At 51.6% G+C, this 126,640-nt stretch overlaps 3 protein-coding genes, 1 long non-coding RNA gene and 5 other non-coding genes across 20 annotated transcripts; 7 read left to right on the top strand and 2 right to left on the bottom strand.

Annotated features, from left to right (window-relative positions):
- Positions 1-4,957: 4,957 nt before the first annotated feature.
- TAB1 (TGF-beta activated kinase 1 (MAP3K7) binding protein 1) lies at positions 4,958-31,592 on the bottom strand. Of its 9 annotated transcripts, none has more exons than XM_089921339.1 (12): positions 31,364-31,592; positions 30,825-30,877; positions 17,732-17,868; positions 17,205-17,358; positions 16,028-16,114; positions 15,391-15,529; positions 14,307-14,420; positions 13,570-13,681; positions 11,678-11,822; positions 9,888-10,110; positions 8,768-8,930; positions 4,958-7,189 (listed from the first exon to the last, which is right to left on the bottom strand). In XM_089921339.1, exons 1-12 carry the CDS (start codon positions 31,575-31,577, stop codon positions 6,982-6,984), a joined length of 1,749 nt encoding a protein of 582 aa, XP_089777465.1. In that variant the 5' UTR covers positions 31,578-31,592; the 3' UTR covers positions 4,958-6,981. The 9 variants fall into 9 exon arrangements, with proteins under 9 accessions (XP_089777465.1, XP_089777472.1, XP_089777469.1 ...); XM_089921346.1 differs by lacking the exon at positions 30,825-30,877 and adding an exon at positions 25,481-25,608 and having other exon boundaries at positions 4,961-7,189; positions 31,364-31,410; XM_089921343.1 differs by lacking the exon at positions 31,364-31,592 and adding an exon at positions 25,481-29,473 and having other exon boundaries at positions 4,961-7,189; positions 30,825-31,326.
- Positions 31,586-54,250, top strand: LOC111186466 (uncharacterized). 2 transcript variants are annotated; one of them, XR_002647858.2, is made up of 3 exons: positions 31,586-31,856; positions 40,085-40,198; positions 44,429-54,250. It is a non-coding gene; the product is annotated as an uncharacterized LOC111186466 (long non-coding RNA). The 2 variants fall into 2 exon arrangements; XR_016395061.1 differs by having other exon boundaries at positions 31,586-33,211.
- On the bottom strand, positions 48,674-85,138 carry SYNGR1 (synaptogyrin 1). Of its 3 annotated transcripts, none has more exons than XM_089921347.1 (4): positions 84,961-85,137; positions 65,342-65,579; positions 63,797-63,936; positions 48,674-48,992 (listed from the first exon to the last, which is right to left on the bottom strand). In XM_089921347.1, the coding sequence occupies exons 1-4, from the start codon at positions 85,057-85,059 to the stop codon at positions 48,864-48,866; spliced, it is 606 nt and encodes a 201-aa protein (XP_089777473.1). In that variant the 5' UTR covers positions 85,060-85,137; the 3' UTR covers positions 48,674-48,863. The 3 variants fall into 3 exon arrangements, with proteins under 3 accessions (XP_089777473.1, XP_022452834.1, XP_022452835.1); XM_022597126.3 differs by lacking the exon at positions 48,674-48,992 and adding an exon at positions 49,003-59,727 and having other exon boundaries at positions 84,961-85,138; XM_022597127.3 differs by lacking the exon at positions 48,674-48,992 and adding an exon at positions 61,824-62,578 and having other exon boundaries at positions 84,961-85,132.
- A 25,233-nt stretch (positions 85,139-110,371) lies between these two features.
- On the top strand, positions 110,372-118,187 carry RPL3 (ribosomal protein L3). The gene is made up of 11 exons (XM_022596888.3): positions 110,372-110,503; positions 110,846-111,010; positions 112,498-112,690; positions 113,498-113,666; positions 114,220-114,355; positions 115,406-115,592; positions 116,096-116,256; positions 116,800-116,901; positions 117,315-117,410; positions 117,748-117,867; positions 118,087-118,187. Exons 1-11 carry the CDS (start codon positions 110,372-110,374, stop codon positions 118,129-118,131), a joined length of 1,506 nt encoding a protein of 501 aa, XP_022452596.2. The 3' UTR covers positions 118,132-118,187.
- On the top strand, positions 111,494-111,558 carry LOC115802438 (small nucleolar RNA SNORD43). The gene has a single exon (XR_004022897.1). It is a non-coding gene; the product is annotated as a small nucleolar RNA SNORD43 (small nucleolar RNA).
- On the top strand, positions 114,165-114,219 carry LOC115802388 (small nucleolar RNA U82P). The gene has a single exon (XR_004022856.1). It is a non-coding gene; the product is annotated as a small nucleolar RNA U82P (small nucleolar RNA).
- Positions 115,652-115,744, top strand: LOC115802382 (small nucleolar RNA U83B). Its single transcript, XR_004022852.1, has one exon. It is a non-coding gene; the product is annotated as a small nucleolar RNA U83B (small nucleolar RNA).
- Positions 117,099-117,192, top strand: LOC115802381 (small nucleolar RNA U83B). Its single transcript, XR_004022851.1, has one exon. It is a non-coding gene; the product is annotated as a small nucleolar RNA U83B (small nucleolar RNA).
- Positions 118,188-120,816: 2,629 nt separating the features above from the next.
- LOC115802373 (small nucleolar RNA SNORA2/SNORA34 family) lies at positions 120,817-120,946 on the top strand. The gene has a single exon (XR_004022843.1). It is a non-coding gene; the product is annotated as a small nucleolar RNA SNORA2/SNORA34 family (small nucleolar RNA).
- The last annotated feature ends 5,694 nt before the right edge of the window (positions 120,947-126,640 follow it).

Raw genomic sequence — 126,640 nt, 5'->3', positions numbered from 1 at the left:
TTCTATGTGGTCCCTGGTGTGTTTACGACGTTGGACAACCACCACCTCTCTCTAGTTTCAGACTTTCTCATCACCCCAGAAAAACACCACGTATCCACTGAGAAATCACTCCCATTCTTTCCTCCCCCAGCCCCTGGCAACCACTAATCTGCTGTCTATCTCTATGGATTTGCCTATTCTGGACATTTCATATAAATGGAATTATATAATACATGACCTTTTGTGTCTATCTTCTTTCACTGGGCATATTGTTTTCAAGGGTCACCCATTTTATAGAACCTATCAGGGCTTCGTTGCTCTTTACGGCTGAATAATATTCCATTGTACACACAGACCACCATTAGCTTATCCATTCACCCACTGAGGGATGTTTGGGTTGTTTCTGCCTTTTGGCTGTTATAAGCAATGGTGCTATGAACATTTGTGTATAAATTCTGTGTGGACATGTTTCCATATCCTGGGAGTGGAATTGCTCGGTCATATGGTAAAGGCTGGTTCTGTTTGTCTTTTTTACCTTATTTACCAGAGTCCTAGATACACTTTGTCAAAGAGACAACTGCTTCCTCAGGGTGTGTTAGGACAGACACTTGATCTTGCTGAAAGGAGGCTTGTGGGGGGCACTTGCTGGGGATCCCCCCCATGTCAGTATTTTTGGGACTTTGTTCTTGGGAGGATTCGAATCTCCAGAGAGGACCTTCAGTGTCCTGCCTGGAGGGTAAAGGCCTGGCTGTCGCTGGGAGCAGGACAGGAGACAAGGGTGGGAACCCAGACTCAGAAGCCCCTGACTCTCAGCTCCCTGTTTTCAGTACAATGCCCCTATCCCCAGGCCAGGGACCCCTGGTTTACCATCGCCAGAGAATGCCTCTGGTTTCCTGCTGGGGTGGGGGAGGGTGACTACCTAGCAGCTCTGGGAGGGGATTTGGGGGTCTGACTGCTCCTTATTTCACCCCCATCCATTACCCCCACTTGGGGCTGCCAGCTCAGGCTGAGCCCTTGGCGGTCCTGTGGGGTAAATCATGCTGGGGCTTAGCTGCCACCCTGCTTGGCTGGCATGTGGCTTTTCTGAGAACTTTTTTTTTTTTTTTTTTGTGGTACGCGGGCCTCTCACTGCCGTGGCCTCTCCCGTTGCGGAGCACAGGCTCCGGACGCGCAGGCCCAGCGGCCATGGCTCACGGGCCCAGCCGCTCCGCGGCATGTGGGATCTTCCCGGACCGGGGCACGAACCCGCGTCCCCTGCATCGGCAGGCGGACTCTCAACCACTGCGCCACCAGGGAAGCCCGAGTCCTTTAAGTCAGCCGTCACTCTACGTTTACTTTCCAGCTTCAAAATTGCACTGATTTGCCTCCTGTCCTGCTTGCCCCATCCTCATGGGTTTATACTTTTTTTTTTTTTTTCCTGCTGTGCCACACGTCTTGTGGGACCTTAGTCCCCAACTAGGGATTGAACCCAGGTCCTCTGCTTTCAAGCGCGGAGTCCTAACCACTGGACCGCCAGGGAATCCTATACCTTAAAAAAAAGAAAAAGAGAATCAATTCCTTTCTGTAGTCTTCATGGGGCTTTAGGAGCAGAAGACGTTTGGCGTATGTGTTTAGTCTGCCACCTTTAGGGAGGTTGTCAGGATACGACTAGCCTGGAAGCCCATATCCTTCACAAGTACACCAGCCCCCACTCCGGGGAGCTTCTGAACCCATCAGCTGGAAGCGGTCCCCCGCTTAGCCTGGGTCTCGGGGCCTATTCGGGCTGGAGCTCCAGGTGCTGGTTTATCTTCTCTCCAGGGCAGGAGTCTTAACTGGGTCATTTGACTCCCTCCTCTCTCCACCCTCCCACCCACACCCTCTGGCTCAGGGCTGCACAGAGATGGCACTGGGCGTGTTTTGTCGCTAGACAGAGGAAAAAGGGAAGGGCACGCGGGGAAGAAGACACAGCTGGGTAAAGGCTTGGAGCCACCGAGTGCCGAGTGTGAGGGGACATCCCTCTGCTTTCAGCTCCTGATCTCCCCCTACCTGCTCTTGAACCCTTCTTGGATCTTCTTCCTGGGCCTGAGACCCCAGGAGTGCTTGGAAGTTCAGGAAGGCTGGGGCCAGGACCTCAACTGCAGGCCACCCCACTAAAGGGAACTGAGGCCCTGCTGGTCCCTGCGAGGCAGGGCCGACCTCATCAGGTGCTACAGACACAGAGCCTCAGGGGTTGGGACCTCCTGGGAAGGACTGGCGCCAGCAACACTCCCCCTCACTCCCTGCCACCCCACCACTGCCTGACTCTCCTCCCAGATCCCTGTCACCTGCTCTGTCAGCCCAGCCCCACCCCCTGCTAAAACGTGCACTGTCTCCTCCAGGACTCTCGAGAAAGAATGGCCTGACCCCCATGGCATCCCCAGGCCCCCTGCGGCCGCCCCCGCCTGGCCCTCCACACCCTAGGTCTGTGCTCCTGCCTTCTCTCCCTTCCTCCCCCAGCTGATCGCTACTGCTCCATCAAGATGCAAGCCCACTTCCTCCAGGCAACCTTCCAGGAGCCCCTGAGTCTTGGTCAGGGGCAGCCCCAGCCTGTGAGCTCTGCCAGGACAGGGTTGTGGCTGATTCTCGCCTGGTCTGAAGTTGAGGGCCAAGTCCCAGTGCTGGGAAAGGCTTGGTACCTCCCTTGTCCCCAGTCCAGCATACAAGTTAGACCAGGTGACAAAATTCCAGTGTGACCTTTGATCTCAGAGGGTCCTTGTGAAAGTTTCCCTCCTACACCCAGGAGAGTCAGGATGTGTTAAACTAGCATGGACAGATTGCTGTCAAATCCCAGCTCTCAGGCCTGGAAGGGCCTTTGATTCAATCATGAGGAAACATTGTGGGGCATAGAGAAAAGTCCCAAGTTCAAATTCCTGCTCCTGTGTGATCTTGGGCACCTGGCTTATTTTCTGAGTCTTGGCTTCCTTACGTCTATAGTGGGATCACTGACATCTGCTCCTTGCAGAGTTGTTAACTATCCCGTGAGATCACGTCAGGTACATGCCTGGTACCTGGTTACAACTCATTAAGTGATAGGCGTGGGGCTTGTTTTTGTTTTCACAAAAAGCTGAACTGTAAACCTTCATTTTGAGATGAGACAGGGATCAGAGAGCTCGTGGGCCTCATCCAAGGCCACTCAGGGACACACAGACGTAGGACTCACAGAAGCAACAAATCACGGAAGGGCACACGGAGCGGGCAGGAGGGCCGAAGCCATTCAGCTCGGCCTTTAGTCAGGAACTCCAGGAGCACATGGTCTTGTGAGATTCCAGACTCGGGGGCCTCCCTCTGGAGGCTGTGATTTGTGAGTCCAGGGTAGGACCAAGGAATCTGTATTTTCAACAACTACCCCCCCCCATTTGGCACACGGCTCTGACATGCACCCAGGCTGGGCCTGCAGCTCAACGCTTCCGGCTCCATCAGATACTGTGGGTGCAGCTCTGCTCACACGCCGTAAAGATCGGAACCTCCCACCTCCCATAGGCAGCCCCTTCCGACGTTTAACAACTCACACGCTATTAGAAAGTTCTTTCCGATCCTGAGCAGAAATCTGTCTCCCGATCACTCCGCGCAAACTCCTCCACCTGTCTGTGCTTTATTTCCTCATCTCCAAAGTGGGAACCAACAATAGGACCCAGTGAACCTTCAGACACAAATCCCTGCCTGCTGGCACTGGGGGGCATGTGGGGGGCGACCACCGTGAGGGCCTCTCAGGAGTTAATGCCTTGCAAGTTCCCATCTGGCACATAGCAGTTAGCGGGTTTTATAGGGTCACCTGGGCCCCTCCACCTGGGTCCTGCTGGGTTCCCTGCGGTGGGCTGAGACCTACAAACCTATAGGACTGACATGGAGCACTTCCTGAAGCATCAATTTACTTGACAGTAAGTAATTTTAAATATTATTTTTGAAAAAAATGTTGCTTTTGTACTAGAACAACCATGAGATTATTGTGGATTTGCCTGCAGAATTCACCTAGATATTCAAAGTAAGTTAGGAGACATCTAATTGCTTACACACTTCCAAACTCGGGGGGTACTGGGGTGGGAGTTTTCTACAGGGTAAAGATGTTTCCTGTAGGAAAGTTCCAGATGTTCTTCTCTGGGCAGTGCACCTACCGTCGTTCACCTGACGTTTCTTCGACCTGCCCAGGGGCTGTGCAGGGTCCAGGGTGGAGGGGCGGGGGGAGAGGGGTAAGCCCACGAAGGACTCCAACGCAGCAGGTGCCTCGAGGCAGGACACAGGAGCTCTGGAAGGTTCTTGAGCTCAGCACCATCTGGGTAAAGGGCAGGATTTGCTGAAGTGACAATTGCAAGAGGGTGCGGAAACAGGCGGGGGCTCTGGCCTTGAGGCAATGCGTGGGGCCCTGAGGTCCACCCTGGCCCTGGCCCACCGAGGGACCTGGGATAACGGGGCAAGAAGGGGCTGGATGAGCCGGCTGGTCCACACAGCCTGAAGGCAGGGGTGTCTCGGAGGCAGGAATGGAGTCCCTGAGCTGGTGTCAATACTCCTCAAAGCCTCCTTGAGGAGGCTGCACGCCCAGAGGCTCATGGAAATGCCCTTCTTTGCTCCGGGCTGACATCACCTCTGCGTGGGCTCGTGCCGAGCCCGTCAGGATTGGCAGGAATCTGTGTCCTTGTTTGGCTTCAAAGCAGGGGGCCCAGAAAGAAGAATCATGAAAGATGCCCTTGCTGGAGGAAACGTCCGGGAGCCCGGCTGACAGCCTCCCTCTGGGCTTCGCTGAGAAGAGGCAATAACCACACCCACGGCCCAGCGTCTGGGTTCCCAGGGGAAGTGGCAAGTAGCACCTGCTGAATGCAAGGCCCCAGGCAGACCCTTCCTTATACATGACTTTACAGTGCTGGAGGGACAAGGTCTTAAGTCCCGTAAAGCGGGGAGAGGCGCTTTGTGGACTAGTATTCATAGAGTATCCTCCATGCAGACGAAACCAAAATGAGGCCGAGGAACCTTCTCAAGGTCTACTGACCAGTGGGGAGCGGGAGTGGGAGGACTGGGTCCTGGTGACCCGCAGCCCTGCCAGCCACACCACACTCACACGCCGAGAACCGGCCTTGCCTTCAGGAAGAGGAGGAGCTGGCGCGCAGCAGGGGAGGACTGTCACCCTCTCCAGGTGTGCAGGGACCTCGGGGGATGCTGAGCAACCCAGCGCCCTCCCCTCAGGCTGTGAGGTGGCAGCACCGGTCCGGTCCGGAGGCCGGGTTCACATCCTGGCTCTGCCACTCCCAGGCCTGATGAGCTGGCGCTTCCAGATGCTGAGCGGGGCAGGAGGCGACTGCCACCTCCCAGGGCCGCCGCGAGCTACACAAGACACCCGTAGACTATTAACAGCACGACACATTATACCACCCTTTATTATCTCTTTACTGCCGTAAAAAAGTGATTCTAACTCTAGAGACCAAACAGCATACAGAGACATTCTCGGAAGAGAATCCCTTTGTGCCCAAGCCTCTGTGACTGATTTTGAATCTGCTCACCTGCACAATGGAGATGGCTTCGTAGTGGAGGGGGGTCAGGGCCCTCTGCTGAGATCCGTTTTTCTTCTGCTCATGCCGCGGCTCCCCTCGGAAACCGGCACCACAATGGGCCCTGCCCTGCCACAGGAAAACATGTTCCTGGACCACAGGGCGAACAGGGAACCTTGGAACTGGCCTTTGACTTTTCAGAGTCCAAGCACACTGGAGGCCGTGCACAGCAGCCAGTCCCTGGTGAGCTGTGTCTGGGGCATCATGGGGCAGGAGGCTGGGCACCAGGTGGGGGGGTGTTGGCAAGAACCCAGGGGGGCCTCAGAGACTGACAAGGAAGTTTGAGTTCTGCTCCACCACTGACTGCGTGACTTGGACAAGGTGTGAGTCTCCTGAGCCTGCTTCCTCCTCTGAAAATACGAAGGGCAATTCCAGCTGACAGCCCTGGTGGCACCCCTTCCCCACTGAAGGCAGAGAACATGCATGAAATGGTCTAACTGAGGGCCTGGGCTGGCCTGATCCCGACCCTAAGTGTCTGTAAGAACAGTGCACGTCTCCAAAGCCCTCGACCACCCAGAGCAGCCGGTCTCCAGGACCTTCTGGAACCATTCTCCACTGTTCTCTGTTTCCAGTGAGCCCCGAGGCCTGGCCTAAGACCTGTCTGTTACCGTGGAGCTGGCAGAGACTCACAGTCAGTGGTTAAGACTGCAGTCTTAGCAGCTCCCACCCTGGGGCCCTCCCCAGCTCCAGCGGGGAAAAGCAGAGCAGAACTGGCTCACCCCGATTCAGGGCCTCGCCACTCCCGGAGGGGCCTGACAAGGGCGGCCCCTGCCCCCACTCAGGCCGGGCACACCTCCCCTCTTCACCCGGCCCTGGGGAGCCAGCCCTGCCCAGCCTGCCCACTCTGGTGGGCTCCAGGACCAGTGCTCCTCTTGGACCAGTTCTCTCCGGTTCCTTTCCACCTGACTGCCCCCTCTGCAGCCATCCCAGTGCCCCTGAGCCCAAAGAGGCCTAGGGACGGGGCCCAGGGACGGGTGCAGGCCTCGAAGGTGCAGACGCCAACTGGGGTTCCGCTCTGGAGGCCAGCTGGAGAAGGCGGGAACCACCCCCCAGGGGCGAGGGGGCGCTAGCAGTGGCCACAGGCTCCTCCAGGGGAGATGGTGTCGGGAAGGGGGTGGCTTTGGGAAAGCAGTGGCTGCCACTCGCGGGGCTCGTGGGCTGCCGCCCTTGTGCCCCTTGCTCTGAGAAACAGCAATGGTCGTGGCTGAGGCTGCCGGGGGACTGAGCCTCCGGCCCCTGTGCTGCCGCCGTGGCAAGGGGTCCGGTCTGCGTTGGTGCACTGAGAGAACATTCTCTACAGCACCGCAGGCTGTGGAGTAAGAGTACGATGCAGGCTGAGCACCAGGCCCCCGCTGGCCCCTGGGGCACAGGCAAATGGCAGGAAAAGGCCCGGAGCTGGGCCCCGTCCCCAGGCAAGGTCCTGCTCGGGCTGCACTCCGCGGCTGGGCTACGGCGCCATCACCACACTCTGCTCGCCATGGTCCACGCTCCAGAGGCGGTAGAACTCCGCAAAGTCCACGTAAGGCTCGACGCGACCATCCTCGCCGGGCGGGAGCGAGTGGGCGGGCCGGGAGCGGAAAAGGCCCCCGTCAGAGCTGGAGCTGCTGCTCTGGGTGTGCGTGTTGGTGGACTGCAGGGTCAGGGTCGGGCTCTGGCTGGGAGCACAACAGGGGCAAATCAGTGATGGGCCGTGGCGTCTGGCCAGCCCCTCAGGGCACAGGCCACAAAGGCAACCACAAGGGCCAGCCGGCCAGATGTCCTTCGGGGCAGAGGAAAAGTCAAATGTATTTTTGAAGCTCTAACCACATGTAGCTCTTTAAATTAACTAGAATGAAACAAATGGAGCCCCCACTTCAGTGCTCAATAATCACGCGTGGCTAGTGGCTACTGTGTAGGATGTAGAACCTGCCACCCGTGGAGCGGCGCCGAGCTGGGCGCCATCCACTCCAACCTCTCCAAATCCATCCCAGACCAAACCCCACGGGTCACAGGCAGGCCAGGGCTCTTCTCCCGGAAAACTTCCCTCCTCCCTCCTCCTCGTTTCTCTCGCAAGCTGGGTGGGGACGGGCCCCCCATGTTCCCAGAGCTCCCCGGGCACCCACCCTCTGCCACACAGCCTGTAACATCTGGGAATTACCTGCTAACCCACTGTCCTGCACACGCCCAGCACTCAGAGCTGGGCCAGCCCGGCAGCGGGGTGGGGGGGCAACTAAGCTCTGACGCAGGATGGAGGGACCAGGGAGCCGGAGGCACAGAAGAATGGCTGGTTCTCCTGCCTGGTCTGGGATGGCTGCTACACGCCCTGCCTTTGTGGACACAGCTGGTGGCTCCTCTGAGCAGCCCTGCAGGGGTGGGGAGGCCACCCGTACAACGCTTAGGATGCCCATCACTCAGCTGCCCGGCAGGCCCGTCCAGCCCACAAGGGTGGCGGCAGCAGCCTGGGGGCAGGGAGAAGGAAAGGCCCCCTGCGAGGCACAGGGAAACCTTCCCGGTGGCCCTTCCAACCGGCCAGATCCTGAGTGGGCTGGGTGGGGCACCTCTATTATTCTGTGCAGGGCTGGAATGTGGAAACCAGAGCCCAGCCCCCTGGTGTGGCAGGTGGGGGTACATTCCCCAGACGTGGAGGGGGCGGGGCAGACACCCGACCTGTCAGGCAGGTCTGCCAGGAGTGAGGAGGGGGCCCGCCCACCATACCCCCAGGCTCCAGACCCCCTGCTGCCTCCACCCCTCCCCCAGCCTGAAACTAGAGAACTCGCTTCAAAGCTAAAATCTGACGCTTCAGTCAGAGAGCACTGGCTCTCATAAGCCGGCACAGGCCAAACAATGTCCCACAAGCACAGATACCATGGGGGAGGCCCCCCAAATCACACACTCCAAGACGGGAGAAGAGAAAAGAACAAGAGGACAACCTTCCCATTAAATGAAAACGAATACATGGCACCTGCAAGAAGAAATGAGCAGCAGGCTGTCAGCATGAGCTGCCTGTCTCCACCCCCTCCCTTCCGGCTTCAAGGAGCTGCTGGAACCTGCAGCCTCGCCTGGGAGGCTACGGAGGCCTCCCCAGGGATGGAACTGGGGGATTTGAGAGGAATAAGACCCCAGCACGTCTCAGGGCGTCTCATCCAAGGTTCCTCAGGCACAGGACGTGGCCCTACGGCCACTCCTGTCCAGGGACCCAGGGCTGTGCCCAGGAAGCAGGCCTGTGATGGCTGGGGCTGGGGGTGGCCGCTTACTTGGTGAGGGTGGGAGTGGCTTCGTCCAGGGTGGAGGCACTGTGGGCCCCGTTGACTAGCTGGCCCTGGGAGGGCATGACGAGGGACAGGGTCACGCTGGTTTTGCTGGTGCTCTGGGCGCTTGAGTAAGGCACGGATACGGGGTACACGCGTCCTCCTGCAGCTATGGGAGGAAGAGAGTGGTGGGCTACAGGACGCAGCTCGGGGGGACCCTGGGGTGGCAGCAACAGGGCCGCTCCAGGGCCTGAGAAGGTAGGCGGTGGCCCGGCTTGGATCCCCTAGCTTGACCCTCCGCCCCTTAGGACAGCGAAGGAGTACCTGCGGCAGAGACTCTTCCGGGCCAGGCAGGGGCCTCGGCTCAGCAGCAAAGCACTGCCGGTGCTCAAGGCAGGAAGAGAAGTGCTGAGCTGCCTCAACGGAAGGGTTACTGCCTGGCTTCCCACGGTGCTTTAACCCAAGGGCTAAGTATGCTCCTAGTTGAGGTTGGCCCAACAAAAATACGGTTGCAATAACAAGCTAGAGAAACTCCAGTAACCCCGGTGTCCGTGGGAGAACAAATCCATCTGATGCTTGAGTGCTAGAGCTTGCTTGTTTGAAAAAAAGAAAAAGAAATGCAGCCCCCAGGAACTGATGGTCTTGACACTAAAGCAGCACTGGGAGGGAGAACAAAAGAATAATTCTTCCTGGGCAACATGATTCAGAATTAAAAAGGTAGAGAGTAAAGTGTCTCTCCCTCACCTCTGACATGCCCAACCTCGGCTAGGTCCCTTCCTTCTAGGGCCTCAGTTTCCTTTCTGTAAAAGGGTTGTTAATGAGGACGAAAGGAAATACGCGGGCGAGGTGGCTGGCGCACAGCAGGCACTGAGCCCGCAGCTGCCGCTGTCCCCGCGATGTGGCCCGTGGTGCTGCAAAGTGCTTCCCGCACCCTCAGGTCTTTCAAAGGAGGCCAGGGCAGGTGGTATTGTCCTCATTTCACAGACAAAAAGGGAAAAATAAGCACAGCTCAGACAGCTTTAAAGTCAGGGCCGGGCCTGGAACTGCTCAAAGCCAGGCCTCCCGACTCCACTCCACCCCAGGCAGCAAGGCCGTGGCCTCGGGCACAGGCTTGCGGCACACATACCTGGGGTGGGGGTGGGTGCGGCCTGGCTCATCTCTCCCAGGGGGTAGCCAAAGTTCCGCACCAGCAGGGTCATGTCCTCGTGCCTTGGGCAGAACTTGGCACGCTCCCCGCCACTGGCGAAGGTGTCACTGTGGATGCGCTTCACCCGGTCCACCACGGCCTGGGCCACTGCATCCAGGGAAGTCTGCTTGGCGAACTCCGTGTCGATCATGGCGGCGATCTCCTGGGGGCGACGGGAGCACAAACCTGGTGAGCAACGAGGGGGCCCAGGGAGTGTAGGCCACACCTTCACAGCCAAATCAGGACACTTAGGGGTCACCAGCCAAGCAAGTGGACGTCCCCACCAGCCAAGCCTGCCACCTGAGCTTCTCAAGGTATTCAGGATAATTCTTTTGGAACTTTCTCATTAGAAAAGGTGTGACCTTGTGATTTCTCTGATTTTTGGCTTCCACACACCAAAAAAATGGGGGATAATATCCACCTCACTGCATTACAGTGAGGATTAAATAACATAACGGATGTGAGGGCACTTCAAGCTCAGTACAAATTGTCGGCTTTCTTTCCTGGAACAAACTTATTGTAGGAGATGATATGTCGATTTTGTCAGAAACTGAGGATACAGGATGAAGAGAGGGTCCCTGCCCTCAGAGAAGTCCACTGTCCCGTGTATTCTAGAACCCAGCAGAAGCCACTGGACAGTCTTATCACGAAGAGCAAAGAAAGGAAAAAAAAGATCACATTTATGGTAAGATAAAAAATATAAACACAAAATCCTCTACATGATGGCTGGCTGCAGTCTCTTGGAGGTAGGAGGGCAGGCTGGCAGGTAACAGGAAATGACCTGGGCCCGGTCCGGGGGGCTCAGCTCCAGCACTGACCAGCTTTGTCACCTCAGGCAAGACCCTGAACTCTGTGAGCCCCAAGTTCCCTAGCCTGACATGGCAGTGAGCCCCTGCCCCTACCATGTTATAAGGCTACTGGAAGGAATGAGATAAAATAGATGAAAAACCTTGAACACAGGTATTAGGAGACAGTGAGGCGCCTAAGACTTGCCCTCATTATTTTTAATTAGGACAAAGCAGAAAAGGTTACCTTCTCACCAGAATCACAGATGGAAGGAGAAACACAAGCTGAACTTCTCTGACTGACCCAGCAAGCCCAGGTCAGGTAAAGGCAGCTTCCCTTCAAGTCATCCTCAATGTGACTGCCTCCAAGTCCCGCTTTAGTGACGACCGTCTGACACATGCATCCCAAGGTGTAGGAAAAAGCAGCAGCTCCCCCTGGCTGAGAACCTATGTCTACCACGCCCAGCCTTCATCACAGCCCCACAAAGGCAGAGGTCATCATCCCCATCTCAGAAACAAGGAATGAACTGTGTATCATGTGCAACTCAAAGAGGGAAGCGACCGAGGCAGTGGAGCGGGACCTGGGCGGGCCGCACGACTCCTTGGCCAGCGTTCTATGTACCAGGCCGCGCCCCTGCGGGGCTTTCCTCCGCGGCCCACCCGGGCCCTTCCCAGACAGTCTCCAGAGCCACGTGTGCCTGTGGAAATTCATTTCCCTCACCCTCTTCCCTTAGGCTTTGCTCAGGACCCTGGGGACTGGAACTGCTTCAAGCCCAGATGAGCAAAGCTTTTGGGTAGGATGGGTGTTCTTGGAACTCTGGGCTTTTTCTTCTCCCAACTTTGAACCCAGAGAAGATGTCTGGTGAAAGCATGTGAGAATCAGAGCTCTGGGGAGCATGCCACCCTGCAGGCTGACCAGCCATGCTCTGCTCGGGCCCAGCTCACCTGGTTGGCCTGCCCAGGCCCGTGGGCTGCCTCCAGGGCCTTGTACAGCCCCTCGGACATCAGCACCAGGAAGCCAGTCACCCCATCCAGGGGCTGTGCACCGTGGATTTCAGGCTCCGCGATGATGGGCTTGGACTTGGCAGCGCTGTGGGAAGAGAGCAGAGGGCACAGCTGTGCTTGGAATGGCCCCCTGGGGACATTTATTCTGGTGAGAAGAATCTACATCCAGAATGTAAAATAAAACACACATCTGACAAGAGGAAAAGAAAGAGAGGAGAGAGAAAACCAGAAAAACAGACCTGTCTTCTGAGGGCAGCTCTTAAAATAAAGCTCAGAGGGCCAGGAAAGCCAGGGCGAGGCTGGGGTCACAACGGCCAAGGTCAAATGCCCAATCCTGGTCCCACTCCGCATTTCCTGTCCACAGAGCTGGGGGGTGGCAGGGGGAGGGGGGGGCAGCCAGAGGGATGGGTTCTCTTTTAAAAGCCCACTCCTCTTGGGCTCCTCCAAGCTGACCCAGGCCCCACATACACTCTAGCTGCAGAGGGACTATGAACTGATGCACCATCAGAGCTGGTCAATGTCAGGAAGCTCCAACATGCACACATGCACACAGGGCAAGGATAAGAAGATGTTCCTGGCAACAGGATTTGAAAGAGTGAGTCTGGCAACATCCTGAAGGTTGGTCCATCAGTAGGGGCGGGTTGGGTGAGTGCTGACAGCTACACACTGGAATCCTAGCAACTGTTACCAAGAATGCTGCCAGCCTAAATTGTAGGTGTGCAGGAATGGAGGAGTGGGTGCCTATACTGAAAAAAGTGAAGTGCACAACACTGGGCGCGGAATGCTAGCATTTGTGGGTGTTTTGAAAAGGCAACTTGCTCCCTCCCCACCCCCAACAAGCACGCGCCATGCACAGTGCATGCGGCGCGCACACACACGCGCGCACGTACACAGAAACTCCAGGGCAGGATACCTCAGAAACTAGCAGCTTCTGAGGAAGGAGTCTGGGCTTGGGGTGGGAGGAAGATTCACTTTTCACTGCATATCCTGGGCACTGTTTGAATTGTTTTAAACCACAGATGGACCTTTCCATAAAGCAAACAGAACCCGACAAATTAGAGACAAAAGGTTCCAAACGTAATTATTTAAACCTTGTGAGGGTAAGGAGCTGTAACACATGTTTTCTAAGACACAAGGTGGGCATCACACACACACACAGTGTTGTTGCATACAGGGTCGCCGTAGTTCAGGACACAAGCTCTGAATTCAGCCTGCCTGGCTTCAAGTCTTGCCGAAGCCCACTATTAGCCCTGAGACCAGGCAGGCTACCTAGTGTCTGCATGTGTCAGTTTCCTCATATGAAAATACCTCTGGGGCAATAAGAGCACCCACTTCATAGGGCCTGAGGACTGAATAAGAGAATGGATGTAAAAAACTACGCATGGGCTTGGATGAAGGCTCACGTTATTATCATTGTCTGTTTGCTATGAGCAGTGGGTGGCATCCAGAAGGGACAACCCATCTGGCAGCCCCGCCCTGGCCCCAGTCATGACAATACCGGCCAACAGGCCTTCGGTCTGTCTCTATCCACACCAGGCAGCTCATGCCAACTCTGGCCTCTCCTGCCAGGCCCTGGGGCATTGGTTGCTGCCCTTGGCTTTGGCCCAGCTCCCCACCTAACCCCTTGCCAGCCTAGCTCTACAGGACCCCAACTCCTGGCCTGCTGCCTGCTGGGTCCAGGGCCTGCCCCACACCAACCTCTCCGGGAGAACGAAAGAATCTCCTTGGGCTCCAAACTACCTCAACTGTACCTTTTGTCCCTAGAGCCTAAAATCTGCATCTGCCCCAGGCCTCTGGTCTTACAAATGGGGGCAGCTGGGCCGGCCACTCACCTGAGTAGGTCGATGTCAGTGTAGCCGTATTTGACCTTGTAGTCCCCAATGCGCCTGGTGCTTTCCTGCCCACAGATGACGCCCACTTGCTTGATCTTTCCTGCATCCAAACCTACCAGAGGAAGAACAACACGACAACCTCAGAGTTTGTTCATAAAGAAGAACCAAAAGAAGGGGATACAGACATATCCACAAAAACAAGGCACTGAACAGGAAGTGAAATCATAGCAGGCACCTTGGAGGGCAGTTAGCCCAAAGTCCCCCAGTGTCCTCAGCCCCCATCCCCATCAGAACACCCGTGGCTCAGAGTCCTCCCCTACGGGACAGCAGATCCAGCACCGCCCAGCTCAGCTCCCTCTGCAGCCTGGGCTCACAGGGAAGGGAGGGGGTGGCCATGGCGGCAGCTGGAGCCCCAGGACTTCTTTGGCCTCTCAGTCTCCACCAATAACAGTGCATACCAGAGACTCCTGGAAGCATTTCACATGTAGTAACTCTTTCAATCCTCACAACACCCTGAGGTTAAGTGTTACTATTATCCTCATTACACAGAAGGGGAAACTGAGGCACAGAAAACTTGAGTAAGTTCCAAAATCACCAACTAATAAGTGGAAGAGCTGGGATTCAACCCCAGGCAGGCTGGTCCCAAGCCCAAGGTCACAGCCCGTCCACTTCATGCCTTTCTCTACGTGGCCAACAGAAGGCACAGGGTGAGCCACCAGGCCCCGCCCCCCACTCACCCAGCTGTGAGAGCCGGAAGAGCTCATCCTCATTCTCCGTGGTGTGGTCCACGTTCAACTGTGTCACCTGAAGACCATCCACCGTGGATTTGCATAAAAGCGCACGGTTCGTACCTGCAGAAGAATTCAAGCAGCTGAGCAAAGACTGAGAGCACAGCGAAGAACAGGACACGTTGAGAAAAGAGAGAAAAGGCAAGCATCTCACACATGGAAATCCTTGAAATGAGCAAAGAAAATAGGCTCAGGCCACTGGAGCCAGTGAGCAGTCAGGGAGAGCTGATGATATTAAGGAATTAGGTTAAACTTTTCCAGTGGCATCCGAGGACAATTATGATTAGGATCTTAACGAGACCTTTACCCTAAGGAGCCACACTGCAGTATTTACAGATAGCACGACACAGCGTCTGGGTTTGCTTAACAACAACGCGGGGACAGAGGGCTGTGGATGAAGTGAGGCTGGCCGGCGGAGGCTGCTGGGGCTGGGGGATGGGCACACAGTAGTTCACTAAATGCTCTTCACATAAAAATGCTGTTTATTACAGTTTTGAATCTTTTCCGTAACGAAATCTTAAGGAAAGGAGGAAGAGAAGAGGGACCGTATCAGTGGGGTCTCTCCAGAGCCCCTGCAGTAAACTGCACCCTGAGGGCACCGCCTTCTCAGGCTCGAACATGGCCCTTCTTCACCTACAAATCCAAATGTCCCTGTGACCTCTCACCCTCCAGCCCAAACCCAGCCCATCTTGCCGCCCTTCATGCCAAGTGGGTCTTCCACAGCCGGACAACTTCTTCTAGACAAGGAAGCCACTAAGGTAGCCCAGAGAGGGGACACAACTCCCCAAGGCCACAAGCCAGTTAGGGGCACAGGGGGGACTCAAGCCGGGACACCAGCCTCTCAGCAGGTACTTCAAATGCCCCGGCCTGGGACTGAGACGTCCTATGGAGTTAACGGGAAACACTTAGTGGTCTCAGGACGCTCGAGGTGGAGGTCTTCCGTGTCTGGGAAGCAGACCGCCCAAAGGACACACGGATCCCGAGGCTGACCTTCTCCCCTGCTCTCCCGCCTTGGGACAGGCAGGTGGCTCACCGACATTGGCGACATAGAGCCTGTTGTTGAGAAGGACCGCCACCACGGCCATGGCTCCTCCCGAAATCTCCTTCTCCAACGTCTTGAGTCTTTCGAGGATCTTCTGATACTGAGGGGGCAGCTGGTGCTGAGGGGCGCCCTAGAAGCCATCACCGGCGGTCAGAGCAGGCCAGGGCCTTGGAGAGCATCTCACCAACCTCCCCTCCCTTAAAGACAGAGCATCTGAGGCCCGGCCGGGAAGGAAGCTGGCTGCAGCTCCAGGGCAGGCTTCTTTCAGGAGAGCCAGGCGTGACCTAATTCGTCCCGTCGGCCCTGAAGGTACCTGCGCATGACGTGAGCAGGCGGGTGACGAGGCCTGGACAGATTCGGGCCGAGGACCGACCTGGAAGGAGCTTCTCTCACACCCTATGCCCACCCCAAGTGGAGTCGCAGAGTATGGCTGCTCGTAGCCAGCCAAGGAGGGTCCTAGGAGGGCAGACCCGTTGCCACCTGCATCCCATCAGAAACTGTCCCCTAACGCCTGCTGCTCTGGCCTAGTTGTATCAATGGCCTGGGAGGGGCATGACAGACGAGTCCTTGCTCCTAGCAAAGCTGGACCTTGATCTGCTGCTCGTGGCGCACAGGCTGGGGACGTTACCTCAGGCAGCTGGGACTGGAGGCTCGCCTTCTCTGCCAACGCGTCATCGATGGACTCTAGGAAGCTCCTCTCCACCACATCGAAGGCCTGGAGGCAGAGGACAAGGCGGCAAAGGCCAGTTCAAACACCACTGTCATCTGAGGCTGAAATGCTATTAACGGCAACAAGTTGCATCAACCGCAGGTTACCGTGTGATGGGGCTTCGTACAGCGCACCACCAGGCACTGCTGCTCCCGCAGAGCAAGGTCTGATGAAGATGGCCCCGTGGGGCTGGTGCCTTCCAGGTGGCAGTGCAGAGCGGCCAGAGAGGTGGGACGCGGCAGGGAGGTAGGGAGCACAGGCTGCCTGAGGGTGACGGCCAGCTTGGCACTTGCCGGCCAGGCAGCGCGGCCTCCTCAGGGGAAGCGCTGTTCTGACAGTGACTGAGGGTGTGCGCCTTGAGCACCTAGCGCCCGGCTCAGACCAAGTCTAGGTCAGTGACAGCTAGTGTCACTGCCACATCCTGAAGGCCCCTCAACACAGCTCACGCTGCCGCCTTTCCCAAGGGCGCCAGCTGACACTCACTGGCACTGGGCCCTAAGGCCACGGCCGGCGCGCGGGCCCGCAGGTGCCAAGGCAGGAAAATGGCTGGGAACGCTGTTTTCGAGGAAGAGGAATCCACATTTCTCGTCTAAGACTAAGTGCCCCTGGACTTGCTTCCAAAAGGCGATGCCAGGAGGACAAACTCCATAACAGCAGCGAGCAGAAACGCAGAAGTGGCAAAACAAGCACAAGCCCAGCGGGAGCGAGGAGGCAGGGCCTGGGGAGCCCCCAGTGACTGAGTGCCTGAGCCACGCGGGGGGAGAGGGCCACCCTCAACGACCTTGTCTCTACCAGGGCTCAGCTGCTGCCCCCATACCCCACGTCCAAGGTGACGTCCATAATCCCCTTCCCCAGGAGCATCTCGTCCAGGGCCAACCCCGCGAGGCGTGGGGAAGGACTGCTGCTGGCTGCCCGGCCCTGCACCTGGGAAGTGGGGTGCCCCTGCCGCTGGGAGAGGCTCCCAGAGCTGGTTCTTCTGCGGAGACAAGGAGCCAGCGAGGCCTTCAGACCAGCCCCGGGCTAACCGCACGCTCTGCAGTCGCAGGGCCGAGGCCCAGGGAACTCAGCCACGGCCAGCCAGCCCGAGCCCCAGTACCTGCAGCAGGACCCGCCGCACGTCGGCCTCAGTGTGCTCGGCGCTGAGCTGGCCCAGCAGGAGCTCCGCAGACAGCCGCTGGGCCACGAAGTTGGTTACCCGGTTGCCATCGTAGCCGTTGAAGACCCCGTACAGGAAGCAGCTGTCCTCACTCCTGACAGAGGGAGAGGGCAGGAGGTGGCCTGAGACCAGGGGCTCACAGGAGAGTGATGCCAGCTCCAGAGTGAGGGGGAGAAAGGAAAGGCATTGGGGAGACAAAAGACACAGCAGCTGTGGCTTCAGGTGCCCACGTGGGCCCCCCACGTTGACTATCATTGCACTCTGGCCGTGACTTTCTAGGATACCCCTGCCCCCTGGAGCAGGCCTTCAGCTGGTCTGAGGTCTAGACGTGGAAGGGACAGCAGCAGACATCACCTCCCGTGCGCCATATCGCACTAGGAAGCCCCACGGAAAACAGCTGCAAAACTGCTTTCTCTTGCTTGCAAACCTACTTCTGGTGCCCAGGAGGGCGCTGCCAGCACTCTCACCTGAACTTGAGCCAGTTGTCCTCTGGTGGGTGGCTCTCAGTGCCCTTGCCATCGGCAGAGTAGCTGCGGTTGGAGGCTGAGCCAACTCCAGAGAGGTGGCAGAGCGGCAGGTCATCCGTCCAGCTTGGTTGCTGCTCCTGGGAAGGACACCAGGAAACCAAGCGCGTTACCTTCTCACCCAGGGCAGACCCCACCTCATCTGCTTTTTCTTCCCCAACAAAAACCTAGCAGGCCCGGAGCCCCACCCAGAGGGTTCCACTTCCTCCTGGAAAACAATGATGCGTGTATGAACAAACACTTGCAGAAGGGTTTGCGTGGTTTATGGCTAATCCACAAACTTCCCCGGGAAACCTGAAAAAGACTAGAGTTCCCACATGCAAGGCTCAGCAGGGATCTCCAGGAGTGCGGTACACTGTGGAGCATGAGTGAAACTCACACACACAAGTGAAGCAAACTCCTCGTATAAAAACTCTTTGGTGGTCCCCACCTTGCACTGCAATGGCTCTGACTCCAATCCCTTGGGCACTGGTTAAAACCGCAGATTTCCAGGCCCCGCCCACAGAATGTCTGATCCTGGCGGGGCTCAGGATATATGCAGTGTAGACAGCTCCTCCCAGGGGACTGATTCAAGCAACACAGATCCACACCTAGAGAAACTGACTTAGAAGCTCAGCCTCAGTCACTCTTCCTAGCACTGGGGTCTCCACGCCCTGGTCCCCACTCCACCCTGGTGTCCTCTCCCATCTGCCCCCCCGCCATATGCTTCTCCACTAGTACCAGATGCTTGCAGTACCCTGTCCACATCCCGCTCTTTCCCTCTGCGTGGAACACCCTCCTTGTCCTTGTCTAATAATTCTCCATGTCCTTCGGGACTCTGGCTCGGGAGTCACCGCCTCCAGGAAGACTTCCTTCAGAACGCCCCTCCCCAGGCTTGGCTGCCAGCCCTCTTGTGTATCCCTACTACACTTGGCCCCCCACTCTTGCCTGTGTCTGACTCCCATTCTACCCCATGGATCTCAAAGCAGGCTGTTCAGTATAACCACGACAGAGCTTTAAACACAAACACACGCACATATACACAGAGCTGTCTAGGAGGCAGCCCAAACACAGACTCTGAATTTCCTAAATCTCCTTGGGGGGGCACTCTGAGCACCTGCACTTTCTAAGCCCCAGAATCGACCCTGACACAAGGCGCAGGTGTGATCCACTAACTCACTGAAAGCCTCCCCTACACCCAGCCCCCACTTGAGAGCCCTGCCTGGTTCACAAAGGCATTCCCGTGCCCACCAAGCTGAACTAGAGCAAACTAAAACTGGGAAAATCAAAGTTCAACTGCAAGGAGAGTAAAGTTTGGATTGAAAGCTTTATTGAAAATTTAAAAAGCACGAATACTGTGCACAACTTCTTACAAGTTAGCAGTAACAGACTTCAAAAAAGGATGTGAAAACTACTTCAACAGGCTTTTGCAATCAGATATGTAAAAAGCCTGTGGTTAGCTTTCGTGGCCAATTTCATCTTTTGTTTATTTACATACTGACAGGGAGTGACTTCATAGCTTTTTTATTTATTTTTTTTCATTTCAATTGCTTTTATGCTGCATTTATTCCAGCGCTTTAGTTTTGTGCTTTGCACCCTGGAGCAACTTCAGCAGGGGATGGGAGTTTGTTTTTATTTTTAAATTAGCATATAGTAAAACTGCCTTTCTGGTGGGCAGGTCTATGAGGTTTTTTGTTTTTGTTTTTTGCGGTACGCGGGCCTCTCACTGTCGTGGCCTCTTCCGTTGCAGAGCACAGGCTCCAGACGCGCAGGCTCAGCGGCCATGGCTCACGGGCCCAGCCGCTCCGCGGCATGTGGGATCTTCCCGGACCAGGGCACGAACCCGCGTCCCCTGCATCGGCAGGCGGACTCTCAACCACAGCGCCACCAGGGAAGCCCCAGGTCTATGACTATGAGTTTTAACACTCGTAGAGATTTGTGTAACTACCGCCACAATAAAGATACAGAACAGCCCATCTTCCCCAAACACGCCCTCATGCTGCCCCTTTGAAGCCACACCCTCCCCTAACTCCTGGCAACCAGTGACCTGTGCCCCATCACTCTACAGTCTTTTCAAGAATGCCATAAATCAAATTATACAATGTATAACCTTTTTCTTCCTCTTTCTATTGTGGTTAACACGTATAACATAAACTTTATCATCTTAACCATTTTTCAAGCCATCTTTAAGTGTACGTTTTACTGGTGTTACATATATTCATAGTGCTGTGCAGCCATCGCCACCATCCATCCCCATAACTCTGCTCATCTTGTAAAACTGAAACTCTACCCATTAAACAAAAACTCCCCATTCTCCCTTCCCTCCAGCCCCTGGCAACCACCACTGTACTCTATGTCTTTAAGTACATAACCTTTTGAGACTGGCTTCTCTCACTCAGCATTACGCCTTTGAGATCCATCCAAGCTGGTGCGTGCACCAACAGTTGGTCCCTTTTTATTGTAGAGCAGTATTCTGTCATATGGACATGGTATAGTTTATCCATTCATCCCCTTAAGGGCATTTGGGCTGTTTCCAGTTTTTGGCAATTATGAAGAGAGCTGTTATAAACACTCATGGGCAGGTTTCTGTGTGAACATAACTCTTCATATCTCTAGGGTAAACACCTAGGAGTGAGACTGCTGTTTAACTTTATACGAAGCTGCCAAACTGCTTTGCAAAGCGGAGCGCCACTTGCCTCCCACAGGTAACGCACGACCGTTCTTGCTGCTCCACATTCTCATCACATGGTATTTTTTTTTTTAAGACATTCTAAGAAGTGTATAATGATATCTCATCACAGCTTTAATTTGCATTTCCCTAATGGCTAATAATGATGTTGAGCATCTTTTCATGTGCCTATTTGCCATTCACATATCTTCTTTGGTGAAGTGTCTCTTTAAAAAGTCTCATACCTATGTTTTAATTGTGTTGTTTGTTTTCTTAACTACTGAATTTTGAGAGTCCTTCATATATTTTGGATAAAAGTCTTTTCTTGCATATGTGATTTGCAAATATTTTTCCCAGTCTCTACCTGCTATTTCATTCACTTACCAGTGAGTGTCTTTTGTAAAGCAAAAGTTTTTACTTGTGATGAAATCCTTTTTTAAAAAATATTTATTTATTTTCCTTATTTTTTTGGCTGTGTCGGGTCTTAGTTGCAGCACACAGGATCTTTAAGGCATGTGGGATCTTTCATTACTGTGAGCTGTCTCTGCGTTGCAGTGCTCAGGCTTCTCTCTAGTTGTGGCACACGGGCTCCAGAGCACGTGGGCTCTGTAGTTTGCAGCACGCGGGCTCTCTCACTGAGGCGCGGGAGCTCAATAGTTGTGGACCCTGATGAAATCCATTTAATCATTTTTTTTCTTTCATGGTTCATGCTTTTGATGTCATCTCTAAGAACTCTTTGCCCAGTCTCAGGTCACGATATCTTCTGTTTTCTTCTAGAAGTGTTATAGGGACTTCCCTGGTGGTCCAGTGGTTAAGACTCCATGCTCTCAATGCAGGGGGCCCAGGATCGATCCCTGGTCAGGAAATTAGATCCCACATGCACGCTGCAACTAAGAGCCTGCATGCCTCAACTAAAGGATCCCTCATGCCACAACTAAGACCCGCCACAGCCAAACAAATAAATTTTAAAATAAATAAATAAAAAATAAAAGTGTTATAGTTTTACATTTAGACCTGTGATCCATTTTGAGTTAATTTCTATATAAGGCAGGAGATTTAGGTAAATTTTTTTTTTTTTTTTGGCAAATGGATGTCCAATTTTTCCAATAGTATTTGTTGAAAAGACCATCCTTTCTCTGGACTTCCCTGGTGGCGCTGTGGTTAAGAATCCGCCTGCCAATGCAGGGTACACAGGTTCGAGCCCTGGTCCAGGAAGATCCCACATGCCGCAGAGCACCTAGGCCCGTACGCCACAACTACTGAGCCTGTGCTCTAGAGTCCATGCGCCACAACTACTGAAGGCCGTGCACCTACAGCCTGTGCTCCGCAACAAGAGAAGCCACCACAGTGAGAAGCCCGTGCACCGCAACGAAGAGCAGCCCCCCCAGTCGCCGCAACTAGAGAAAGCCTGTGTGCAGCAACAAAGACCCAACGCAGCCAAAAATAAATTTTTTAAAAAAAGAGTATTTTAAATACTTCTGGTTACTTTAAAAAAAAGAAAAACAGACTATCCTTTCTCCATTTAATTACCTTTTGCACCTTTGTCAAAAATTAACTGGCCATACTCGTATGGGTCTATTTCTTGACTCTATTCTATTCCATTGATCTATGTGTCTATCCTTCCACCAACTCAAAGCTCTTGATGACCATAGCTTTATTAATCTGTATTTAAAATCTACATTATAACATCAGTTGGTGTGATGCCTCTAACTTTATTCTTTTTCAAAACTGTTTTGGCTATTCTAGTTCCTTTACCTTTCCATATAAATTTTAGAATCAGCTTGTATTTACAAGAAAATCCTGCTGGGATTTTGATTGGAATTGTTTCAAATCTATAGATCAATCTGAGGAGATGTGACATCTTCACTATATTGAATCTTGCAATTCATCAAACGGTATGTCTTTAAAAGTCCTTGTGTCTTCTTTATGGGACTTTAAAAACTCACACAACTTCACCACAAGGGCTAAAAAGCTACCAATGCCTACGAGCAGTCTTTGACAACAGAACATATGACTAAAATCTACTAATGGAAAAGGAACGGCAACAAGAGCTGAAATTCTGCCCAGCTCCCGATGATGCTGAGCATTTAACTCTTTCAGGTCAAGCTACAGGGAAATAAAACAAAACAAAACAAAAAACTGCTTCACAGTAACACAAAACTGTTTCTAGTTTTAATCCTGACCTGTCTCACTTTAAAGCAACAAAAATGTCTCTCTTAACATAAGTGTGAACTTCAGTCTTTGGAATCCACATATGACATTATGCAATGAGAGTATATTTGATTAATACATATTCATTCAACAAATGTTTACTGAACATTTACAACAGGCTGGCATTACTCCAGGTGCTGTGGACACAGTGGAGAAAACAACCGAGGGTCCTGGCTTGAAACTTCCTTTCTAGGCAGAGAGACTTCAAACATGTAATACGATAAATAAACAAGGTACTTTTAAACAAGGAAACGTGCTGTGGAGAAAATACATCAGGGTAAGGGGACAGACAGTGGTGGGGAGGGCTCTTTCAGATGAGGTGGCCAGAAGAAGCCTCTCTGGGGAGGTGACCTCTGAGACAGACCTGAACGATTATGGAGCAGTGGCCATTTCAGAAAGTGGGTAAGGAGCCTTCCAAGCAGATGCAAAGACCCTGAGGTAGAAAATAGAATGACTTAGGTTTAAGGAAGTGTGAGGCTGGCGTGGCCTCTGTAGTGAGCAGCAGGGAAAGTGGCTTGCTCCTGCGTTTACACACATGCACGCACGTGTGTGCCCAAGTAAGGACAGTGTAAGGCCTTTAAGGCCACAGAAAGGAGTTCATTGCCAAGGAATTATACTTCAAGGAACAGATATTGCCAACCATCCCCTATGTCTTAGATCTGATTAATATACCTCCATCACCAAGGACCTCACAAAGGTCTCAGGCAACCTCGCAAGTAAATTTCCCAAAGAAGCTCCTTTTTCTAGGGTCTGCCTCCTGCCTCCAACTGGGAAGAAATTAAGCATAAGATAAGGCAGAGGCACAAAAGCATCTCCCCAACTAGGAGTGTCCCCTGTCCTGAAAAGATGGGCCAAGAAGCCAGTATTTGGCACCCCAAAATGTCCCAGCTGTTTTAAAGCATGGGAGGAGAAGACATTTATACTTTCTAGAATCCTGTCTGTGATTAAAACTGAGATTAAGATGGATTGAACTCGTCCTCTAATGTGAGATGAACAATATGAATGTGTTGCCCACGATGCAAAACCCGTCATCGATGCTGCAATCACAGTGCTTCCTCTGCCATTATCTAACTCCCGCAAGGGTCAGAGACAGGCTTCCGGGGACTTAAATCTTTCCAATAAATTCATACTTTCCAGAAAAAAAAAATATTACCCAAGCAACTTATGGGCCCACTCGGCATTGAGAAATACACTATGAAAAAGACTAGTACATTAGTCTTTCACAAGGAAGGAGATAAACTCAAAATGGATGACTGAGGAACTTGCCACATCAGTGTGTCGTGGCAGAGGAACAATTCATGTAAAAGCACTTCACGATGGGAGCTCACGAAGCTGCTCTCAGGAGCGGGCTGATGCCATGCTGGCTGCTGCAGCCATGCCCAGCTGACATGAGCGTAGCAAGCTCCCCAAACCAGAAAGACCGTGTGTCTGACAGTGGTCAACCTACTTAACAAGTACCTTATTCTTCAGAAAGTATTTATGCTTAGTGTCTGGATACTTCTACAGTGTTAAGTGCTTTTTCTGAAATTGGATTTTCATAATGTTGAGCTAGTAATATTTTGGAAATGCATTGTTTTAGTAATTGGCAATCAGTGTTTAGGTCAGTGGGTAAGTACTCCAGGGCTTAAGGGCAGTGTTTGTCCATTTCTGATAAAAACACTTAAGGAAACAGTCATTGACGGATATTTTCTTAATGTACCATTATATATATACTTCAGTCAGTCCTAATACCAGCATCTTACTTAGTGGGTAAACACAAAAGGCATTCGCATTAGGATCAGGAACAAAGCAAGGATACCTATAATCTCCATTACTTAATAATGAACTGGAGGTGTCAGCACATGCAATTAGACAAGGGAAAAGAAGGAGAGCATACGACTTGGAAAAGACGTACAGTCATCTCTATTTGCAGTTGATGTGATGGTATTTGGAAACCCTAAAGAATAAATAATAAAACTAACTCAGTATAGTTAGTTTTTATAAAACTAGTTATAAATAATTTAACTAACTCAGAAATAAATCAGTAAGATGGCAGGATACAAAATCAACACAAAAAATCAACAGCCTTCATATACTTAAAGAAAAGATGGGCATCTAGCCTCTACTTACTGTCAACTAAAATAACAAAGCCTTTTTCCTCTGAAGTTCTCTTGAGTCAGTTCCCCAAAACCACACTCCTGTAGAGGAGTTTTTTAAACTTAAATTTATATCGGTTGGATTATATCTTAATGCTTTCATCTCAGCCATCCAGCCTGTTGACATAGTTTTGAATCTCACCCTTTGACAGATTAACAATCTCACTCAGCTGTCTATCTTGTACAGATAAGGCCTGCTACAGAGTGTTCCAAATGACTTCTAAAAAACTGTGACCAGAAGAAAAAGCGTGGGAAGCTAACCCGCTTCTGACAGGAGGTGTCTGCACCAAACACAGAAGGGAAGTAACACCTCCGCCAAAGGTTTATGATACTTGAAAAGCCATATGTATTTTTGGAACCTCACATAAAGAGGCTACTGACCCTAGAGGTACAGTCACAGAAACAAGCACATACTTTAGAACAAACCAACTATTTATATATGAACCTTGCTGAGCGAAGTTCTCCTATTTCACATTGACATTCTTTAAACAATGAGTTTCTAGCCAACTTGCCTTGCTATTTAAATAAAGAAAGAAGAAATAAGAAAAAAATTACCCAAAAAGCATATTAAATAGTATCTACGGTAAGGCAGAGCCTCTCCCTTTCTGTCTTTCCAAGTCCTATCCACCCACAAAAGCCCAGCTCAAATCCCACTGGTGCCAGGGGCCCGTGTTTCCCAAACCTCAACCATCCACTCACCATCTTCAACAAATTATCCATTTCATGTTTTTTCTTTAATCTGCCATGTTTTCTTTTATTAAAATGACTTCATTTTGAATGTAAACTCTTCAGTATTATAAGTGGAAAACCATTATTACCTGCCAAATCTTGATGGTAATAAAAAAGGAAAACAAAACAAGGTTATTAAATTCTAGCTTAAGTCATGGGCTGCTGCACTCTGAGCTGAAGCCCTGTTCTCTCTGTTGAAATAAAGGGAGATTAGCAAGAACCAGAAAGGTGTTACATACGTACTAGGACCAAACCAAGTTTATCTCCTGATATCATCAGAAAGTTTCAAAGAGAACTAAAGAGCAAATAACCTCCACATGTAAGGATGCGTTTTACATCGGCATACACCTAACCACCTCACTGAATGTGTTCCAGGTTCTGGGAAAATACTGCCCAAGGCCTTGGGGCCCCTTCCCTGAGAAATGCATCCCGTGGCCTCACCGTGCATTCTGGGTACCTACTCACTGGCTATTAACTATTTGGCAACTTGTGGCAACTCTCAGGTTATAGCCTGGTATTGTTAATTGGCTACTTTATTTCACCGATTCAAAGACATGTATTTTCAACATTTTTAATATCGCTGAAGTTAGTGTGTTACAAGTTAATTAGCAGGGCACTTTCTTTCTTAGTAGTATATAAAATAATGATGTGTCCTTATAATCCATAGTGTCTTAGACCCAATGACATATGGGCAATTTCTCAGATACTCATGAGTGCTCCTTCAGCGACGGCCCTGCATGGAGTGCAGTCCCCACAGCAGCTCAAACGTTCAGTAACAAGCTGCCAGACAATTCCAGGAGGCGCCACCCGTGTGGGAGTGGGAGAGTATCTGGTCCTCCCTGATTTCAGCAGTGGCCCTCAAATCATTCTCACCCTGCTGTGGCCGGGTAAGCTTCAATTGTATTCTCCCCCTTCTGTCCACCGCCATCAGGGATTATCCATACCAAGCACTCATTGCTGATTCTATTAAAACCCACCAGACTGCCAACACTCTTGCTTCCTTCCTCCACGTTTCCGAACAGTTTTCGGAAAGGTCATGTATTTTCTACTCACACAAACCACCCACCCTTCCACCCCTGCACACACTGATGCACACTTTCTCCCACACCCGCAAATGCCAGGCCCACAGCACCAGCAGCAAGCGGTGCTTAGCGCCTGAACATGAGTCGTGAGAAGCTGAGAAAGGGGAGTCTCAGGCTTAGAGCCTCATAAACACATACAACAGTGAGTATGGCTCACTTAACTCTTTGATGGGTTACAAACTCATTTCTCACAAGAAAGAATCTGTTTCGAAAAGCCTAATTTTAACTTGATTTTCTGAGGGAGATTCCAAAATTCATATTTTGGTATAAATTTCTCTAGTTATTCAATTGTATTTAACCCATTAAGGGGGTCACACCTTGCACACATATATTTCAGCATCAGCACCTCACGTACACGTGACCATGTCACATAAAAATAGTCCATCAGGGCTTCCCTGGTGGCGCAGTGGTTGCACCAATGCAGGGGACAAAGGTTCGAGCCCTGGCCTGGGAAGATCCCACATGCCGCGGAGCAACTAAGCCCATGCGCCACAACTACTGAGCCTGTGCTCTAGAGCCCGCGAGCCACAACTACTGAAGCCCACACACCTAGAGCCCGTGCTCCGCAACAAAACAAGGCACTGCAATGAGAAGCCCGCGCACCGCGACAAAGAGTAACCCCCACTCACCGCAACTAGAGAAAGCCTGAGTACAGCAACGAAGACCCAACACAGGCAAAAATAAAATAAATTAATTAATTAAAAAAAAGTAGTCCATAAAAGTCCCCACAGAGACTCATCTCAAACTCCTGGGCAGCAGAAATAGACAAAAGCATGATTCCAAGTTCGGGCCACAGCCTGAATATCAAATTATAGTATGAAAAGGCCGAGTGTTTTTGTGGCGGAAGCACCCGGATTACTTAGAAGCAAAAAGGAAGCTCAGAAAGAGAGAATCATGCCCTCAGCAAGATGACTCTGGGTGGGGGTAGCAGTTCTTTCTCTCCAAAAAGGCTAAAACACCCCGATGCCTCCTGCCATCTCTATCTTTCAGAATGACCCCCTTTTCCTTCCTCACTTCTCTGGGACCGACCCCACTCCTGGCCCCCACCTCTTTCACTAGGGTTTCCATCAAAGGTCCTCTATGTTTTCATCACAAATATAGCACTAATACATTTTAAAGGGGCTACTAATAATTGTGGAGCTTACCGTGTGCTGGAGCAGCTGGACCACATTCTGACGGCATATGAGACAGTTGTAGGTGATGGTCTAAAGGATGTTTTTATTTTAAGGCTATGTGTTTATTTTAACATACATTAGAAGAAAAATATATGGCTAGGACCTGTGATTTCATAGATATAATTGCTCAGGAAAAATTTGATTTCAAGTTGACTTTTTAAATAATTAAGTAAATAGTAGTTTAGGCAAAATTAAACTCTTGATTCTCCCTGCCCCCAGGGCACGCCTCCTCCAGGGCTCCCCACCTCAGTAAACAGCACCACTGTTGTTCCAACCAAAACCTTGTAGTCCTTCTCGACTCTTCTTCCTCTGTCACACGCCTCACACTTGATCTGTCAGCAAACCGTATCAGCTCTTCCCCCCAAACACAGCCAGAACTGGGTCCTTCTCACCACCCTTCTTCCGTCACTCTGACCGAGCCTCTGTCGTCTCACACCTGGGCAACGGGGAGCACCACGCAGCAGGTCCCAAGCTTCCACTCTGGCCGCTCAAACGCCTGCCTCTCGACAGAAGGCTCTTTCTCCAGCCACGAATCAGATCACTTCACGCCCCTACTCAAACCCACCCTAGAGTTTCACATCACACTTAGCACAGAATCCAAAGCTCACATCAGGATCCACAAGGCTCCCTCGGACCTCGGCTTCTACTACTCCCCCAACATACTCCACTCCAGCCTGACGCTCCCCTAATAGGGGAGCCTTTGCACCCCTGTTTCCTCACGCAGGAATACTCCCTCCCACATCGCCCACCTCATCTCATCAAACGTTCAACTGTCTTCCCCAACCACTCTGTCTAAAACAGGCCCTTCACCCCCCTGTCTGTGAATCCGGCCTATTCTTCCTCGCAGCACCCCTATGTTATATTCTGGATATTATTATATCATATATAATCTGTACTTCTTTCTGTTTCCTATCTCACTCACTAGAACATAAGCTTCACGAGGGCAGGGTCCCCTGCATCTACACAGTGCCTGCCACATACTGAGTACTCAGTGACGTTTAAGGGAATGAACCGTAGGCCTTCATTCACATCAGGACTGAAGGTGGAGCTTCATGGCTGGAGGTAACCACACCAGGCCAGGAGTGTAACACGTTCATTTAATACTAACAACACTCCTGGGAGTCCTCTCGGGTGGGGAAACCAAGGTTCAGGGATGTTAAGTGAAAAATCAAGGTTTAGGGATGTTAGTGAATTGCCCAAGGTCATACAGGACCCGTGAGCTATTTTAACAGGCTGTGAAGGGCCCAAGTTCTTTTGAAGCTACTTCAAAAGCTCATCTTTTCTTCAAAAGACCTTTTAAGGTACTACACTACCTGGGGAGCAAAGGTGAAACTCCTCAGGATGACATTCCACGAAGCACTCTGCCATCTTGTCCCTGGCACTCCCTCCCAGCACCATGACAGCAGATCCCCAGCCCCTCCTGCACTGACCTGGTCAAATTAGGCCATCTGCAGCCCCTCAACACATTGACACTAGAGTGCCTTACACATCACATTAGTGATACAGGCTCCTTCTCCCACGCAGGACTGCAAATGCAGTGGGGGTGGACACCTACCTTATTTATCTTCGTATCCCCAGGCCCAGTAACTACAGGCCAGCAGATCTCATAGCCACCTGCTGAATGACGGTGTCTGAGCTACTCTCACCGGACTCAGGACAGTGGACGGCAGGCCAAGCCCAGCACACCGTGTGGACCCTTGGATGCCCTGTGAGCAGAGATGTCTTGATCATCATTAGCGTGGGACGGGTCTGGTGTGGACATCCCTATCATCCCTTTGCCTTTCATCACAGTGCTATGTGCTTAAAGCTAACCATCCAACTTTAAAAGATTGCACACGTTCTGGAGCTAGCAATGCTCGCCTCTGTCTAACCTGAGTCCCCTGGGCTCCATCACACCGATAAGGGAGGGAAGCTGGTAGCCACTCTCCTCAGCAAGCCACGTCAGCCTATGACAGTTAACCACACCGGCATCTGCCACAACCCACCCAGTATTTCCGGAATGTTTACTACACTGGGGACATTTACATAAGGGCCCTGCCCTCCTACAAAGCAGAGGGCCAGGCCTACCTAACCAACTCAAGGATAAGGCCAGGGCTTCCCTGGTGGCGCAGTGGTTGGGAGTCCGCCTGCCGATGCAGGGGACACGGGTTCGTGCCCCGGTCCGGGAGGATCCCACATGCCGCAGAGCGGCTGGGCCCGTGAGCCATGGCCGCTGAGCCTGCGCGTCCGGAGCCTGTGCTCCGCAACGGAAGAGGCCACAACAGTGAGAGGCCCGTGTGCCGCAAAAAAAGAAAAAAAGGATAAGGCCAAACTGCCAGGCAGTAGTAAAATAAAGGGACAGCCAAAGGTGTGGAGGGGAAGAGAGCATTCCCCACTGGGAAAAGCTGGGAATTGCCGTCCTGGAGGAGCAATTTCAAAGGGAGTCTACACAAAGCCTCTCATTAGATTACAGCAGTGAAGGCCACCCTTACCCACTGGTTCCAATGCTTCAAGTCCCCTTAGGGCAGTAGGGCCAAGACGTGCTGCATTTCTGTAAAGTCAGGGCTGAGCACTGAACCTGGCCTCAAATGCTTTACTCATTATTTTATAAACAATTTATTGAATGCCCAGCACCTAGTGATGGGAGGTGCTGGTAACACTATCCAGTGTTCCCCTCTCTTCAAGTTCACTTTCCAGTACAGGAGGCAGACAAGTCCGCAGGCAAGTACAACAGACCGCCATGTCTGAGGAGGACCCAGGGGACCAGCAACCTGCCCTTGGTCCATGGTGCCAACACGCATGTGCATCTGTGTATATGTGTGTCAAAAGGATGCAGGTGCTGGAAGATACCAGTGACAATCCCATAAGGGTCCAGACGGGGGGGAGGTGGGAGGGGGGAGCCTCAAGACAATCCTCCCACTGCCTGCTCTTACCTAATGGATAAGGAAACTGAGACTGAGGGAAGCACAGTGAGTTACAGCCAGGACCAGAACCCAGTCATTCCCTCCGTATAGCCTAGAGGTTAAGAGGGTTTCTGGAATCAGAATCCCTGATTTTAATCCTGCCTCTGCCACTTACCAGCTGTGTGGCCTTTGGCAAAAGACCACCTCTCTGTGCCTCAGTTTCCTCATCTGTAAAACAGGGAGAATTACAGTACTTGTCTCACGGGGCTGTTATGAAAAATTAAACTTAGAAATATAAAGCTATTAGCACAAAGCCTGGGATATAGTAAGCGATACACAACTGGGTGCTGCTGCTATGATGATTCCTATCGCACGACCCGCCCAGGGCCTGGGGTAGGCTCGCTACCCCGGCTCTCTCGGCGGCCGCGCGCCACTGTCCCTGCAGGCTCCAGAACGCTAACCTCCACGCGCCCTTGAAGCTCGCGGCCGCTGGACCGCGAATCCGAGCCCCCGACGGCCCGGCCGGCAACGCGCACGCGCGGCACGCACCCGGGGTCGGGAATGAGCGGGGGCCGGCCCGGGAAAGGGGAGGGCGGCGGCCACACCCTGCCAGGGACGGGGAGGCGACCAAAGGCGGAGAAGGAGCCGCGCTTGCACCCGACAGGTCTCCCCGGGCTCCCAACCCCCATCCCGAAGAGCGAGTGGGTTCCTCACACTCTGCAGCAGACTCCTCCTCTGTGCCGCCATCTTGGAGGGACCCCCGCGAGCGCGCCCGCCTCCCGGCAGAGCAGGCGAGAAAGGCGGCTAGAGCGGCCCAAAGCCGGCCAGGAGGACCGCGCTGCCAGGGAGCTTGAGCCCAGCGCCACCCTACGGCCGAAGTAGGATGCGGCCGTAGGGAAGCGAGTGCGCAGGCGCGCTCTCCCACCATTTCTCCCGTAAGAGATAAAGGGAAGGACGGCTTCCTTATGTAGTAGCCCCTCTTCATCTTTATTTACAGAACTTTCTTCAGGATCCCTTTCAGGTGGGGCTCCTAAGACCCTGGATTAGGGTACTTTATGAGCACTATGGGGGCGGGAGAGGGCGAATTATTCATTCACTCAATAAATACTCATTGGGTGACTGTGCCTGGCCCTTTGGGGTGAAGCAGCAAGCAAGACAGGCCCTCCAAAAGCTAACATGTTAATTGGGAAGGACAACATTTACATACGTAAGTCATTTCGAATGCTGCTGCTTACTGGGAAGGGAGTTTATGCATGTGGCAGGCGTGGCGGTGTGGCAGGTAACTGGCGACGAGGAAGGGCTGGAGGGGACAGCTAGTGCACAAGGCACGAGGAAAGGGAGCGGGTGGGTTCAGGAAGCATGGGTGTCACCGAAGGCCGCTGTGGCTGGAACAGAGATGGAGGGGGAGTGAGGTGAAGGGGGTAGGGGGCAGGCTCTGACCTTGCTAGCCCCAGGCAGGAGTTGGGCTATTTGTCTGGAGGACAAAGGAAAGTTGTTGACTTCTGAGCAAGCCATTGACATGACCCTGTTGGTAGAAAGATCCCTTTGACTACTGTGTACAAAATTGGTGTTTAGAAGAGGATTGGCGTGGAGACAGAAAGACTAATTAGGAGAATGTTGTACTGGATCCAGGCAACAGTCCCTAGAGTGGCTTGTGTCAGCTGATGGTGGTGAACTTTATTTAGGAGATGAAATCGTCAGGGCTTGACCATGGATTGGTTGTGGGTGATGATGGGAAGAGATGTGTCAAAGATTCTCCCAGATTTCTGGCAAGAACAACTAGGTCTGAGGAGAGGGAGAATGTTCATTTTCGACATGTTGGGTTTTTCTGGCTGTGCAGCGTGGCTTGTGGGATCTTAGTTGCCCGACCAGGGATTGAACCCCGGCCCTCGGCAGTGAAAGCGCAGAGTCCTAACCACTGGACCGCCAGGGAATTCCCTGGATATGTTGAGTTTGAGTTGCTTTTGAGACATGCAAGAAAAGAAGTCAGATCATTCCTTAGAGAAGACTAGAGCTCAGAGCAGCGGGTTAGTAAGCAAAGCCAACAGACAGTGAGCAGCTAGAGAGGCAGGGGGAGCAGAGGTGGCACAGAACCCAAGATGAGGGGGGCATGGGCGGCAACATGACATGCTTTTGAGAGATCCAGTTAGAAGGTAACCGAAGAAAGCCTGTTAGATTTAGCTGTCTGGAGGCCCTTGGTCCAGGCAATTCGGATGGAATGGTAGGACAGAAACCCAGATGCAGTGAGTTGAGGAATGGCTGGTAAATGGAGACACAAAGACCTTGAGAATAGGTGGTTCTTCCCAGTTGGTGGGAGGGAACATGGGTTTGAGAAGAGTTTTTTCTTTTAGGTTGGGAGAAACTTGAGCCTGTTTAAATGCTGAAGGAAAGGCTTAATAGAGAAGAGCTGATATTCAGAAGAGGGAAGAAGGAGGCAGTCTAGGACTGGGATGGTGATTCACCATCTTGCTGTCCTACCAGCACAGCTTCACGTGGCCCAAGATGACTGCTTGAGCTCCAGTCATTTAGTCTGAGTTCATCCAGCAGGAAGGAAAAAGAAAGGTAGGAAGGTGGCATTTGCTTCCTCCTTTTTTTTTTTTTTTTTTCAAATCAACATTTACTTGCAAGCAATCTCCCTTCCCTTTTAAGGAGACTTTAGAGGTTCCTCCTGATGCTTCTTCTTACATCTGAATGGCAGTAACCTAGCACCATGGCCATATCTCACTGAAAGGGAGGTCAGGAAATGAAGGCTTTGGACTGAACTACAAAGTGACCAACTACAGTTTCTGTTACTGAAAAAAGATTGGGAAATGGATACCAGGAGCTTATGTGCAGTCTCTGCCATGAATGGGGTTGCTGAGGCCTGGTGGTTTGTCTGTTGAGGAAGAGTCTGGAAAGAATTAAGATTTGGAGTCCAGCCCACTCCATTCTAATTCCGGCTCCATATCCTGTCGCCTGTGTGACCTTGAACAAGCCACCTGCCCTCTCTGAGCCTCAGTATCCTCCTCTGTAGAATGAGAGTGATAATCTACCTGACAGAATGACTGCAAGGATTAAATGAGATGCCACGGGGAGACCTGACCTGTGGTAGGTGCTGATGTTTGTTACATTCAGAGTAAACTTTAATTTTTTAAAAGAGAATAAACACGCATCGAGCACCTACTGGATGCCAGGAACTTGTTGGATGTTTTTTCATCATACACTTATTTACTTCTCACTCCAACCTGGTGAGATAGGTATTGTAATCTCCTAATTTATAAAGCAGGAAACTCCAATTCAGCAAGTCATCCAACATAGAAATGTCAGGATTTTGAACTCAGGTCTGACTCTGCAATGTTGTGATATAATCAGACATGTATATTTCATCTTCGTCCCAGTTCTAGCGCAGAGCTTCCGAAAGGGTTTTGAAATTTCCTGACAGAGGTGATAGGAGCATCTTTTGTTTGTCGTAACGAGCAGCTTTCCACTGTACTGGAGTTTACGGTTAATGAATGACTGGTGTCTGGAGGCCCCTAGATAACTTCAGGTTGGGGGTTAATCGCAGAGGGACCAACCTTGTGATTAGAGGATCGGAACTTTCAGTCCCCCTCCCCCTGCCCCAGGGAGGGGAGAGGGGCCGGAAATTGAATTAATCGCCAGTGGCCAGTGATTTCATCAATCACGCCTATGTAATGCAGCCTCCATAAAAACCCTGAACGAAGGGCTTTGGAGAGCTTGAATTGTGAGTACATGCAATTCCTGGGAGCGTGGTACACCCCAAACTGGGGAACCACACACTTGGTGTCAGAAGTGTCCTGCTGGGGCTTCCCTGGTGGCGCAGTGGTTAAGAATCCGCCTGCCAGGGCTTCCCTGGTGGCGCAGTGGTTGAGAGTCTGCCTGCCGATGCAGGGGACATGGGCTCGTGCCCCGGTCCGGGAAGATCCCACAGGCCGCGGAGCAACTAAGCCCGTGCGCCACAACTACTGAGCCTGCGCTCTAGAACCCGTGCACCACAATTACTAAGCCCACGTGCCACAACTACTGAAGCCCGTGCGCCTAGAACCCGTGCTCTGCAACAAAAGAAGCCACCACAATGAGAAGCCTGTGCACCACAACAAAGAGTAGCTCCTGCTCGCCACAACTAGAGAAAGCCTGTGCGCAGCAACGAAGACCCAACGCAGCCAAAAACAAACAAAATTTAAAAAAAAAAGTGTCCTGCTGTTGTGGGTAAAAACACGTTAGTAGGAGACACCAAGGCCTTTCCTGGCAACCAGTGAAGTAAGCAGACCTGCCAAGGCCCTTCCCAGCTAAGCCTCGGCATAACTTCTTCAAGTTTCTCAGACAACCACGTGTTTCCTGCCTCCGTCTTTGTCCCTGTTGTTCCCACACTTGCCTGCCCGGTGAACTTCTGCTCCATCTTCAAGACCCTTAGCAAATGAAAGCCCTTGACATTTTTCTTGATCCTGTAGGGGAGGAAAAATTTCCCTCTGCCCTTCTAGGTTCTCTTTGGCTGGTCTAATATAATTAAATTGGCACAAGACAGACCAACAGGAGAAAAACAATCAAATTTAATTTCGAACGTCCAGGAGCCCCAAACATATGAAGCTCAAAGAAGTGACTAAAGCAGGCAGCTTTTATACCTTGTAGGCAAAGAAACAATTACTTGTGAAGATCTGACAACACGGAAGCCTTTTTGCTTGGGGTAGCAAATTGATGAAGAAGTGACAAAGTTTGTTTATACAGCCTTCTTGGCCTTGAGACCTTGAATTTGCTATCTCTGGCGATAAGGATGCCTTCCCTCCTCCTGGTAGAGGGTATCTTCACATGGGAGATTTATTTCCTGCTTTTTCAGGGGGACAAAGGAGGGTAAGCATGTTCTTGCACCAGCTGTTTCCCAAGAAACTTTAATTCAAAATAATCAATATGCCAGAGTGGCATGTTTGGAGGTGGCCTGCCCTGAACTCCATCAATTCCCTCACCAAGAATCACTCCCTCAGTCACTTGTTGATCATTTAAAACCACAGGGCTTCCCTGGTGGCGCAGTGGTTGAGAGTCCGCCTGCCGATGCAGGGGACACGGGTTCGTGCCCCGGTCCGGGAAGATCCCACATGCCGCGGAGCGGCTGGGCCCGTGAGCCATGGCTGCTGAGACTGCGCGTCCGGAGCCTATGCTCCGCGGCGGGAGAGGCCACGGCAATGAGAGGCCCGTGTACCGCAAAAAAAACCACAGTTATTGTTTGGAGTGACCTTTCCGAGGACAGGAACTATGGCATTTCAGCTCTGGGTCTCCTCGTAGGCCCTGGGGAAGCTTCTCAGTGACTGTGTGTGTCATCAAATTAATTGAAGAGTCAGAGATGAATGGATACATTGGTAGATGAGGCAAGTGGGGGACAGGCAGTCCCAAGGTCCCCAAGTGACTTACAGGGGAGCTGGGACTAGACTTGGGGCTTCTAGATAACCCCCCAATGCCTCTTTCCACCCCTGACCCCCTAACCAATGCACCATGATGGATCCTTTTTCCAAAATTCCTCGAGTCTGATCTTCCAGGGAGCAAAAAGACGCTGGGCTCAGCATGGCACTTGGGAGAACAAGCATTAAGTCAGCGCCTCCTGTTTGCAGGACACTGAGCTCCCAAGGGGTAGGGGTGGATCCAAGGAAGTCCGCTGGGGACAGGCCCCCTTCTCTGGGGTCACCGTGCCTGGGAACCAAGCTGTAAAGTGGATCCTGTTTTCCCCAGGACAACCCTGTGGGTCAGGGTTTGCCATCAGTCCAAGTCATGCTTCTGCCAAGGAACAAAGATGTCACAACTGCTGACCTTGATAACTGTTTAAATGGCCAGAGCAAGCTCCAGGTGCCCAGGTGGACAAGCCACCTGGCGGGGACAAGGGCCCTGATGCACAGTGAAGCACACACATGGCCCGGGACATCAGATAACTCCATGCCACCACACCGTGGCCTTTCCAAACCCCCAACAGCAGAAGAACAAACAGCCATGTAGCTCGTTGGCCACCTTCTGGGAACTGAGAAAGGCTGTGCCTGGGGGTTGGATCCGCCCTTTGTCATGAGGTCTTCAGCAAGGCTTTCTATGGCTCCAGCAAGCTCCCCATGGAGCCAGGAGATGCCATCAGTCCTTTGTTCAGCCTCACACACAGCCCTGCAGCGCATCTGGTTTGCAGGTAACAGCTTGGAAAGGTGCTGTTGAAGACGCTGAAGAATACTTGGAAGAGAGAAGAGCAGATTCGCCCACATCCCAGCACCCTCATCCTCACCTTCCTTTCTGCCTTCTCCGTTCTGGCTGGGAACCCAGGCAGGTATCTGGCCTGGTCGCCAAGAGAGAGTGCAGAGGCCACCCTGGGCTGGGCTCTCTGCCTTTCTGGGCTTTTCTTGGTCACAAGCATTTTTCCATGGGACTGTGTGGTCTTCATACTGACCATCTGAAAGGATGCATCAGAGTCCTTTGAGCACCCCCTCATTTTCAGATGTTAGCTGATAAGCGTGTTTCCAGTTGGGGGCTATTATAAACAGCTTGGCAGCAGTCATTCATATGATTGAAAACCATTCATTAAATTTCTTAGAGAAGCACAGTGAAATACATGGCGGGGGGGGGAGGGAATGATTTGCTTTACAATTTTAGCAAAGGGGAGAAAAGAAAACAAGGGGAGAGAGATAGAACCAGTGGGACAAAATCAGTATAATCTGGGGTGATGCGTGAATGGGATTTTATGGTGCTGTTCTCTCCCTTTTTTGTGTAGGTTTGAAATTTTTCATAAGAAATTAAAAATAGAAATGTAAACACAGTTCCTGCCCTGAAGGAACTCACAGTCCTGTGAGGAAACAGACAAGGAACCAGACCCTGGCAGAGCAGTATAGCATGGGGCTAGGGGACCCGGAAGAGGGCCACCTCCTCTGACTTAGGAAATCAGGGAAGGCTTCCCAGAGGAAGTGACATCTTAGCTGAGGCCTGAAGGATACATAGGAGGTGGTCAAATGATATGGAAGGGAAGGGTGTTCCAGGCAGAGGTACCTGCAAGAGCATACAACTGGTAGAGAAAGAAAGGTGGCAGCTAAAGCCTGAAGCGATGGTCTGTCTGGTTTCAGTGCTGGTGAGGCTGAGCCAAAGCTGGAGCAGAGGCAGGGGCAGGACCAGCGGTGCTTCATGAACCATAAGTGTCTGGGGGCCTCCAGGTGCCTGGCAGCTGGGGAAGGATGTGATCAGATCTGGATTTGAGGCCGATCGTTCTGATCTCTGTGATTCCTGGGCGCGGGGTGGATTGTGGGTGGTGGAGAAGGCCCCAGGCGTCCTCACGTTCGCAGCTTTACTTTCCCCTGAATTACTCCTTTAAGATCATTTCCAGAATGCTCACCCCCACGTCGTGCTTTCAATTTCTCTGTGCACTACTGCTATCTTCACTTTGGTTTACCTCTTCAAAGATGCTGTGACCTCTTTGAAAGCCGGGACTAGGTTTTACTCATCTCTGCAACCCCAGTGTTTCGCACATAGCAGACACTAAATAAATGCTTTGTGAATGAATGAACTTTTATTGAGCACGTACCAAGTGCCAAGCACTTTTCTCAGTGCTTTACACATATTACTTCGTGTGCAGGGTTGTCATAACCACTCCCGTGGAATGTGTTACTATTACCCCTGTCTGGGATATGCCGTCAGACCATGATGCAGGTCTAAAGGTCTGACTCCTGGGGGTGGGGGGGGGCGGGGGGTTGAGTGAGAAGGGCCTCAGATGGCAGGTAGTGCAGTCATAGGAAAGTGTCAGTCAGGTGACCTGGAGAGTCCTGGTTAAAGGCGTCCTGTGTCTCGTGGGGACCAGCCCGAGTTAGCTCCCCTCTGCTCAGTCACTAGTTAGGAGCAGTCCATTCCTGCAACCTCGGCAGGAACATGAGGGTGGATCTGGAAAGGCAGCAGCTGGAGCCGTCTGTCAGTGATATGCACAATCCCTATTTTACAGTCATGAAAAATGAAGCCCAGAGAAGTTAGGTCACTTGCCCAAGGTCACACAGCTAGGAAGCAGTGGAGCTCCTTTGCTTCAAGGGCTGTCTTTGTGACCCCCTACTTCATGACAGTGTTGTTATGGGTTGAATCGTGTCCCCCCAGATTCATGAAGTCCTAATCCCCAGTACCTCAGAATGTGACCTTATTTGAAAATAGGTCGTTGCAGTTGTAATATGTTTTGTTTTGTTTTGTTTTGGCCGTGCTGCATGGCATGTGGGATCTTAGTTCCCCAATCAGGGATCGAACCCACGCCCCCTGCAGTGGAAGCACGAAGTCTTAACCACTGGACCGCCGGGGAAGTCCCAGATGTAATATGTTAATATGTGATCATACTGGAGTCAGGTGGGCCTCTAATCCAATATGACGGTGTGAATTCCTCTCTAAAGTGGAGCCATAATACCTACTTCACAGTGTTGTGGGTTCACAACACACGGGGGAATGTATGCAAAGATGTCCAAACTGGGAAAGGCAAGGTGGTGCTCTTATTACAGAGAGGGAGACTGAGGCCCAGGGAGTTCAAGTGACAGCTAGAATGTGGCAGAGCCAGGAACTTAACGCAGGCCCCTTAGAGCCCCGGGTGGATCTGACTTCCTCTGGTCCCTGCCAACCCCTGGAAATGGCCCAGCGTGACAAGAGGAAGCCAACTCCTGCAGGAATGTGCCCCGGCCCCCAGCCAGCAGCATGACCGAGGCTGGGATCCTTCCCCGGCTCGGTTCCAGCTCCTGACCATGGCCAGGTGCTCGCGGACAACACCATGTCCTGTGGCTCCTGTCCCTGCCTCCTGTGGCTCAACCCTCTGGAGGATATCTGTGCGGGGGACTCCTCTGGCCAGCCACCCCCAGGGCCCAGTCGTGACCTCCCTCCTGCATCTGCCCCTCAGCTCTGTCTGTGGAGACTCCTGGCTTCCGAGCCGTCCAAGGGAAGCAGATCCTCCTTGAGTCCAGCCCGGTGCCACCAGGCTGCCCATCTGCAAGCTGTTTCCCCACCTGGCAGCTCCTGGAGACAAGGCCTCTCCTTTCCGGCACTCCAGACCCCTCCCTGAGCACCCCAGACCCCAGACCCCCAGTGCCCACCCCAGGCTTCAGGAGCCCAAAGGAAGGGGAGTTTGCTGGAAGACGGTCAGAGCTGACAAAGAAAAGGGCAAAAGGTGTCTTTCCTGAGCATCCAGAGGGCTATGGAAAAAGAAGGACCGGTGTTTGAGTCTCAGCTAGAACACTGCTAGCTGCATGGCCCTCCATCCAGCCACTCATTCAACAAATACCTACCTAGCACCTACCGTGCATCAGACCCTTAGAGAGGGCGGTATATGCACGACTCTGGACTCGGACAGACCTGGTTCAAGTCCCAGTTCAGCCCTTTACTGTGTGACCTCAGATGAGTAGTTTAACCTCTCTGAGCTTTCTTTGTCTCATCAGTTAAATGGAAGGAATTTTACCATCCTCTTTTCAGGATTGCTGGGAAGATAGAATAGACATCGGTAAGGAGTTTTGCATGCACCTGGCACCCAATGAGTACTCCATAAATGGCCTTGTTGCTGCTATAGAAGGTGCTGGAGGTTGAAAGGTAAGTAACGTGGAGCCCCTGCCCTTGAGAAGCAAATGGAGAGAGAGAGATGAACCTGAATCAGTGATTAGTAAAAACACACCCTGGGTTTGGCGTAGAAGGACAGACACGCTGGATGGGGTGGGGGCGGGGAGGAATAAAGAGGATGGAGAATCCAAAAGGCTTCCCGGAGGAGGTGCCCAACCTTAGGGAATTCAGCTAACTTCTCTAAACATCTCATCAATTGTTTATTTTCTTTAATGAGTAATTCTTAGGCAAAACTGTAGTCACCAAAAGCAGGTCAGTAGGTACCAGGGGTGCAGGGAAGCAGTTGGATAGCACTGTACATATTATTTTATAACCTGTTTTTTCCACTGAATATAATTTTAATGTTTTATTTCATTATTCTTCTACAATAAAGTTCTTATTTCCCTCATGGTATTCCATTGTAAAGATACAACCAAGATTAATTAACCAGTTTCCCTTGCATGATGTCTTGGTTGTTTCCTGCTCCTCAGGATTCAACTCCAGGTTGCATGGTGTATCCCTGTAGGCCAAGATTTCTTAACCTTCTCTGTGCAAGAGAGCCCCTGGCCACCAGGAGAAGCCTGCCACCCCCCAAAATAATATTTTAAAATGCATAAAATAATATACCAAAGTTTGCAAAGGAAACCAATTATCCTGAAACACATTTATCAAAATATGTTTTAAAATTGGGCTACAGCAGTCCAAAGAAGGTGTGAGACCCATGGAACAGAGCAGCCCACGGGTCTTCAGGCTGGCTGTGGCCTGAAGCACCCAGCCCCACCCAGCCCTGCCCAGCCGTGATCAGCTGAACCCCGCAACACCCACAGATGTGTGAGTTTATTTTAAACCACTGAGTTTTGGGACTTCCCTGGTGGAGCAGTGGCTAAGACTCCGCACTCCCAAGGCTGGGGGCCCGGGTTCGATCCCTGGTCAGGGGACTAGGTCCCGCATGCATGCTGCAACTAAAAGTTCGCATGCCACAACTAAGGAGCCCATGTGCTGCAACTAAGGAGCCCTGGAGCCTCAACTAAGCAGCCCACCTGCCGCAACTAAGACCCAGCACAACCAAATAAATAAATAGAAATAAATATTAAAAATAAATAAACGACTGAGTTTCGGAATAGTGTGTTACACAGCAAAGGCTAACTGATAACAGTGGGGGAGGATAGTCTTCCTACAGAAAGCATCACCTACGCTTATGATTAAACCTGGAGCAGAAATGGCAAATAAGCATAAGAAAAGATGCTCCACATGTCTTTGGGGAACTGCAAATTAAACAACAATGAGTTACCACTACATACTTATTAGAATGTCTAAAATCCAAAACACTGGCACCACCAAATGCTCGCAAGGATGTAGAACAAGAGGAATTTTCCTTCATTGCTGGTGGGAATGCAAAACGGCACAGACACTTTGGAAGACAGTTTGGTGGTTTCTTACAGAGTTAAACATAGTTTCACAATATGATCCAGCAATTGCGCACCTTAGTATTTATCTAAATGAGTTGAAAATTACATCCACACAAAAACCTGCACGTGGATATTTATAGAAGCTTTATTCATGATTGCCAAAACTGAAGCAACCAAGATATCCTTCAGTAGATGAAGGGATAAAGAACTGTGGGAATCCAGACAAGGAAATATTATCAGAGATAAAAAGAAATGAGCTATTGGGACTTCCCTGGCGTTCCAGTGGTTAGGACTCTGCACTTTTCACTGCTGTGGCCCGGGGTTCAATCCCCAGTCAAGGAATTAAGATCCTGCAAGCCGCACAGCACGGCCAAAAAAAAAAAAAGAGCTATTAAGCTTCATGAAAAGACGTGGAGTAACCTTAACTGCATATTGTTAAGTAACGAAGCCAGTCTGAAAAGGCCACGTACTGTATGATACCAGCTATATGACACTCTGGAAAAGGCAAAACTAGACACAGTAAAAAATCAGTGGTTCCAGGGGTTCAGGAAGAGAGAGGAAGGGAGGAATAGGTGAAGCACAGGGCATTTCTAGGGCAATGTAAATATTCTATATGGTACTGTAATGGTGGATACGTGACATTATGCATTTGTCAAAACCCATAGAATGTGCAGCATAAAGAGTGAACCCTGATGTAAACTGTGGACTTTAGTTAAGCATAATGTATCATTCATATATACAATGAAATACTACTCAGCCATAAAAAAGATTGAAATAATGCCATTTGCAGCAACATGGATGGGCCTAGAGATTACCATACTAAGTGAAGTAAGTCAGGAAGAGAAAGATAAATACCATTTTATATCACTTATATGTGGAATCTAAAATATAACACAAATGAACTTATCTATGAAACAAACAGACACACAGACATAGAGAACAGACTTGTGGTTGCCAAGGGAGAAAGGGGGTGGGGGAGGGAGGGATTGGGAGTTTGGGGTTAGCAGATGAAAACTATTATATATAGAATGGGTAAACAACAAGGTCCTACTGTACAGAGCAGGGAACTATATTCGATATCCTGTGATAAACCATAATGGAAACGAATATAAAAAAGAATATATATATATATATGTATAACTGAATCACTTTGCTGTACAGTAGAAATTAACACAACTGTACTTCAACAAAATAAATTTTTTAAAAGTAGTAATAATAATGCATCATTATTGGTTTAACAATGGTAACCAATGTATCAGTAATGCAGGACATTAATAATAGGGTAAACTCTGGGGGCAGTGAGATGAGAAGTATGTGGGAACTTTCTGTATTTCCTGCTCAATTTTTTTTTTTTTTTCTTTTTTTTTCCCGGTACGCGGGCCTCTCACTGTTGTGGCCTCTCCCGTTGCGGAGCACAGGCTCCGGACGTGCAGGCTCAGCGGCCATGGCTCGCGGGCCTAGCCGCTCCGCGGCATGTGGGATCTTCCCGGACCGGGGCACGAACCCGTGTCCCCTGCATCGGCAGGCGGACTCTCAACCACTGTGCCACCAGGGAAGCCCAATTTTTGTTAACACTCTTTAAAAAATTAATTTATTTATTTTTGGCTGAGTTGGGAATTCGTTGCTGCACACGGGCTTTCTCTAGTTGTGGCGAGCGGGGGCTACTCTTTGTTGAGGCGCGCGGGCTCAGTAGTTGTGGCTCACAGGCGCTAGAGCGCACGCTCGGTAGTTACGGCTAATGGGCTTAGTTGCTCCGTGGCATGTGGGATCTTCCCGGACCAGGGCTCGAACCCGTGTCCCCTGCATCGGCAGGCGGATTCTTAACCACTGCACCACCAGGGAAGTCCCTTCCTGCTCAATTTTAATTTTTTTTTTTTTTTTGGCCACGCAGCGTGGCTTGTGGGATCTTAGTTCCCCAACCTGGGATTGAACCCGGGCCCTTGGCAGTGAAAGCGCCAAGTCCTAACCACTGGGTCACCAGGGAATTCCCTCCTGCTCAATTTTCTTTTCTGTCGGTTTTACTGAGGTATTACTGACGCACAGCACTGTATAAGTTTAAAGTGTACAGCATAGTGATTTGACTAACATACATCATGAAATGATGACCCCAGTAAGTTTAGTGAATATCCATCATCTCATATAGATACAAAATTTTAAAAAATAGAAAAAAGTTGTTTTCCTTGTGATGAGAACTCTTAGGATTTACTTCCTTAAAAACTTTTCATATGTAACATACAGCAGCATTCATTATATTTATCAGGTTGTGCATTACATCCCTAGTACTTATTTATCTTATAACTGGAAGTTTGTACTTTTGACCACCTTCATCCAATTCCCCCTTTCCCCACCCCCCCACCCCTGCCACAAATCTGATCTCTTTTTCTATGAGTTTGTTCAGTTGTTTTTGAAATATAATGACCTACAATACTATGTTAGTTCTTGGTGCACGGCATAGTGATTCGATATTTCTGTACATTTCAAAATGATCACCACTCAACTTTTATGTAAACCTGAACCTGCTCTAAAAAATAGTCTTATGAAACAAAAGAAAATGGGTTGTACTTATGGATGTGCTTCTTATGAACGCATTTAATAGCAAGATCCCATAGCGGGGCTAATAATGATGGAACTCTGAAATGGTGATGAGTGGCCGACGCTCTGATTTCTGCAACGCTGTGATTTCTGTTGACAGCAAAGCCACAGGTATGGCTAATTCTACTGTGGTTTGCTACCTATATTTGTAAGTGAAGGAAGTGCTAAATTTCATCGAGATGTTCCTGGAAATAAAGGTGTCATGTTTTTGTTCCCCATCCAGGTTCACAGATCCCTGCTGTACAGTTACCTTTCTTTGACCTTCTGATAAACTCCAGGAAATGGTTTTGTCGGGTCAGAAGATGCACATTTTTAAAAGGTTTTGCTGCAATTGGAAAATTGTCTTCCAGTTTGCAGGTGCAGTTTCCAGTCATCCAGCATATAAAAGGGCCTGTTCTCCTGCCTCCAACCTGCAGCCAGGGGTCCTGGGATTCTGCATCCCCTGGGCCACTCTGCTCTTTAATACTGAAGTGAAAATCACCTAAGTGTCAGCCCGGGAGACCACGCCTTCCAAGGCTCGCTTTGCCAGTGACTTCCAAGCAATGCTTTCTGTTTCCTGCTCTGACCTGGTTGCCACTCATCACCTCGGTCACCTCCCTTCCTCTGGGCCACTGCCCTTCTCCCCAGAAATGGGTAACCTCCTGCCATCTGGTGACATCTCCAGGCTTCAGCTCTCAGGATGGCTTCTCTGGGCTCAGCACCCTCCCTGAATTCCCTAAAACACAACTACCACCAACCTGACAAAACCTGGCTGCAGGTTTGGGGAGAACAAAAGGCAGATTTAAATCGCAGATCAGGGACTTCCCTGGTGGTCCGGTGGTTAAGACTCCGTGCTCCCAATGCAGGGGGGCCTGGGTTCAATCCCTGGTCAGGGAACTAGATCCCACATGCCGTAACTAAGAGTCCACAGGCCGCAACTAAAGACCCAGCACAGCCAAATAAATAAATAAATATTTAAAAATTAAAAATAAACTGGAAGTCCACAGTCTGGGATTCTTCACGGGGGCCACATGCCTGCTTTCTTCTTAGCCCCCACTGGCCTCTGTGCAGGGGCTCAGTGAGTGCCCTTGACTGGGTCCCTATTGCCCAGCATGTAGACCTCTCCAGCCCCCCACCCCAGGGGAGAAGAAATCCTGGCCTCCCGTCTAAAGCTTGCTTCACCTCCTTCTCCTGCACCCTCCTGCACAGAGCAGTCCAAAATCGAGATTAAGGGGGAAAAAAAGTTCTTTAACTAGCTGACCCAGTTTATATAACTGAATAGAATACTTAACATCTTAGTCTAAAGCAGCTGTCTTTGGGCGTCCCCAAGAACAGCAGGAAGCTCTTACTTCACAGCTGCCTGACCAAGAGGGCTCAAGAAAGTGGTCTTTCCAAAACAATCCAGAACAAAGGGAGGATCGTCTCTGTAAACAGATCCCCTCTGCTGCCCTAGAATGCAAAAGATGTTTATAACCTTTACGATTGTCACAGTTTCTACCATCGGCAGTTTTATGATGCATTCTCCCATGGCGCCCCATGATGCTCTCATTTTATTAAAATGAATGTTTGATAATTTAGTAAAATTTATTTTTTTTAATTAATTAATTTATTTTGGCTGCATTGGGTCTTCATTGCTGCACACGGGCTTTCTCTAGTTGCAGCGAGCAGAGGCTACTCTTCTTTGCAGTGTGCGGGCTTCTCATTGCAGTGGCTTCTCTTGTTGCGGAGCACAGGCTTTAGGTGCACGGGCTTGAATAGTTGTGGCTCGCGGGCTTTAGAGTACAGGCTCTGTAGTTGTGGCACACGGGCTTAGTTGCTCCGTGGCATGTGGGATCTTCCCAGACCAGGGCTCGAACCCGTGTCCCCTACATTGGCAGGTGGATTCTTAACTACTGCGCCACCAGGGAAGTCCCTAATTTGGTAAATTTTAAATGGTACTTCAATTTGATTTAATTTATATTTCTCTGATTACTAGAAAAATTGAACTCTGGCCCATTTAAATTTCTTCCTATGTGAATTGTCTGTTTAGATTAGGAACCTATATTTCTCTCTGGTAACATGTAGGAAGTATTTTTCCCAGTTTTCCATTGTCTTTTTAACTTAATTTGTTGACCTAAAGCGTTTACACTTTTACGTAGTCAAGTCTCTTAGTACTTTCCTTTCTGGTGGCCACCTTCTGTGTTATGCTGAGAAAGACCTCCCCTACCCCAAATTCACATAAATAATCACTTAAATGGTTGTGTTTACTCCATTTGGAGTTTTAATGCAGTGTAAGGGATCCAACTTGATTGTTTCCAAGTATATAGCCAATTTCACATTAAAGTCTTCCACTGAATAGTCTCTTCTTTCCCCCACGGCTTTGAAATGCTACCTTTATTAGTTTTGGAAATCCTATACACCAGTTCCTTTGTTTTTAAAATCCCTACTACCTCCCAGCGATGTGATGATGTTTAAATGAAGTAGCTTCTTCAGAGCCTTTAGCACGAGAACATAGAATCTGCTCCAAACATGTTGGTTCTCGTCCCTTCTTCTTCTCTTTCCCAGTCCCATTTCCCTCTTCTCATGCCACATGCATCTACCATTTGACCTTGGGATTCTGCGAACAGTTCCAGATTCACAGAAGGTGTTTACTAAGGCCTTTGCCATTTGGGCCCCCCAAACTGCTTTTTGGCCTGTTAATCATCTCAGCCAGGGTGACCTTGCTCGTGAGAACTGGATGAGTGAGCCCCCGGTGAGGAAGGTGGTAATTACACAGTGCTGGGGAGGTGGGAAGTGGTGGTCAGGGAAGAGTTCACAGTGGAGGTGACCTCGGAGCTGGGTCTAGGAGGGGAGAGGAATTGGGCAGGCAGAGAAGGGAGAAGGCATTTCAGGCCAAGGGAACAGCACGACCAAGGGGTGGGTTGCGGGGTGTTGGGCAATGGCTGAAGTTGAATGTGGCAGAATGCTGGGGAGGGTGCACGGGAAGGAGTAGGGCTTCATTTAAGTGGGAGAGTCACGTGATCATACTTGTGTTTTTGGAAGATCACCCCAGGCCAGGCAGCAGGCAGGGAGACCAGGACTAAGAGGCTGCTAAGAAAACCCAAATAAAAGTCCAGGGGTGGTGGCCTGGACTAGAATGGTGGCCATGAGGAGGAAAGGAAATGGGCAGTTTTCCAAAATATCCAAATAGGTAAAATAGAAAGAATGGCCTTAGATTGGCAGAGAGGGGAGCTGAGGATGCCTCCCGGGTGCCTGGCTCGGGCAGCTGGACCAATGGTGGAGGATTTTCTGAGACAGGAGGAGCAGGTTGGGGCCCGGGTTGGGAGGACTTGGGGATGGATGGAGAGAGGCAGGGGTGGAGAAGACACAGAAAAATTCAAAATATGCAAACTCAGTGTATTACTGTATGCATTCCTGGCATCTGTTGTGAAAGGGCAGAGCCAAGGAAGTGGCAGAAGGGATGGTGGGAAGTGGATGGTTTAAAAAATATTTAGGGGGCTTCCCTGGTGGCACAGTGGTTGAGAGTCCGCCTGCCGATGCAGGGGACACGGGTTCGTGCCCCGGTCCGGGAAGATCCCACATGCCATGGAGCGACTGGGCCCGTGAGCCATGGCCGCTGAGCCTGCGTGTCTGGAGCCTGTGCTCCGCAATAGGAGAGGCCACAGCAGTGAGAGGCCCGCGTACAGCAAAAAAAAAAAAAAAAAAAAAAAAAATTTAGGAAGTTGAGTCAATAAGATCCAGGGGTGGATTTCTGCAGAGAGGGATAAATCTCGGATAAGACCCCCGGCGGGAACTGGAGACTGATGGCACCTTTTTCTGAGATGGTGAACACAGAGAAAAGTGGAGGTTTGGTGGGAAGATCAATTCAGTAACTCAACAATTCCCAATTAAGCACCTAATTGCTCTATGCCAGGTACCTTTTTTTTAAAAGTTTTTATTGGAGTATAGTTGATTTACAATGTTGTGTCAGTTTCAGGTGTACAGCAAAGTGAATCAGTTATACATATATATACATATATCCACTCTTTCTTTTTTTTTAATGCCAGGTACTTTTGTATTTGGGATAGAGCAATGACAAGATCTCTGCTCTCGTGAGATGTACATTCAGTGAGGAGAGCCAGACAGTAAAGAAATAAACAGGCAAACATGTTAAATGGTAAAAAGTGCTACGGAGGAAAATAAAGTGGGGGTGGGGACTGCTGTTTTTAAAGGCATGACTAGGGAAGATGCCATTGAGAAGGTGTCATGTGGGCAGAGACTTGGAGTGGGGAAGAGCATTCCAGGCAGAGGAAACTGCAAGTGCAAATGCCCTGAGGCAGGAACGTGCTAGGTGTGTTCAAGACACAGTGAGGAGGCCAGTGTGGCTGGAGAACACGCAATGCGAGAAGTGGCAGAGGCAGATCCTGTGGGGCCATGTAGGTCATTGTAAAGACTCCGGCTTTTATGCTCAGAAGGACAGGAAAACTTTCTGGAGAGTCTTAAGCAGAAGAAGACCATGAGCTAACCTGTATTTTATCTTTTTTTATTTTTATTTTTTAATTAATTTATTTAATTTTGGCTGCATTGGGTCTTCGTTGCGGTGCGCGGGCTTCTCATTGTGGTGGCTTCTCTTGCTGCAGAGCATGGGCTTTAGAGCGCATCCTCAGTAGTTGTGGTGCACGGGCTCAGTAGTTGTGGCTCACGGGCTCTAGAGCGCAGGCTCAGTAGTTGTGGTGCACAGGCTCAGTTGCTCCGCGGCATGTGGGATCTTCCCGGACCGGGGGTCGAACCCGTGTCCCCTGCATTGGCAGGCAGATTCTTAAGCACTGTGCCACCAGGGAAGCTCTAACCTGTATTTTAAAAGCTTAGTGATTAAGAATTCTTTGGTCTTTAGATTCCCAATTCCACCATTTTCTAGCTGGGTGACCTTGGATAAGTTTTATGTATATATATACGTATATATACATATATGTATGTATGTATTCTTTTCCAGATTCTTTTCTATTATAGGTTACTACAAGATATTGAATATAGTTCCCTGTGCTATACAGTAGGTCCTTGTTGTTTATCTATTTTATATTTAGTAGTGTGTATCTATTAACCCCATGTTCCAAATTTATCCCTCCCTTCTTGGACAAGTTATTTAATTTCTCTGTGCCTCAGTTTCATTATCTGTAAAATGAGGATAATAATAGTACTCACTCTGTATGGATATTGTGAGGATTATATAAAGTTAATGTAAAGAAAGCACTTGGAACAGTTTCTGGCACATTATAGCACCGTATAGTGGCAGCAGTGATTATGATAATATTGAATAGTTATATCTTGGCTGCTGCCGTTGAGAACAGACTGGAGAGGACCACGGTGGAAGCAGGGGTGCCATCTGGGCAGCTCCTGCCATGGTCCAGGAGAACGATGAGAAGGGCTTGGACTAGAGGCCACAGTGGAAATGGAGAATTAGGAAGAGCTGACAGCATTTGCCAATGGATCAGATGTGAAATATGACAGAAAGGGGAACCAAGGACCGCTCCAAGGATTTCACCCTGAACATGTGGAAGACGGAGTTCACTGAGCTGGGGAGTCTGGGTTTCAGGGCGGAACATCATCAGGACTTGGGCCTTGAGTATGTTAAATGGGAGATGTCGACGAGGTATCTCCGTGTAAAGGTGCTTGGATCTACAAGTGACCTGAGCTGGGGGTGTAACCTTGGGAGTGGTCAGTATACGGTGGATGTTTAAAGTCAACAGACGAGATGGGCTCACCCAGGAAGCGAGTATGGATTGAGAAAAGGGCCAAGGATGGGTCTGGGAGTCTGCCATGTTGACGCTAGGGCTCAACCGATGCCACCACCCAATTGATGTGACTTGAAAAGCCTGCAGACTTTGGAAAAAGCTTGAGTAAAAGGTTTTTGTTTTGTCGGAGCTCTCTCAAACCTTTGAAGTAGCATTTCTAGGACATGTATTGGGACAGGCTTGGGAAGACAGCAGAGATGGGTAAGCCCAGAGGATGGATGGGTACCAAAGCTGAAGCCTTTGCTGATCCAGAAATATTCAGAGCCGGGGGAATTGTTGCATAAAATATCCTTTAAGGATATGTGAACTACTGAAAGTGTATAAAAATATTTCAACAAAAAGCAGCAAAGTGGCTAAGAGCATTTTTTTTTTTTTTTTTTTGGCCGCATCGCCCAACATGCGGGATCTTAGTTCCCCAACCAGGGATCAAACTCGCGCCCCCTGCAGGAGAAGTGTGGAGTCTTAACCACTGGACCACCAGGGAAGTCCCAGAGCGTGGGTTTTTTCTTTTTTATAAATTTATTTATTTATTTTCGGCTGCGTTGGGTCTTCGTTGCTGCGCGCGGGCTTTCTCTAGTTGCAGCGAGTGGGAGCTACTCTGCATTGTGGTGCATGGGCTTCTCATTGCAGTGGCTTCTCTTGTTGTGGAGCACGGGCTCTAGGCACACGGGCTCAGTAGTTGTGGCTCGCAGGCTCTAGAGCGCAGCAGAGCCATGGGTTTTGAAGGTGGGTGCACTACGGTGCTTCAGGCTCTGCCCCAGTGTGACCCTGGCTCTACCCAGCTCCTCCTCAGTAGAATGGGATCAGCTTAGCGCCTCTATCCATAGGCGTTGAAGAAGTGAAATAGATAATACAAAGTGCCTAGCATAGCGCTGGCCCTAAAAGAAAAGAACAGTTTTCTTCCTTTTTTTTTTTTTAATCGGGGCATAGTTGTTTTACAATGTTGTGTTCGCTTCCACTGTACAGCATAGTGACGTAGAGTTCCCTGGGCTATACAGCAGGTAAACACTGTTTTCTTCTATGCCTACTCTAACTCACATTTGTGGCACTAAAAGTGTGGGCTTTCTCCCACACTGACCAATTCTCTGACACCAGCTGGGTGTCCTAACCGAACCCTATTCAGTTCTGACACTATCCACCTGGAGTTAGGGTCCCATCCCATAAGTTAGGGGATCAGTTCCACAGACTGCCGTCACTTCAGAAACTATTTCTGACCTACCAGATATAAATCAGAGGTTCCCATGACCCCCTCCTTGTGTTCAATAATTTGGTAGAATGGCTCACAGAACTCCAGAAAGTACTTTACTTATTTTTACCTATTTATTATAAAAGGATACATCTCGGGAACAGTCAGATGGAAGAGATGAATAGGGCAAGGCATGTGGAAGTGGGTACAGGGCTTCCATACCCTCTTCAGGCCTGCCATCCTCCCAGCACCAACCTACAAGCTCTTGGAACCCCTTTGGTTAGGAGTTTTATGGCGGCTTCATGATGTAGGCATGATTGATTAAATCATTGGCTGTTGGTGATTGAACTCAATCTGCAGCCCCTCCCATCTCTCCAGAAGTCAGGGGGTAGGGCTGAAAGTTCCAACCCTCTAAGCACATGGTTGGTACCCCTGGAACTAATCCCCCATCCTTAGGGGCTTTCCAAAAGTCACCTCATTAACATCTGCTCAGGTGTGGTTGAAAGGGGCTTATTATGAATAATAAAAGACATTTCTTTTACCCATATCATTCAGAAATTCCAAGGATTTTAGGAGCTCTGTGCCAGGAACTGGGACTGGATGAAGACCAAATATGTATTTCTTCTTATAGCACAATATTACAGGCCCACAGTCAAGTGTAGCTATGTACTTGACAAAGAGAGTAGAAGGAGAAGGAAAAAAAAGATTCAGAATAGAATAAAGGGGAAATGGAGAGGGGGCCAGAATCAGTATTCTGGGCAGGGCTGAACTCATGGGCACGTGACCTGTGCAGTCACACAGAGCCCTGCTCTCAGAATGGACCCAGCTTTTGGTTTAATGCCAGCATGCAGCTTCTTCCGTTGCGGAGCACAGGCTCCGGACGCGCAGGCTCAGCGGCCATGGCTCACGGGCCCGCCGCTCCACGCCATGTAGGATCTTCCTGGACCAGGGCACGAACCCGTGTCCCCTGCATCGGCAGGCGGACTCTCAACCACTGTGCCACCAGGGAAGCCCTCCTTGAACTTGTTTTGTAAGAGAAGTCCAGTGGGACGATGATGCATGTGTATGAGCGGAGAAGATACACCAGGTGGCAGCAAGCAGGCTCTGGCCATCAAGAACAGCAGGCAGTGGGCGGTATGGGTGCTGAGCAGTTGGCCTGGCCACCCCACGTGCACCCATTTGGCTGGGCAATCTGGGACACCGTGGGGCTGCAAGGGGCCAGGATCTGAGCCCAGATCGGCAGCAGTAGAAGATGGTAGCAGTCCACCAAGGCTGTGGTGAGAGAAGGAACCCCATATGGAAGCGCCCGTTCTGTAGCATATACACAAATATAAGCTCTGCGGCCTAAGTCTGGGACAGGAACTGCCAGCACTCACACAGTAAGATGTCAGTAAATTATCACAAAACTAAAGCATACACATGGATGTTGCAATAAAGCATATCAGGGAGTCATCAGAATTCATTAGAGCTAGAACCTCTGGTTGTAAAAACCGCTGCAGCATTGCAAAGCAAGTATTCACAGGCTTAGAAATATAAACTAAATTTAAAGATCATATTCTTCAGAAAAGAATTCTATTTTCACTGAAGTTTCATTATTAATGAAGAAGGCAATTTAAAATTAATTTTTCCTTGTAATCGAAGATAGAGCAAGCAAATGTATAAACAGGTTATTAAAGTTATATACAGGGACTTCCCTGGTGGCACAGTGGTTAAGACTCCACGCTCCCAATGCAGGGGGCCCGAGTTCAAACCCTGGTCAGGGAACTAGAACCCCCATGCATGCTGCAACTAAGAGTTCTAATGCCACAACTAAGGAGTCCGTGAGCTGCAACTAAGGAACCCGCTTGCCTCAACTGAGACCTGGTGCAACCAAATTAAAAAAAAAAAATTATATACAAATCATGAAGTCACTCAGTTTCTTATACAACTTCCACAAGTTACAGAAAATGTTAGGGGAAACATTAAAATGTCACTGTATAACTTTACATATAAAATTAAATTCAGACACATGAAATTGGTTTGTATGAAGAGTTAAGTCTTTTTAGAAAAATTGTTCCACAAGAATCATCAGTTCTAGATGTACTAATATTTGATATATTTTGAAGTAGTTTATCAGAAATTTCTCCTAATGTGACAGCCTATAAAATATTCTTAACAACTCCAGTAACAACTGCATCAGCAGAAAGATCCTCAAAATTAAAAATTATAAAAAATTATTTGTGATCTTGCATTTGCCAAGAATGACTGTCATAGCTTTTAATTATGTCAATGGAAATGAAGTTGACAAAAGTATGTTTTGATGACTTAATAAATGAATTAAAAAAAAAGTAAGCCAGAATAATTTAATGATCGGATATCATATTAACAAGGTATTATTATTTATTGTATTATATAAAATTATGACAATAAAAAAATTTATTTTTCAATTTTAGGTTTATGGTGTTACTCATGTATCACTATTACCCCTTACTTATCATTATAAGTAATAAAATGGGCTTCCCTGGTATCGCAGTGGTTGAGAGTCCGCCTGCCGATGCAGGAGACACGGCTTCGTGCCCCGGTCCGGGAAGATCCCACATGCTGCGGAGCGGCTGGGCACGTGAGCCATGGCTGCTGAGCCTGTGCGTCTGGAGCCTGTGCTCCACAACGGGAGAGGCCACAACAGTGAGAGGCCCGTGTACCGCAAAAAAAATAAGTAAATAAATAAAATAAAATATTTTGAAAGGAAAAATCTTTATATTTTAGTACCTTTAACTGCACTTTTTTTTTTTTTTAACTTCTTTTTGAACAAGAGGCACTGCGTTTAACTTTGAACTGGGCTCTGCAAATTATGTAGCGGCCCTGATTCTGAAAACTAGTATTTTTTTCAAGGGTTTTCACACTTCTGCAAATTGTCCTGCCTCTGTGACAACACTTTCAGGCTTTTACAGACTTTCCTCCAGTCCAATGAATGGCCACCACGTGATAACTTTCTAAAACCCACATCACAGTGTGGAGCGCTGGTCATCTTGGAAGGCTGACACTCTTCACTGTGATGTCCTATTCATCCCCTTTGGGGCGCAGTCTTCTCAACCTGAGACACTTTCCTCTGAATCGCTCCCCCACCCCCATCCCAGATGGCAGATCTGAGTCCTTCGATGTCAATTTTTGAAGTCCTTTGGCAATATGTGACAAGTGGTAACTGTAAAGAGTGGAGGGAATAACCTGAATAATGATGACGAGGACAGAAAGTGCAAATAGAGGACGGTGTGACTACTAAGTGATCACAATTCCATTAATCTTCTTGAAGACTGAGGGGAAAGGCTGTTACAGGTGAGCCCCGGGGTCAAGCAGAAGCTAGCGGGCTGGAGCCCGGCCCCACTGTGTCCCAGGGTTACGCTTCCTCACGCCGGGCTGGGGTGGGGGGACAGCAGCCTCAAGGGTGGGCCTTCCACGGGTGGTGGGGCTCTTCTGATTGCGAGCAGTTGCGGCCTTCAGGCCTCCTTAAAGCAAAGCAGGACAGAACCTGGGTAGGCTGAAACCCGCGGTTCTCCACTTTCTCCTGGAACTCGCGCCTCTTCCTGAGTCTCCGCCCACCCGATTGACTTGGTCATAGTGTGGGGTGGGATGGGGGGCGGTGCTTTATAACAGCCATGGCGCCAAGGCCCTGGGACCCATCAGCCTGTGAAGGGGCGGCCCGTGGATCAGGTGTTCACCTCTGTCCAATCAGAGGCCTAGAGGCTATTTCCCAGGCCGGGACTACTGCGGAATTTGCAGAGAGCAGGGGAGTGGGCGTGGCCAGCACCATAACTGACAGGTCCATACTGAGAGCCAAGCTCACCTGCTCCTCCCCGCCAGCCTGACCTCCAGCACTTCCAGTACTTGGGAGGTGTTCTCACACCTACCTCACCCCTCTTTACTCAGTCCATTATTTACTGATCTGCTCCTCCGTCAAACTTCTTCCACTCTTCTCATCGCCATGGTGACCTTCCTGTCTGAACACTGGGCAGCAACCTCGACTGCCATCTCACCACCGGAGTGGTCTTTTTAAAGAACACACTGGGACGGTCACTCGCTCTTCAGTGGGTTCCACACACTGACTCTGAACCAAACCCCTACGCAGGCCTCAAGACCCTGCGCCGTGCAACTCGAGTACCCTCCACATTCTCTCCTGTGTCCGCCACTCTCAAGCTCTTCCCCAGACAGGACGGCGTTTTAGTTCCTCTCCAGAATGCTCACCAGCCCACCTTCTTGCCAGCGAACCCCTGCTCATCCTAGACAGCTCAGGTTAAGGGTCATCTGCTCAGAGGGGCCCAGGTCTAAACCGCATCTTCTGACACTCTCTCAGCACTTCACACAGTTGAGATTTTTGCTTGCATGTTGGTTTAACGTCCCTCTGCCCTGCTGGAAGACCACCTCTGCAAGGGCAGGGGTGTCTACCTGGTTCAGTGTTGAACTCCTAGGGCCCAGCACAGTGTCTGGCACTTTACAGAGTCTGAATAAATCCTGTGGCAGCTGAGGGCCACTAACTTTAAAAACAGCGCCCTGCAAACATGTGTACGTAAGTACATGGGAATGGTCTGGAAGGAATGAGGCCAAGCTAATCTTGGCTGCCTGTGGTGGCTGGGGAAGGGACCAGGAAAGGGAGTGGCGATGGGGTGTGCGTGCATGCACACATGTAAAGGTGAGGGGCATTGGCTTCATCTGTAATGACTTTACTTTTTACTAAACATTAATGAACAAATAAAGCATGTTCCAGGTCAGGGGAGACAGAGGGGATGGGCAAATGCCAAGCCACACTCACCAAGAACCAAAAAAACACCGTGACACTCTGCAATCCACTGGTGGGTTTGGAGTCTTCATTTTATTACTATGTCACCAGAAGTCACCACCTTCACTTGGTTCACCACAAATGGACAGATGTCATAGAGGAGGGTGCCATGGGGCCACACTGGATTCACTCTTGAGAGACTTAGCCAGGTGGTGGGGGAGTCCAGAGTGGGGGCCCAGGATGGGGACTGCCATTCACTGCACACACACACGCACAGAGATATATTTGTGGAGCCTTATATTATACATCTTATATATAGAAAATATATATATTTATACTATACACAGGCAGTAACGCTGCGGGAAGGGCCAGGGCACCCAGACAAGGGCTGTGGGCACCAGGGGATGGCGAGCGTCACATCAAGGGGCAGCGCTGGGAGACGGATGGACAAGTCCATCCTCCCACAAACTCTTGGGAGGCAGCTCCCCCTTTCTGCTCCTTAGAGAATCAAAGGGGTCTTGGGCCAAGGTTGGGGGCTCCCGGGGGGTAACGTGGGGGGAAGCCTGGGACCCCCAACAGTCTTCGAAGATCAAGAACCACCAGGGAAGGGTGGAGTGGGGAGCAGATACCAGCACCCTGGGAGTTAGTCCCTCAATTGTTACACACCCAGGTGGACCAGATGCCTGTGATGGAGCAGGATGAGTGTCAACTCGGAGACAGGAGACCTGGATCCCGAACCTCTGGCTCTGTGCTTGACTTTGGACAAGTCACTGTCTTCCTGGCCCAGACTCTACCACCCCTAAGTGTCCGTGCAGCTCTAAACTTGTGTGGAACCCAGTTTTCCTTGGCCCTCTCTTGCGCTTGACGGGAGGAGGGAGCCCAAACTCAGCAAGGTCGGGCTGCAGGGGTGCCCTTCTCCAAGGAAGGGCTTGGAAGCAAGGGGGAGGCAGAGGGGGGCAGCAGGGAGGGAAAAGGGGATACCGCTGGCCTGTGAGCACAGGCTCTAAGCTTGGGGCTCCCAGGGGGCTGTCCTCAGCCAACAGAAGGAGCAGGGCTTCCCCACCAACCACTCAGCAGGGGAGTCAGGAGCCCTGGGTCTCAATCAATTCCCGCCCTGCAAATCTCTGCTACTGTTTCTCAACCCCACGGCAGCACAGCCTGACCACGGGACCCTGTCTGGGCAGCACCCCAGGACTAGTGGGGAATGCTGAGAGATGATTCAGCAACCCCCAATCCTGGCAGGGCCTTGTAAATTTTCCCATTCTGGGGTGGCAGGTAGAGTCTGTAATAAACACCCAGCGACCGGGTTAAGTTTAAATGGTACCCTGCCCTCTAGCCCAGCATCACCAGAAGCTGGTCGGTGCCCAGGGGAAGAGATGGGCAGCACCCTGGGGTCTCCTGGTGCCCGTCAGCAAGGGATGTTTTTGGTGGGGAGTGGGTGAGGGAGAGGACTTCTCATAGAATGCTATGTGGGCACAGAGCTTCTCTCTGCCAGAAACACACCCACTCCCACCCTTACCTTTTTCGCAAACCGCTGCTCTGGTACCGGTTCCACTGCTCAACCTGGCAGATACCAGAGCCCCATCCTGTCCCCACTTGGGCCACCCAGGGGGAGAGAACCATAGATAGAGCCCCTTCCCCAGATGTGGAAAACTGAAGTCAGCAACAAGCAGCTGTCACTTGGCTGCCTGGGGTCCTCTCCCGTCACCACTGCCCCTTGGGAGGACTTGACCAGACCTGATCCATGCTCCACTGCTAATTCACGTGCTGAGCCTCAGTTTCCCCTTAAGTGGGGACAACGATGCTACTTCTCTGCCTAGGAAATTTCCTCTCCTTCCCTCATTGCCAAGCTAACTGCTGCCCATCCTCAGGGCCCCTCCTTGGGGAGCCACAGCCCGTCATGCACTCGCATAGCGCCTCACCCCTGTAATGGACCCTGGATACAGCTGTCGGTTTAATGCTCACCTCTGACGACTGTCAGCTCCTTGAGGGCAGGGACCCCACCCTCTATATTCCCAGCACAGATGCCCCATAACTGCCGAATCAACAGGCAAGTGAACAAATATTACCTGCCCCTTAGGGTTCTCGTGGGGGCTGGTGGTGGGAACACCCAGCACCGTGCTGACCTGCAATCCCAGTGCCCTGCTTTCCGAGGCACTGGCTGGTGGACGCTGGGCCCCAGGTCTCCCCACACCTCTCCCCTCTTCAAGGCCTCCCCAACCCTTAAGGCTCAGTAGAGAGCCCACGTTGTGTAAGAGTCCCTCCCTGTCCCCCACAACCCTCCCTGTGCCTTTGAGGACACCTGCCACCCTCTCCCCTACAGCCTGTGGCCTCCCGGAGCCTTCCACGCCCCAGGGGCTCTCACCGTTCATCTTGCTGGGTCTAGAGCCCGTCTTCCCATAGGGAGACCGGCCGTTGGCAGGCCTTCTGGAAGGCTTTGGCTTGGCTGTCCCAGCCCCTGGGACCCTGGCTGACCCCAAATGAGGGAAGATGACACAGTGTCCCAGATCAGTTCTGTTTCCTGGGAGGTCACAAGGGCAGGGAATGGGGCACCTGCTAGGTAGCTGGGACCAAGGAGACCAGGTAGCAAGCCCAGCCCTGCCACTCACTCACTGTAACCTTGGGCGACGTGCTCCCCATCCAGGCCTCCTTGTCCACTCAGCCCCGGGCAGGGACATAGCGAGCCCCTCCGAGAGGCAGGGACAGTGGTCAGTCGCCAGGAGGCCACAAAGGCGTGCTGGAGCTCCTGGCGGGATACGCACAGCACGGAGCAGCACATGGGAGCCAGGCCCGCCCTCCTGGGAGGCTGCCAGGGGAGGGGCTGGCGGGATGTGGGGAGAGGGGCCTGGAGGCAGGGCTGTCCCACTTGAGGGAACAGTCTGGGAAGAGCAGGCCCCTGGCTTGCAGCAGAATCAGGGTGTCTCATGGGCTGAGGTCCCCAAGCCCTCCCAGAGTGACGGTAGCACTGAGCAGTGGAGCCCCCAGCTTGGGGAGGGGGGATGGTGGGAAGGCCAGGGGACAGCAGGTGCTCTGCAGTCAGGGGGCCTGGGCTTGGCCCCATCTCTATCACTGGCTACCTGAGTGACCCTGGGCGAGTGACCTTGACCTCTCCAGGCCTCAGTTTCCTCAGCCATAAAATGGAGACAGGCCAACACTCCTAGCAGGGCGGTTGTATCACTCCTAGCAGGTGACAGCCCCCAGTGTCCTGTGGGTGCTCACACCCTGCAGCCAAACCTTCCCAGCATCCTCCCAGTCTAGTTTTCTCTCCATTCCTACTTCTGGTACCAGTAGGGCCTCCTCCACATCTCCTCTTCCCCATTTCCAGGGACCATTTGTCTTTCAGCACTCATGCCAAGCACAGGCCTGATATACAGTAGGTGCTCAACGAACGCTCGAAGACACAAGGAATGAATGCAAACACCCCAGGGCCCTGCTGGATACACCTGCACACACATGTGGATACCCCCCCAACACCTCACTGCCCCATCCCACCCGAGCTGCCCTGGACCTCAGTGGAACCACCTGGAGGGACCGGGTAGGGCAGCCTGGGAGGGAGAAGGGGGCCGGGTGTGAAGGGGAGCAGGGGGCAGCTGGGGCAGGTCACAGGCAGGCGGGGGGCAGGCGGTCACTGTGGCTCAGTAGCCCTGTGACTGGTAGCCCTGGGGCTCGGGCTCAAAGGCGCTGGCCGGCTGCTGGTAGGTGCCACCCATGCCGGCGGGGTCTGGCCCGGTGCTGGGCTCCACGTAGGGGGCGTAAGGCATGCTGGAGTCCTGGCTGGGGTCCATGTAGTCCTGGGAGAAGAGGGCCGAGTCTGCGCCAATCTGGTACCTCTGGAAGGCCAGCACAGCCTGGCCCGCCTGGGGACGGGGGTCGGCGGGGACAAGGACAGGCGGGAGGGGGTGGTTAGGGGAGAGACAGACAAGAGCACTGGGTTAGTAGAGGTTAGTCCACAGGACACAGGCAATAGAGGGTTAAATATCCTCAAAACACAGAAGATGAAACCAAGCTTGACTGGGGAGGAAGGAAGGCTGTCCTTGAAGCCAGCCCAGAACCACACTCTCTAGCCACAAAGAACTTCAGAAATCACCTGCCCTATAGCCCCTAATCCCAGAGGTCACGCTGGGTCAACAAAAATTCTAGAGTCTTCATTTTGGAGTGTTACAATGCCCCCAAGGCCCACAGCATCCTTCTCAAGATGTGTTCTTAGGGAGTTGGATGGAATGGAGAAAAAAGTTTTTGGTGGGACAGAGAAATGTCGGCATCTCCTAAAAGCTATTCTGTCTCTCTTGCAGTTAGGCATAGCCATATGACTAAGTTCTAGCCAATGGGTCACCCCCAAGTTCTCTGTCCCACCCTTTGACCTGATGCCTGGAATGCAGGTGTGATAGCAGGCGCTCTAGTTGTCATAATGGACCATGAGGTCCATGAGCCAAATTGTAGGGAAGGACGAAGCCTGGGTCACTAAAGGCTTCTGGGGCCACTATGCCAGCCCTAGACTGTCTTCCCAGACTTAGACTTTGTTTAAACCACTGTCATTTGTGATTTCTGTCATTTGTCGCTGAACCTAATTCTAACTGAAATGCTTCACCAAACAAGTTTGGGAAACTGAGTTAAATAGAAGACTATAGGACTTGTCAGAGCTTTGACTAATGACTAATATATGCTGGGATCCCCAAGGGGAAAACTATGGCAAGCAACATTTGCCAACCTTATCCAACCACTGAAGCCTTTTTCATAGGACCCAGTTGGGAAAGACTTGTCTACCGCATAAATGCATAGGCGGGAAGTTCTTTTCCAGTAAAAGCAGTTACATTGTTATGAAGGACAATGACACTGATCACACCAAGCTAGGGAATAAATTAAACCTGTCATTAAATGACAATGTTTATAGGTTTGCACTGAAAGTCTTCTCCAGAGACCTTCCCGATCCAGGTAATCTGCCTGTGATGGGAAAATGCTAATGTTCTACATACCCTTGTTTGGGGTCTGGGAAGACTGAGGCCTAGAAAAGGGTGGCCTCATGGCAGTCAGTGCCAGAACCCAGACCTGAACACAGGGGTCCTGCCCCTTCCCAGGCCACGGCCCTCCCCACCTCCTTCCTTTTGATCAGCCTGCTGACAAGGCACTAAGTCAACCAGGAACCCAAAAGGGTCAATGGGTGAGAGGCAGGGGGGAGAAGGGCCAGGGGCCTGGGAAAGGCAGACCAGGCCTCAAGGAGGTGGGCTGAGGAAGTTAGGAGTGGCCCTCCTGTATTTTCCACTATGTTGGTAAGAGGTCCTGGCTGTGGGGGCACTCGGATGCAGGAGCCTGGAGAAGCAGGGAGGTGGAAAGTCCCCCCTGGGGTACCAGCAACGTTGTCAGCACCCTTGAGCCATCAGTGAGCCCACAAGAGCACAAGGGGAATGAATGAATGAATGAATGAGTCCCTGAGAGGAACTTCTGCAGACCTGGTCCTCCCACAGCTCCCTGGCTCCACTGGTGTCTGCACGGAGGCAGAGGGCTGGAGCAGATGACCTCTGCAGACCCTTCCAGGAAGGGGCCTCTAGCTACAGGCACCTAGTGCTATATCTGTGGTCACTCCTCCATCCCCACTGAGTCAAGGCCTCCCTTAGCCAGCCAGTTCAAAGAGCCACAGACAGGAGCCATGGAGGGGTCTGGGCCCCTGCTGGACTGGGGTGCAGAGGTGAGGCTGGGCATTCTGTTCAGAGCCCAGGGACCTGGTGGTCCACCTGGCCCTGCTTCTTCAGAGCAGGCGCACTCTCTGTGGCATTTCCACCGTGCAGTGCTTTGCCCTGGGGGCCAGTTTGTACTCCAGGGCAGCAGAGGGAACCTGTGTAGAAATGGGGGCCAAGGTCCTTTGGAAGAACAGGGACTCACCACACGGGAATCACTCCCAAAGTAGAGATTATGAAGGTGTCCTTGACTCCTTGGAGAGAATGAATGAATGAATGAATGAACAAAAGAACCTACATTTATTGAGCATCTCTGTGCCAAGCCCTGTGCCAAGCTTTGCTTCATCTGTGCAACAGCCCTGAGAGGCTGGTCCATTATCACTCCTCAGTCCAGGGAAGTAGACTGAGGCTCAGAGAGGTGCACAGGTCTGCCCAGGGTCACAAAGCACATGAGAGCAGAGCCAGACCATGAGTCTTCTGATGTCCTGGGCCAGACACCCCTTGGCAGCCAGCCTCCACGGGGACTGGAAAATCGGCCTTCATGTTGCAGCCATGGGACGGGCTCTCAGCCCACAGCTCGGCACCCTGACAGCCCACGTGTGGAGCCACCTCCAGCCCTTCTACAACCTGTGCAGTACATTTGGGGGAGGTTTCGGTTTGTCTGTCTTCGCCTCCCCAGGATGTGGGCTCCTGGGGCCAGGGACCACATCTGACTCATCACTACGCACAGAGCAGTTGCTCAATAAATGTTTACTGAATGAATGGACACATGAAGAATAAACAAAGGAGGCAATGAGCGAATGGTGAGTCTTAACTGGCCCCTCTAGCCAGCTTTCCACCGCCCTGCACGCCCTGGCATCTTGGCCGGTCCAGGAAGTGGGCTGCCCCCCAACCTTGCCACTGGGCATGATTAGGGCTCCCTGCCTCTGGAAGCCGGGCGGGCCTACGGCTGTGCTGAGGTGGGAAACAGTGTGCTGTACTCCTCCTGGAAGGTAAGGTCCTTGAATCTCCGCACGGCCAAGGCAGCGGTCAGGCTCTGCCAGGAGAGAGCAGGGGTGAGGCCAGCGGGGAAGAACAGGGAGAGGCAGAGGTGCCAGCAGGGAGGCTGACTGCAGTGGGCTGGTGGGCACCTGTCAGTCAGGCTTTCAGACCCACCCCTGGAAGTCGTGGTGTCCAATCACCCACTCCTCCTCTTCAAGCCCTGCCCCCAAGAGAAAAGGGATAGCCAGGAGCCCCAAAAAAGGAAGAAGTCTAGGACAGGCCCAGGAGGGCAGGGGGGACAGGGAAGGCTGGCTGCAGCAAGGCTTCACAGGAGGGGTCAGGACAGCTGGAAGGTCTGGAGGGAAGGGGGCACTGTCAGAGGGGAGGTGAGAACCCTTGGGATGTGGGAACGGAGCCTATATAACCCCAGATATCTGCAGGAGGGAGACGAGAGAAGAAAAAATAAATCAAGAGGACCTGGAACCAGTGGGAAAGAAGGACCAGCCTTGCTGTCACGCTGATGGGTGCTCAACACCACTCGGTCTAGAGCCTGCAAAGGGGTGATCTCTGGCCAGTGGGGCCCAGAGACATGCTTTTTTGGACCCACACAATATATTTTTTTAAACTTGAACAAATTGCTAACACATAAAGATCAGATTTCTCATAGAAATTCAGACTTCTGGGCTCCCTGGGAAAACAGGAAGACCTGGCCTCTGTGGGTCCCCATTACTGCTCAGAACAGGGGCCGGGCAGAGGGTACCCTTTTAGGACGGTGTGCACATGCCACCCGGTCCACTCACGCCTTCTCACATCCTGCCTGCCCCGTGGCCATCTGCGTTTGTGACACACCCCACAGCAAATCCAATCTCCCCACTTTACAGATGGGAAGACAGAGGCCCAGAAAATTAGAGGCAGCCCCACAATTTGACCCAGGTCTCCTGACTCTCAGCTTGGGCTCCTTCCCTGCCTTGAACCTCAAGGCCTTAACTTCCCATCTAGGCCTCAGCTTTGTCATCTGTAAAAGGGGACAGTAAATACCTACCATCCAACTATTGGAGTGGCTGGGAGGGGAGTCCATTACCACAGGAATGGTGCTCTGCACCAAAGCCAGGGTCTGCCACCACCACCTGACTGTCTTTGCTGGACAGTCTCCTTCCTCAGGGAGCAGCCCCGCCATGAGCATTGAGGAGGGAAGCAGAACAGAGTCCGTGGCTATGCTCACGGGAGCCTGGCTGGGGCCGGCGAGTGTGGGCTGGGTGGGCGGTGTACTCACCCATGTGAAGATGGAGAAGAAGGAGAAGGCGATGGCAGCCCGGGCCGCGTCTGTCCCTTCGTTCAGCGGGCTGTCCTTGGAGACCTGCCACTGGTTGGCCAGGTAGCAGAAGCCCACGAACCACAGGAAGGCCCAGAAGGCTGGGGTGTGCGCGGGGCCAGGCGGACGCCCGCGTGGGGAGAGAGGGCGAAGAGGGAGGCGATTGGAAACCGAGGAACGGGGGACGTTCAAGAGCACGTCTCCCACGCTCCCCCACCCCCAAAGGGAGAGGAGGTGGGGGTCAGAGTGGGGAGAGCACAGGCAAGGTGCAGGCGGAAACAGAGAGGCCGGTCAGATGCAGAGCGGGAGAGAGACCACAGAAAGGAACCAGCCAGGCCGGGAGCAGATCCAGGGAGGGCCGGGCAGTGAGAGGGAGGGAGACACAGAGGGGAGGAAAGACAGAGAAAAGTCAGTCAGCCTCGGCCGGCGTGTCTCTAACCTCAGCCAACACACATTTCCTGGCTGAATCCCTGACTGACCCATGGTCCACCCTGAGACCTGCAGCTCTCTGGGAGGAGCGTCCACCCAACCCCGCAGCCTCCCAGAGAACTGGGCAGGGGAGGATGAGGGGACGCCAGAACCAGCAGGTCTGAGTCTCAACCACTAGTGTGACTGCAGCCTCACAAGGCCCCGAGGTTAGTGAGGGGCCCTTGGAGAGCCGAGGTCTGGGGAGTTTAGTGGTGCGAGCCCTGTGACAAGATCTCTAGATGCCCACAGTCTATCCATAGAAGTCCAGAGCTGCTCAGGATAAAAAGCGTGTGTGCCGGGGGTGGTGCCTAGAGCCTAGCCCCTCCCAGAGACACTGCTGGGGAACCCAGGGGCTCCATGGAACAAAGTTTGAGAACCACTCATGTCATTCTAGTTCCTTCAAGTCTAAGGGACCCCGGGCCTCACTGCCTGCAAGCCAGGCACATCCTGACAGTCCTGGGGCCAGGAAGTGGGGGGAGGTCCCAGCCAGACACCTGAGACCACAACCCCAGGCCAAGGACACCAAATCCAAGCACCCTCCAATCAGTCTCTCGGAACTCATGGGGACAGAGACCAGGGTACTTCTGCCAAAGGCCATTTCTGAAGGGCAGGGGTGGCAGGTCACGGTGGCTCCCCAGCTCCAGGTCCTGACCCTCCCGGGGTACCTACTGTGTGCTAGGGCCTTCAGCCATCGCCTTGCTTACTTCTCACGGGGCTCCACCAGGGAAGGGGCCAGAGGAGGCCACTGAAAGAAAGGGTAACTCCTCTGGTCGTTGTGCTCCCCTCCCCGCATGAGCTATGGGCTGTTCTGGGGTCTCAGGCCCAGCCCTGGTCCCACCCTTCCCTGCTGCCAGCCCTGTGACCCCAAGTCTGTCTCTTCACCTGCCTGTACCTCAGTTTCCCCATCTGGAAAATAGGGAGAAGGGTGGCAGCCGCCTCCCAGGTGTGCGTGGGGGTGAGGAGGACCACGGCCAGGACAGCCCCCTGCGGACTCTGTTGCGCTGGGGTTGGGGGGTGCCCACTGGGATGGGGGCTCACCCGAGACGCCGATGTCGGACAGGACGGCCTTCTTACGGTCCTTGACACTGCTGATCTGTGGGAAGTACACGTCCAGGGCCAGGTAGAGCAGGCAGGTGAGGAAGGCAAGCACGCCCACGGTCACGCCGTAGCCGCAGGCATTGGGGTTGCGGTTGTAGATGCAAAACTCCTCGCTCTCTGAGGGGCTGTTGAGGTAGCCCTCATTCACGATGGAGCCGAACACCACGATGGAGAACACCTGCGGTGGCGGGGGAGGGGCAGGGGCAGGCGTGAGACCCCTCCCAGTACCAGCCCCAGGGGAGGGGAGGGCTGCCAACCCCCTCGGCCTGCTGCCTGCCTCTCTGTGAGCCCTCTTCACCCCAAACAGCCACAGGGCCGGTGTTAAGCATGCGTTTCAGAGGGCAGGCCCAGAGAGGGAGGGGAACTTGCTTGGGGTCACACAGCACAGGCGGGGTCAATCGCCTTCTTCTTCAGCTGCAGGCACTGAGGACCCTCTGACCACAGATGTGGCCCCACTCCCCTTCCAGCCAGGTGCTGAGAGGTCTTCCTGGGCCCTGATACCACAGTTCCTCTAGGACTGGACCTGGCCTCCCAGGAGAAGAGGTCTCAGCCCTCTGGGTGGTAAACTGCCAAGCCAGCAAGCCCCCAGCTGATTCCTCCGGATGTGGGCACGTGCCCAGCCCCATTCTGTGCTCCCCTCTGCTCTGCAGAGCCACGGGCTGTTCTGGGGTCTCAGGCCCTGTCCTTGGTCCCACCCTTCCCTGTTGCCCAGGCCGTGACAAGTGGAAAGAATGATAAATGAAAAAAATACAACAGTCACAATCCTGTCAATTACAGAGCAACAGGTCAATTACTTGCAGGACCCCAAGTGTAACATGTGTTACCTCCTTAAGTGCCCCCAACAACTTCCAAGACAGGTCTATTTCAGCTGGGCTGGCAGCCAGCAGAGGTGGTCCCCTAAGACCCCACCTCCTGGTATTCCGCGTTTGTGCAATCTCCTTCCCCTAGACTGTGGGCTGAGCCTAGCGATTTGCTTCTAAACAAACAGAATATGTCAAAAAGTGACGGGATGTCACTTGTGCGAGGAGGTTACAAAGACCTGGCCTCCATCGTGCTCACCCCCTCCTGACTCCTCTCACTTGCTTGCTCTGATTGAAGCAGCTGCCAGGTTTTGAGCTGCCTTATGGAGAAACACGTGCAGCATGGAACTGAGAGGCCTCCAGTCAACAGCCAGCAGGGAACTGAGCCCCGCGGCCCACAGGGAACGAGTCCGGCCAGCACCATGTAAGTGAGCTTGACAATGGATCCTCCCTCAGCCTTCAGATGAGACCGCAGCCCTGGCTGACACCATGATGTGAGAGGCAGTGGCACCTCGCTAAGCAGATTCCTGGCCACAGAAACTGTGAGATAACAAATGTTTGTTGTTTTAAGCCACTACATTTTGGGGTGTCTTGTTACACAGCAGCAGCTAACGAAGACAATCCATCACCGGCATTTTGCAGATGAAGCAGGGAAAGTATAGGTATTGGTTAATGTGCCCAGAGTCACACAGCTGGTACGTGGCAGAGCTGGCTTCAAACCCAGGGACCTGACTCTGAAGTTCATGCTTTTTCCTCCTACCTCTCGCCTCCCCAGAAACTATGATTATGAGGAGGCCCAGACCCAACTGACAAACACACAAACAGGAAAACAGAACCTCAGATGTGGCCTACAGTGAACTTGAGGTGCAGGCTGCAGAGGGTTTATTGTCCATTTTCCACTTCACTTTGCTTTCCAACTTTTCTATAATAAGGAACTAGAATTTCAATATGACCCAGACACATTTTCGTCCTTAGCTAACACCTATGATGGGAAGTGACTCCAGCGCAGGTGTGAGAAAAAATATAAGAAGCATCATTTTTTAAATTGTATCTTTTTAAGATGTCTACACTTTACATGGGTTTTATAATGTACTGGACATATTAGTGTAGCAGTAATATATATAAAACAAATCCACATTTTTTATTGAAGTATAGTTGATGTACAATATTATATAAGTTACAAGTATACAATATAGTGATTCACAATTTTTAAAGGTTATATTCCATTTATAGTTATTATAAAATATTGGCTATAGTCCCTTGTTGTACAATAAATCCTTGTAGCTTATTTTATACGTAATAGTTTGTACCTCTTAATCCCCTACCACTATATTGCCCCTCCCCACTAGTAACCACTAGCTCGTTCTCTATATCTGTGAGTCTGCTTCTTTTTTGTTATAGTCACTAGTTTGTTGTGTTTTTTAGATTCCACATATAAGTGATACACAGTACTTGTCTCTCTCTGTCTGACTTATTTCACTTAGCATAATACCCTCCAAGTCCACCCATGTTGCTGCAATGGCAAAATTTCATTCTTTTTTATGGCTGAGTAGTATCCCATTATATATATATACAATATTTACCACATCTTCTTTATCCATTCATCTGTTGATGGACACTTAGGTTGCTTCCATTTCTTGGCAACTGTAAATAATGCATGAACATTGGTGTGCATGTATCTTTTCAAGTCGGTGTTTTTGTTTTTTTCACATATATGTCCAGGAGTGGAATTGCTGGGTCATATGGTAGTTCTATTTTTAGTTTTTTGAGAAACGTCCATACTGTTTTCCACAGTGGCTGCACCAATTTACATTCCCACCAACAGTGTATGAGGGTTCCCTTTCCTCCACATCCTCGTCAACATTTGTTATTTGTGTTCTTTTTTTAAAAATATTTATTTATTTATTTATTATTTATTTTGGCTGCACCGGGTCTTCATTGCAGCATGTGGGATCTTTAGTTGCAGCATTTGGACTCTTAGTTGCAGCATGCATGCAGGATCTAGTTCCCCGACCAGGGATAAAACCTGGGCCCCCCACATTGGAAGTGCGAAGTCTTCTTTTTTTTTTTTTTTTTTTTTTGCGGTACTCGGGCCTCTCACTGCTGTGGCCTCTCCCATCGCTGAGCACAGGCTCTGGACGCACAGGCCCAGTGGCCATGGCTCACGGGCCCAGCCGCTCCGCGGCATGTGGGATCCTCCCGGACCGGGACACAAACCCATGTCCCCTGCATCGGCAGGCGGACTCTCAACCACTGCGCCACCAGAGAAGCCCCAAGAAGTGCGAAGTCTTACCCACTGGACCACCAGGGAAGTCCCTATGTTCTTTTTGATGATAACCATTCTGACAGGTGTGATATGATATCTCATTTTTGTTTTGATTTGCATTTCCCTGACGATTAGCGATGGTGAGCATTTTTTATGTGCCTACTGGCCATCTGCATTTCCTCTCTGGAAAAATGTCTATCCAGGTCTCCTGTCCATTTTTTAATCAGGTTGTTTTTTTGATGTTGAGTTGTATGAGCTGCTTATATATGTTGGATATTAACCTCTTATCAGTCATATCATTTGCAAATATTTTCTCCCATTCAGTAGGGTTGTGTTTTTGTTTTGTTCATGTTTCCTTTGCTGTACAAAAGGTTTTAAGTTTAATTAGGTCCCATTTGTTTATTTTTGCCTTTATTTCCTTTGCTTTAGGAGATAATTCCAAAAAAATACTGCTATGATTTATGTCAAAGAGTATTCTGCCTATGTTTCCCTCTAGGAGTTTTATGGTTTCCAGTCTTACATTTAGGTCTTTAATCCATTTTGAAGTTTATTTTTGTATATGGTGTTAGAGAACACTCTGATTTTATTCTTTTACATGTAGCTCTCCAGTTTTTCCAGCACTACTTATTGAAGAGACTGTCTTTTCTCCACTGTATATTCTTGCCTCTTGTGTCATAGATTAACTGACCATAGGTGCATGGGTTTCAAATTTACGTTTAATGGGAGGACTGATTCAAAAATTTTTCCTGAAGGACGGCATGAACTAAGGTTTGGAGACCACTGGTTCATGACACTTGTGTTAACAAGGATTCTGACCCAAATGTCCATGAATGGATGAATGGAGAAGTAAGCTATGGCACATCCATACAATGGAATATTATTCAGCCATAAAAAGGGACAGAGTTCTGATATATGCTGCAACTGGATGAACCTTAAAACAGGTGAAGAAAGAAGTGAAAGAAGCCCAGACACGAAAGGTCAGTATTATGATTTCTTTTATGTATCATACCCAAAATAGGCAAAACAGAGACAAAAAGCAGACTAGAGGTTACCGGGGGCTGGGGGAGGGAAGAATGAGGAGTGACTACTTGATGGGTATGGGGGGTATTTGTGGGATGATGGAAAAGTCTCGAAACTAGACAGGTGGTAGTTGCACAACACTGGGAATCCACGAAATGCTACTGAACTGATGCTTTAAAATGGTGTATTGTGGGTAATACGAATTTTTCTGCAATTCAAAAAAAAAAAGAAAGGATGCGGGGGGGTGCTGTGTCCTGGTTCAGCCACGGGCACTGAAATGGGCAGTGGTGGCCTCTGAGCCACACATTTGCCAGTCCTGATTCGGGAATGTACATGTCACCTCAACCTGCAGACCAGTGCAGGACTCCTGGCACACGGCTCTGCCCGGTCACAGGCTCTGCATCCTCACAACCTCCGCATGGAGCAGCAAGGGCGATTCGTACTGCCCCCAATTGACAGAGAAGGAAAACTGAGGCTCAGAAAGAGAAGGTGACACTGTTGTCAGGGTACAGGCTGAACTTGAACCCAGGTCTCTTGAATCTCAGCCCTATGCTCTCTTCCACCTGACCAAGCTGACCCTCAGCCTCAGGAGGTGGGCCCTGAAGCAGGCGTGACCCTTTATTTCCAGAGACCCAGGGGATCAGTAGGAAAGCATCAGTGTCATGGGAACAGGCCGTGGGACTGGAATGGCAAGTCTGGCGTTCAGGGGCACAGGAGGGGAGAGGCACGAAGTCCAGACTTCAGAGCAACTGTCAGAGGGACCCCTGGGCTACTGACAGCCCAGACAAGCAATGCAGACGCCACTGGGAGACAAAGGCGGGCTCTGACAGCCAGCTGCCTGGGCCGTGCACTGCACAACTCCAGGGACCACCACTCACACAGCCCCTTGGGCCTGTGCACCAAGACAAGTCCAAGGCTCCTACCAGAAAACTGACGGGTTGGGAATCTGAGGCCCAGTCCCAGTGTCATCAGACATCACCAATCCAGCAAAATGGAAAAGCCTCTTGATTAGACAGACTTCAGACACTGAGTAGCCACACAGACCTGCTGGATTCAAATCCCAGGCCTGCTGCTCATGCTGTGTGGCCTCAGGCGAACGACTTAACCTCTCTGAGCCTCAGATTGGTCCTCTGTAAAAATTATCCTTCCCTCCAGGGCTGATGGGAGCATTACACACAAGTACACAGAGCACAGCAGTCAGGACTTCGTTAAGGGTTAACTCCCTTCTCCAGAGGCCCTGGGAGAGAAGACACGCTCCCTGGGGGCTGGAACAAGGGTGGACCCCTTCCCTAAAGCAGGCTGAGTGGAGGGGTGGGGGCAGCAGGTGGGCAGAAGTCCGGGCTTTGGGGACAGCAGAGGAGGAAGCATTAAGACGGGCCCTCTTGGGGGAGAGGAGCAGGGAGTCCTCAGAGAGGCCAGGAGGAAAGTGCTGGTGACGGCGTGTCCCCAAGAGGGGAAGGAGCAAGATTAAACAGCCTCCCGGACCTGACCGGGCGGGGCCACGGAACTGGCAGAGCTGGCATGCCAGCTCCCTGCAGCCGGTCCTTCAGCCCCTGGGCTCCCCACCCTCCTCTCCGCCCACGGCTCCCTCCTGCAGACTTGGGCCTCCGTCCGGCATTCATCACAGGTCACAGGCTTCTCAGTGCCTTGCACTGTGCTGGGAGGGGGCGTCAAGGGGCACCGCGTCCGTGGAGCCCCTGCTGTCGGGGAGCTGACCATCTGGAGCTACAGGAGTGAGGGGGCGAGAGCCTGGCCCCTTGTCTAGCGGGGTGACCTTGGGCTTAACCTCTCTCTCAGTTCCCAACAACAATAGCACCTAAACCACTGACATTTTGTGAGGAATAAATGAGGTCCTACGTGTAAGGAAGAGCATGTGATGCAGAGTAAACAACCAAAAAATGCCAGACTGACACTAAACAAGTGGAAAAGATAATTGAGGCAATGACCCACGGTGGCAAGTGCTGGGAAGAGGTGGCAGTGGTCAGGGGAGGGAGCCCTGAGCAGTGATCTCTGAGCTGGGCCAAGAAGGAGCCAGCCCTGCACAGATCAGGGGAAGCGTGTTTCAGGCACAGGAACAGAAGGGGCAAAGGCTGAAGGTGAGGGAAGGAGCACAGCTGGAGCAGGGACCAGGGAGCTGGGGCTGGAGGAGGCAATGGGACAGGAAGCGGCAGGGAGAGCAGGGCCTGGTGGGGCACGGGCACATTGGATTAAATGCAGCGAGAAGCCACAGGAGCAACGAGATCTGGGTCTATGGATCACGGTCCCCACCCTGCAGAATGAAGGTCACCTAAGTGCCCCCGCCCCCAATCCCCGGCCCTGGGCCTTCTGGACACAATCCAAGCTTCTAGGGCTGGTGGTCAAGGTCCTCTAAGTACCCGCTCTGCCCACCTCTCCCGGTGCCTCCCTTCCCTCCACTTCCCACCAGCCACCTACTTGCCCACCTCACAACCCCCGGCCCTTTCCACTGTTTTCTTTCCGTAATATTCTTTCTACCACGCGGTAGGTGCTGGGCTATAACTAACTTTTCTGATTATGTTGGGTGGCGGTGGGGTGAGCTGCCCCTCTGCTGGGCATGCACTACCCAGGGAGATGACCACTCTGCAGCCACAGGGCCCCCTGCCTCCGGGGCCTGGGAGGCCGCATCTCGGAGGCCAGAGAACTGGGGCTTGCTATCGGTTGTTCATTCATTTTAAAGTATTTCTAAGCACCTAGTATGTGCCAGGCCCTGTGCGAGAGGCTGAGGGGGCAAGGTCCCTGTTCTCATCAGGGAGACAAACAGCTGAGAAACATGTACAAAAGTCCAGACAAGTGTCCCGAAGAAGCATCAAGCAGGGCAGGAGGAGACAGACTGGGCGAATGGGGTCACTGATGTAGTGACCTTTGAGCGGATGCCCATATGCAGAAAGGCAGAGCCATGCAGATACTGGGGAGAGACGTTCCAGGGAGAAGTAACCACAAGTGCAAAGGCCCTGGGGTGCGAATAAGCTTGGTGCCTCGAGGAGGTGCACAGGGTGTGGCTGGAGCACAGTGAGCAAGGGGAGGTCCCCGAGGTAGGCAGGGGCCGGCCCCCAGGGCCTGCAGGGGAAGGCTGAGTTCAGGAGTCACTTCGGGGTTAAGAGCAAGTGAGTGATTGATCTGACTTAGGTTTAAGAAGACTCACCCTGGGCTTCCCTGGTGGCGCAGTGGTTAAGAGTCCACCTGCCGGGGCTTCCCTGGTGGCGCAGTGGTTGAGAGTCCACCTGCCGATGCAGGGGACACGGGTTCGTGCCCCGGTCCGGGAAGATCCCACATGCCGCGGAGCGGCTGGGCCCGTGGGCCATGGTCGCTGAGCCTGCGCGTCCGGAGCCTGTGCTCCGCAACGGGAGAGGCCGCAACAGTGAGAGGCCCGCGTACCGCAAAAAAAAAAAGAAGACTCACCCTGGTCATGGTGGAGAAAAGACTGTGGGGCGAGGGTGAAAGCAGGGAGACCAGAGGGGCTAATCAGTGCCCAGGTAAGGGGCAAGCGGGCGGGGCTGGCATGGGCAGCGGGATGGGGTGAAGTAGTGGGGGCTGAATGTCCTTTGGAGGTAAAGCCACCAGAATCTGCAGACACTGGCCTGCTGCGGGGAGCAGGGCAGTCGGGGAGGGGCTGGGCTGGATGAGAATTGGGAACAGAGGTGTCGTGCCAGGTCCCCCGCAGGCTGCAGGGCTGGGCCAGGGCAGGGAGCCACCCCTGGACCAGGCTGAGAGTCTACAGATGGAGAAACTGAGCCTAGGGGAGGGGAAGCAGCATTGCCAAGGACACACAACAAGGCCCTTGCAGTCTCACCACACCCCCTGCAGGACCCTCTGGGCCCCAGGTTAACTCCTCCATTTAGCTGCAGTCTCCCCACCCCGAGTGGGAGGGAGCCTCCCAAAAGCAGGCCCAGGCCCCAGGTTTCTGTTCCACAGTTCAAGGCAGGAGGAACGGGGACTCCCTCAAGACCCATGATGTGACTGAAACACATGCTCTTCACTCCACAAGGTCCATGGCCTTATTCTCATTTTACCCACGTCCAGGGAACTGCCCAGGTCCCACGGCTGTTTAAGGGTGGATGGAGTATTGACAAAAATCCAAGGCCGGTGCCCTGTGTCGGGCGGCCTCTGGGGTGACTTGCTAAGGCCGGATGGCAAGGAGCACGCAGAGCAGCCACCAGAGAACTGGAAATTAAACCACAATGAAATTCTACGCTGGCCACAGTGGCAGAGGCATGGGAGGGAGACGCTCACCCCAACAAGCAGATCTGCTGCAGGGGCCGGGACAGGTCTGCGGAGGCAGAACCAGCAGCCAGGAAACAGGAGAGGATGGAGGGTGAGGGCCCCGGGAGGTACTCAGGGGGCCACTGGGCACAGGCAGGCACAGGAAAAACCACCTCCCTCCCTTGCACTAGAGAAAAATGTTTAAAAAAAAAAAAAAAAAGCACCAAGGTAAACTGGGGCAAGACTCTGTTTTTTTCACCATCTTTATAATCCAATCCTGAGTCTTAAAAAAATGGATTCCAGATGGCACTTAGAGCAGAGCTATCTCCAACTCAGAAAAGCAAATCAAAGGAATCTCAGCATCTCAGGCTCCTGGACTCAGAGACACACAGAAACAGAGACCCCAGAACTGCCAGACCCTGCCCTGGCCTCACATCGCTCTCTCTCCCACCCCATGACTCAACCATCCTAGAGGGCCAGCACTAGCAAAGCCACAGGCTGTTTGATAATTTCGCCCTGGCTGTTCCCACCTCCCAGAACACCCTTCCCCACCTTCTTCATCTTTCAAATAGGAACGAACTCCTTCCCACCCTTCAAAACCCTGTTGGGAGGTGGTGACTTGCAGCTGCCTCCTGGGACACCCTCCTTCCCAGTCACTCTCGCCCACCCTAACCCTGCACATACTCCTGCTTGGGATTCAGCTACTGGTCTGTCTCCCCCAGCCCACCCTCACCCCCGACCCTGAGCCAGCCCACAGCCTCTGCAGGGGCCCTGCATCCACTGGGAGGGCTTGACAAAAATCATCTCATTTAATCCTCATCAAAACCTCTAAGGGAAAAAATAAACCTAAAACCACCCCACAGATTAGGAGATACACGTTACTGTGTACAAAACAGATAAACAAGGTCCTACTGTAGAGCACAGGGAACCATATTCAGTATCTTGTAATAACCTAATGGAAAAGAATCTGAAAAAAAATATATATATATACACCTATATGTATAACTGAATCACTTTGCTGTACACCAGAAACTAACATTGTAAAAATCAACTACACTTCAACAGATAAACAAAAACAGCAACAAAACACCCACCCCAACAAAGCAGGCTTACTTAGCGCACTCCAGCAGAGGGCAGCTGAGGCTCCATGAGGCCTGGACTCTGGCCAGCCCATGGCCGGATGACCCGGAGCAGGTAAGCATGGTGCCGGGCCTCCTGCCCAGGCCTGCCCCAGGTCCAGCCCCATTCCAGAATGTGTGCCAAACCTCGACCTTCAGCTGCCTCCCCATGAAGAAATGACTTCCAGATCCCAGACTCTAGGACCAGCACGAGACCCAGGAGAGACAGCTGCTGTGCCGAGCCTGTCACCTCCCCACAGTGCAGGAGGGGCCCGGCCCACTTTTCTCCACATCCGCCCAGAGAGCTGGCAGGCTGTGCCTGGGCCAGTGCCGGGCATCAGGCTAACTCGGGCTCCAGGGACAGCTGGGCCCAGCCAGCGTCAGGGGCAGGTGGGGACAGAGGTCCCTGCTGTTCTCAGGGAGCTTCCCAGGGGCCTGGCTTTAAACATCCTGAGACACCTGCTGAGTCTTCCTCCAGACAAGCTGTCAAGAGATGAGGTCAGGAGTCCACGACTCTCCGGTCCTGCCAGCTCCGGATGGTACCTTCTATCTACCTCACCCTGTACAGAGACATCTGTTCCCCAGACCGGTGGCTGGGAGGAGTCCGTGGTCCCTGCCTCACGCTGCAGGCAGCCAGCGGACCCGCTCGCCGGCTCTCCAGTTCGCGGCATCGCCTACTGTCCACTTCCAGGCCACAGTGTTGCTTGCCTGACTCAGGACAGCCTCCTCTCCCGCCTCCTCCAACCCATCTCCAGACGGGCGCCAGGGGGCGCTCACCACTCCCCCAACTCTCACCAGTCCCTCCCGGGGCTGAGGATAAAGTCCAGCCCCGAAGAAGACGACACTGACGGGCTGCTGGTCTCACCTCTGGTCTCTCCCTGCCCCCTCATCCATCTGCACACTGGCTCCCACTCAGCTGCTCAGACCCCAGAGTGGGCGCGTCCTTGAACGCCACCCAACCTGGCACTTGGGTCTACTTCTTCATCCTTCCCCAAACAACTCTCAATTTCCTCCATGCAGCCTCCCGCCCCCGCCCCTGTGCCGGTCCAGGCCACCATCACCTCTTGCTAAGCGATGACGGCAGCTTCCCAGCCTCTGTGCGCCACTCCTGCGCCCCTGCACCATCCACTTCACTGGGGCTGAAAAGATCTCTCTAAACCTAAGTCAGATCCTGTCACCCCCTGCTGCATCTCACTCACCAACACCCGCACAGTGAAATCCTCCTCCCCACCCCAACCCCCAGGGTTCCAGCTTCCTCTCAGCCTCCTCTCCTGCCACTCGCCTCTGCTCCCTCCTAAGCTCATTCCTGCCTCAGGGCCTTGGCACTGGCTGTTCCCTCTACCTGGGATGCCTAGAGTTCCCCAGATCTTCCAGGCTGCCTCCTGCTGGTTCCTTCTCAACATCCAAATCTCAATGCAAGCCACCTCCTCAGAGAAGCTCTCCAGACCTGACTCCCAATATTCTCCAATACCCTCATTTATTTTCTTGATAACCTCATTATGTATTTTTTTCTTATTTTTTGGTTCAGTTGTTGGGTGTATGTCTCCAGTCCAGACCCAGAGGGAGGGTCAGGAAAGGCTTCAAGGTGAGTGAACAGCAAGCCTGATAGATGGGCAGAGGCACAGGCAGCACGAGTGTTGGGAGAAAGACTATTCTCTCCTCAGCATCCTTGGCTTGCACACCTCTGACCACAGGGAGCTCACTCCGTAACAAAGGGCTGCCACGTCCTCTCCCTCAGCACGAGCTGAGCCCGCCTTCCTGCCCGCATCCCCACGAAGTCCTCAACCTGCCTCCTGGGCCTCACGGGAAGAGCGGACAAAGAAACGGGCAGCTGAGCATTTGAGGGATGAGTCAGGCTGCAAGGGCCCCCCTTCACGGGAACAGGCCCTGCCTCCCCCCGGGTCACGTGAGGGAAAGGGCCGAAGCCAACGCAGGGGCGCGTGATGGGCACTGGGTGGGGGGGCACTCGGCTTCCTCAAGAGCCTCGTGCAGAGCCGCAGGGCGGGGGCAGGGCAGGCGGGCTCCCTTCTCTCCTCCCAGGCCCAGCCCGGCCACCACCTCTGCAGCCTTGGAAGCAGAGACCTGCTGCGGATTAGGCAGTAATCTTCCCGCAAGCCGTCTCCGTGTGCTCTCCGCAGTGGGGGTGGGGAGTGGGCTTGCTGGGCAGGGGCCCTATCCCTGCGGCACTGAGACTCGCTGGACCTGGTGATCTGAAGGCTCCCCTGTCTTCTCCCTCCTGTGGCTGCACAAACACCAGGAGAGCAGGGAGCCTTCCTAGAAATGGGGAAACTGAGACCCAGCCCTGAAGACTGCAGACTTGAACGGGGAAGGTGGGTGGATGGAGGAGGACAGAGCACTGCAATTCCCAGCCTCATTCACCCACGTGTGAGCCATGACAAGATGCCAGGTGCCGTCTCGCACTGGGGATACGACAGTGACCTGACAGACACGGTCCCTGCCCCCCAGAGCTTACAGCCCATGGGGCGTGGGGGGGGGGTAGCAGCCTCTCATCACCGCCCTGCCGCGCCTTCACCCGTGCTGCTCCTTCTGCTTGGAATGTCCCCCCTCTCCGCCTGGCTGGCCCCATCCCTCCCACCTGTCCCGAGCCCGAGTGAGCCTGAGTGAGCGTTCCCTCACTCTAGGGCTTATGCTCACCTCCATACTTTAAGTGGTTTCTCAGCCACATTTCCCACCACTAGACTGTGAGTCTCGCAAAGACCAGGCACATTAAAGAGAAGGCGGCAGTCCCACGGCTATCGGAACCAACGGAACTAACGGGAGGACATACGAACCCCTCACTGCTCCAGATGCGGCCGTGAGAGCCATTAATAACAATTGGCCACAGGATTTGGCAACGTGAAGGTCACGGATGATCTTGATGAGATGGAGAGGTGAGGGCGAGAGCCTGAGCAGGGCGCAAGTGAGAGAAAACCGGGGGAGAAACACCAGAGACGGTGACCATAGACAAATCTTCTGCAGGACCAGAGGCATGGGCAAGGGGGTGGGAAGAACTCCCATTTGTAAGCCGATGGGAAAGAGCCAGAGTGGAGGATGGAGGCAAGGGCGGAGGGAGGGAGGGAAGGAGGGAATCTGAGTCCTCCAGCAGGTGAGAGGGTGCACCTGGTGGACCCTGCGAGGCTGGCCTGGCCACCAGAACAGGAGAGAGCCTGGGGGAGGGGCAGGTGCGAGGAGGCCAAGGGTGGATGCAAGCAGGGCTTTGCCAGGTGAGCGCAGCGACGCAGGGGGGCCAAGAGCCGGGAGCAGGTGGGTGAGACCACCAGGGAGCCCAAGCTGGCGAGGGGGGCAGGGAGGATGGGGTGAGGGCCGGTGCACAGAGGGAGTCCCAGGCCAAGGACCGTGCGAGGCAGAGCGCTGGAACGACAGGAGGGGTGGGGAGAGGCGGACACCTGAGTTCTCGCCAGGAACAAGGGCCAGGCCCAGGGTACACCCAGTGAGAGTGGCTGAGGCAGGGAGGACAAGACTGTGGGAGGCTGGAGGCCAAGGAAGTGAGAGGCCAGGCTGTGGGAAGGATCACGGAAGCGGGAGCTAGTCAGCAGGATGGAAGGCGGGGCAGTGCTGAGAGACAGGGCAAGTGACCTGGGGCTGGCTTGCAATGAGGGGAGTGGCTGGCCCAGTGCTGCGATGAGATTCAAAGCGGGGGGCGGGGAGAATGGTCTGGAAGCAGCCTCAGGAGCCGGGATGACTGTGTCCCATCTCCAGGCCCGGCAGAGGGAGGGCATGAGGCAAAGAATAGCCCCCGCTGAGAAGGCTGCTGGGGAAGCCGGGTCTGGGTGGTGGGGGAGGCCAGGTTACAGTACAACTTAAAAAAGGTGTCAGGGATGCTCAGAGGGGGGCCCAATATTTGGGGAAGACCATGTCCTCTTGACCCCTGGACCCTGAGTCATTTGAGGAGCCGGGATGGTTGGGGTTCCCAGGTGATGGCTTTCTGAACAGTCTGGGCCTGACAGCCTGGGACTCTCCCAGCCACCCCTTCCCCGCGGTCCCCCTCCCCCCACACCATCTTCCCAGGCAGAGGTGGGGTGAGCACCTCTCCCTCCAGGAAGGGAGGGCTTCCCCAGAAACACAGGGGCACAGGCCACCCTGCCGGCTCCAGCTGACACTGTTCTGCTCCTGCAGTATGGATCTGGGGCCCAGGCTCCCCCTGCAGGCCCCCACAAAGCATCAGGGGTGCGGGAGGCTGGTCCCTGACATCACTTCTTTAAATACTGACCAGTCAAAAAAAAAAAAAAAATACTGACCAGTCCCCAAGTTCCCAACCTACAACCCACTAGGAGCAGGAGTAGCATTTGCTGAGGGTAGAAAGGCCGGGAACCACCAGCCCAGCCTGGCTGTCCTCCCCGCATCTGATAGATGGGGAAACGGGCCCAGAGAGCACTGGCAGACGCTCACGTCACACCACCCGTCAGGGGTGGAGTGGGCGCAGAACACGGACTCAGGCCTCGGGCCCCAGGCACTTCCTGACGCTCTGCCCTGCCTCTCCTCCCACCGGACAGCTGGTTCTTCCGGTGTAGGTGCCAACTGTGGCTCCGTGCCAGCTCTGCCATCTGCCCTCTCCCTTTCCTCCCTCCTCCCCCTGGTTCTTCCTCCTCTCCACCCTCCCTCCCCCAGCCTTTGTTCTTTCTCCCCAGGCTCAAGCCTGCCTAACAGCTCTGCACAAGTGGGCATGTGGGACTCCCCATGTGGCTGGGGACTCCCCAAAGCAGGAAGAAAGGGCCACGTCCTGGAAGTCAGGCATGGGCTGCAATCCCAGTAGCTCCAGTTAACCTCTCTGGGCCTCAACATCTCACCTAAAGTGGGGGTAATGAAATCCATTGGACAGGGATGTCACGTGCCTAGAGGAATGAACTGGATGGCAGGCCCTTTATACATCCATGTTCACAAACCGAGTCCGCCCTGAACCCAGGCACTCCAATCCCACGTTACAGGTGAGGATTTTCCAAGGTCCCTCTCTGGCGGCCCTGGTCTCGATGCCAAACCCAAGACTCCTCAAGCTCCCACACTGCCCCAGGACACGAAGAAATGCCCAAGATGCATGCAGAAACCTATCATCCACGTCTCCTGATGACCTCCATGTCCTGACTCTCTCCCAGGCCTGAGAAAGATGGACCAGACAAAGGTCGGTCACAGGCAGGCGAAGAGGACAAGAAGATTCTGAGACTGTCAGCGATACATACCAAAGGAGCACAGGACATGCCTGTGTGGACCCAGCCCCCTGAGTAAGTGGCAGGGCCTTGCCTGGTGCTGGGAGAGGACAGGCTAGACCACACCACACATTTCCTGCTGGGCCTCCTGTCCCCAGAGCCCTCCCCAAGCCATACCTCCACATGGCTCTGCAGGGAACTTCCGAAAACACACCTCTTCTCTGCTTAAAACCCCTCTCTGAGGCTGTCCATGGCCCTCCGATGCAGCCCAGCTTGTGAAACTGGCATCCAAGGCCGACCCTGGGTTGCCCACCCTGCCTGCCCCCCACACCTCTTTGACTTGCTCTCACTCACATACCCGGGGTCCCCAGGAGCTCAGCAACGTTTCTAAAACCCACTCAGACCTTGTGCCCCCGAGTATTTATTTATACATGTTGTTCCTCCCACCTGGAATGCACCTCCACCCCCACCTTCTTTATTAGGACCAACACAGGGGTCACCTCCCCCTGGAAGCCCTCCACGCCCCCTGGCAGAGGTACCTACTCCCCACTGGATTTCCTTCGTATTGCATCCCAAGCCTTCTGGATGGTGCCTGTCGACTCAATTCTGTTCTTACTGACCGAGAGCATCTCCAGTGGGACACACAGGCTGGCACCGAGCAGCGACTTGGTATTTGTGGAATGAATGAATGAATGCCAGAGCTGGCCAGAGGCTCTGTCTCCACCCTGGACCCATTTCACCCCAGCCCCTGCAGGCTCTAGAATTTCTATGTGGGACAGCTAGAGTGTGGCAATCTGGCTGGGAACGGAGACAAGGGGTCTCATTTTGAAGCTGCTGCGTTTGCAAAGCAAACTCAGCTTTTTTATTTTTATTTTTTGGCTGAGCCTCACAGCGTCGGGAATTCCCCGACCAGGGATTGAATCCGCGCTCCCTGCAGTGGAAGCGCGGACTCTTAACCATTGGACCGCCGGGGAAGTCCCGCAAGCTCAGCTCTTATACTCAGTGTTTGCTTGGAGTGATTGAGGGGGTCTGATAAAAATGAGGGTGTAAAACTGCTCCCTCAAGCCACTCCTTGGTGACACTGCGACTCAGACAGGGAAGCCACGGGGAGTACACTGAATGTGGACCCAGTGGACTGGATTGAAACTGTGGCTCTGACAGTCCCGGGCCCAGGAGCTCTGTCTCTAGTCAGTAGAGAAGTCACCTCCAGCCTGCCCCTTACTTCTGTCATGCGAGGGATGACACCCACCCTCCTTACAACATCCTGAGTGTTACAGCCAAAGCCCTTAAGAGATCAACCCTGAAAATGGCAAAATTTCCAACATTTTATTGTTTTATTTTTGCCAAAACAGAGCATTAATATAAAAAAAAAAGAAATAAAAAGAAAACCTCTCATCTACCAGTGCCAATATTCTTTTCCCATAGGTCATTTCAAAGCTCTAAAAGGATGTAAATTCTAAATAGAAGGTAGTCCTTTATATGAAATCAGCTAGCTCCCTGCTGAAACTCCACTTCCCCCCACCTGGCTCCAGGTAAAGAAAGGGGTCACTGACAGGCTGCAGGATCGGGGCAGGATTGGGCACCTCTGACCCAGCCCAGCCTCTGCTTTCCAATGGGGAGACAGAGGCAGAGGGGGTGGCCACAGCTGGTGCCAGATCTCCTGGCCCCCCGCCAGCACAGCCCACCTCCCCGCCAACCCAGGTCAGAGGAGGCAGCTCTGAGCTCACCCTGGACACTGTCCCAACTTAGCCATCACCTCCTCGCCCAGGGCAGGAAGGGTCCAAGTTGGGATCTGCCAGAGGGCTCACCAGCTCCCTCCCCACCTTAACCCTCAGGGTCCATTCCTCAATTCCTGAAGTGAGTAATCACCACCCACCAGGTGTGTGTGTGGGGTGGGGGGAGGTGGTGTAGGGCACACCGGGGCAGAGAGGAGTTGAGAAAGCCTCAGTCAAGAGATAAGGGGTTCTGCAGGCCTGGGGGCTCAGGTTCCAGGGTAGGTCCACGTTTGGTGACTCCCTGAAGCTTACATGTTTGGGGACCCACTTTCAAATAAACAAATAACAGAAAAAAGATCTTTCTCTTACAAGTTTTACAAAATCGCAAGCCCAAGTGCTCACGTTGTTAGGGCCCTATAGGGCGGCAGAAGGGGTCTTGGGAGCACAGGAGTCCTGGATAGAGTGACAAACCGTCTTGTCTGTCTGGAACAGGGGGGCTCCCAGGTCATGGGACTACCAGTGCTGAAGCCAGGAAAGTTCTGGCAAACCAGGGCAAGCTGGTGCTGAATGCTCAGGCTCCAATAGCTGGAAGGTGAAGCTTAACGCCAGCCAGACCCTGCCTGCCAGACCCTGTGGTGAGCAAGCAGAGGGAGCTCGAGGGAGGAGGGCAGGTGGCCATGTGCGTCCACTACGTGCCCCCACGTGTTAAAATATCTCAGCGCATCACGTGTTTTTGAAAAAGACTGGTAGGAGATAGCAGCCCTCCCTAAGTGGTGGGATCACAGGTGCTTCTTTTTCCAATTTTTTTTTTTTTGGGTGAAATACACACAACATAAAATTTACCATCTTAACCATCTTTAAGTGTACAGTTCAGTGGTATTCAGCACATATATATTGTTGTGCAACCATTACAAGTGATTTATGTTTTCCAACAATCGGCAGGTATTACTTCTACGATCAGAAAAAAACCTATATATTTTTTTAAAGTTCATCAGCCTGTATCAGATACCTCTGCTCACGCAAAGGTAGTGAGCAGGGCTGGGAGACTGTTGGGGGCCTCTGGGGGGATTTGGACATTGGATGGAGGTTGACCCAGATGACCCTTATCCTTTCCAAACCTGAAATCCCAGGACTTCAAACTCTTCCTGATCCAGGGGAAGCACTGTGCTTTGGAGACAGGAAGATCTGGGTTCAAATCCTCCATCTGCTACTTACATGCTCAGTAACCTTGGGCCTCTCTGAGCCTCAGTTCCCTCAAGTGTGATACCGACTGTGGGGGGAACTAGCCAGGTAACCGTGAGAACAGCCCTGCATAGTGGGTGTTCAGTGACTTTTTCTCCCTTCTGCTTGGAATGTCCTCCCGGCACCTTGATGTGCACACATGTAAACCCTCCTCATCCTTCTAGCCCCAATTTGACATCGCCTCCTCCAGGAAGCTTCTCTGATTGCTCTCCTGGTTTTGCTGGCCTCTGCCTGAGGGTGCCTGGCTCACTCCCCAGCGGGACTGTAGGCTCCCTGAGCACTAAGGGCTGCGTCTGAGTCACGCCGCCTTCCCTTGGAGCCTAGCCAACTCAATAAAGCTTTGCTAAATGAAGCCTTCACCAGCAGAAGTGACCCAAGCAGACAAAACGCCCACACCCCGTCACAAAGCCAGTGACTTCACGCTTCGGGCCGGCGGAGGGGAGCAGTGCACAGAGCCGCCCCACCTCATCAGGCAGGTGTCCCCCAGAGCTCTACCTTTGCCAAGGACCTGCCAGGGTCTCTGGGGAGCTGGAGACAACACACGGATGAATGAACTCAGCACCACAAACCCTCCTGGATGTACCCAGGGTGCCAGGCCATGTGCCAGCACCAGAGACCCAAAGACTAAAGAACAGGGCTTCCCTGCCCTCAAAGAGCTCCCCATCTGGTGGGCACTTGAGAAGAAGGCGTTTAAACGTGGCCACCCTTCCTGTGGCACCAGAGGGAGGTTTTAACGTTTTTAGACAAAGGAAAGGTAGATCCCTTTCCCTCTGGGAGGCCAGAGATAAACACCCCAGCTGTCCCACCCATCACACCCTTATATGGCCCTGAAAATCCAGGAAGTGAGGGAGCTTGAGCACCCCACAGCTGGCTTTAGGCTTAGCCCCGTGGGGTGGCTGACAGGGGCCCTGCCCAGTGTCCCCAATCCAGGCCTTTCTGATCTAGGCCCACAGGAAGGGGCCCCAGGCCTGCAGAGGCAAGACCCTCTAGTGAGGGGGTCTGGGCAATGGCCGGCAAACCTAGGGAGCCCCAGACACCCCTCCCCAGACAGCAGCAAGCCTCCTTTCCCTGGGGTGCTGCCCAGGTCATGTGAAACCCTCCCCGTGTGCTGACTCTGTCCCATCCTCCTCTCCCCGACCCCAGGTTTGAACAGGGACCCCCACTCAGCTCTCTGCACTGAGGGATTCTGCCCTCGTCAGGCTGGAGGTCCAGAACGGGCTTCTCTGCTCTTCCCTGTCGGCAGGGGACCTCTCTCCCGCCCTCCCGGCCCACGGCCCTCCTCAGGCATCCAGGTGTCTGCACGAATTCAGGAAATATCCGATCCCAAGGAGGTCTCAAGGAGGCTCCTCCCACCTCGCTACAAATCGGGAAACTGAGGCAAGCTAGAGGAGGTGACGCTGCCCACCTCGGAATTTAACTCCTCACTTTCCGTGAACATTTCTAGGGTGGCTTCCAGCCCAAGGTCACGCTGCAGAAAGACGGTTCCCCGGGAGAGAGCCCAGGTATCCGGCTCCCGGCGCGTCGCTCCACACGAGCCCAGCTAAGCCACAAAAACCCGGTTTCCTGCCCTCTCCTCCTTGAACGTCCATGGCAAGAGCGCGTGCACCCCGCGAAACGATCCACGCCCCGATCCACCCCCGAATAAAGGCCACCTGAAACCAGGGCTCCGTCCCCACAGTCGCCGGTCCGCCCAGGCGGCCGCGCGCAACCCGACCCGCGAGGCGCCAGGTCGCGGCCTGGAGGTCACCGCGACGGGGGGCGGGGGGGAGAGTAAGAAGTGGGGACACCGGGAAGCCAGGGGTCGGGGAGCAGGCGCCCCCGCGAGGGCCAGGACCCCCGCCCGGAGCCCGGGAAGGAGGGAGGGGCGGGCGCCAGGACGCCGGCCGGCCGGCTCCCCACCCGCGGCCGCACCCGGGCAGCAGGCCCGGTGGGTTGGGGTCCGTCCGGGCGCGCCGCCCTCGCCCGCGCCCCCACCCCGCCCCACCCCCTGCTTGGCCGGGCCACCCAGACGTCCTTACCCAGGACACGACGCGCAGGATGGTGTGCGGCTGCCGGACCAGGGTGTAGGGGTCGAAGGCGCCCCCGGCTTTGCCCGCTCCGTACGCACCCCCTTCCATCGTGGCTGCACCCGCGCGGTGCACCCCGCTCGGCGCGCTCCGCCAGCCCGTGCGCGTGCGTGGTGCCCCCCGCCCCTCCCCTGCTCGCGCGACCGGCGAGGCCGAGGGCTCCCGAGAGGGGGCGCCGTAAGCCGAGGGCGCCGGGCGGGCGGGCGCGGCGCCGGCGGGCGGGCCGCGCGCGCCCTCGATCGCGGGGACGCGGGTGCTGCGGAGCCGGCGGAGGGCGCGCTCCTCGCTGGCTTGGTGACCTCTTTGCTGAGTAGTGGGGACGAGGAGTGGGGGGGCGCAGTAAATGCAGGACTTGTCGCCGCCCCCGGGTGGCGGGTCTGCCGGGCCTCCCTACCTGCTCCGAGCCTACGGCCCTGGATGAAACCACCTTCGTGACTTTTTTGCTGGTTTCCTGTCGCTCTGTCTGCCCCCAATATAGTGAGCGGACAGGGGCCGCGTTTGTATTCCTCATGGGGTGCTTGGGACACAGGAGGTGCCGCAGGACTTCTCGAATGAATGAACCACGAATGAATTCGATTCACGAATGAATTACCCTTCTCTCAGAGCCTTCTAAAGCACAGCCCCACCTCCCCGGAGGACCTTTCCACCCTGTTTTTACGCTGACGTCACGTGAGTCCCCGAGTCTGCGCACCCCCCACCCCCAGCCTGGAGGGGTCCTAGGTACCTGGCTCAGAGGCAGAGACCGAGGAAGGGCAATCAATTCTTTATGAGACATCTTCACCCCCACCCCACCAGCACGCTACCCTTTTCCTTAATCCACTAATTAGTTATGTAGTTATTTGTTCATTGTCCTCCTCTGCTAGTCTGCGAATTTTGTCTGACTTGTTCACTGCTGTAGCCAAGGGCCTGGCACACAGTAGGTGCTCAGTAAACAGACCCTAATCCTCATCACTCCATCACTGCTTGGCCTAGAGCTCCAGCTTTCATGGAAACCGAGGCTGGATGGAGGAGTGCTCGCTGCAGTGAAAATGTCTGCCTTCCAGGTCTGGCTCTTAGCATGACCTGTAGTCCCCAGGGCCTCATGTCTCCACTGGTTCCAGGAGGCTGTTGGATAAGGATGTCTATCTGCCGGGGCCTTTGCTGTCCTGGTGATGACAGAACATGCCGCATCCTGTGATGACACCAGATCCGTGCAGAGGAAATGTGGTGGGTGTGAGGCCACCCCTTATAAACATTCCATAGACAAATGTCCATCTTAGGCTCTGTTTAGTGACTGTTAACTCAGCACCAGGCCCTGAGCTAAGGGCTTTACATACGTTATCCCATTTAATACAGCAATCATATTCTATGATTATATGAAACTTCTAGAAGCAAACAAATTTTTTGTGACTTTGGGTTAGGCAAAGAGTTCTTAGATACGATACCAAGACCATGATCCATAAAAGAAAATCGATAAATTGGACTTCGTCAAAATTAGGAACACTCATCCGGGGACTTCCCTGGTGGTCCAGTGGTTAAGGCTCCACGCTCCCAATGCAGGGGGCTGGGGTTCGATCCCTGGTCAGGGAACTAGATCCCACATGCCGCAGCTAAAAGATCCCGCATGCTGCAACTAAAAGATCCCACACGCCACAACAAAGATCCAGCACAGGGCAACAAACATCCCGTGTGCCACAGCTAAGACCTGGCACAGCCAAATAAATAAATAAATATTTTTTAAAAAAACACTCATCCAAAGACCTTGTTAAAAGACTGAATGAAAAGGCAAACCACAGTCTGGGAGAAAATATTTGCGAAGCACATTTCAGACAACGGATTTGCGTCCCAAATATATATAAAGGACTCTAAAAAGTCAATAATAAGATAAACAAGCCATTTTTTAAAAAATGGGCAAAAGATTGGAGCAGACACACTTCACCAGAGAAGATATACAGATGGCAACTAAGCACATGAAAAGATGCTCAACATCATTAGTAATTAGGGAAATGCAAATTAAAATCAATGAGATACCTCCACAGACCTATTAAAATGGTTAATGTTTTAAAAATTTGACAATTTAGGGCTCCCCTGGTGGCGCAGTGGTTAAGAATCCGCCTGCCAATGCAGGGGACACGGGTTCGAGCCCTGGTCTGGAAAGATCCCACATGCTGCAGAGCAACTAGGCTCGTGAGCCACAACTACTGAGCCCACGTGCCACAACCACTGAAGCTCACGCACATAGAGCCCGTGCTCCGCAACAAGAGAAGCCACCAGAATGAGAAGCCCGCGCACCGCAACGAAGAGTAGCCCCCGCTCGCCGCAACTAGAGAAAAGCTCTCGCGCAGCAACGAAGACTCAACGCAGCCAAAAATAATAAGTAACTTAATTAATTAAATTGAATAAAAATTTGACAGTTTTGAGTGTTAATGAGTATTTAGAACAACTAGAACTCTTGTACATTGCTGATAAAAATACAAAATAGTACAGCCATTTAGGAAAACAATCTAGCAGCTTCTTATGGCGGTAACTATACATTTGCCATATGACCTTGCAACCCCTCTCCTAGGTATTGATGCTAGAGAAACGAGAAGTTACATTCACACAAAACCCTGTACAGGAATTTTTATGGCAGTTTCATTGGGAATAGCTGAAATCTGGAAACCACCCAAATGTCCCTCAGCTGTAGATTGTATAAAAAAATTGTGGAACATTCATACAATGGAATAGTACTCAGGAATCAAAAGGAATGAACAACTGATACACTCAACCACAAGAGACTACAGACTGCACGACTTTCTTTACGTGACATTCTTACAAAAGCAAAACTATAGGAACAAAAAACAGACCAGTTGTTGCCAGGGGCTAGGAGTGAGGTTGGGGTGTGTGTGTGTGTAGGATTTACTACTAAGAAGCACAGGGAAGTTTGGGGGGATGATGGAATCATTCTATATCTTGTTTGTGGTGATAGTTATACAATTGACTATATATGTTTGTCAAAACTTGCAAAAATGTCCATAAAAGGGTGACTTTCACTGTATTGAAGTTATACCTAATTTTTTTTTTTTTTGCGGTAGGCGGGCCTCTCACCGCTGCGGCCTCTCCCGTTGCGGAGCACAGGCTCCGGACGCGCAGGCTCAGCGGCCATGGCTCACGGGCCCAGCCGTTCCGCGGCATGTGGGATCTTCCCGGACCGGGACACGAACCCGCGTCCCCTGCATCGGCAGGCGGACTCTCAACCACTGCGCCACCAGGGAAGCCCCCCTAATTTTTTTTTTAATGGAGAAAAAAGTGTGCAAGGCCGATGGGCTGAATCAGTGAGTGATATTCAGATCAGTGAGTCATGTTCATTCATTTATTCATCCAATAAATATTTATTTGAAGCCCACCATGCATAAAGCTTTGTGCTAGGCATAGGGCCATAAGAGTGAAGAATTTAGAGACTGTCCCTAGACCTTCCAGCACTAAGGTTTGATCACACTAATGTATTAAATCTCAGAAAGGATGGTGTTCAGAAACCTGAGCTTCAGACTGAGATATTCTTGGATGGTCCTGGCTCCTGCCACCCTTCACTCACTGTGTGACCTTGGGCAAATGGCTTCACCTCTCTGTGCCTGTTTCCTCATCTGAAAAACAGAAATAAGCATAGTACCTGCCTCTGAGGATTATTGACAGGATTAAAGGTGAGAACTCACAAAATGTGCCTAGAATAGCGCTTGGTACAAAGAAATGAGCTCAGTAAACGTTAGTGAGCTACCCATCCCCGTTGGTCTTCAGGGTAGCTGTGTACAACAGGGTATACAGGCACTTTCTTAGAAACACAAAGCTATAAATGGTGGGTAGCTTCCCGACTCACCCAGGAACCTCTACTTTTTAACTATCATTGCAGGTCATAGAAACATCCTCTTCTTCTACTGTCTGTATTTATGTGTTCTGCATTAGCGGCAAAGCCAGGCTGTCCTTCGTAGGTCAAGCTTTTGCAAACCCAGAGCTGCCTGGATCATGCCTTGTACTGCCTGGTCGTTCAAGTTCCCAGCCCAGGCTGAGCTGTAACTCGCCTTTGTTCCTTCTCTCCTGCCCCCTGGAGGCCGCTTTGGTATGGAAGGTGTTTGGTCTGTTTTGTGCGAGTGTGGAGTTACCTGGGCAAATGGGCAATTCATTCATTGTATTTGAGTGCATGAGCCACAGCATAATGATAACGTTAAAATTTGCCAAAGGTACGTTTCTGGAGAGCTGTTTGGCAGTGTGTTTCAATTGAATAAAGAATGTGCCATTTGATACAGAAATCCCATTCTTTTCCCAAGGAAGGGATGTAGGAAGTACACACAGATCTAGTTAGCTCTAAGACTGGGTTGCACATTCACCTAGTCATTTGTTCAATATATCTTTAACACCACTGTGCGCCAGGTCATTGAAGACCCTCCAATAGTGACATAGTACATGGTCTCTTTGATGCTCCTCCCACAGGAGGTGGAGTCTGTGTCTCCTCCCCTTGAATATGGGCAGGCTTGAGATTCGTTGACCAATAGGATGGCATTGTGCCCTTTTCCTGGCCCAGGCCTTAAGAAAATATCAGCTTTCACATTCCACCTCTTGAAACACTCAGCCCTGAGCTGTCATGTAAGAAGCCTGACTATGTTGACACCACTGAGACATCATGTCCATACTCAGGTCAAGAATCCCAGCTGAGGGCATTCCCTGGCAGTCCAGTGGTTACGACTCAGCACTTTCCCGGCTGAGTCCATCCTTCCAGCCATCACCACCACTGTTCTGAACCCTCCAGACTGATCATGTACCAGCTGAATACCACAGAGCAGAAATACGAGCTGGGGAGAGGGCGGAAGTCATGGATACTTGAGCTCTGGATCCAAGCAGGCACCGAAGCTTTGGCTTTTGTAGGATAACAGATTAAAAATTTCCAAAAGAGACAGAACCTGAGCCAGGCTCTTGCCTGAAGGCAGCAACAGGGGTGGCACTCCATCACCGGGAAAGGAAGCAAAGAATAGAACTGCAGGGGATCCTTGCCTGGGACTCTCACTTAAGAAAGTGATGGGTCCGGGAAGGGAGGACAAAGATTTAGCTTGCTACCGAATGCTGAAGCAAGCCTCCCACTGCATCCCCAAACAAGGCATCCCCGATATGTCCATAGGAAAGAGCCCTAACACATCATTGTGAGAGCTGCAGAGACTTAAAATAATAATACCAATATAGCAAGAGAATATTGTGAACTTTATGCCATTAAAATTTGAAAATAAAGAAAAATGGACAATTGCCTATGTATTTATAGAAAAATATAGCTTACCAAAACTGATGCAACAAGACATAGAAAAATCTATGTAGTCCTATAACCATTAAAGAAGCTGAAACAGTGGCTAAAAAAATCTAGTTACAAGTAAAATACAAGGCCCAGATAATTTTATGAGTGTATTTTAACAATCACCCAAAAAAGATGGTTTCATTTTCACACAAATTCTTTTAGAGTGAAAAAGTGGATATACTTGAGCTTCCCTGGTGGCGCAATGGTTGAGAGTCTGCCTGCCGATGCAGGGGACACGGGCTCGTGCCCCGGTCTGGGAAGATCCCACATGCCGCAGAGCGGCTGGGCCCGTGAGCCATGGCCGCTGAGCCTGCGCGTCCGGAGCCTGTGCTCCGCAACGGGAGAGGCCGCAGCGGTGAGAGGCCTGCGTACCGCAAAAAAAAAAGTGGGTATACTTATTTCATTCTATGAAGTTAGAATACTTTGACATCAAAATCAGAGAAAGATAGTACTAGAAAGGAAAAGCTCAGGGCAATGTCATTCATGAATATCATTGCAAAGAGTGCTGGGAAAATATTAGCAAACCTAATCCTGCAATGCATAAAATGATAATACATCATGAGCAACTTGGTTTTATCCTAGGAATGCAAACTTGGTTCATTTTTAGGGAATCAGTAAATGTCTTAACTTAAGATTATCTACAAAAGTCCTATAGGATGAGTATACTTTTTTTTTTTTTAATTTATTATTATTTTTTTTGGCTGCGTTGGGTCTTCATTGCTGCACGCAGGCTTTCTCTAGTTGCGGCGAGTGGGGGCTACTTTTCGTTGTGGTGCGTGGGCTTCTCATTGTTGTGGCTTCTCTTGTTGCAGAGCATGGGCTCTAGGCACGTGGGCTTCATTAGTTGTGGCGCTCGGGCTCCGTAGTTGTGGCTAGCAGGCTCTAGAGCACAGGCTCAGCAGCTGTGGTACACGGGCTTAGTTGCTCCGCGGCATGTGGGATATTCCCGGACCAGGGATCGACCCCGTGTCCCCTGCATTGGCAGGTGGATTCTTAACCACTGAGCCACCAGGGAAGCCCCAGGATGAGTATACTTAACAGATGAAGCATTAAAAGCATTCCTTTTAAAAATTAGAGAAAAAACAAGAATGCCAGCCATCACTATATTCAACATTGCTCTGGAGATCATAGCCAGCACAGTAAGACAAGGAAAAACGATATGTAAGGTACAAAGATTGGAAAGAAATATTCATTAGTTCCAGGTGATATCATTGTTGTACATAGAAAACTATAAAGAATGTACAGTCAAATTATTAGAATTGATTAGAGTTTAGTAAGTATGCTGACTAGAAAATCAAAATACCAAAAGCAATCGTATTTTTATATTCCCACAGCCAATAGTTAGAAAATTTAAAAGGGAGTCATTTATAATACATTTTTTAAAAATCTAGGGGTAATTTTAAAAGGGGGGGGTGTGGGGACTTCCCTGGTGTTCCAGTGGGTAGGACTTCGTGCTCCCAATGCAGGGGGCCCAGGCTCGATCCCTGGTTGGGGAACTAGATCGTGTATGCATGCTGCAGCTAAGAAGTCCATGTGCCAAATCTAAAAGACCCCGCGTGCTACAACGAAGATCCCACGTGCCACAACTAAGACCCAGCACAGCCAAAATAAGTAAATAAATAAATAAATATTTTTAAAATAAAAATAAAACCTAAGCCCTAACACAGTAACCCCTACATACAAACCTTCAAGTTGTGAACTTTCAAAGATGCGAACGTGCCCCTGTGTGCCAGTTGTTGTACGGTACCACTGTACTTTTCAAGGTACTGTACTGTAAGATTAAAATTGTTTTCTTTATGTTTCGTGTTTGTTTTTTATGTATTATTTGTGTGAAAAGTATTATAAACCTATTATAGTGCAATACTATATAGCCAATTGTGTTAGTTGGGTGCCTAGGCTAGCTTTGTTGGACTTACGAACAAATTGGACTTACAAACACGCTCTCGGATCAGACCTCATTCGTATGTAGGGGACTTACTGTAAAGAAGACCTAAGAAAATGGAGATGTATTCCAAGATAATCAGGTATGAATACTCAATATTATAAAGATCTCAATTCTTCCCAAATTGATCTACAGAGTCAGTGTAATTCCAATTCAAATATCAATAAGCTTTTTAGTGGAACTTGATACGCTGATTCTAAAATTTTTATGGAAAAACAAAGGGCCAAGAATTGGGAAAACAGTCTGAGGAAGAAGGGCAAGCCCTATTGGACAGGTAGGGCAGCTGTAAACGTTTATTATAAAGCTAAAGTAAGGTGGTAGACAGAAAGAACAACGGAACGGAATACAGAGCCCAGAAATAGAACAGTGAACATATGGAAGTGTGTTATACAGCAGAAGTGACACTGCAAACAGAAGGATGGGCCATTCAGTAAGTAAGTAGTAGCTGGGAAGAATGGCTATCCATATGGGGGGAAAAAATGAGGTTGGGTTCCCACCTCACATCATTCACACAAGTTAATTCCATATGCTGGTTGCAAGTACCATCAGCGCAAATCAAAAGCCCCAGCGGGTGTGGCAGTTGTGAAAACAGGTGTGGACTGGCTGCAGGAGTCACTTACCCACCCCTCCCCTCCAAATCAGCAGCTCAGGGATGACAGCTGGGAGACGGCCTCCTCCCAAAGCCCCTTCACCCTAAGCGTTTTCAGGTAAAACCATGGTAAAGTGAGAGGTAGTGTCAGCAAGAGGGGATGCTTGGCTGTCTTGTGGAGCCTGGAGCTCTACTGCCCCAGGGCTCCCCTCTCCTCTACTTCAATTTCCTGGGACAAACACACACTAGAAACTGCCCTCTTTCTTTCTTTTTTTTTTTTTTTAAATTTTATTTATTTATTTTTGCCTGTGTTGGGTCTTCATTGCTGCACGCCGGCTTTCTCTAGTTGCGGTGAGCGGGGGGGCTACTCTTTGTTGTGGTGCGCAGGCTTCTCATTGCAGTGTCTTCTCTCATTGTGGAACACGGGCTCTAGGTGCGCGGGCTTCAGTAGTTGCAGCACGCGGGCTCAGTAGTTTTGGCTCGCGGGCTTAGTTACTCCGCGGCATGTGGGATCTTCCCTGGCCAGGGATCGAACCCGTGTCCCCTGCATTGGCAGGCAGATTCTCAACCACTGCGACACCGGGGAAGCCTGAAACTGCCCTTTTTCTTTTCCCAATACACATTACCAGATTGAATAGTTGAAATCCTTGTGGGGGAGGGTGGGGCTCAGAGGCTAAAATAACTAAATGTCTGAGTAGGACAAGTCCCTGAAAATAAACACAGTAAACTGCAGGACATATACCATTTGAAGCCCGGCTACTGGAAAACACAAACCAAGAATATAAAATAGACCTGACAGAGCTAAGGGATGATATTAATGATATAAATGAGGAACAAGAAATAATCAAAGTGAATCCAGCAGAAGTATTTCATTTTATTTTATTTTTTGGCCGCACTGCATGGCTTGTGGGATCTCAGTTCCCTGACCAAGATTGAACCTGGGCTATGGCAGTGAAAGCGCAGAATCCTAACCACTAAGTCACCAGGGAAGTCCCTTGAAGTACTGAATGAAAAATATAAATGTTGAAATAAAGGACACAGCATGGATACAGCTGAAGAATGAATTAGTGAGATGGATGACCAGAGCGATTAAATGCCTTGGTATAGTTTACTGATGGCTAGAGCGCCCTGCTGTTTGGTCAAACACTAGTCTAGTTGTTGCTGTGCAAGTATTTTGTAGATGTAATTAACATATAATCATTTGACTAAGTAAAGGAGATTATCCTCAATAATATGGGTGGGCTTCATCTCATCAGGTAAAGGCCTGAAGGCTTCCCAGAGGGGAAGGAATTCAGACTCCAGATTACAACATCAACCCCTTTCTGAGTTTCCAGGCTGCTGGCCAGCTCCACAAATTTCAGACTTGCCAGCTCCCATGATCACATGAACTAATTCCTTAAAATAAATCATACATATATTTTTATTGTTTCTGTTGGTTCTGTTTCTCTGGAGAACTTCAACTGATACAAGTAGGTTGTAAAAATCTCGCCATCATAGAAGTCCCTTTACCCTCCCTGCTCTATGTTGTACTTGTCATATATGTCACCTCTACATACACTGCAAACCCCATCTGTGGGAGTTGCAATAAATCTAGAGGAGCTGAAGGGGAGAGCTTGAGAAGGGGCCGGGGGAAAGTGGAGGCCAGAGCGGCACGATTTGTATGTTTCCTCAAGATAACACCTATGTGAAACATTTGGACGTTAGTAGTTCACATATGATGTCATGCACTTCACCGTGCACCCCACTGGGAGGGACATTATGCCAGGTTGTCCTACTATGTGCTGCTGGCTTAAAGTGTGACCATCAGCCTCCCTGATGCTGAAGTGCACTTTTCCTTGGTTATTAATAAGTAATCTGTAGCTGATACTTCGCCTGACCAGCCCGTTTCCCAGCTGTGTTTCACCCAATGGTTTTAACGTCTCTTGACGATCCTTGCTTGATTCAATTAGGGATTACAAAGGGGTGATTTTTCTATTATTATTCTGTATTTATTAGCACAGCTGTTATCTGGTGTTTTGTTTTTTAACAACATAGTAGTAGATTTTGGTTGGTTGGATTAGAAACACAGCTCATCTAGAATCCTAAAGGTAAGTGGAAGGGGCCTGGGACCATCCATTAAAGAGATTCTGGCCCAACCCCCTCATTTTCCAGAGACGGGCAGGGATTTGCTCAAAGGCTCCCAACAAGAGCTTTGTAATGTCCTACAGGAGCTTTCTGGTGCACAGCAAAGACTTATACAGTTACTCAGATTTTAAGCTCAAATGATTTGCCCAAACTTTCCCTAGCTGAGTGGACTGTGTCACCAGGGAAGTCCCTAATTTTTAAATAAATAGGATTATAGCATTTGGGCTATTCCATGAATTGCTTTTTTTCTTTAACTTGATGTGTTTCAAAAGTCTTCTCACGTCACTATATGTAGATCTACCTAATTCTGTTTAACAGGCTGTAAACTATTTCATTGTACAGAAATATCATTGAAGGAAACCAGAATGTGTCACCCCCAAATATGCCTCTTTGACATAAGAATTCTTTTGAGCTGAAGGCAATTAAGAAGTAGCAAATACAGGGGCTTCCCTGGTGGCGCAGTGGTTGAGAATCCTGCTGCCAATGCAGGGGACACGGGCTCGAGCCCTGGTCTGGGAAGATCCCACATGTTGCGGAGCAACTAAGCCCGTGCGCCACAACTACTGAGCCTGCGCTCTAGAGCCCATGAGCCACAGCTACTGAGCCCGTGAGCCACACCTACTGAGCCCGCGTGTCACAATTACTGAAGCCCACGTGCCACAACTACTGAAGCCCGCGCGCCTAGAGCCCGTGCTCGGCAACAAGAGAAGCCACCGCAATGAGAAGCCCTCGCACCACAACGAAGAGTAGCCCCCGCTCGTGGCAACTAGAGAAAGCCCGCGCACAGCAACGGAAGACTCAACGCAGCCAAAAATAAATAAATAAATAAAATAAATCTATTTTAAAAAGAAAAAAAATTTTTAATAAATAGCAAATACAGGAAAAGCTCTCTTTCCCCTCCGCTTTTCTAGGGTATAAATTTTCCTTTTCTGGAGACAACTCTAGACTCTTATTAGCCCAGAGACAGCACCAGAGGAATCTGAAAACAAACTGTATTCCATTCGTTTCCCCCCCATGTATTTACTTCCCCACAGTCTGCCACCCTTGGAAGCTTAAACCCATTTCCTTTGTCCCGTCATTCTTCTACAATCGTGTGGTTCTTTATTGCAGTTGCAAGATAAGCCCAAGGTTTAGCCACTGCTTTGAGTTACTCACGGGTTTCTCCCATGTGTATATACTATATAAATGTTAATAAACTTCTGTTTGTTTTTCTCTTGTTAATCAGTCATATGTTATAGAGCCCCAGCCAAGAGCCTAGAAGCGTAGAAGGAAAAATAATTTTTTCCTCCCCTACAATTATCATGGTAACAATAACAATTATTGTTCTTTGTTCACCTCAAGTGCAAACTGCCGGGTTCTCCTCAGCTCACAACACATTTCGGTCTCCAGGCTGGGCCAAAAGCCCTCTCCGGTCTCCTCTAATTTCCTTCCTTTTCTGCTCCCAGGCCCTTCCTCACAACAGTTTCTAAAGAGAGGTTCTCAAATGCTGGAGTGCATCAGCCTCCCCGGGAGAGCTAAGAAAGAACACGGAGCCCGAGCTTTGCTGACAGGTATGGCCTGGGCTTTTGTGTTTCTACCTTGTTCCCCCTTGTAAATTAAGTATGGATGCATTTGTGTTTGTGTTTTTAAATAGTATTAATGGCATTGGGCTATACATCTTACTGTTTCTTCCCTTTTTCAACTCTGCATTATGTTTTAAGACTTCTCCACGTTATAGTAGGAGCATCGAACTTGGCAATTCCAAATGTGGTCCAGCATCCCATTGTGTACATCCCCACATCTTATTCATCCATCCCCCCAGTGGTGGCCACTGGGGCTGCAGCCACCTCCTGTTTCAATTCCACTGTTCTTATTTGCTTCAAGAACTACTGAATTAAAGTAAAGGGAAGACGTACTGTATAGCACAGGGAACTCTCTTCAATATCTGTAATAACCTATAATGGAAAGGAACCTGAAAAAGAATATATATGTATAGTTGACTTGCTTTGCTGTACTACCTGAAACTAACACAACATTGTAAATCAACTATACTTCAAAAAAAAAAAGAAAGAAAAAGAAAGGAAGATAAGGGTTTATATATCCACTTAGGGACTTCCCTGGTGGCACAGTGGTTAAGAATCTGCCTGCCAGTGCAGGGGAGAAGGGTTCGAGCCCTGGTCTGGGAAGATCCCACATGCCACAGAGCAAATAAGCCCGTGCACCACAGCTACTGAGCCTGCGCTCTAGATCCCGTGAGCCACAACTACTGAGCCCGTGTGCCACAACTATTGAGCCTGTGCTCTAGAGCCCAAGGGCCACAACTACTGAGCCCGCGAGCCTACGGCCCACGCTCCGCAACAAGAGAAGCCACCGCAATGAGAAGCCCACGCACCGCAACGAAGAGTAGCCCCCGCTCGTCACAACTAGAGAAAGCCCGCGTGCAGCAACGAAGACCCAACACAGCCAAAAATAAATAAATAAATTTATATACCCCCTTAATAAGGGGATAGGGAGTGGGTAGAAAGGGCATCTATGGATGAACAAATGGAAGGTGTGACCGTTTCAGATAAAATTGGTTTAAGCAATATTCAGGTTATGATGCTTAGTCTCCTTTCTGACCGTGAACCCCCCAGACCGGGGATTTATGGTGGCTGTATCCTTCAGGAGGTCCTGCTTAAGGCAGCAAAGACATTTAGGTAAGTTTTGTTTCTGTGGCTGCGGTTTGTTCAGACATTTTCAGCTTAAAATAATCTTAATGCCACTGGAGTGCATTTTGAATCCCCACAACTGTATGGTCCACAAAACCCCAAATATTTCCTCTCTGGTCCTTTACAGAAAGCTTTTGTGGATCCCTGGCTAATGACCCCAGGCCTTGGACCCAGACTACTTGTGCTTGAATCTGCTTTCATCACTTTCAAGTGTACCTTTCCATGGCTCTGTTTCCTATGTATGAGACGAGGATATGAATGGGACAGAGCTCACAGAGCTGGGAGATAAAATGGGTTAACATTTGTAAACACATAGAACAGTGCCAGGCACCTAGGAAATACTCTGCAAGTGCTAAGTATAATCTCCTTCAATGGAAAGCAATCCTTAATTTTGACATAGATGAATACAATCACCCCCTTATAATGTGTTTTTCTGGGGCCTTTTTTAAAAATTTTGTCTTTAATTTTTTTATTGAAGTAAGTTGATTTACAATGGTGTCAATCTTTTTTTTGGGGGGCTGCATTGGGTCCTCGTTGCTGTGTGCGAGCTTTCTCTAGTTGCAGTGAGCGGGGGCTACTCTTCGTTGCGGTGCGCGGGCTTCGCATTGCGGTGGCTTCTCTTGTTGTGGAGCATGGGCTCTAGGCGCGCAGGCTTCAGTAGTTGTGGTGCTCAAGCTCAGTAGTTGTGGCTCACGGGCTCTAGAGTGCAGGCTCAGTAGTTTGGGGGCAGGGGCTTAGTTGTCCCGCGGCAGGTGACATCTTCGCAGACCAGGGCTCGAACCCGTGTCCCCTGCGTTGGCAGGTAGATTCTTTTTTCTTTTCCTTTTTTTAAATTAATTAATTAATTTTATTTATCTTTGGCTTTGTTGGGTCTTCGTTGCTGCGCGCGGGCTTTCTCTAGTTGCGGCCAACCTGGGCTACTCTTCATTGCAGTGCGCGGGCTTCTCATTGTGGTGGCTTCTCATTGCGGAGCACGGGCTCTAGGCGCACGGGCTTCGGTAGGTGTGCCACGCAGGCTCAGTAGTTGTGGTGCCCAGTCTTAGTTGCTCCGCGGCATGTGGGATCTTCCTGCACCAGGGCTCGAACCCGTGTCCCCTGCTTTGGCAGGCGGATTCTTAACCACTGTGCCACCAGGGAAGCCCTCTGGGGCCTTATATAAGAAGTCTTTCAGCATCCGTAAGTCACAAAGATTTTTCTTCCATTTTAAAAAGAGCCATCTTTATAGTCGTACATTTCTTTAATCTACCTAAAATTTGCCTTCATATATGGCATATGTAGAAGATGCCATAGTTCTTCTCCTCCCAGTGAATCGGTTCTCCCCACACCATACATATCACTTGTCAGTCCATCTGTGCCCCATGGCCTGTGGCTCATCAATCATGGGTCCGGTCCCAATGTGCATGGAGATCTGCTTCCATGCTCTGTCTTTACTCCTTTGTCTGTACCTGTCCCGGTTCCACGCTCTTTTTATCATTAAGGCTGGAATGTGAGCACCCAGAGGGCAGGAAGCCTTGTGTTTTTTTGTTTTTTTTTGCAGTACGGGGGCCTCTCATTGTTGTGGCCTCTCCCGTTGCGGAGCACAGGCTCCGGACACGCAGGCTCAGCAGCCATGGCTCACGGGCCCAGCCGCTCCGCGGCATGTGGGATCTTCCCGGACCAGGGCACAAACCCGTGTCCCCTGCATCAGCAGGCAGACTCTCAACCACTGCGCCACCAGGGAAGCCCAGGAAGCGTTGTTTTAATCACTGATTTTTCCCAAATGCCTAAATCAGTGCCTGGCACACAACAGGTGCACAAAAAATATGTGCTGAATGAGTGACTTTGTGAAATGTCCTAATGTCCTGTAAGGTGAGCTGTGATTTATTTCACCACCCCCGACTGATATGTATTTTTTTATCTTTCAGGGGATTCTGTGCCCAAGAACCACACCCGAGTCACCTCAGGTCCCTGGGAGACTTACCCCAGCACAAGTTACTCAGCCCAGGAGCCTGTAGGGCAGGACACAGAAATGCTCTCTCCTCAGGGGAGATCTGCCTCCTTCTGAAAGGCGGCCCCCTCTCCCCCTCCCCTTCCCCCCTCCTCCCCCTCTATCCTTCCCCTACTACAGCCCTTCCCCACCTCTCTCCAGGTAAATTGAATGAACACCAAAGGGATTCATCTCCAAATCGCCAACCCCCCAGGGCAGAACATAGCACACATTCAGAAAATAGAAAAGATTGGTTGAATGGATAACGTTGAAACCTACAACTTCATCCTCCTCCTGAATTCTCTAGCCTAGTAGTTCTCAGTTTTGGCTATACTTGGAATCACCTGGAGAGCTTTTCAAAATGTCTAATGCCTGAGTCTCACCCTCAGAAACTACAATTTGTTGTGCTGAGATTCAGCCTGGGACTCAGAATTTCTAAAACCTCCCTGGGTGATTCTAATGTTCAGCCAATGCTGAAGAATCTCTGCTTTACTCTGTCCCTGAAACCCCTCTCCACCTTTGCCAGCTGTGGGACCCTCAACCACTCTGAACCTCAGGAATGGGCTGTAAAATGGGTATAATTAATAAGATGTACTTAGGGCCTTGCTATTTAAAGTGTGTACCATGGACCAGCAGCCTCGGAACCCCAGTCCTCCTGAATCGGAATGCACATTCTAACAAGCTGCCTGATTTGTTTGCATATTAAAGTTTGAAAAACACTGTTTCAGGAGATTTTGAAGAATCACTGAGATAGTGAATATTATAATTATATAATGAATTATATGTAATGAGTATAACAGAATCTGGTAACAGGCATTCCTTATGTGTTCGCTGAATGAATAAATGACCCCTTGATTTAGATGTGATTGTTCTCATTTTACAGCTGAGGAAACAATGGTTTAGTTGGCTATTAAGTTAGCTGGTCGAATTAGTAAAATGCTGGGGGCGATGGGCATGGTGTTTGGGGGATGGCAAAAAGGGAAGTTTCCAGAGACTTGAAGGCCAGGACACACAACTACACTTTTTGTTAGAGAGACCCAGGATGTCCAAGCTTGAGGCTCCACTGACAATACTTACATATCCCCAAAACAAACAGGCTCACCATTGCATTTACCCACAAATATTTATGCAGCCCTGCTCTGTGCCTGCTGCTGGACAAAACAGAAAATAGCCCCATCTCTGAAGAAGCTGATAAGTTAGAATCCACAATGCAGGATAAGATCTGAGAAGGGGGAACTTCCCTGGTGGCGCACTGGTTAAGAATCCGCCTGCCAATGCAGGGGACACGGGTTTGAGCCCTGGTCCGGGAAGACCCACATGCCCGGAGCAACTAAGCCCGTGCGCCACAACCACTGAGCCTGCACTCTAGAGCCCGTGAGCCACAACTACTGAACCTGCGTGCCTAGAACCTGTGCTCCGAAACAAGAGAAGACACCGCAATGAGAAGCCTGCGCACCGCAAAGAAGAGTAGCCCCCGCTCGCCGCAACTAGAGAAAGCCCCCCCGCCGCGTGCAGCGACGAAGACCTAACGCAGTCAAAAATAAAAATAAAATTAAAAAAAAAAAGATCTGAGGAAGGGAGAGAGGCCAGTTTATAACATCAGGTGACTGAGGAAGGCTCCCGAAGAGATAACATACAAGATAAGATGTGAAGAGTATAGGAATATTTAAAGATTTTTGGAATAAACAAAAGAGATCACTGGCTATCCTTTTAATGACAAGCTGGAGCCTCAGAGATTATCTAGTTCTTTGTAGTTTAAAGGTTCTTCTTTGCCCTTAAACTATTTTGCATCTCTGTACACTGTAGACAAAGGATAGCAATGCACATAATCCTTATCTGTACACATGCAAATAAATCCTGTCCAGTGGAAGGACACTCCCACCCCACCAGTGGAAAAAGCCAGTTTTATGTCTATTTGTAAATTCATTTCAACATTTCTTTGCTCCATATAACTACGTGGTTCTGTGTTCTCCTTTGAACCATTTGCAGCATCTGCCTGGTTTCCTCGTTAATTAATGAGCTAAATAAAAATCTTTCACATATGTTCATTTTATATCTGTACAAGTGTCGTGATTTTATCATCTTTTACAATTTATGCTTTAACAAGAATAGAAGTCAGCCCATGTTCCGGGCAGGAAGAGAAGCAGGTCCAAAGACTCTGCTGTGGGGAGGGCTGCATGTGGAAGGGGGGGAGGTCAGCGTGAGGGGAAACCCTGGGACCAAGGGATGTGCTGGGACCCAGCTGGCAGTCCCCAGAGGCCTCATATGGAAAGCCACTGGAGGTCTTAATCAGTGGAATAATAGTCTGATTCTCAGTATAATACCTACCTAGCTACTGAGTGGAGAACGGCTTGAAGGGGCAGGAGGGGGACCAAGAGGATGCACCTGTAGATTGGTTCAGCAATCCAGGTGGGAGGTGACCGTGACCTGGACTTGGTGAGTTGAGGGTTGAGTATCTGCTGAACCACAAACAAATGGGGATGGCACAGGCGAAAGTCTACAAGGGGACACTGCATCTGATTTCTTTTCTTTCTTTTTTTAATATTTATTTATTTTTATTTTTGGCTGTGTGGACTCTCTAGTTGTGGCACATGGCTTAGCTGCCCTGAGGGATGTGGGATCTTAGTTCCCCAACCAGGGATTGAACCCGCGTCCTCTGCATTGGAAGGTGGATTCTTAACCACTGGACCACCAGGGAAGTCCTGCATCTGATTTCATTCATAAGATAAATGCTCTAGGCCTTTAGCAGGGAACTCAGCAGAGCCCATCTACATGACACCTGAGCAGGAGGTGAAGGCTTGTGGTTGAAGGTGTGAGCTCTGCTGTATGATCTCAGGAAGTTACTTAATTCTTTTGAGACAATTTCCTTAACTATATATAAAATGGAGACATAAAAGAGTGCTTTCCTCAAAGGGTTGATTGGATGATCCGATGAAATAAAAGACTGTTCTGCCCTCAGTAAATGGCAGCTAATATCATTTCCCCAAGAATAATAAATGCCTCAAGACCATTAAAATAACCTCTGAGTTGGTATATTGCCGCAAATATTTTTGGACCTTAGGTATAGAGTTGAGATACAAGGTAAGGATCTGTATTAGTTTCCTATGGCTGCGGTAAGAAATCACCAAAAACTTGGTGGCTTAAAACAACAGAAACTCACTCTGCCACAGTTCTGGAAACAGGGAGTCTGAAATCAGGTGTCGGCAGGGTTCGTTCCTCCTGGAGGGGCTGAGGGTAAAACTGTTTCATGCCTCTCTCCTAGCTTCCAGTGGCTATTGGCAACCCTTGGCATTCCTTGGCTAATCTGCTTCCCGCTTCACATGGCCTTCTCTTCTGTGTTTCTCCTCCCTTTAGCTTCTCTTATAAACACACGTGTCATTGGGTCCCCCATCCTAATCCAGGATGATCTAATCTCAAGATCCTTAGTTCAAAGTGTCCTTTGCAAAGATCCCTTTCCCAAATAAGGCCACATTCACAGGTTCTAGATAGACATATCTTTGAGGGACCACCATTCAACCAACTAGAAGATGCATATTTATTTATTTTTTCACATAGTGAACCAATTTCTCCAACTCTATCTGCTAACTAGTTCCTGCTCTCCCCACTGGTTTGTGATGTCACCTTTTCCATGTACCAAGTTCCCATTTGTAGCCACAGCTTATGTCCGGGCTCTGCATTCTGCTCCACGCATCTGCCTGTTTTTTTCTGCCACATTGTTTTTACTACTGTGATTTCATACTATGTCTTAATATTTGGTAGAGCAAGTCTCCTACCTTGGCTCCATTTTTTTTTAAATGCTTTAAAATTTTAAGGACCTTGACTTTCCATATACATCTTAGAATCACTTTATGAGTCCTCTCCCTTGCTCTTAAATCCCTTGAGATTTTTTTTTTTTTTTGCGGTACGCGGGCCTCTCCCTGTTGTGGCCTCTCCCGTTGCGGAGCACAGGCTCTGGACGCACAGGCTCAGCGGCCATGGCTCACGGGTCCAGCCGCTCCGCGGCATGTGGGATCTTCCCAGACTGGGGCACGAACCCATGTCCCCTGCATCGGCAGGCGGACTCTCAACCAATGCGCCACCGGGGAAGCCTCCCTTGAGATTTTGGTTGGAATCCTAATGACTTTATAGATTAATTTGGAGACAGTTGACTTTTTTAAGACATTAGGCCAGTTCACCCATAAATTGATTATGTCCCTCTTTATTCGGGTCTTCTTTTTATGTCCTTTAATAGAATCTAAGTGTTCTCCAAGGAAGCCTTGTACGCTCCGTTAGGATACCTGAGGGGGAAGAGCACTTTATAACTTACAAATGGCTCCGTTTTATATACCTCTTCTCCCTGGAGGCTTATTATCCACATTTTACAGAAAAGGAAACTGAGGCCCAGGAAATTCCCCAGGGACACATAGAAGTGACAGAGCTGAGACCAGGTCCCCTAGCCCAGGCCCCGCTATGCAATGTGGCTTGCATACTGGTTACCACCCACCCTTGCCCCCAGCCCAGCAAAGGCTTGGTAGACAGATCTGATGCCATTCAATCTCTTCTTGACAAAGCAAGTCATGGACATACCAGAGGCTGGCTCACACTTGGTCATTTATTTTAAGATCTGCACGAAGAGACACATGGCGTAGATATACAGAAGAACGATGAGAATACAGGTCGCCTTGACTTATCGTGCGAGGGCCTGCTTGGATGAAGACCTGAAGGCTATCTTGCTTGTACTATTGCTCTGGAACCTGGTGCTAATGGGTAACTTACTGGCCCCCAGTCTGCAGCCTCCCTCTCCCCCAATGGCATCCTTGTCCCCAGCCACTAGGCACAGGCTGATGGAGGCTGGCGTGAACCCACCTCAGGGTGGCCAGGTCAGGTCCAGGGAAGTGCTGGCTAAAAGGGATGGTGGTCGCTGGAAGGATGGTGGTGACCGCATCCAGGTCTTTGGAGGGTGCCCTGCACAGCCCGGCCACTGCCCTGCAGGGCCTAAGCCACCTGTCCCACGATCACCCACAGCCTGTCCTGGCAGCAGAGCAGCAGGGACAGTGCCACCTGCTGCAGCACAGCCGACAGCAGCAACTCCAAGGCCTTGCAGTTCTCGTGGTGGAAGTTGACCAGGCTATAGTAGGCCCACTGGGCCACAGAGAGCAGGGCTAGGGGGGCCTCCCACCGCAAGTGCCGCTGGCGCCACAGGATGCAGTGGCAAGCTCCGTGCATCAGTGTGGCGAGCAGCTGAAGGCCCTAGCCCTGCACGAGTCAACAGCTGCCACAGGCCTGCTGGATGGGCAGCAGTACGTCCACGCACAGCTTCCAGGCCAGGACAAGCCCCCCAGTCACCTGCAGACTCCTGCCACACAGGATGCAGAGGCCCAGCATGGAGACAGAAAGGCAGTGAGAAGCCATGTTTGCCATGGTTGCCTGCAGCCCCAGCAGGGCTGCATAGAATTTCACCAGGCCCGGCCCGCACAGGAGCAGAAGCTGCCAGGCGCCTCTGGCCAGCCGACTCCCTTTCTGAGGGGCATCCCCTTGGCAGCTGGCGGTGGAGGAGCAGGGAGGGGGGCCTTCATGACCCAGAGGCTCTGTGCCCAGCCTCCTGCTCCAGGGGCAAGGCGCTGCACTCATGCCACAAGCTCATATTAACTGAGCCTCTGGCCCAAATGCCCTGTCATCTGAGCCAGGTGGCTTTGCAACAATCAATGACAGCACAAAAGATCAGGATGTGAGCTCTTGTCAAAGAGGGAGCTGGGCTTCCCCGGTGGTGCAGTGGTTAAGAACCGGCCTGCCAATGCAGGGGACACGGGTTCGAGCCCTGGTCCGGGAAGATCCCACATGCCGCGGAGCAACTAAGCCCTTGCGCCACAACTACTGAAGCCCCCGCACCTAGAGCCCGTGCTCCGCAGCAAGAGAAGCCACCGCAATGCAAAGCCCACACACCACGAGGAAGAGTAGGCCCCGCTCACCACAACTAGAGAAAGCCCGCGCGCAGCAATGAAGACCCAACGCAGCCAAAAATAAAATAAATTTAAAAAAAAAAGAGAGAGAGAGCGTTATTGCTTCAATGGGCAAGGGAGGCAGCCTTGGAAACTGTGATGTTCTAGTTCATGCGCACATCGCGAAATGTGAGCCAGAGCCTTCTCTGGGCTAGGACCTGCAATCTCTGTCACCACAAAGCTTCCCGTCCAGCAAGAGGGATGGACATTGAAACGCCCTCGTGACGAAACTGCATCACTCGTGCTTCCCCATTCTTTTGTTTTTGGTCACACCATGTGGCTTGCAAGATCCTAGTTCCTGACAAGGGATTGAACCTGGGATGAACCTGGTGCTTTCATATGCCGTGGCAGTGAAAGCGCCAACTCCTAACCGCTGGACCACCGGGGAATTCCCCCATGCTTCCCCATTCTGCTCCTCAAGCCCCCCTAACTTCTGCCGAGTTTAGTCCATGTCTCTGGTTTTTCCTGGCAGCAGAGAACCTCTGCCCTTCAGGGATGTGAGCAAAACCTTGGACCCTTTTCCATTCCTTACTAGAAGTTCCATTTTGAAAAACAGTATCGATGGGGGACCATTTGTAAACAAAGTTAATCCATTTCTTTCCAGACTCTGGATTTTACCTTTGGATTAAACCAGCAATCCGGGATCGGGTAACCCAACCCCCTCGTTTTGGCCTTTTGTAAAGAGCTCGCACACATGGGCTTGGTGAGTCACCCTGATTTCACTGGTCCGCATCGAATATGCTCAACCATTGTGTGTTCGCTGTGGGGTGATAGTTCAGGGTGTCATTAGCTGCATCCCACTTTGGCTCCTTTAGAAGAACCCCATCTCCCCAGAGAAATTTCTTTCAAGCCTTATTTTAGGCACAGTGGATTCCTTTGGCCACTGGTTTGTTTTTATCATGTGGATATTGCGAATCATGTTACTAATCATGTTTACCTTTCTTACTTAGCTGGACAGAGGCCTGAAACCTAATGGGAGAGCTACTCTAGCGCAAACAAGAGTTCTGTAATGCTTGTTTTGGGTGTGATCGTGAAACCGGGGCCCTGTGGGGCTCCCGGGCACGGAGGCCTTTTTGTCCCCCCATTTCTTGTAGGCAAGACTACAGCCTTCCTGACCTTCCCTGAGTTCCAAAGGGCAGATTCGAACAGTTGCGAATCAAGGGAGGAGCAGCCGAGAAACCACCTGAGGCAAGATTAAAGGGACCAGGGACTTCCTGGTGGTCCAGCGGTTAAGACTCCGCCCTCCCAATGCAGGGGGCCCGGCTCTGATCCCTGGTCAGGGAACTAGATCCCACACGCCAGCCGTGACGAAGACCCCACGTGCAGCAACTAAGAACCCCACCCTGGGTTGGGACACATAGTTTTCGAGGGCAGGAGCCCTCTGTGTCCCCTTTTGCCTGGCAAAGCAATAAAGCTATTCTTTTCTGCTTCACCCAAAACTGTCTCCAAGATTCGACTCGGCATGGGTGTACAGAGAGGGTGAGCTTTCGGCATCAATCCCTCTCTGGCTTCATCTTATTTCCCTTCACTCACGTCCTTACTTTTTTTTTTTTCTTTTAAATAGACTTTTCCTTTTTTTTTTTTTTTTTTTTGCGGTACGCGGGCTTCTCACTGCTGTGGCCTCTCCCATTGCGGAGCACAGGCTCCGGACGCGCAGGCCCAGCGGCCATGGCTCACGGGCCCAGCCGCTCCGCGGCATGTGGGATCCTCCCGGACCGGGGCACGAACCCGCGTCCCCTGCATCGGCAGGCGGACTCTCAACCACTGCGCCACCAGGGAAGCCCTAGACTTTTCCTTTTTAAATAATTTTTTTATATATTTAAAAAATTTTTGGCTGCGTTGGGTCTTAGTTGCTGCGCGTGGACTTTCTCTAGTTGCGGCGAGCGGGGGCTACTCTTCGTTGTGGTGCGTGGGTTTCTCATTGCGGTGGATTCTCTTGTTGCGGAGCATGGGCTCTAGGCGCGCCGGCTTCAGTAGTTGTGGCTCGCGGGCTTTAGAGCACAGGCTTAGAAATTGTGGTGCACAGGTTTCGTTGCTCCTAGGTATGTGGGATCTTCCCAGACCAGGGATCGAACCAGTGTCCTCTGCATTGGCAGGCGGATTCCTAACCACTGTACCACCAGGGAAGGCCCTTATTGTTTTCCTTGTTGATTTGCATACACCTCGCTGTGTAGTCTTAGACATGTTCTTGGAAGAAGGAAAGATACAGTTAACCCCATAACTGAATCCAAACCTACATATATAAATTAATCTATCCTTTCTAAAAGTAACGTTATCTATCCAATATTCCAAAACGGATATCCTGACTCCTGCCATCTCTGCTTCCTCTCCCTGCCCCCACCCACAATGACTCATACAAATAGTCTCCAGATCCTGCTATCCTAAATATCTCCTGATTCTGCTCCTTCATGTCTACCCTCAGTGTCCTTTTCCAGGTCACCCACCTGACAGCTTCCATAGAGTAGTGAAAGCCCTTCTACCTTATTCTCACCTTTAGTTGGTCCTTTAATGTCATTCTTAGGCAGAGTAGGCTCAGTACACATTTGCTGAGTGAATGAATGAATCCCTCATTTGACAGATGGGGAAATAAGGCCCAAGGCAATAACCCAGTGAGCTATGTGCACAACTGGCAGGACTGTGCAGGTCTGTTGATACTCTCTTTTCTCTGACTGGAAAGAGGGAATTCCTTTTAGGGGGAATGGTTTGCCCAGGACCTTTGGTAACATTGTTTGTTAAATCTTTTTCAACCCTCATCACAATTTTAAATAGTCTTATTTGGTCTGCAATGGTAGCTGTCTTGTTCTCTTACAAATTCCCACAGACTGGTGCAGTACCTGGCACAGAGCAGGCCTTTAGGAAGAATTTCTTATTGAGTGAATGAGTGACTCAGGACCCCAGAGCTCCTTTTCCAGTGAAAGGGCTACTGAACCCTGAGTCTGATGTCATGAAAACCCAACCTAGACTCAGTCAGACTTGAGCTCTGTCCTTTATTAATTGCGTGACTTTTGCCAAACTATTTCCTCTTGGCCTGAACTTAGTTTTGTGTCATGTGGGCCATAATTCCTTGTCTGCAATTCTGAAATGAAAAAACTTTTTTTAAATTGAAGTATAGTTGATTTACAATGTTGTGTCAGCTTCTGGTGTATAGCAAAATGACTCAGTTATATCTTTTTCATATTCTTTTTCATTACGGTTTATTACAGGATATTGAATATAGTTCCCTGTGCTATACAGTAGCACCTTGTTTATCTATTTTATGTATAGTAGTTTGTATCTGCTAATCCCAAACGCCAAATCCATCCCTCCCCCTTTCCTCTTTGGTAACTGTAAGTTTGTTTTCTATGTCTGTGAATCCGTTTCTGTTTTGTAAATAAGTTCAATTGTATCATATTTTAGATTCCACATATAAGTGGTATCACACGGTATTGGTCTCTCTCTTTCTGACTTACTTCACTCAGTATGATAATCTCTAGGTCAATCCATGTTGCTGTAAATGGCATTAAGAAAAATCTTCTTAAGTCATTTGGTGGCAAAAACCAAACTAACCTGAATTTTTTTTTTTTTTTTTTTTGCCGTACGCGGGCCTCTCACTGTTGTGGCCTCTCCCGTTATGGAGCACAGGCTCCTGATGCGCAGGTTCAGCGGCCATGGCTCACGGCCCCAGCCGCTCCGCGGCATGTGGCATCTTCCCGGACCGGGGCACTAACCCGTGTTCCCTGCATCGGGAGGAGAACTCTCAACCACTGCACCACCAGGGAAGCCCTAACCTGAATTTTTTAGGTAGCTAAGTTAGCCTTTAACTGTGAGGCTATTTATACTTATCCCACTCCATGTGAATATTCACGTTTCTTAGCAGAATTAACGTGTTTCATTCAACAGCTTAGGGATGATTACATAATATATAGTATGTGCACCATATTGCATGGTATTATCTAAAACATGAAGAATGCTGAATTTGGATACGTATCTGGCCCCAAAGATTTCCAGTAAGGGGCTGAGGATTGTCAGAACTGCCACTGGGGGATGGCGCGAGGGTTACATGAGAGAATTTTTGTTTGTTTGTTTGTTTGTTCTGTTTTTTTGCGGTACGCGGGCCTCTCACTGTTGTGGTCTCTCCCGTTGCGGAGCACAGGCTCCGGACGTGCAGGCTCAGCGGCCATGGCTCACGGGCCCAGCCGATCCGCGGCATGTGGGATCTTCCCGGACCGGGGCACGAACCCGCGTCCCCTGCATTGGCAGGAGGACTCTCAACCACTGCGCCAGCAGGGAAGCCCGAGAGAATGTTTTTTAACAATGGTGTGAGCAATGGTCAGCCCCAGAATCCAAGAACAGGACGGGGTAGGATGGATGTGGAAGGTGGTGATCTATGAAAAAGTGTGTGTATTCGCCTGCAGCGAAGAGGCTGGAGTAGCTAGTTAGGGCAGCTTCTTGGCTGGCAGGCTCAGAAGTTAAGGCTTAATCCACGGGAAACAACAAGGGTTGGGGGTGGGCGTGGGGAGGGTCATGGGAAGTAACAAAAAGGGATTCGATTCTTATAAAGATTTGGAGGGGCAAGCCTGGCGGCAGGGAGAGCCGCTAGGAGCCGCCTAGGACCTAGGTGACCCCGAGCCCAAGCAGACATCAGCAAGGGCGATTCATGCAGAGTCTGGGAAGCAGGGAGGGCGAGGGTCCGTGAGGCCGGGCAGCTGGACCCATGACCCTAGACGGTGAGGTGGTTCCGTCGCCTAAGACCTTCAGAACCAAGCACGGGCCCCCACAGCCAGATTCTCGGAGGAATAGCCGAGATGGGGCTTGAGGGAGGGGGCCCGAAATCAGGAAGCATTAAAGACAAGCTGGTACCGGGAAGCGGCTCTGGGTTGGGAGCCAGGAAACCAGGGTTCCTGTCTTTCCTCTCCAACTTCGAGCTGCCGGAAGCGGTGCGACTCGTCCCACTTCTATGTGCCTGCAAAATGGCAACAACGCTGTGTGGGACGGAAGCGGGATACCACGTGGGAAAGCGCCTTAGAACTGAAGCCCCAACAGGGTTACTAAATTCCAGAGGTTTCATATGAAACCTGCATTTCATATGAAAAGAACCGACGTAGCCATTTTCCTTCACCGTAACAGCCGTTTCATCAAATTTGGCTGCTGGCCGACGCCTCAGGACAACTCTCTGCCGGCGAGTCCGAGGCTTTTCACTAAGTTTGAACTCAGCCGCTCGCCTTAGAGCCTCTAAATCCCGCCTACGAAACTGACGTCCCGGTCGGGACGTAAGCAAGGAGAGGACGAGCGTGCGTGGAAACGGCACCCCGTACCCGTCCTCCGACCCGACGTCTACCGCGGGCGCGCGCTCGCACGCCGGAAGGGGCGGAGCCAGACTGGAATTTATATATCGCGCGCCGAGAGTCGAACGATCTCTACCGGCAGCATCTGACGGCAGGATGGTAAGGGACATCATGGCGGACTTCTACTTGTCTGTCGCGGCGGCATGAGTGAATCCGCGGCACATCCCCGCCATCTCGCCTCACCCGGCGCCGGGGTTCTGCTCTAGGAGCATGGGGCACTCAGCAGAATCCACAGTCAGGTGTATTTTCTGAAAATGTCCGAGGCTTGAGGTTGGCTTTGGGCCTGCCGGTCGGCTGGCGAGAGGCCTTGCCACGGGAGCTGGGTTGGGGGGCCCAGGCCCGACAATCTTCAAGCCATGGATTATTCCTTGATCTCGGCCTCAGCATTCGAGATCCGAGTCATGAGCACTTTCGCCAGGAGGACCTTGAGTGGGAGCGTTTGGCACTGTTGTGAAAGTGGGAGGTGCAGAAATCCAGGCCGCGGGCGGCAGGGGAGGCTTTGTGTATGGGTTGTTGAATCCTCATTCTGAAACGTCTGGGACGGTTGGTACAACTCCTTGGGCCTCTAGAGTTATCAGAAACCAGAGATGATGAACTTATTGACGGGCGGACAGAGACTTGTGTGCTGATTGTCATGTTCTGATTTGGTTCTGTCGAGTTCTAGTGGCCTCCACTTGCCAGTTAGCTCCCGTTGGGAGCATGAGGAACCTTTACTACCATTACCTGCCACCCAGCCGTTTGACCAGGAGTCCCTATTGTGGACAGAATGTTTATTGGAGTACAGTTGCTTTACAATGCTGTGTTTCTGCTGCACGACAACGTGAATCAGCTATACGTATACATATGTCCCCATATCCCCTCCCTCTTGCGTCTCCCTCCCGCCCTTCTTATCCCATCCTAGGTCGTCACAAAGCACCGAGCTGATCTCCCTGTGCTATGCGGCAGCTTTCCACCAGCCATCCATTTTACATTTGGTAGTGTGTATATGTCCATGCCGCTCTCACTTCGTCCCAGCTTCTCCCCACCCCCGTGTCGTCAAGTCCGTTCTCTACGTCTGCGTCTTTATTCCTGCCCTGCCACTAGGTTCATGAGTACTGTCTTTTCAGATTCCATATACGTGCGTTGGCATACGGTATTTTTCTTTTTCTGACTTCATTCTGTATGACAGACTCTAGGTCCATCCACCTCATTACAAATAACTCAGTTTCGTTCTTTATGGCTGAGTAACATTCTGTCGTATATACGTGCGTGGTCAGAATCTTAACTGACTCGCACATAAGGCTGCTTGTTAAGCGATTTTTAATGCCATTACCTGGTGTGCCTTTGTCCTCTTTAGAGGAAAAGGTGGGTGGTTCATGTTCTTTAAATTATAGGGTGAGGGTTTGAGATACATGTTTAACTCATTTGGCTGAATAATGCCTTTTAGATGTGTGATCCCGAAAAAAGTAAATCCAGCACGTAAGCCTGTTACCTGGGTTCCTGGTGTGGATCCAGCATTGCTGGGAATCTTAGAACCTAGGCCTCTGGGGATGAAGAGGCGTGAGCTACTTAGAAGGTGCTAACGTTGATCGATCATTTTCTCCTAGTCTCACAGGAAGTTCTCCGCTCCCAGGCATGGGTCCCTGGGCTTTCTGCCTCGGAAGCGCAGCAGCCGGCACCGCGGGAAGGTGAAGAGCTTCCCCAAGGATGACTCTTGCAAGCCCGTGCACCTCACGGCCTTCCTCGGCTACAAGGCTGGCATGACCCACATTGTGAGGGAGGTCGATAGGCCAGGGTCCAGTAAGTACATGCTGCATCTTCCCAGCTGATTGGAGGGTAGGAGTTGGTGGGAACTGACTAGATGGGGCCAAGCTCTCAGAGGAGAGCAGGCTTTGGAGAGATCAACAGAACCTCTAGATATCACAATGGAAATATATTTTAGGATCGATAAATGCTTCCAGGGTTCAGGTGGCTGGCACTGCTTGATTTAGGCAGAGGGAGGTAATGGTGTAGGGGAGCGTGATGAGGAAATTTGTCAAGAGCTGCAGCACAGAGAAGTATGCTAACCTGGGAGGTGGCGACCATTGAGGGTTAAATAGAGACTCCACTCACATTTTAGTGGCATCCCTGAACTGTGAGCCTCACCTGAACGCCTGAATACTACCCATGTTCCTGGGTTGTGAAGTTCGAAGTAGAAAAGGCGCTAAGTAGAACACGGTGCTGGTGATTGAAACACAGTAAACAGACAGTTGAAAGGGTCTATGCCGAGGAATGACTACCTCACTATACTTAGTACTCTTGCATTTTCTAGGTACTAAGGAGTTTGTCTCTGGAGATGGTTATGATAAACCAGCACCGAAACCAGGCTGTTACTTGGCTGCATAGGGTCCAGATAGTTTTGTGCTGAGAAGGTCAATGCACACAGACTGAGCATTCAGCAGTGAGGGAGTGTGGGCTGCGGTGCAGACTTCCCCACAAACCTTCCTGTCATCTGAAGCAACTTGCTTTGCTGGCCTGGAAGGGTACGCGACATTTTTCCAAAAGACAGCCCTCCTGCCGGGTACTTGAGGCAGCCCGCTCAGGTCTAACTGCCTGCTTCGTCTGCAGAGGTGAACAAGAAGGAAGTTGTGGAGGCTGTGACCATCGTGGAGACGCCGCCCATGGTCATTGTGGGCATTGTGGGCTACGTGGAAACACCTCGAGGCCTCCGGACCTTTAAGACCATCTTCGCTGAGCATATCAGTGATGAGTGCAAAAGGCGCTTCTATAAGAACTGGTAAGGGAGCCGATGCCGCCTCGCCCTGGGTGAGGCTGGCTAGGAGGGCCAGGGCCTCAGCTCCATAGCCGGGGTGGGAGGAGCTGCTCTGGTGTCAGGTTTAGTTGCAGAACAGAACAATTCTTTGCTGCACTGGGAGCAGCATCTTGAGACATTTCCTTCAGTGCCCATCTTAGTGGGTGCTACCTTGAGTCAGTTCAGTATTTCCTGAGTTGCTGGCAAGTGTTGAGTCTGCTTAGAAGCTGAGGGATAGCAGCAATGCCCCCAGACCCTACCACCCCCGGTGTGTGGTCTGGTTAATGGATAACCTGGAGCAAGAACTTGTGTGTCTGAATGTATGTGACTTGCATCATTAATCTTGTGGACCTCTGCTCAGCTCCGCTCGGCTCTGCCCGATGAGCTCCATCCAGGCTCCGCTTGCCGGTGGAAAAGGCTCCTTAGAAGCCGGCAATGAGCCCCGTCCCCACACGGTGCCCGTGTCTTCCGCTCACCCCTTGGAGGGTGATGAAGGCTGGCACCTGGCCCCCTCCCCAACTCTGCTCTGCTCCTGAAGGCATAAATCTAAGAAGAAGGCCTTCACCAAATACTGCAAGAAGTGGCAGGATGTAGACGGCAAGAAGCAGCTGGAGAGGGACTTCAGCAGCATGAAGAAGTATTGCCAGGTCATCCGTGTCATTGCCCACACCCAGGTGAGCGCCCACTGCTTATTGTCAATGGAGGTGATGACCTACATGACCACCTGTGGCCTTTGGGGGGCTCAGTTACCTTCTGAGTTGATCCTCAGCTCACACTGGTTTTGTGTCAAGCCTCAGGATTTTAGGGATGGTAAGACTTTGAGGTTTTTATACTTATTTCCTGGAGGAGGAAGGGGTTGTTTAAAAGCAACACAGTCCAGCCAGTGCCCTGCCTTGAGGCCTGGGTTCCTGGGGCCATATTAAGGACAGTTGTCTGCTTGAGAAGGCATCCAGGTCTCCTCACATAGGGTTGGTTTTTTTGTTGCCAGCAGAGGGCACTGTGTCCCCGATGGTTCTGAAATAGGGAAAACCATATCCTATCTTAGGAGAACTGGTTGAAGGAACCGGTGAGTCATAACTAACGTTGTCTAGCCCCTAACTGAAAATAGTGTTGAGATGCTGGCTGTTCGCACTTCAAACCTGACATGTGAGCTGAACTAGCTCTTGGTTGTCTGGGTAGGAATGGGTGCCACCTTTGCTGTCAGTCTGGGCGATTATCCTGGGTGTATACCCATGATTCTAAGTGATCAGTAGTCCTGTGTGGTTAGTGGCGAGCAGATTACCATAGATTTGTGGTGTGTGTCCATTACTGAAGATGGGTCAGTAGGATAACACTGGACAGCTCTAAAATCTGTTTAGATTCATTCCCTAATCACAGCTTGTACACTCAGAGTGTTCTCCTGCTCCCAAAATAAGTGGCTTACTGATAATTAACAGAGCAAGGTAGATGGCCAGGGTAAACCAGGGCAGGTACCCCAAGGGAAGTGGCCAAAAGGACAGCGAGCAGGAACATTGGGCTGGTTGGTCCCAGGATCTGGTTAAATCAGCCTGTCTTAAGGTGGGCGTGGTGTGTCTGTCAAGGATCAGCTTATTCTGACCTGATTCAGGCACCAGAATTGAAAGGGGAATGGTACCCAGTGGGGAGTCATAACACTGGAAAGCAAAACTGTTGCCTGTCGTGCCCAGCCTGAGTTCCTCTCACCTTGAAGCATCTGTTCCTTTTAGATGCGCCTGCTTCCTCTACGCCAGAAGAAGGCCCACCTCATGGAGATCCAGGTGAACGGAGGCACTGTGGCCGAAAAACTGGACTGGGCCCGAGAGAGGCTAGAGCAGCAGGTCCCTGTGAACCAAGTGTTTGGGCAGGATGAGATGATTGATGTCATTGGGGTGACCAAGGGCAAAGGCTACAAAGGTGAGCTTCGCAGTGGCCCACATTGCTGTGGCTAACCTGGGAGAGGGGTGTCAGGCCCAGCTGTTCTGTGATGAGGCCCTGGAATGAGCGCTGGCACAGCGCCCGAGTCAGACTGCGGAAGTATTCCTTGCTGCCTTCCTTCTGAGGACAGTGCTGTGGTCAGGTGGCTGGGGTAGCATGTGGGTCCGGGCATGACATACATACGCTTTGAGCACACTGCAAAACGCGCTGGGAGGCTTCCTGAATGCTCTCAAATGAGCATGATCACGTGCTAGTAGGGCTAATTTTCCAAGGCCTGTTCTTTGCTGATTATAACTCAAGGGTTGTGTCTCAGCTGGTATTCAAGCTTGCATGGAGATAGAAGAAGGGAGAGGACACGGCAATCATGTTGCATTGCATGTTCTGTGGACAGAGTACCACAAACTCAAGTTGGGCATTCATAGCAAGAAAGGGCCAATGGCATGGGTGCCAGGCACCTCAGTAATAGCATGTGTCTATTCCAGGGGTCACCAGCCGTTGGCACACCAAGAAGCTGCCCCGTAAGACCCACCGAGGGCTGCGAAAGGTTGCCTGTATTGGGGCGTGGCATCCCGCACGGGTGGCCTTCTCTGTGGCTCGGGCCGGGCAGAAAGGCTACCATCACCGCACCGAGATCAACAAGAAGGTGAGGTGCCCAAGGGGGTCCTGTGGAGACTTTAACCCTAGGAGGGGTAGGGTGGTCCCAATATTGGGAATTGGGGTTTCCAGTCCCCGTCACCATCGGTCCATTTGTGGCGGAGCACCCCGTGGACTTAGTTGCTCGTGTCTGGTGCACAGTTCTGACTCTCGGGTGTCATGATAGTAAAGTGCCGTCCTTGAATGTGGTTCTGGTGCAGCTGACCCTTGGCGGGGCTGAGGATGTGAGCTTTGTCTACCCTCACCTGTTCCACGGTGTTTGGAGAAGCCTCATCCGTTGTCTCACTGGATGGCATTGTTTTCAGTTCAGGCCCAGCCACCTTTTCTTTGCTCAGAGCCTGGGACGCCCCCTCACTAGGGCCAAGGTCATAGCTGCTTTCCCAGAGCCCTTTGTAGGCGGCTAGCCCACCCCCAAGATGGATCATTTGTCCCTAATGGCTGTCCTTGCGTCCAGCCAGCTCCAGAGGCCTCTGAGCTGTCTCTCCGACCAGGTTTCTTGTTCTCAAGTATTTATGCTCATTTCCTCCTTCAGATCTACAAGATTGGCCAGGGCTACCTCATCAAGGATGGCAAACTGATCAAGAACAATGCCTCTACTGATTATGATCTGTCTGACAAGAGCATCAACCCTCTGGTGAGTAATGGGAGCTATCCATGCAAAGCCTCAGATATGTGGTCTGGGGGGTATTTCCGGTTCCAGGCCTCCCCTATGGGGCTGGGGCCATTTTTACAGCCAGTTAACTGGACCTCTGTACAGCATCCAGCTGTCTGTCCACCCTTTGTCATTGGTTGGGGGGAGACTGGCTCGTGAGGAGCGGGGTGGCAGGCCCAGCTGTTCAGTGATGATGCCCTGGAATGAGCGCTGGGTGCGGCGCCCGAGTCAGACTGCGGAAGTATTCCTCGCTGCCTTCCTTCTGAGAACAGCTCTGGTCAGGTGGTGGGACCACCAGGACCTGCGGGGGCGGGGGGTGTTGTGTGCGCGGTCAGACCTGTCTTCAGCCCCATACTTGATCTGTGCTGACCTTTGATGGCCTTGCTCCGTCCCAGGGTGGCTTTGTCCACTACGGTGAAGTGACCAATGACTTTGTCATGCTCAAAGGCTGCGTGGTGGGAACCAAGAAGCGAGTGCTCACCCTTCGCAAGGTGAGGCTGGAGGAGGGGGTGTTGAGCTCTGTTTGGGGGTTGGGAGGGAAGGCGGGGAGGGATGCTACTCCTGACTTTGAAGGCCTGGGAGGAGGGAATCCCGTGTCTGGCCTGGCCCGGCTGTTAGCTTCTGTTCTTAAGTGTATTCTCATCTGCCTGGTGGCAGGAGGAAGCCCCTTGGTAGTGGCTGGTTGGTGGTGTTTGGGGTGGGTGGGTGTCCTGATTCCAGGACTGATTTAGATGGAGTTGACCTCTGCCCTCTTAAGGTGAGGGACCTGTGAACAAAGATGGTACAGAGAAAGGCGTGGCTCTGTACCCTTGCTCTCTTGGTCCACAGTCCTTGCTGGTACAGACCAAACGGCGGGCCCTGGAGAAGATTGACCTCAAGTTTATTGACACCACCTCCAAATTTGGCCATGGCCGCTTCCAGACTGTGGAGGAGAAGAAAGCATTCATGGTGAGCACCTACCTCTCTGCCCTCAGGCTGGGGTGGGGGTGGCTTTCAGCTGCTGTCACCTGTCAGCCTGCCCATCTGGTACTGATGCAGAGGGGCCACCTTGTGCCTGTGTGTGCCCCGGGCTGTGGAGACCAGCCCGGAATCTGATGGCACTGCGGTTGGCGGTTATCCTTAACTGCCTTCTATCTCTAACCTTGCCTGCTGCATTTCTCTCCACAGGGACCACTTAAGAAGGACCGAATTGCAAAGGAAGAAGGGGCCTAATGTCAGAACGGATTATACGGCTGGTAGAATCTCAATAAAGTTATTTTCCAGTGACATCCATCTGCCTGTACTTCACCTTCCCGGTCCTGGCTGCCTCCCTCGGCCCTCATGCTCCCAGGGGCGTGCTGTCCCCGCAACCTCTTTGGTTGCCTCTTTCCCCTGCCACTTGCTGGGCCCCATGCTTGGAGCAGACTAGGTGAAGCGGGAGGCGAGAGCCAGCCAGCCTGGTCTGCCCTGCACTGTACGGCCAGCCTGGGGAGTGAGCTCTGTGTGAAATGTTTGTCACAGGGCGAGGAAGCTGGGTCTCTGCTGTAGAAGTTGTGTCTGTGCAGCTTGGAAGGAGGCAGTGAGGAAGGATCTGGTGTTGCTGTTGCCCATGGGCATGGCAGGGCAGGGCAGAGCCTGGCTCTCTGCTGAGTGTAATTTAGTCACTAATTTAGTCACTAATCCATGCAGGAGGGGTTCCAGTTAGGCCTTGTGGAGGTTCTTCTGTAGCCAGCGGCAGAGTTCTGGCCATGGGAGAGGGTGTCATGTAGAAGCCCTGAATGGCACCTGGGACTCGGGAAAACACTGGAATGTTTGCTTTGAGGAAAGCCCTGGTGATTAACCAGGACTTCATTAAAACAGGTGAGAATGTGGACCGGCAGAGGTCGAGTGCCTTGACCAGACTCACCTGGCTGGGTGAGGTCATTGAACCCCAATTTCCATTCTGGTCTAGGTCTGCTTTGGTAACTTGGCTCAGCCCCCGGTCCCGTGCCATGTTGTGCACCTGCATCATGTAGGCTGGTAAGAGCTTGGCTGCTAGAGCCCAGCGTCCAGTCCTGTGATGTCTGGCCCACCCTTTGGTGGGGTGGCTGAACCCCAGTCCAGTCCCTGGCATTCCAGGTGTACAAGATGCCCCCGCTTATCCCCCTTCCGGCTGCAGCTGCTCCCCACGTCACATCTGCCCGTGTGGTGTGTTTGCCTTAGCCCCACCTAAGCGGAGGGCAGAGAGCACAGCTGCAGCAGCGCCAATAGCCCTGCCCGGTCTTCTGGCAGACGGCTGGTTGCCCACCAATCAATCACTTGGGTTCTGGCGTCTTCTGAGCCTTAGTTTCCTCTTCGAAAGGGGTAGTGATAGCTGGGGAAAGATGGAGGTCCCATACTTATGGTGCTGTCTCAAGATGACTGGAGGTGGCCGAGTTGAACCTCTGGTTCCCTATGAGCGTGGTATCCTCATGTCTCGCGTGAGGCCCTAAGATGTCCAGTCAAGGCACAGAGGAGGTTGCAGGAATTACATGTGGGCCCTGAGGCAGAGGCTGGTTGAGGTCTGGAGGGGCTGAGCAAGAGCCCTTGGCGCGGGACCCTTTCCCAACGTCTGTCTGCCCACTTCTTTGGAGTCCCTTCTGACCTCTGTGTGGGGCAGTGGGCCTCAAAGCCAACTTCTGGGCCAATTTGCCACCCCATGCAACACGCGTCGGCTCAGGATCCAGGCCTAGACTGGCCAGAGCTGCACTTCAGGCTGGAGCCACCAGGGGGCGAGAGTGGGCAGCACCCGCTTGGGGCAGCCCTGCAGGAGGACCTCTGGGCTTTGCGGGGGGCGCAGAATCCCTTCCCCAACCGGGGTCTCTTCAGATGCCCCATAATCCTGGGAGTCAAGCCCACAGCCAGAGGGGGTCAGGACCTGCCCCAAGGCCACCAGGCACCTGTGGCAGATCTAGGCGTGGGAGCTGGGCTCCTGGTCTGGGTTCCTTTCACTGTGGGAACTTCTGTCCAGTCATATCCTGGGGAGGGTGCTGAGCTGGGCAGTGGCCCCACTGCATCCCCTCACTCATCCTGGTTGCCCTTGGCCTCTTAGCCTGTGGGCCTCCCCAAACCCTTAGGCCAGCCCTGGAGCCCAGCTGCCCACCCAGCCCAGGTACGAAAGGCTTTGCTGGTTTGAGCCGTCCTGGCTGGGCCTCACTCCCTTTCAGGACTCTGCCCAGTTGTAGGTATGGCCAGGATGACTCGGGATGTGGGTCCAGAGAACAGGCTGAGGGTGTGCACATGTGCCTCCAACAGCACAGGTAGAGCACACGCTCATGTCCCCACTCATGTGACATGTGCACAAAGAGCCTTTTCAGGGGCAGGCTTGCTTGACAAGGGCTGAGCCCTTATCTGTTGACCATCCCCACGTCCCCATCCTCGTTTCCGCCCTGCCCCTGGCCAGTGAGTGCTTTGAGGCACACCCAAGGTCACAGATCTGAGCCTCAGCCTCATCTGGGTGGTGACTGGCCACCTCAGAGGTGGTGGTTATGGGACCCAGTGTGGAAGACAGCCCCAGTGCGTGCACAGAACGCCTGGAACTGGTCAGGACGAGTAATTGGGCTTCCAGGGGCAGCGGAAAGCTCAGCCACGTGTGGGATCAGCTTCATTCTCAAGAAACCTGAGCGACCGCGGTGGACAGAGCACTCTTCCAGGTGCTGGGGAAGCAGTGCTGAACTCGAAGGTCTTTCTCTAAAGGAGCATTTATTCTAGTTGGGGAGGGCAGACAGGAGACACAGGCAAACAAGACAGTTTCAGAAGTGATGAGGGGGTTAAGACTGCTCTTCCACTGCAGGGGGTGTGGGTTCGATCCCTGAAGATCCCACATGCCCTGTGGCCAAAAGTAAGAAAGAAAGCATTGGTCTGCTAAGATAATATTTGGGTAATACAAATGATAACGCTTTCGCCCTGAATTAAGGCCAGCAGTTTGCTGAAGCTTTTGGTTTTAAGCAGGAGCGTAAAGTTCCTGTGGTCTGTTGGCCATTTCAGAACTTTATGCATGAAATGGTTAATTCATTAGAAAGAAACATCTGAGTCATTGGTGGTAGATGTGGGTCAGAATTTAGAGATCCCTGATTTAACTTTCTTCATTAGAATTATATTACTGTTAAGTCTAGTTACTACAAAAGTGGCTGTGGATCCAAAAACAGAATGATTCTGAACTGAGCTTTCTTTGAATATTATCCTTTTGTATGGTCAGGGCCCTGATTTGTATATTTTAGACTTCATTCAAATTGGAAGCTTAGTGAATATAAGTTTGGGCTGTAAAACTTTTTTTTTTTTTTTTTTTTTGCGGTACGCGGGCCTCTCACTGTTGTGACGTCTCCCGTTGCGGAGCACAGGCTCCGGACGCGCTGGTTCAGCAGCCATGGCTCATGGGCCCAGCTGCTCCGCGGCATGTGGGATCTTCCCGGACCAGGGCACGAACCCGTGTCCCCTGCATCGGCAGGCGGACTCTCAACCACTGCGCCACCAGGGAAGCCCGGGCTGTAAAACTTTTTGAGTTGTATATTGGATTGTGGAAGTGCATCTGTATTATGGACATTGAGAAAGTTACTTTCATAGTAAATGCACTTTATTTTTTACTTAAAAAAAAAGATTTTTTTTTTTGCCTACGCTGCGTGGCTTGCGGGATATTGGTTCCCTGACCAGGGATTGAACCCGGGTCCACGGCGGTGAAAGCACGGAGTCCTAACCACTGGACCGCCAGGGAATTCCCCTAAATGCGCTTAGAAAAAAAGTGATGAATGCTGTGAAGAAATAAGACAGGACATTGGGATGCCGAGTGATGGTGCAGAGGAGTCCTTTCTGAGACCTGAGGGTGTAAAAGGATGCAGCCTGGTGGAGCTCTAAGGGGAGAACATCCCACGCGGAGGGAACAGTAGGCACAAAGGCCCTGAGGTGGGAATGAGGCTTTGGGGCTCAGATCTGAACTCCTGAGGGAGGCAGCTGAGTGAGTTCCACGAAGGTGGCACCGGCTCCGCCCCCAGCCCCGCCTCCATAGCCAGGACCTGGCATATAGTAGGTGCTCAGTAAATGTTGTTCCCAGGGTCTCTGGGAGTCGCCCATTCTTGTGTATGTCTGGGTGTCCCATGAGGGGGTCCCCAGGCATTTCCGTGGGCCTGTGGTGGGCTGGGCAGCGGTCTGGGCCTCCTGTGGACCTTGTTTGTGTGTGTCACAGAGAGTGCATCTCCAAGTGCCTGGCGGTGTGTGCTTCCTGTCACCAGAATCCCCAGACAGACCTCTCCGGGATCCTGTGGTGACAGAACAAGGAGCCTCATTACATTCCTCCTGGAAAAAAAAAACAAACCTGCTGGGAATTTCTGAGCACGTGGGAACAGGGAGGTGGCAGGAGCCACCATTGCCGTAAAAGGCAGAGCCAGTGACTTCGAGGAGCTTACCTGGGATGGCCTTGGGGGATGGAGGGGTGGACAGCCTGCTGCCACCTCGAGGGTTCACCCCAAAGTGCTCTCCCCCGATCCTCACTGACAGCCTTGCCAGTGGGGGCTGCGTGTTCGCCCCTCAGTCCTCATCCCCCAAAGCCTCCAGCCCTGTCCCCCCACCCCGGCGGGGGGGCCCAGCCCTGGCTTCCGGCGGCCTCACCCTCCTCCCATCAGCTCTTGGCAGGAAGCTACTTGTCTGAAGCTTCTGTGGTGCCCCTGCCCTGCATGCGACGTTCTGGCACTCAGGCTGGCACTCGGGACCTGCCGACCTCACAAGTATCGTGTGCCTCCCGGGGTCCGGACTCCTGGGCTGCTCCCAGGAGCCCAAATAGCTCTCCCTGTCCTTTCAGCAGAGGCTCTGAAGCCAGGTCTGGACCCCTGAGAGGAGAGGGGCCTGACCCGAACTCTTGGAGGCAAGAAAGCAACATCCATGAGCCCAGGAATGAGAGAGGTGGCATCCAGGAAACTTCCAGGGCCTATTAATACATCAGAACTATTAAATGTCTGAATGACCTGTGTCCTTGGCACCCATCGGCCCCCTGGACTCACAATGCTGCCCAGGGCCCAACTTCACCTGCCCCTGGCCCTTGATAACAAGCGCTCATGTTGACTTTGAATGCCTCTGGAGGGTGGTGCCCAGGCTGACAGGTAGTAGTAATTGTGAATACCTTATACCTATTGGGTACTGTCCTAAGTACTTTATATATATAAACTCAATACTCAGGATCACCCCTTGAGGGCAGCTTCTATTATTACCCCATTTTATAAACAAGAAACTGAGTCTCAGAGAGAGTGAGCCACTTGCCCAAGGGCACACAGTGTATAACTGGCAGGGCTGGGAGTTGAGCCCGGGCATTACTTCACCCTGAACCTATGGTACTAGGGGCCAGGAAAGTATATTTTGGCTCAAGGGAGAGAGTCGGGTGCTTATTTGGTTTTGGTTTCTTCGGCCGCGTGTGCAGCGTGCGCGATCTTAGCTCCCCGACCAGGGATTGAACCCATGCCCCCTGCAGTGCAAGTATGGAGTCTTAACCACAGAACTGCCAGGAAAGTCCCCAAGGGTGCTTATTTGTTGAGTACCTACTGTGTGCCAAGCATTGTGTTGGACCCTTTCAAAGCCATCTTATTTAATCCTTGCAATCACTATTCCCATTTCACAGATGGGGAAAATGGGGGCCCAGAGAGATTCAGAGAATCCTCCCAGGTCAGAGAGCTAGAATATACTCTGCCAGGCATCTTAGGTGCTGTGTCTCACTGAGTGATCATGACAGCCCCGTGAGTCGTGAGTCCAGATTCCTGTTGACACTCCTGTTTGCACAATGAGGACACAGAGGCATGGAGAGACCAAGCAACGGCCCCTCACTCAGGAGTGCTGAAGCAGAGAGTCAAATCCAGGCACCAGCAGCTCAGCGCTAACCACTGCACCGCACTTCCCCCACCGAGTTGGGTCCTGGAGGCTCCCAATGAGGAGCAGGAGGGACACCTCATCCCAGCAGCCACCGGGGCACCAATGTTCCTTCGCCCGCCACCTCTTGTAGGCGCACACCCTGGGCCCCTGCTTGCTTGAGAGATGGGGGCACCAGGGGACGCTACCCTAAGGGCTGCCAGCAGACAGGTCAGGGTGGGGGAGCCAGGTACCACAGCCGGCCCCACCTCCTCCTGTCCCAGCCCCGCAGCTGGCCTCTGGGCCACCGGGCCTCATGTGACTATGGAGAAGTAGCCCCTCCCGGCCGCTGCCTGCGCCTGCCCCCGCCCCACGCCGCCAGGCAGAGGAAAAGGGCCATGAGGGAAGGAGCTAAAGATAGCCGACTCGCCGACTTCCCCATCCTCACTGGCCATCACCTCGTCCCCCGTGGGCTCCTCCAGTGGGTCCCCACCCCATGGCAGCCACTCCTCAGAGCCTGGTTGCCCAGCCTGGGGCACCACACAGGGACCCAGGCAATGGTCCTGAGGTGAAGATTACCCACCCTCTGGGCACCGGGCCGGGCAAGGATGTGCCTCGTCCACTCTCGAAGTACCCCCCGACAGGAAAGGAGCATTATTATCACCCCTGTTATTATTATTTTTAATAAATTTATTTATTTGTTTATTTTTATCACCCGTTATTTATTTATTTTTGGCCGCATTGGGTCTTCATTGCTGTGCGCGGATTCTCTAGTTGTGGCGAGCGGGGGCTACTCTTCGTTGGGGTGCGCGGGCTTCTCATTGCGGTGGCTTCTCTTGTGGAGCACAAGCTCCGCGCGCGGGCCTCAGTAGTTGTGGCTCGCGGGCTTAGTTGCTCCACGGCATGTGGGCTCTTCCCGGGCTTCTCATTGTGGTGGCTTCTCTTGTTGCGGAGCACGAGCTCTAGGCACGCGGGCTTCAGTAGTTGTGGCACACGGGCTTAGCTACTCTGCGGCATGTGGGATCTTCCCGGACCAGGGCTCGAACCCGTGTCCCCTGCGTTGGCAGGCGGATTCTTAACCAGTGTGCCACTAGGAAGTCCTCACCCCTGTTTTATAGGCAGGGAGCCCAAGCAGAAGGGGGCAGCAGCTCCCATTCACACACCAGTGCCCATGAACACACCTCCACACTGACCCAGCCACACCGTTTCCATCAGGCCAGGGCCTGTGAACTCCCCAGCACGGCTACATGAAGGCCCATTGAGACACCATGCCCGCTTGCTACCTCAGGGCCAGCCACTAAGCTAAGCACTGCACAGATACATCCCATCAAAGTCAAGAGCTTCCCATGGCTCCCCGCTGCACATCCATTCATTCATATAAGGAAACCATGTATTAAGCACCTCCTACACATCAGGCACCTTGGTGTGGCATTCAAGACGCGTGGCAACTTAGCCCTAGTCTACCTACCAGCTCGTCACGAGCTGCTGTGCCTCGGTCATGTGGGACCACCAGAGTCATTCAGCCCAGGCCTCCTGGGTCTGCTGCGGTGACCCGTGTGTTGAGTACGGCTGGATCCTGGCTCAGTCTCTTCCCAGCACCACGACAGCCCTTGGAGGCCGGAGGGAGGATTCAGTGGGGTCCTGCATGGGATGTGCCCCTGCCCTGTAGTCTTCACTCAATGTCCAGCACACAGTCTCCATCAGTAAATACTGAATGTGCGGACGGTCCCCTGAAGAGGCAGTATTTTACCTCCATTTCACAGATGGCGAAACCAGGGCTCAGAGAAGGCCGCTGCCTCGCCGAGGCTCACACAGCCAGTACATGGTGCTGACTGGTCTGGCGCCAAGGTCCACAGAGCTCACAGAAGTGGCAGTTGGCAGCCCAAGGGCCAAATCAGCCCACAGATATGTTTAGTCTGGCCCTCAGGGTGAGCTTCATAGCTTTGCTTTTATCTTTAAAACCTGATCAATAGCACAAACCCGGAAGCAATGATCTGAGAGCTGCTAAGGGAGAGTGGTTCCCACAGCCTGGGGAGTGCGTCTCGGCAGGCGGACGAAGCAGCCCCAGCTGCACGGAAACCTCCCTGAGGGACCCTGCACGCCGCGGCGGCCTCCACAGTTCCTTTGGTACGTGTGAAATATTTTACATTTCATTTAAAAACAAATAAGTCTGATCTGTGCTGTTGGCCTGGCCCTCATCCCAGCTGCCCTGAGAACACAGTATATGGGCCTCAGTTTCCTCATCTGAAACATGGGGGCTCAGGGAAGTCTGGGTTGGACAATTTCTCAGGGCCCTTTCAGCTCCGAGGCTGGGACTGTGAAAGCCAAAGGCCAGTGCAGAGTGAGGGGAGAGAGAAAGGAAAGGAGGGGAAGAGAGAGAATTCCATGGGCAGCAGCAATCGGGGAAGCCTTTCTGAAAGAGGGAGGCTTGACCTGAACTGTGAAGGCTGAGCAACACCCAGCCCAGGGCTAACCTGAATAGGAATGGATGGCTCTGGAAGGGTGGGAAAGCACAGTTCAAAGGAATGAGTTTGTAATAGAGGGATTTCAGGCACAGCAGGAAGCAAATTGAGGAGAGATTTGGGGGTGGGTTGTGGGAGGTCTTCCCTGAGACCCTCCATCACACCTCATCACAGGGGACCCACTTCTCCACACCGGGGTGGGGTGGGTGGGAGCGGGGCAGTTGGCTTCTTGGCCTGTCTGTGCACTGTGTCTGGAGCCGGCCGTGCATTGCCTCATTTACTCCTCACATCTAGGGCCGGCAGGTACGACGAGGACCCCCATTTCACAGAAGAAGAACCTGGGCTTGACCCCCAGGCTCCTCTGGGCCTCTTTTATCTAGAGGAGGGAAAGGAGAGGAAGCCTTTCCTAGAAGCAGGCTGATCCCTCAGAGCGTCTG

Source organism: Delphinapterus leucas, chromosome 11 (assembly GCF_059928025.1).
Source record: "Delphinapterus leucas isolate spDelLeu-1000000601 "Yukka" chromosome 11, BTC_Dleu_Yukka2, whole genome shotgun sequence".
NCBI classification, from domain to species: Eukaryota; Metazoa; Chordata; class Mammalia; order Artiodactyla; family Monodontidae; genus Delphinapterus; species Delphinapterus leucas.
This window is presented reverse-complemented; position numbering and strand designations above follow the sequence as displayed.

Bases quoted from the DNA above. Each gene is read 5' to 3' on its own strand.
- TAB1 (XM_089921339.1), bottom strand. From the start codon at position 31,577: ATGGTGGGAGAGCGCGCCTGCGCACTCGCTTCCCTACGGCCGCATCCT. The intron at 30,878-31,363 runs GTGAGGAACCCA...CCTGTTTTACAG, and splicing joins GGAGGAGTCTGCTGCAGAGT to ATGAGGAAACTGAGGCACAG. The intron at 16,115-17,204 runs GTACTGGGGCTC...CTCTGCCTCCAG, and splicing joins TGCGGCGGGTCCTGCTGCAG to GCCTTCGATGTGGTGGAGAG.
- SYNGR1 (XM_022597126.3), bottom strand. From the start codon at position 85,059: ATGGAAGGGGGTGCGTACGGAGCGGGCAAAGCCGGGGGCGCCTTCGAC. The intron at 65,580-84,960 runs GTAAGGACGTCT...CCGCCACCGCAG, and splicing joins TCCTGCGCGTCGTGTCCTGG to GTGTTCTCCATCGTGGTGTT. The intron at 59,728-63,796 runs GTGAGTACACCG...CCCCGTCCCCAG, and splicing joins TCTTCTCCATCTTCACATGG to GCGGGCCAGGCTGTGCTGGC.
- RPL3 (XM_022596888.3), top strand. From the start codon at position 110,372: ATGGGGCTTGAGGGAGGGGGCCCGAAATCAGGAAGCATTAAAGACAAG. The intron at 115,593-116,095 runs GTGAGCTTCGCA...TGTCTATTCCAG, and splicing joins CAAGGGCAAAGGCTACAAAG to GGGTCACCAGCCGTTGGCAC. The intron at 116,257-116,799 runs GTGAGGTGCCCA...TTCCTCCTTCAG, and splicing joins GCACCGAGATCAACAAGAAG to ATCTACAAGATTGGCCAGGG.